Source organism: Hyla sarda, chromosome 2 (assembly GCF_029499605.1).
Source record: "Hyla sarda isolate aHylSar1 chromosome 2, aHylSar1.hap1, whole genome shotgun sequence".
Classification (NCBI taxonomy): domain Eukaryota; kingdom Metazoa; phylum Chordata; class Amphibia; order Anura; family Hylidae; genus Hyla; species Hyla sarda.
Genome location: NC_079190.1, coordinates 138723553 through 138867731, shown reverse-complemented (window position 1 = coordinate 138867731; position 144179 = coordinate 138723553). Strand labels below are relative to the sequence as shown.

The window sequence follows — 144179 nt, the reverse complement described above, 5'->3', positions numbered from 1 at the left end:
AAATCCCCATAGCAAACCTTTCCTGTTCTGGACAGTTCCTGACATGGGCAGGAAACTGTATATAAGTTTCCTCTTAGCATTCTCCCAGTCCTCTGGCAGGAAGCACATGGTAGGTGTTTGACACTGATGTGGTGCTCTGTGGCGGTGTATTGTTGCTGTGATGCTTTGTCTGTGGGGAGGTGTGGCCCTGAGCCGGAGGGCTTGGTTGGGCAGCAGTGGGGCTGCCTGGCCACTGGGTCATTCCCCCTGTGGGCTTGGTGTCACGTATGCAGTGGTCACTGTCGGGCGCTACGCCAGTAGGTGGCATTGACGTGGCTAGTGAGCTTGTACTTTTTTATCAAAATGTATACTAGCAACCTGTAAGTTTTTAAAATTATGCTGAGGAGCAAGTAGATCAAAATACAAATTGTGGATGTGTGGCTATGTTTCTCTATTTTTGTCTGACACTAACAGAGGTCCTCTTCTCTGGGATTTTCCATCTTTTTAATGGAAAGAAAATAATGGCACAAAACAACTATGAAATGATGGTAAGGCACTCCAATAGTGCACCTTAACCCCTTCCCGACCTATGACATACCTGTACGTCATGGATGGCAAGGTGTTCCCGACCCATGACATACAGGTACGTCATGAACATTTTTGCCGCAACTCGCGGCATCCCACAGCGCCCGGTAAGATGGTGGCTATCACTCAAACTTCCAGCGGCAAACTTGCTGTGAACCTCTGCCCATGTGACTGTACCCTAAAAACACTACACTACACTAACACTAACCTAAAATAAAAAGTAAAAAACACTACATATACACATACCCCTACACAGCCCCCCTCCCCCAAAAAAATGAAAAACGTCTGGTACGCTAAATTTGCAAAATAATAACTCCCAGTATTGCCGGACAGCCATTGACTGTCCAGGCATGCTGGGAGTTTTGCAACAGCTGGAGGCACCCTGTTTGGCAATCATTGGCATAGAATACCCCTATGTCCACCCCTATGCAAATCCCTAATTCAGGCTTCAAATGCGCATGGCGCTCTCTCACTTTGGAGCCCTGTCGTATTTCAGGGCAACAGTTTTGGGACACATATGGGGTATCGCCGTACTCGTGAGAAATTGTCTTACAAATTTTGGGGGGCTTTTTCTTCTTTAACCCCTTATGAAAAGGTGAAGTTGGGGTCTACACCAGCATGTTAGTGTAAAAAAATTATTTTTTTACACTGACATGCTGGTGTTGCCCTATACTTTTCATTTTCACAAGAGGTAAAAGGGAAAAAAGACCCTCTAAATTTGTAATGCAATTCCTCCCGACTACGGAGATACCCCATATGTGGGCGCAAAGTGCTCTGGGGGCGCACAACAAGGCCCAGAAGGGAGAGTGCACCATGTACATTTGAGGCGATTTGCACAGGGGTGGCTGATTGTTACAGCAGTTCTGACAAACGTAAAACAATAAATATCCATATGTGACCCCATTTTGGAAACTAAACCCCTCACGGATTGTAATAAGGGGTGCTGTGAGCATTTACACCCCACTGGTGTATGACAGATTTTTCGAACAGTGGTCTGTGAAAATAAAACATAAAAAATGTCATTTGCACAGTCCACTGTTTCAAATATCTGTCAAACGCCAGTGGGGTGTAAATGCTCACTGCACCCCTTATTAAATTCCATGAGGGGTATAGTTTCCAAAATGGGGTCACATGTGGGGGAGTCCACTGTTCTGGCACCATAGGGGCTTCCTAAATGGGACATGCCCCCCAAAAACCCTTTCAGAAAAACTCACTCTCCAAAATCCCATTGTCGCTCCTTCCCTTCTGAGCCCTCTACTGCGCCCGCCGAACACTTTACATACGCATATGAGGTATTTCCTTACTCGAGAGAAATTGGGTTACAAATTTTAGGGTGGTTTCTCTCCTTTTACCCCTTGTAAAAATTCAAATATTGGGTCTACAAGAAAATGCGAGTGTAAAAAATGAAGATTTAGAATTTTCTCCTTCACTTTGCTGCTATTCCTGTGAAACACCTAAAGGGTTAAAACACTTACTGAATGTCATTTTGAATACTTTGGGGGGTGCAGTTTTTATAATGGGGTCATTTATGGGGTATTTCTAATATGAATACCCTTAAAATCCACTTCCAACCTGAACTGGGCCCTGAAAAATTACGATTTTGAAAATCTTGAGAAAAATTTGAAAATTGCTGCGGAACTTTGAAGCCCTCTGGTGTCTTCCAAAAGTAAAAACTTGTCAATTTTTTTATGCAAACACAAAGTAGACATATTGTATATGTGAATCAATATGCAATTTATTTGGAATATCCATTTTCCTTTCAAGCAGAGACTTTCAAAGTTCGAAAAATGCTAAATTTTCAAAATTTTCATGAAATTTTTAGATTTTTTACCAAGAAAGGATGCAAATATCAGTGAAATTTTACCAATAACATAAAGTAGAATATGTCACGAAAAAACAGTCTCAGAATCAGAATGATAACTATAAGCATTTCAGAGTTATTAATGTTTAAAGTGACAGTGGTCAGATTTTCAAAAAATGCCCAGGTCCTGAAGGTGAAAATGGGCTGGGTCATGAAGGGGTTAAGGAATATCTATCCTTACACACTTGTCACTAGAGGCCACTGACATTTTTTGCAATTTTATCTCACAATACAGATATGTCCACTCTTACTTTTCCTTTAGTGTACATAAAAGGGTTATCAAACCTCTTAATATTCATGGCCTAACCTCCAGATGAGGCATAAATATTAGACCTCTAAGGGTCCAATTCCTAGAACTCCCACAGATCACTTGTGACTGCCATAATCTTTTCAATGTGTACCATTGCTCTTCCTGCACTTGCCATCCATTTAGTAGTGATGGTGCAAGGAACTGCAGTGCCAGTCCACTCACTTAAATGGGATAACACTGCAAATACTTGCAGTGCCGGTATAAAAACTATTGTGATTACAGAAGTAGCAGTAAACAGTGAAGAAGTGGGGATGCTGCATGCAGGAGGATAGGCCTTTCATTTTAAAAGGTGGATCATCTCTTCATGGATTCCAATTTGTCTTGAAATACATTTATTCATGACATGCTGTCAGTAAAATCAAAAGGCTTAATTCAGAAGACAGAAAAGAAAAGGAAAAGAGGCACGCTCCTAGTGTGATACCGTCGGTGTATAGCAGGCACGTGCGGGTTAATGCACCTTACAGTAGCGGGTTGTGCTGCGGGCACAACACCTTTGTCTGCCTTTAGAATCTCACGGAGCCGTTGATGTCCCGAGTCGGAAATCCCAGCGTTCGGCGGTGTTAGGAAGGTGGCTGCCTCTGCATCCTTAACCGTGACTGTCAGGTCCGGTTAGACATATGGGAATTGGGAGAAAAAAATAGGATGAGATACGGCGCCTCCTCCGGTGTAGTTGGTATGGTGACTAGGAAATAAAGATTATAAAAATTCAGTTTTTATAATTTTTATTTCCTAATCACCATACCAACTACACCGGAGGAGGCGCCATATCTCATCCTATTTTTTTTTTCTCCCAATTCCTAATTCAGAAGACAGTCACTGGTTTTGGAAAATTTGTGTTCATTGTGCTTTCCAAAAGTTAAAAAAAATAGCCTTTCTGCCAATAGTTAAGTTTTAATTTTATATTATTTTTATTTCAATATATTGTAAAGTAAAAAGGTGTAATAAGTTACAACATAGAAATGTAACAATCAAAGTCTTTGTTTCTAACCTAATGTAATGCATATAGCACCATGAAAGTCAAAAAGTCCCAGAAAGTTAGAAATACTGTATAATAGTCATATTGTCTTATTCACAGTGGCTCATATTTACTAAAACTGTGTAATTCTTAGTGCAAACCTAAATAGACAGCTTTATTACAGTGATCCTAGATTTAACAATAGAAAAAAACTGGTGTGATTTTCCCATAACCACCAATCACAGCTCATCTTTCATTTTATCAGTGCTCATTAAGATATGAAAGCTAAGCTATGATTGGTTGGAATGGGCAAATAACTAGTTCTTGGCTCCAATAGATTAAAGATAAAAACTTATCCCCTATCCTAAGGATAGGAAACAAGTGTCAAATTGCGGGAATCGCAGGTATCGATGCTTCTTCAGATTAGTGGTCTGAAGAAGCGACGATACTCAGCGTGAAATAGCTGTTACCTTCTCTCTGTGTTTGGTGTCCATGCTGCCCAAGAACCTGTCTGTTGTTCCTGCACCAGGAAATAAAGAATTACCTTTTATGTATACCTCTGTGGTGAGTGTCTACTAAAATCTTCGTGCCCTATGGATCTGTATTGCTTTGCCTGTCGGGATTGAGCACCAAGATAGGAAGTTTGCTGTACATTTGATTGCTTTCTACACCTCTGCTTGCTGTTCAAACCAGAGACATTTAAAACTACTCAAAAGGTCAAGCTGTGCAGGCTTCCTTCACTTCTCTACTTGTTGCTATAGGTTAATGGAATCAGCAGGTTTTACCAAGTCCTGGTAATTGCAGACATGACGTCACACCAAGCTGAGGCAGCAAGATTATATTCAGAGCTGACAGAAAATATGACTTCAAAGGTATAAGCACAATTGGAAATAGGTGATGACAAAACAATTAATGATTCATATACTGGCAATTTATTACTAAGTACTCCTGCACTAACTTGTTGATCAGAAGGAGGACAGGATATCTTTTTTTTTTCTTTTTGTTAATAGTACCATATAGCTATTTACTAGAAAAAAACAATCAGGCTGGAATCAATTCACATGACACCACTAATTTTGTTTACCTAAAATAAAATAGATTACACTAGAATATTTATTGTGAAATCAAACTGTATTATATCTATAAATAATAATAACATACAATGAAACCTCTCCAAGAGACCACCTTTTTAAAAGGACCACCCCCTCATCCAGAACATATTTTGTGTGACATAAATACATTATGCATTGTGCCCATTTTTTAAAGGGATATTCCGTCCCTAAACATATTTTTCCCCATTCAAAAGATGAGGGATAAGATTTCTGATCGTGGGGGTCCCGGCACTGAGACCCTCTGCGATCTCCGAGCCGGCAACACAGACGTACTGAACACGAAAGCTTCCATGTTCGTGTTGTCACTCCCCGCTCCCTCCATTTACGGCTCCCATAGACATGAATGGAAGGGGCATGATGGCATTGGTCACCTGTCATCTGGCACAGAGCAGAGTTAGCTCCGTGCACTGGATGACGGGGTGCCACAGTGGAGATCGCAGGGTGACCAGACCCCCCCATGATCTTTTGGATAGCGGATAGGATGTTTAGGGGCGGAGTACCCCTTTAAGAAGATCACCCCCCGAAGAAGACCACTTTTCAATGCAATCTTGGTCATCTCACAGCGGTTTCCACTGTATCGTTTTTATTATTCATGCTGTATACTTCTGCAGTGTAAGATTTACTCAGAACTCCTAAAGAAGCATTTTTTAAGGCAAGCTCATTCTCTATTCCAATAGGTTTTATCATTTATAGTTTAATATTAATTAGTGTAGTATAAACCCTTTTAACAAATAAATATGCATATCAGCTAATGGCCCAAGGGCATGTTGTTAGCTACAGAGAAGGCAGCAGACCCTTTCAACTTTTCCAGACTGATACCAGAAATTCTACGTGGCGCTTAACAAGCAGTCTGTATATATACAAAATGTCAGAGCATATATTTTCCTGCTACTTACATTTTGATTAAATACTACACAGGCCAGTCAGCTTTTCTTTTTGTATATTGCATTTCTCTTGTTTCTCCCCGCCAGGCAAGACTCTTTTAACAGGTCCCCTATCTGTGTACAGGATCTTTTGATACTAAGTGGAGACTACCCACTATTACATAAGCTACTTATATTGCATATTATGTTATATTTTTTCTGATGGTATTGATGATCACACATACTGTAAGCACCCATTGTCTACAGGCGAAAAGAGGAAATATTGAGCAATGCCTTCAGAATGAGCATAACATTTAAAGGGGTACTCTGGCCCTAGACATCTCCTCCCTTATCCTAAGGTGTTCTGCACATGTATGACGTCATACCACAGCTCCATACCTGTCCACGGGTTGCGTCTGATATTGCAGATTATCTCTGTGGCAGGGAAGGGACAAGGCAGTGCTACACAGAACTTGAGAACAGATATGAGAATGTTTCTAAAAGAAGAAATCAGTCATGTTTTTCTAAACCTGGACAAATCCTTTAGTGTTACTATCGTGAAAAAAAAAAAAAAATTCGGATGCTGTCGTTTGCACAGACATGTCAAAATTGTTGATTACACCGGGTCTCACTCCTAAATGTGGAAAAGGTTGGATCTCCTGGTCAGATGGGTAGTGAAGCGTAATTTTACCCACTACCCCAACTAATAACTCACCATCGCAGCAGGTCTCAGAAGTAAGAGAAGAGAAGGAGAGACGTAAGGGCACATGTCAAAAGTTGTTTTTCATGACAGTATATCTTTAATGTAACTTGAAGAAAATAGTAAAACTGACCATTTTTGACCTTTATCATCTGATTTCAACTTTTTCTGTGATGTAGAAGACCATGTCTGACTGTGGGTGAAAAACGGTGAAAACTTGATCTGCTGTGTTAGATTTTCTTGGTCATGATCAGGTGCAGTGACTGTGAACACTTGAAATGGTCTTCATGACAAATGACAAATCTGCACCCCATCAATCGAAGATCAAACCAGGTCACAGGTCAAGGCAGCGATCGATCAGTGATTTGTAGTTCTAACTTATGTTGTTGTTTGTAACATTAGCCTTTACCATTTTGGAAAAAGGAAAAGAACCCTGCATGATAGCTTGTGTATAACTCGCTTAAGAAATAAAATCGTCTGGAAGATTACCAACCTTACTAACTAACTAAATATCTAACTAAATATCATTATAGAAAAATGTGCTCAGAGTATATAGGTTTGTTAGTTAGTTAGAGAATAGCCCCTTACCAAGATGTACCTATTTTTTTTTTAGCTCATGGGGAGTGGATACTAGTAAAATGCTCAGCTCCTGTCGAGCAAGGAATTTGCACAGCAAGATGCAAATTTAGCCATTGATTTTTTTTAAGGACACTGGCATGGGTTACATATATTTGCTTAAATTGTTCTGTAATGAAATATCCTCAGTCAACCAGAGTGCAATGATTCAAGACAATAGCTCACCTCTAAAATTGTTCTAATGCATACGCATTGAGCCTGATTCACTGTAAGCACTGAGCAGTTAAATATTATGCACAGTGCACATCGATGAACCCTGATCTGCAGCTGCTTACTTACATAAAACATTTTATGTGATATGGTTTGTGCAGGAGAGTAGAAAGGGAATTGAGAAAGAAGTAATCTGTGCCACGTCTATATTGCACAAGGCACCAGCATTAGAAAATTAAAAGTTGCATGTGGTTGTTCTTTCCAGAAGACAAAAAATACATGTAGGAGACAAGTGGGAATAGATTCAATTATCTTTTCTTGAAAGGAGAAATAAAATATGAATGTCTTTCTGACTTGGTTCTAACACTGCGTATAGGTTACTTTGGAGTGTGGGATGTGTGACAAGATATTCTGCCAGAACAAAGTAGGGGGAATATTCTGATTACAGTTCATAGCAAATCAGATTATGTTTGTACAGTATGAATACAATTATAGCCTCGGCAATTGAAGCAGCTAGAACCCTGAACGCTTCAAATGTGTTCTGGGCCATAAATCGTTTATTACCTCAACACAATCCCGGGGGAATAGGACTGAACTACACAGGCTTTAGCATTCTGATTGGGATTTTGACTTTAGCTTGAACTGAGAGGCTTTTCTACACATCGGGTCTGAATGACATTGGCTGAAGGTAATCCCATCTGTCTCTGTCTAGACAGTTCTCGGCACCAGTTTGCATTGCTCCCTTACATTGCTTTGTTGCTATTGCTTACAATATCCAGAAATTTTACAACAAAATCAATTACTGATCACACTGCAGTGTGTTTCTGAATATGATTGAATGCTAGACATTACAACTATATGTTTAGCTTGTACAGCAAAATAAAGGGGGGAATAGATTCAATGAACTGGATGTGGATATGTCATGGCTAAAAATCCCGCTCTTAATCATTGCAAAATAAAGTACACAGAGAGAAACGGGAGGCCTGCTTACAATACACATGAAATCGTCTCAAACTTTATGACATGGTTCATCTGGCAGTGAGTCTTAAAGTTGTTACCTTCTTTATGTTTTTATTGCAAATGATTAGCTTTAATAAGCCAAGCAGGATATGTTTAGGCCTTTTAACGTATCCTACTCTACAGAAGCAAATTGGGTGAGACATGTTCTGTAGAAAGATGTAACAGTTACATTTATCACTATGAATAACCTGAGAGCAGAATTGAGCAAAACACTATTTTATGTAGCATAAAAGAAAAACAATTAGAACATTGTAAATGAACTATATAATTGTTTTTTAAACAGTGAATATTTATTTTCAAATTCGTTCCAAAATCAACATTGATTTCCATTGTTAGTTTTTCTTAATGATTAAACAAAAGGAAAAAAAAAAAGGGAACACAGCGGGCTGTCAATCCAAAACTCTGTCTGATATGTATTGTAGCTGCTGGCGTGAGCAATGCATTATGGATTATTATATTCAAAGTTCTATATAATATAGTAAATGCCAAATTTATTGTTTAGTATATATCTATTGAATTCTACTGTATTAGGATAAGGCTTGCCTTTTACAAGTATTGTTCTCTATTGTAACTTGTCCTTTTTAACTCCTTGGGGACGAAGGGCGTATGCATACGCCCTCGCGTCCCGTCACTTAAGGACAGAGGGTGTATCCATACGCCCTCCCTATTTCCGATCACCGCAGCTCGCCGGGCGGTGATCAGACCGGGATGACTGCTGATATGTATCAGCAGGCATCCCGTGGCAATGCCCAGGGGGGTCCAGAGACCCCCCCATGTCAGCGATCGCAGCAAATCGCAGGTCAATTCAGACCTGCGATTTGCCGCGATTCGGGCAAATCAGGTCACTGGTTACCCGATCTCCCGGAAAATAAGCATGATCAAAGCTGTCAGAGCCAGCTCCGACCAGCCTAAAGGATAGGAGTGAGGTGGCAGTTTTACCACCCCCTCCTATCCCCTGCCATTGGTCGGTCAGGCTGACCACCAATGGCAGGAGGGGAGTGGGGGGGTTAGAGTTGATTTCCCCCGCTCTGCCTACCGATCGGAAGTCGATACAGAGCGGGAGAACACGGGCGGAGAGGGGGGAGCATGGCCCGGCTTACCCGGACCTTCGGTGGTGGCGGAGGCGGCATCCCGGAGCAACGGCTGCCGCAGGAGGAGCGGCGGCCGGAAAGTGCGGCGGAGAAGGCTGCCGTGAAGATCGCGATAAGTGATCTTCACTGTGGCCTTCTAAAAGCTGCAAAACTACAACTCCCAGCATGCCCACACAGCCAAAGGCTGTCTGGGCATGCTGGGTGTTGTAGTTTAGCAACATCTGAAGTGGCACAGTTTGGAGACCACTATATGGTGGTCTCCAAACTGTAGCCCTCCAGATGTTGCAAAACTACAATTCCCAGCATGGCCAGACAGTCAGGGATGCTGGGCATGTAGTTCTGCAATATCTGGCCCTTCAGATGTTGCAGAACTACAACTCCCAGCATGCCTGGACAGTCTAGGCATGCTTGGAGTTGTAGTTTTGCAACATCTGGAGGGCTACAGTTTGGAGGCCACTACTTAGCGGTCTCCAAACTGTTCTTCCCCAGTTGTTGCATAACTACAACTCCTAGCATGCCCAGACTGTCCAGGCATGCTGGGAGTTGTAGTTCTGCAACATCTGAAGGGCCAGATATTGCAGAACTACACGCCCAGCATCCCTGACTGTCTGGCCGTGCTGGGAATTGTAGTTTTGCAGCAGCTGTAGGCACACTGGTTGGGAAACACTAAGCTAGAGTGTGTTTCCTAACTCAGTGATTCCAACCTGTGTGCCTCCAGCTGTTGCAAAACTACAACTCCCAGAGTGCACTGACAGACCGTACATGCTGGGAGTTGTAGTCTTGCAACAGCTGGAGGCACATGGGTTGGAATCACTGAGCTAAAGTCTGTTTTCTAACTCATTGGTTCCCCACCAGTGTGTCTACAGCTGTTGCAAATCTACAATTCCCAGCACGGCCAGACAGTCAGGAATGCTGGGCGTGTAGTTCTGCAATAAACTACAACTCCCAGCATGTACGGTCTGTCAGTGCATTCTGGGAGTTGTCATTTTGCCACAGCTGAAGGTTTGGGCCCCCCCTGTGAATGTACAGGGTACATTCACACGGGCTGGTTTACAGTGGGTTTCCTTCAAGGAAACTTACTGTGAACCCCTGCCTGTGTGAATGTACCCTAAAAACACTACACTACACTAACAAATAATAAAAAGTGAAACACTACTCATACACCCCCTTACACTTCACCCCCCCCCCCAATAAAAATGAAAAATGTCTCATACGGCAGTGTTTCCTAAACGGCGCCTCCAGCAGTTGCAAAACCACAACTCCCAGTGTTGCCGGACAGCCATAGACTGTCCTGGCAGGCTGGAGTCTTGCAACAGCTGGAGGCACCCTGTGGGAGACACTGCTGTAGGGTTTTGGTTGAGACAAGCCCCATCCTTGTAACTGGGTCCACCTCTATTGCAAATCCCTAATTTATGCCTCAAATGCGCATGGCGCTCTCTCACTTCAGAGCCCTGTCGTATTTCAAGGCAACAGTTTTGGGCCACATATGGGGTATCTCCGTTCGGGAGAAATTGCGTTACAAATTTTGGGGGGATTTTTCTCCCATTACCCTTTGTAGAAATGGTAAATTTGGGGAAAAAAACGTCACTTTCGTGAAATTTTTTTTTCTCATTTACACATCCGAATTTAACGAAAAGTCGTCAAACACCTGTTGGGTGTTAAGGCTCACCGGACCCCTTGTTACGTGCCTTGAAAATTTAGAAAATTTTGTGAAAAATTGGAAAATTGCTTCTGAACTTTTAAGCCCTCTGATGTTTTCCAAAGGTAAAAACATGTCAACTTTAGGATGCAAACATAAAGTAGACATATTGTATTTTTGAATCAATATAACATTTATTTGGAATATCTGTTTTCCTTACAAGCAGAGAGCTTCAAAGCTAGAAAAATGCTAAATTTTCAATTTTTTTCATCAAATTTTGATGCAAGTATTGACAAAAATTTACCACTAACATAAAGTAGAATATGTCACGGAAAAAAAAAATCTCGGAATCAGAATGAAAATTAAAAGCATCCCAGAGTTATTAATGCTTAAAGTGACAGTGGTCAGAATTGCAAAAAATGCTCCCGTCCTTAGGGTTATAATGGGCTCCGTCTCCAAGGAGTTATGTCTATAAGTCTCTATTATAACCTTTTTTACTGTCCCTTATGTAAAAGCATGAATTAAGCCCTTTCCTTGTTTAAAAATTGTATAAACTGTAAACAGCTGGCACATGGCACTCATTGGTGCTGCTTTTTAAGATGCATCATTGGCCCTTTACCAAAACATCTATTTTAAACCTACTACTCAATACAAATGCTTTGTTAATTCTGTCACACAGTGCAGTGTTAGTTTTCCTATAAAAGTAATTTATAAGTGGAGGTTAGCTGAAACAGTTAACCTAATTTGTGGGAGGAGTCTGGTCTTTATATACTCACCTGATCCACACAGGTGCTGTTGGCAGCATGCAAGAAGTCCGGTCAGCAGGTTTGGTCACCTGCTGACCACAGTAAGGCATTTGTGCACAGTCATCTGTGCGAAAGGCTGGAAAGTTTCCTCACAATTTTCTTGCTAGCTACCCCTCGCCTAAACAGGGGTTAGCATCGGCAGAGCCGTGCTCTGCAGCCCACAGCCGGGCTTCATTATTTGGCTATATTCTGCTCTAACAGTCGGCAAATGACTGTCTCGGGCATGGGCCTTCTGAGGGCTAGGTTTGGAAGAGACTTACTGTTACCGGATGGCTCATGCTGCAGGATTTTGTTGTGCTGTGCAGCACAGAGCCAGCCTCCATTACGCCAGGCGGCCCGGCAGGTCACGTGAACTAATGTGTCGTGTGAGCTGCTGCCATGAGATGCAGGCCGAGTCCTGGGGAAAGCTCCGAGTTCCACTAAATTGTTATCCAGCTCAATCATTTGGCAGCAGCGGCTGCTCTGGCCGGATTATGCTCATTAAGTTATGGGTTGAGTGGGGTGATAAACTTCATGTTATTCATAAGGTTAGTTACAGGGGCATGGCTTTGCCATTGTACCATACTAATTTGGGTACTGGCGTGTATCTTTTATACCCAAGAGCGGCACTTTTCTGCTGGTAGGATCACTGTGCACTTACATTCCATTACTTATCCAGCAGTCATCCGAGTCTTATCCTGTGTTATACTTCAGAGCTGCACTCACTATTCTGCTGGTGAGCTCACTGTGTACATACATGACATTACTTATCCTGTACTAATCCTGAGTTATACCTTGTATTATACTCCAGAGCTGTACTCACTATTCTGCTGGTGAGGCCACTGTGTACTTACATTACATTAGTTATTCTGTACTGATCCTGAGTTATGTCATGTATTATACCCCAGAGCTGTACTCAATATTCTGCTGCGGAGGTCACTGTGTACATACATTACTTATCCTGTACTGATCCTGAGTTATATCCTTTATTATACTTCAGAGCTGTACTCACTATTCTGCTGGTGAGGTCACTGTGTACATAGATTACATTACTTATCCTGTACTGATCCTGAGTTATATCCTGAATCATACTCCAGAGCTTTACTCATTATTCTGCTGGTGGGGTCACTTTGTACATACATTTTACTACAGTATTCCATGTTTTCATTTATACAATGTGCCACGCTTATGTATACTACACTTACATTCCTATAGGGTACCTAGCTTATGTTTTACACAAGGTACCATGCTTCCGCGACTATACAACACACCACACTCATGTTACCACAACATATCCCGCTATGTTCCTGACCACGTTCCATGTTAAATTGTCATACATGCTTCCCTACAGTTAAGACACACATGGTTCATACAGGATGACTTGCATACGTTAATTCCCTGTATAACATTACATTCCACACAGTTGTACCATATTTACATTCCATTTGTATCATCAATCCACAAGCCTCTTGTTGTCATTTTGTTTTCGTACGTTACATACACCCCTGTTAGAGGTAGATTGCTTGACAATCCACGAGCCTCATGTTATTGTCACCTCTATTTTCCTCTTATGTTTGTTACTATGCTTCTGATTGTGGTCTTAGTTGTACACATCTTAGTGTTAAGTTCTTTGGTGTGGATATAGCTTCTGGGCCTTTTGTTGTATGTTTGTCTTGTCAAACTTGTACCTGTTGGGAAATTTGCCCTTAACGGCCTTTGTTACCTGCTGGTCATATATATTTTCTTTTGCGATAAGCCTCAGGGTGCATCAGTAATAATCTTCTTTTACTCCTGCAAGTATGAGGATACTGCCTTACTGGTACACGAAACCTCAGGTTAAGTATGTTATATCCTTTTATGTTTTGTCTATGCGGGTCTGTTGTTGTTACTTTATGGATGGCATGGTTCAATAGGATTACTTATATGTGTAGCACGGGACACTTGCAAATGTTTTCTCTTCTGGCACTACCTATCTAAATACCTACTGACATCTGTGTTTTGGCCACTTCTCAATCTAACCAACTCATTGTACCTTCTGTCTATCTAATGCTTCTCCAACATTTTCTCTCTCTGTCACTTGGGTTACCTTTATCCTTGCGCACCCTGGTAGTACCATTCTGGTAGGCACTATGGGTCCAGCTGAGCCAGCTTCTGGGTAGAGGCTACTCTTTGTCAGTTATCACTTAGATGTTAAGTAAGTTAGGGCACTGTTATCGCTCTGTGCCATTGACACGTTCCAACCTCCGGCTGTTAACTGAAGCATTTTGTCTGTTATCTTGGGTTTATATGACATAGGTTTGGTTTAACCATTAATTCATGCATTACCTAAGTGATGTATTTTTGCCCCCTTTCTTTAGAATACCCTTCACGACCGGCCAGGCACACCCCAGGCCTAATTATTCATGCAAATGGTACACTCTACTTACGGTAAATGTATATATGGATCACAGTCTTTCCAGTAATAATACATTTTAGGTATCAATGGATCTTTGACAGGCCAATAATGAAGCTATGCATTGGCAAGAGGATGCCAGGGTAGGCAGGACCACCCTAATGACTTATGGTACAGGCAGCATAAAAGTAAGGACAGGAACTTTAAGTTCAAGAATGTATTTGGTCCTGAATTACAATTTTTTTTTTACCTATACACACTGCTAATTGCTGGAACCCCAAGTGTTCACTAGAACAGGAGTCCAACATTCACCATTACTCTTCACTGTATGACAAATGGTGAGATTGAATGGAAAGTTCATCGACCATGTGGGCTACCTGTTCATTCAAAGTCTAAGCAGTACAGTCATGAAGTGAGGAAAAAAGAGGGAACTTGTACATCTAGCTGTCAAACACTTATCACCTACACCCTGTTCCAAATTATTATGCAAATTCTGTTTAAGTGTTGCAAAGATTAAATATTATGTTTTTCAGTTTAATTCATGATGGATGGCATTGTGTCTCAGGGCTCTTTTGATCACTGAAAACAATCTCGGACAACTGTGATAAATAGATTGCCAGGTGAGCCCAATTTAAGGAAAAAAACTACTAAAGGTGGGTGTTCCACATTATTAAGCAGAGCACCATTTTCACACAATATAGGGAAGAAAAGGATCTCTCTGCTGCCAACAAGAGTGAAATAATTCAATGCCTTGGATGAGGTATGAAAACATTAGGTATGTCACGAAAACATAAGCGTGATCATCGTACTATTAAGAGATTTGTGGCTAATTCAGAGCACAGACGGGTTTGTGCAGATAAAGGCACATTGAGGAATATTTCTGACAGATCCATGCATCAGATCAAGATAGCAGCTGCTAAAATACCATTACATAGCGGCAAACAGATATTTGAAGCTGCTGGTGCCTCTGGAGTCCCACGGACATCAAGGTGTAGAGTCCTCCAGAGTCTTGCAACTGTGCATAAACCTTCTAATCGACCACCGCTAGCCAATGCTTACAAGCAGAAATGGCTGCATTGGGCAGAAAAATACATGAAGACTAATTTTCAAATAGTCCTGTTCACTGACTGAGTAGCGGATGGTTGGTGGATGGCCACCCTATTCTAAGAGGCTGTGACGTTAGCAAGGCAGTGGTTGAGTCATGTTTTGGGCCAGAATTATGGGAAGAGAGCTGAAAGTGTAAAGATGACCTCTGTAAAGTATCTGGAGTTTCTGACTGACCACTTTCTTCCCTGGTACAGAAGGAAGAACTATGCTTTCTGTAATAAAATCATCTTCATGCATTACAACGCAATATCATGCTGCAAAGAATACATCTGCATCCATGGCTTCTATGGGGATAGAAGGAGAGAAAGTCATGGTGTGGCCTCCATCCTCCCCTGACCTCAATCCTATTGTGAACCTTTGGAGCATCCTCAAGCAAAAGATCTATGAGGGTGGGAGGCAGTTTACATCCAAACAGCAGCTCTGGGAAGCTATTCTGAAATCTCACAAACAAATTCAAGCAGAAATTGTCCAAAAACTCACAAGTTCAATAGATACAAGACTTGTGAAGCTGCTATCAAATAAGGGGTCCTATGTTAAAATGTAACATGACCTGTTAAAATGTTTAAAAAGTTAAAATGTTGTTGAAAGTTTGATTGAAATAGCTTTTGATTTCAGTAAATATGCTGCAAACACAACAAATGACAATTTTCAGTTATTTACAACAAATAAAGTGTTTTGAAACATACTTTACGTAATAATTTGGAACAGTGCATTGTATGTTGTTTATGTTTAAAAAAAATTATGTTATCATTAGGAGATTTGTTCAATACCATTTTAACTGTACTCTTAATAGTTGATACCATGAGAATTATACTGACTGTTATTTACATCAATTATTTAGGTACATCAGAAAAATATAATTTGTATAATAATTTGGAACAGGGTGTATATTTTAAATAATGTTTTGTAATCTGTGGGGGCCCCAGAAGTACAGCATCCAGCTGTCAAACACTTATCACCTATATTATATATATTGTCAAGTAATCTGTAGGGACCCCAACAGTGAGGCATCCAGCTGCCAAACATTTATAACCTATATTGTAGATATATATAGATATGTCATGGATAAGCTAAAATGTCTATTTAAAATGTCTATTTTCTAGTTGTAGTATTTTTTAACCTCAAGCCTAGTTCATGCGCATTCTGTGAAGACATTCTTTAGTTTGTCATCTGTTTATGCTACAGTCATGGCCATAAATGTTGGCACCCCTGTAATTTTTCTAGAAAATAAAGTATTTCTCGCAGCAAAGGATTGCGGTAACATATGTTTTGCTATACACATGTTTATTCCCTTTGAGTGTATTTGAACTAAACCAAAAAAGGAGGAAAAAAAAGCAAATTGGACATAATGTCACACCAAACTCCAAAAATGGGCTGGACAAAATTATTGGCACCCTTAACTTAATATTTGATTGCACACCCTTTGGAAAAAATAACTGAAATCAGTCGCTTCCTATAACCATCAATAAGCTTCTTACACCTCTCAGCCAGAATGTTGGACCACTCTTCCTTTGCAAACTGCTCCAGGTCTCTCTTATTGTAACAGGAAAAGACAAAAAAGGAGCGCTCCAAAGGTCTTTTTAATTGTGAAAGTTCCTTTGTTATTTATTTAATATCTTGCGAGTGTGGTTTACAGTATGTCGGCCGTACTGTTCAGCCGATTCGTGCTCGCATGAACAAGCACCGTTCCAATATAAAAAACGGGTTCTTGTTACATAGCATGTCCCGCCACTTTTTGTCAGTTCACAATAGAAGTGCGGATTGCTTGAGGGTCCAAATTTTAGAAATGGTTCCCGTAGATACCCCTAACAGATATCAAAAACTCATAAATCGGGAATCATTTTGGATCTTCAAGCTCGGCACTTCCTAACGGACTGAATGAAACTATTGAGAATACTCGCTGAGGTAATATTTGTACTTTTGCATTTTTGTAATTTTTGTATTTTTATAATATACTTTTATAACATATATATATATATATATATATATATATATATTACATATTTTTAATATAATATATATTTTTATCATATTGTATGCACCTTATGGACCCTGTAAATATTTGGGGTTTACTATTAACGCATGTTGGCACTTTAAATTTGAGTGCACCTTTATGTTCTGCTGCTATGGTTGATTAATGGTTAACCAGACATAATGAATGGTTAATTTTTGTTGTATGTTGTCACTCCCCCATTGGATGATTGTGTCTGACAATGAGGGGTTAATCTTGTTTGGAGTGTACAAATAGTGTTTCCTGTTCCCCTGTCCATATGCCTGATGAAGCGCTTATGCGCGAAACACGTTGCATACTGGGAATAAATGTTATGTTGTCCTGAGATTTGCCTGGTCCATCAGCGTCTGAGTTCCACCCTTCCTTGGAGGTGATTGTTTTTTCTGTCTCTTATTGGAAGGGCGCCTTTTCCAAACAGCAATTTTAAGATCTCTCCACAGGAGTTCAATGGGATTTAGATCTGGACTCATTGCTGGCCACTTTAGAACTCTCCAGTGCTTTGTTGCCATCCATTTCTGGGTGCTTTTTGACATCTGTTTGGGGTCATTGTCCTGCGGGAAGACCCAAGATCTCGGACGCAAACCCAGAGGCAGTGAAACAACCCCAAAACATCAATGAACTGTGGGTACTGTGTTCTTTTCTTTGTAGGCCTCATTCAGTTTTCGGTAAACAGTAGAATGATGTGCTTTACCAAAAAGCTGTATCTTGGTCTCATCTGTCCACAAGATGTTTTCCCAGAAGGATTTTGGCTTACTCAAGTTCATTTTAGCAAAATGTAGTGTAGCTTTTTTTGTCTCTGTGTCAGCAGAGCATTTCCATGCCATAGCATTTCATTTCATTTAAATGTCGACTGATCGCGCTGACACTGATGCTCCCTGAGCCTGCAGGACAACTTGAATATCTTTGGAACTTGTTTGGGGCTGCTTATCCATATTTTTCTCTTCTGTCCACACCCAGGGAGATTAGCTGAAGTGCCATAGGTTGCAAACTTCTTGATAGAATTGCACACTGTGGACAAAGGCAAATCTAGATCTCTGGAGATGGACTTGTAAACTTGAGATTGTTGATATTTTTCCACAATTTTGGTTCTCCAGTCCTCAGACAGTTCTCTTCTCCTCTTTCTGTTGTCCATGCTTAGTGTTGCACACACAGACATACAATGCAAAGACTAAGTGAACTTCTCTCCTTTTTTATCTGCTTTAAGATGTGATTTTAAAATTGCCCACACCTGTAACTTGCCCCAGGTGAGTTTAAAGGAGCATAACATGCTTGAAACAATCTTATTTTTCCTCAATTTTGAAAGGGTGCCAATAATTTTGTCCAGCCCATTTTTGGAGTTTGGTGTGACATTATGTCCAATTTGCTTTTTTTCCCTCCCTTTTTTGGTTTAGTTCCAATACACTCAAAGAGAATAAACATGTGTATAGTTTCTGCAATCCTTTTCTGTGAGAAATACTTCATATTCTAGAACAATTTCAGGGGTGCCAACATTTACGGCCATGACTGTATATATTATTTGGAAATTGCTAAATAAAGAATTACTGAAAACAATGGGCAGACAACACTTATAATAAGTACATAAGTTTTAATCTTCTGTGTATGTTTTCTCCTAACACTCTAATGTCTTCTAGTACTTCAAAATATGAAATATGTTAACTATATATATAGTAAGTAAAATATAAGCCTTAACACTTTTTTTTACTAATAATTCTATTGTATTCATATAGACAAGGGGGGTGTGAGTTATATAAATATATATATATATATATATATATATATATATATATATATATACATATATAATCTGTGTGTGTGTGCTTTAATTTCAGATTTTTCATATTAGAAAAACTGATGTTCTCTTTTTTATACATCACAATATGTTTCATATGTAAACATACAAAACAGTATTTCTTTGGTTTCTCGAAGAAGTCAGAAGATAAGAAGAAAAACATGCTCAGTTTTGTTATTAAGCTTTTGCTGCTTACAATTTGCAAATATGTCTAAAGTAGCAGTATACATTCTGATGTTGTTGCCATGGATAATGTCACTTTCTTGATTTAGTTGATGCAGTTTAGTACATGAAAAAACATAATTATAGCCAGTAAAGGGCATTTGAAAACCATGTTGATGCAAGCATAGAATGCTGTTATTTTTTGTGACTTCACTGCTATTTTAATGCAGATGTGCCAAGACTTCCATCAACACACATAAATACACAAGCCAAGAATTATACTTCTGCAGCATGACATACATGTGTGCCAAAGCCTTTCATGCTAAGTGATGAGTAATTTTACTGTGCTGCCAATGTCATATTCTGAATGGAAGGTTATATAAAAGAAAAGGTGTTCCCTGATCCACATAATAAAGAACATTCTTTCATTTTATATGAAAGGCAGCAGGAGACTCTGAAGTTTACACTGTTGACTTGTAACACTGGGGTCCAGGGTTTCAGATTAACCAAAACATGTGCAAAGAGTTTGCATTCCATTAAAGTGAACCTTTCAACAGTATAGTAGCGATATCACAACTGAGCTATAACCAAACAGGCAGATGTGAGAAAAAAGAGTAGACAACATACAATAAAGCCTCCTAAAAAGTAACCCCTTTCAAGAAGACCACCTCTAATTTAGAATTGCTCAGTAAGAGCATTTACCAACCTCTAGAAGACATTTTTTCAGTTTCAAAGAGAATTCACTGTATAATGATTTACATATATTGTCCCAACCTAATGTTCTGTAAGTTGTCCATTTAGAAGCCTCCCAATTCATATTTCCATAACTACTGGGAGCCAAAAAAATAAGTCCCTGTGATGGGTAAGAACTATATTTAGATGTCTCACTGCAATGTTAACAAACCAAGAGGGTTCAAAATGGGAGGAAATCTACCCCGTATTATTTAACTACTAATAGAAACCTAGAATGGTCCTGATTTACTATTGTGAACCCGACCTGTTTTGTCGGCTTGTGCACCAAAATGTGTCGCATTGCGCCACAAATTGTGTCTGTGCCAGAAATTGCGCCAGAATGTGCACCAAAAATTCAAATAACCTGACCAGAAAAATTAGAAAAGCTGAACAATGGGCATGACTGCTGATAAAAGGGGTGTGACTGTTAAAAGGGGTGTGTCCCTCGTCACTTTCGAACAATCGCAACATATTTACTAATGTTTTCACAGAAAATTTGGTGGATTTGAGCTCTGGAAAACCCACAGCTAAGAGCATGTGTAAAAAAAAAAAAAAAAGAAAAAAAAAATGTAGGGAAAAGCTAAAACATGTGGAAACATTAGTAAATACCATGGAAAAATACCTGTGGGGAATCAAAACATACACTCCACTCCAAGAAAACTACACTCCACAGTATATTAGGGCCAATGTGTCGAAAGATAGGAATCATTCTGCCCATCTAGTCTGCCCAATAGTTCTAATCCTCATACAATCATCGTAGCCATATTTAAGGCTAGTTGTATACTATAGATGCTGAATGGTGAATGCCCTATTAGAGGGTGTCCTACAATTCGTGCTTTGGAGCAGTAGGCTCAAAATGAATAGCTAGGTCCATTTCATACTATAAATTCATCCATTTTAAAGACCCGTTATGATGTTTCGTTATGAAATCCCTTAAAATCGGCCGTTAGATGGCAGTTACAAAATCCCATTATAGTCTATGGGATTTTTCCATTATCCGTTTTAACCCGTCATAGCCTGTTATTAATAACGGACGTTATTTTGGGACGTGAGAAAGTAACGGGAGAAATAGTGCATGCACTTTTTCGTCTGTTCTTTCTCCCGTCACAAAATAACGTCTGTTATTAATAACAGGCTATGACGGGTTAAAACGGATAATGTAAAAATCCCATATGCTATAATGGGATTTTGTAACGGCCGTATGGGATTTTGTAAGTGCCGTTTTACAGCCAATTTTAAGGGTTTTCATAATGGAACATTAAACACATCTTTAAAGCGGATGAATTTTTTAGAGATGCTGTCCTGTATTAGCGTTCAACTTAGCCGGTTTTGGTTTGGACAAAAATTTGTGATCTGCTAACCATCTTAGATCCTGGAGACGTCGATCTCTGTGAGCAAAGTAATTTCCAGGTTGTCACATATGGCAGAGGAGTGCTTTGGGCTACAAATAGCACATAAGGTTTGCTGCTGTTTAACTTAAAGGGGCAGAAGACTCATGACAAATTATGGGCAAAATTTATCAACACCTGTGCAGAGCAAAAGCGGTGCAAACGCCCACATCAACCAATCAAATTGCTTCTTTCCTTTTTAAGAGGCCTTTTTTATAAAATAAAGAAGCAATCTGATTGGTTGCTATGGGTAACTGGTCAATTTTTCCTCTGCACATGTTTTGATTAATCTCCCCCTGTGACTTTGTGGAGAGTGAGATACAGAGACAGTGTTTTCTGCAAATTAGATTGTTTTTGTGAAAGGAGCTCCAAGTAGGGAAGGCTGTTTGAGTCCTCCATGGGAGCAGGTGAACTGTGGGCGCTCTGTCCCAAGAGGACTGGCATCCAGAAAGAACAGCATTGCTAATTTTGAAAGAGAGTATGCATGTTGCACTTGGAATGTCTGCCTGGAGAAATCTGGACAGATATTTTCAGTGTTAACATACCCTTTTTTAAGTTAAACATCACTGATTCTGCTGCTGGGAAAACAGATCACAATCGGTCTAATGGAGAATTTGGCAGACTCATATGGGACAAACAGCATTATGAAAATGTGGCCAAACTGAAGAAACAGTTGCAAAGTGACTGCATGTTGTGAAGCAGAGCTGGAGGCTGTGCAGGGCCAACTGCTGAGGACCTTGGATAAAAATGGTCCTGTACAAAATGAATACTCTTCAACACAAGGTTTGCTTTCAAGCACACTGACTGCAATGCAAGAGGCTACCAACCTGAAAGTGCAGGTGCCCAAACAAGGCGGTTGCTATACTCCTTCTGCCTGAATGTCCTGATGAAAAGCTTGAAAGTGCCTTTGCTAAGGGCAACTAGCTGAAGCCAGGCTGCAGTGGACTGCTGTTTTGCTAGATGTCTATTTGTTAAGAGTAAAAAGGTCTCATCTTTTGGAGGCACAATGCCACAAAATGTATACATTGCATACACCATACAGCTCAGTACTATATGCTAAATGCTCTAGGCTAACATCTTTCTGATGGAATACTTAAAAGCCATTTAGTGTAAGCAGGTCAAAGAAATTGGATTACCAATATGACATATTTGGCCAAAGCCGTTACAATTGGCCTACTTAAGTATAGCCTAGCAGTGCCTAAATAACACTACAGAAGAAGCAACCAACTGGCTGATAAAATGATCACGTCAATACGTTAGAGAGAATTTTCATATTTTTACATTCTATTTGTAAATACAATAAATGTATATGATAATAAGCTTTTCATTTGTTGAACAGTTAATACATGTTCTTAACATGCATACTGTTTAGAATACAACATTGGAGGAACCTTGCAGAAGGTCACTCCATATTTCTAAAGACATAAATTGTACTTGCTCCTAGTTTGGAAAATGTTAATTTGCTGGACATGTTATCTTGTCAGCTATGCAACCACTATATTGTACACATTTGGGACTAAGCTTTACAGAAACTACTCTAGTAACTACATCATCTTGCAATGCTGGAGAGTCCAAGCACGGTCCAAGCATATAATTGGAGTTTCCCCCAGCCAGCATTGCCCACGTACACCGCCCCCCCACTCCATTCTCTTCCACTGGCTACCTGTTCCCCCCCGTATGCCTCAAGTTCAAAACAAATGTAATTAGAATTACTTTAGAAAACAACACATATATTTATTTTATAATATTTATCTGCAACAAAGCTTTCTAGGTACAACAACCAGTATACCAAAATCCTTCTCTGGACCCTCAAGGCACAAGGGCAAATTCTGCACCTAGCCCCCCCCCCCCCCCTTCTCAAACAATTAAACGGGTACTCCGGCCCTAAGAAATCTTATCCCCTATCCAAAGGGGACCCCCGCAATCTTGAATTTGGAACCCACCTCTTTGAGCTGCACGCCACTCTGCAGGACGTTACGATACTCCAGCCCTGTGGTCGGCACCAGGCAGTTTGTGAGCTGGCAGGGTGGCGTGCAGCTCAAAGAGGTGGGTGCCGAATGCAAGATAGAGGATAATACTGTATACCTCTTCTAAATAAGTCATACAGTTACAAAAGTTATACAATGATTAAAAGAAACAAATATTTAAATCATACGTGTTACCATTATACTGTTAGTGAACAAATTCACCATACCAAGTATTACCATGAATATCAGTACAATAAACAAAAATGGTCAGCACATTCAAACAAAATTAAATACATTCACATATAAATTCACAATAAAATGTCCTACATAAAGACCAATATTCTTACATACTGTGACCACATGGTCACCAGCTGTACACTAGTGCTCTGCAGACTGTATTACAGAAGTGATCACACTGCAATGGCATGACTTACAAGAGGTGTCTTCTCTCACAAATATGAGTTGTTCACTTTTGTGTTTCTTCTCTATATGGCCAGATTCCAATGAAGACTTCTTCCAGTTAAAACTTGTCTTTGCAGAATCTTCAGAGTCAAACCTTTCTCCAGCACAAACCCCACCTCTTTACAGTCTCTCCATGTGTATTGCCCAACACAGTAATAGTGCCCCCATATATAACTAGGCTCATCTGTGCCTCCATATAGTAGCTACCCCCCCACCATTGCCCCTATATGGTAGTGAGACCTCCTATGTGCCCCTATTTAGTAGTTAAACACCCACACTGGCAAAATAAACTGTTAGGCTCCAAACTGCCCCATTTAGTATCAGTCTCCTCCTCTCTGTGTTCCTGGTTATACTATGTAGCCTGTCAAAGGGGCTTCAACTAAGTAAAGTGTCTGAATACTTGTCAAACCAATAGTTCAGTTTTTCCTTTTCAATAAATCGGAAAGATTTCTAACATTCTGTTTTCATTTTATCATTATGGGGCATTAAGTGCAGTATGATGGGGGAATGCATTGCACAAGAGCATGTAGTATGTCAGTCACAGTGCTTTAGCATCACTCCTTCACATCTCTTCTATGTCTGTCTGTTCTTGATGTCCACTTTATTAATAACATCCCTACATCACATAGAGACAGTCAGCAATGAAACATGTTAGTGAAATAGTTGCTCTAATAATTAAAGTGAAATTGATTACTCCGCCATCATGTATGTTCCAGTTAGCACATATATAGATGTAGCTGGCAGCTATTAAACCTGGTGTCTTCTGGCACCTGGCTGGTCTGAACCAGATGACTGTATATGGACATTTATGCATATACTATACTGTGTACATCACTGATCACTAGAAGGAATTTTCCAGTCCAGGCCCTCTGCCATCTGGCCTGGAGAATGGTCTGTACAATGAGCGGCAATGCACACAGTACTGTGTGCATCACCACTCACTATATTAGATACACTGGGTAAGTATGTGAAGTGAGCAGCAATTTTCTATGCAGTACCACTCACTAAGCTAGATAAGGTGGTGATGCCCGCAGTACTGATTACATCTCCAGTGGAGAACCTGAGCAGATTGATACATACTTTCATAGACAAAGATGCAATACAGTTCGTAGCTTATTAGCTGAAATGCTTGCTCATTTAAGGTTCTGGAGGTCAGTGAGCAGTCTCACACACTGACAGCTATATCTGAATATACAATCATATGAGAAAGGCTGACAATCACTTCTAAGACCACCCATTAGACTCCCAAGCATAGAGTTAGCAGAACTTTAAATGAATAGATCCCCTAAATACCATATATCAACGTTCTGTTTCCCCTGCCTTGTACCATGCTGCCTGCAGCTCAGTGTATGTTTAAAGTGACAGGTTCCCTTTTACCTTCTCTAGAGATGAACACATCTTTAATACTTTGCCTTGTCAGTTTTGTCAATGAATACTTGTTACATTATGTAGACTCATTTGTCGCTTTTAAGTGAATCCTGGCTGAAATGCAGAACTATGGACCGGTCTGTTCTTCCATTGTTATAAATGCGGTAAACAAGGTTTTTGTCATAGAAAAATGCACCCATCAGCAAAGGGTAATCTTTGACAAGGTACATTTTTAGATATTTGCTTTATTGTAGGATGTATTTAAATAAAAAAAATAAAAATAAACTAGATGGCAAGCAGGAGGAAGGGTAAATTAATAAAGCAGAACTCTGGCAAAACGCTAATGCGTTCTGTAGTAACTAAAGTTACAGGAGGCATGGCTAATAAAAGACGACTGTTTGGGGAAATAACATCAATTTGCAGAAAGCAAATAACAATTAGAATGACATCAGGCAGCAGAGTTGCTTTTCAAACAAATTCTATCCCGAGAGGCCATAAGGTGTTTGATGGTCTGACATCTAAGACTGTCGAATTTACAACTCCCTTGCTTCTTGTTGCTCAATTGTCCCTTCAAAACAAACTTTCTTCTTTAATGAGATGTAAAATAAAGTAGGATTACATTTCTATAGTGTGTTGTTTAAATCCCCAATCTAATACACAGGGAAAGAGGCTAATGTTCATTGCACAGGGCAAAGTCTTTAACACATGCACTGCTTGCTTCTCTTCTGATAGTTTAGATATTGCATTTTCTTTGAACGTGCACGTTTAGTTTGCGCTGTAGGTAAGAGAACACAGGCCAATTTGTTCTATATTTAACAGTGCAGCTCTTTTTGTGACATAAGCCTTAACGGGTTGACACAGTAAAGCTAGCATTATCTCACCCAACATGTGATTATACAATGGTGCTCACTGTTCTGGGGAAACAAGCTGTTGGCTTCATACAGGACTGGAAGGGATCTGACAAGAGACTCTGATATGTATTGTTGCCCTGTAGTAATACAATTGAGAGATGTGAGGATTGAGGGAATGTTGGGCACTGACGCAATGATATTTATGCAGGAATAAATGAAAAGGGATGGGTATTAACTCATTAGTTTCTTGACGGAAATACACACTAACTTGACAATGAATCCAGTATTTCCGGCCCAAGTTCCTCTCATACACATCCTCACAGGCTTGCTGGCTTAAGTAGAGCTGACTGTTCTGATGCATTAGTGTAAGGCAGATAATGCTTGTATACAGCTTGTATGCAACAGTGTAGGGCAGAAGGTGTTCTACGCCAAGGACAGATCATTTGCAAAAGTGAAGGACAGGCAAAGATCAGCACTGTGGACAGCACCTTATGAAATAGTGACCACAGAAGCAGGTGTTCAGCACCACGGACAGTTACCATGCATAAGAAAACAGAGTGGGTGTGCAGCACACAGACACCTCATTCTCTAGTACAGAGTTTCCCAACCAGGGTTCCTCCAGCTGTTGCAAAACTACAACTACTAGCATTCTCGGACAGCTGTTGGCAGGAGGCACCCTGGTTGGGAAACAGTGCTCTTGTAGTGCTGGACAGCACAGACACTTCATCCTCTAGTAGTGCTGGGCAGCACAGACACTTCATCCTCTAGTAGTACTGGACAGCACAGACACTTCATCCTCTAGTAGTGCTGGACAGCACAGACACCTCATCCTCTAGTAGTACTGGACAGCACAGATACTTCATCCTCTAGTAGTACTGGACAGCACAGACACCTCATCCTCTAGTAGTACTGGACAGCACAGACACCTCATCCTCTAGTAGTACTGGACAGCACAGACACTTCATCCTCTAGTAGTGCTGGACAGCACAGACACTTCATCCTCTCGTAGTACTGGACAGCACAGACACCTCATCCTCTAGTAGTGCTGGGCCGCACAGACACCTCATCCTCTAGTAGTGCTGGGCAGCACAGACACTTCATCCTCTAGTAGTGCTGGACAGCACAGACACTTCATCCTCTAGTAGTGCTGGGCAGCACAGACACTTCATCCTCTAGTAGTGCTGGGCAGCACAGACACTTCATCCTCTAGTAGTACTGGACAACACAGACACTTCATCCTCTAGTAGTGCTGGACAGCACAGACACCTCATCCTCTAGTAGTACTGGACAGCACAGACACCTCATCCTCTAGTAGTGCTGGACAGCACAGACACCTCATCCTCTAGTAGTACTGGACAGCACAGAAACCTCATCCTCTAGTAGTGCTGGGCAGCACAGACACTTCATCCTCTAGTAGTGCTGGGCAGCACAGACACTTCATCCTCTAGTAGTACTGGACAGCACAGACACTTCATCCTCTAGTAGTGCTGGGCAGCACAGACACTTCATCCTCTAGTAGTGCCGGACAGCACAGACACTTCATCCTGTAGTAGTGCTGGACAGCACAGACACTTCATCCTCTAGTAGTGCTGGACAGCACAGACACTTCATCCTCTAGTAGTGCTGGGCAGCACAGACACCTCATCCTCTAGTAGTGCTGGGCAGCACAGACACTTCATCCTCTAGTAGTGCTGGACAGCACAGACACCTCATCCTCTAGTAGTGCTGGGCAGCACAGACACCTCATCCTCTAGTAGTGCTGGACAGCACAGACACCTCATCCTCTAGTAGTGCTGGGCAGCACAGACACCTAATCCTCTAGAAGTGCTGGGCAGCACAGACACCTCATCCTCTAGTAGTGCTGGGCAGCACAGACACTTCATCCTCTAGTAGTGCTGGGCAGCACAGACACCTAATCCTCTAGAAGTGCTGGGCAGCACAGACACTTCATCCTCTAGTAGTGCTGGGCAGCACAGACACCTCATCCTCTAGTAGTGCTGGGCAGCACAGACACCTCATCCTCTAGTAGTGCTGGGCAGCACAGACACTTCATCCTCTAGTAGTGCTGGGCAGCACAGACACTTCATCCTCTAGTAGTACTGGACAGCACAGACACTTCATCCTCTAGTAGTGCTGGGCAGCACAGACACTTCATCCTCTAGTAGTGCCGGACAGCACAGACACTTCATCCTGTAGTAGTGCTGGACAGCACAGACACTTCATCCTCTTGTAGTGCTGGACAGCACAGACACTTCATCCTCTAGTAGTGCTGGGCAGCACAGACACCTCATCCTCTAGTAGTGCTGGGCAGCACAGACACTTCATCCTCTAGTAGTGCTGGACAGCACAGACACCTCATCCTCTAGTAGTGCTGGGCAGCACAGACACCTCATCCTCTAGTAGTGCTGGACAGCACAGACACCTCATCCTCTAGTAGTGCTGGGCAGCACAGACACCTAATCCTCTAGAAGTGCTGGGCAGCACAGACACCTCATCCTCTAGTAGTGCTGGGCAGCACAGACACTTCATCCTCTAGTAGTGCTGGGCAGCACAGACACCTAATCCTCTAGAAGTGCTGGGCAGCACAGACACCTCATCCTCTAGTAGTGCTGAACAGCACAGACACCTCATCCTCTAGTAGTGCTGGGCAGCACAGACACCTCATCCTCTAGTAGTGCTGGGCAGCACAGACACTTCATCCTCTAGTAGTGCTGGACAGCACAGACTCTTCATCCTCTAGTAGTGCTGGACAGCACAGACACTTCATCGTCTAGTAGTGCTGGGCAGCACAGACACTTCATCCTCTAGTAGTGCTGGACAGCACAGACACTTCATCCTCTAGTAGTACTGGGCAGCACAGACACCTCATCCCCTAGTAGTACTGGGCAGCACAGACACCTCATCCTCTAGTAGTGCTGGACAGCACAGACGCCTCATCCTCTAGTAGTACTGGACAGCACAGACGCCTCATCCTCTAGTAGTACTGGAAAGCACAGACACTTCATCCTCTAGTAGTACTGGGCAGCACAGACACCTCATCCCCTAGTAGTACTGGGCACCACAGACACCTCATCCTCTAGTAGTGCTGGACAGCACAGACACCTCATCCTCTAGTAGTGCTGGACAGCACAGACACTTCATCCTCTAGTAGTGTTGGGCAGCACAGACACTTCATCCTCTAGTAGTGCTGGGCAGCACAGACACTTCATCCTCTAGTAGTGCTGGACAGCACAGACACCTCATCCTCTAGTAGTGCTGGACAGCACAGACACTTCATCCTCTAGTAGTGTTGGGCAGCACAGACAGCTCAGATGCAATAGTGCAAGGCAGCAGGGTGGGTGGCTGCACAGTGAGGGAGCTCCATTCAATCCCATACAAACACTCATTTGTTCTCAGGCCTCTACACCCACCTCTCCTCCTCAGCAGCTTGGAAAAGCCACAATCCTGACTGGGCAGCACACTCAAAGAAAATCATTTTTCTTGCCCAAAGCACACTGGCCTTTTAATGGATTTCATTGCCCTTCACAACCTTTTCCTCCTTATGGATTGATTACTGGCCCAGGGGTCTTGTTGGTGGGGGCATGCAGGGAGAGACAAGGCGGGGGATTAGCAATCGTGAATCTTCCCACACTGTATTATAGATATTGTTATTTGCAGGTAACTATAAGGCCAGAGGTAAAGTCTCACAAAACTGGAATGCAGTGTAGAGTAGTGACAGAATAAGAGCCTTATAGTGCATATTGTAATATATATGTGTGTGTGTGTGTGTGTATGCATACAATGTAGGTAGAGCTGTGTGTGTAAAGCATGCAGTGCAGAGTTGTGACTGTGTTTAAAGCATATGGTGCAGAACTGTGTGTACATATGTAAAGCATACAGACGAGAGTGTGCGTATTTAACATGTAGGGGAAAGATGTGTTTGTGTAATGCATAGAGTGCAGAGGTATCAACATATAATGCAGAGTAGTTTGTGTGCACCTAAAGCAGAGTGATATGTGTGTATGTAAAGTATACAGGATAGTGATGTGTGTAAATAGTGCAGGACTGTGTGTGTGTGAACCATAAAGTTAAGAGCTGTGTATCAAGGTTTGCAGAGGTACATACAGTGCAGAAGTGTCTACATATGAGGGTGTATGTTTGTTCATGTATTTGTGTGTATAGCATATGGTGCAGAGCTGTCTGTGTAAAGCAGGGGTCCTCAAACTACGGCCCGCGGGCCACATGCGGCCCGCGGAGCGCATTTACCCGGCCCGCCGGGTGTTTTTGCCTTAGGATATCCCCGTGTTCCAAAAGATGCTTTCGGAACACAAGGATGCCTCTGAAGTCCCTGCGGCCCGCGTTTACTTTAAAAACGCGGGGACCGCCGGGAGCAGGCGCACGCAGCGACGTCACTGACGTCCCATGCGTGCGCCCATGACAACCGAGCGCGGAGCAGAAGAGAAGAAGCAAGGACGCGCGCGCTGGCAGTAGGTAAGTGTTTACCAGCGGCGCGTCCTTTCGGTGTTCTGACCACCGATCCTCCGGTCCTGCTATGGCCGGAGCGGTGGTCAGAACACTGAAATGGGGCAGTACACAGGCATACAGCCTCCAGCCGTACTTTATGGCTGAAGGCTGTATGCCTGTGGGGGAACATACTGCCAACGTAATTTGGGGGACTATACTGCCAGCCTAATGTGGGGGAACATACTGCACCTAATGTGGGGGAACTATACTGCACCTAATGTGGGGGAACTATACTGCACCTAATGTGGGGGAACATACTGCACCTAATGTGGGGGAACTATACTGCACCTAATGTGGGGGAACTATACTGCACCTAATGTGGGGGAACTATACTGCACCTAATGTGGGGGAACATACTGCCAGCCTAATGTGGGGGACTATACTGCACCTAATGTGGGGGAACTATACTGCACCTAATGTGGGGGAACTATACTGCACCTAATGTGGGGGAACTATACTGCACATAATGTGGGGGAACTATACTGCACATAATGTGGGGGAACATACTGCCAGCCTAATGTGGGGGGACTATACTGCACCTAATGTGGGGACTATATTGCACCTAATGTGGGGGACTATACTGCCAGCCTAATGTGGGGGACTATATTGCACCTAATGTGGGGGAACTATACTGCACCTAATGTGGGGGAACATACTGCAAGCCTAATGTGGGGGACTATATTGCACCTAATGTGGGGGGGGGCATACTGCCAACGTAATGTGGGGGACTATATTGCACCTAATGTGGGGGAACTATACTGCACCTAATGTGGGGGAACTATACACCACCTAATGTGGGGGAACTATACTGCCAGCCTAATGTGGGGGACTATATTGCACCTAATGTGGGGGAACTATACTGCACCTAATGTGGGGAGCTATACTGGACCTAATGTGGGGGACTATATTGCACCTAATGTGGGGGAACTATATTGCACCTAATGTGGGGGAACTACAACCTAATGTGGGGGCACTATACTGCACCTAATGTGGGGGGGGGAACTACAACCTAATGTGGGTGAACTATATTGCACCTAATGTGGGTGAACTATACTGCACCTAATGTGTGTGGGGGGGGGGACTACAACCTAATGTGGGTGAACATACTGCAAGCCTAATGTGGGGGACTATATTGCACCTAATGTGGGGAACTATACTGCACCTAATGTGGGGGAGCTATACTGCACCTAATGTGGGAGAACTATACTGCACCTAACATGGGGAACTGTACTGCACCTAATGTGGGGAACTATACTGCACCTAATGTGGGGGAACTATATTGCACCTAATGTGGGGGAACTACAACCTAATGTGGGTGACCTATACTGCACCTAATGTGGGGGGGAACTACAACCTAATGTGGGTGAACTATACTGCACCTAATGTGGGGGAGGAACTACAACCTAATGTAGGGGAACTACTACCTAATGTGGGGGAAGTATACTGCACCTAATGAGGGGGAAATGTACTGCACCTAATGTGGGGGAATTGTACTGCACCTAATGTGGGGGAACTGTACTGCCAACCCTAATTTGGGGGAACTATACTGCCAACCCTAATGTGGGGGAACTGCAACCGAATGTGCGGGGATCTATACTGCCAACCTAATGTGGGGGGAACTGTGCTGTGTACTTAAAGTGGTAGTCCACTAATAAGATATATAAGTGTGCATAGAAATTTATTCATGTTTTGTTATCTATAGTCCGGCCCTCCAACGGTCTGAGGGACCGTGAACTGGCCCCCCGTTTAAAAAGTTTGAGGACCCCTGGTGTAAAGCATACAATTCAGATGTGTGTGTACTGTATAAAGCAGACAATGCAGAAGTACAGAAGTGTATGTAAAGCACAAAGTGCAGAGGTGTGTGTAAAGCATACAATGAGGAGCTGCCTGCTTCATAGTGTAAACCCCCTCCGTGTCTCCATACAGTGTTAACCCCCTCTAAGCCTCTATATACAGTAGTGTAAACTTCCTTTCTGCTTCCATATACTGTTATGCCTTTCTGTGTCTCCATTTCATGCTATAACCCCCCCACCCCCCACCCCCGTTGCCTCAATATAGTGATAACCCCCTTTGTGCCCCCATATAGTTTTAACTCTCTTTGTGCCCCCATATAACAGTTAGGCCCCTCTGTACCCACACATGTTAACCCTCTATATGACCTTATATAGTGTCAATCCCACCTCTACCTCCATATAGTGTTAACCCCCTCTTTGCCCTCATATAACTGTTAGGCCCCTCTGTGAACCCATATAATTTTAAGTGTGGCCTAATAGTACATAGTGGCCAGAGGCACCCCTAAATATTATATAGGGACACAGGGGGAGATTTATCAAAACCTGTGCAGAGGAAAAGTTGCTGAGTTGCCCATAGCAACCAATCAAATCTCTGCTTTCACTTTTCACAGGTCTTTTTAAACAGTAAAGAAGTGATCTGATTGGTTGCTATGGGCAACTCAGCAACTTTTCCTCTGGACAGATTTTGATAATTCTCCCCCATAGTGCCCATGTGTGTGTATATATAACATTTTGGCCGACATTTATCATTGTCTTTAGACAGTTTTTTTGTCTAGAAAAGGAGCAAAAAAGGCGCAAGCAGGGTTTATTTGCTCCTTTTTTTTACACATTTCTGCTGATTTTGAGTTACAATCCACTGATTTTGGCAATACACATGATATGGAAGGGTTTTCTAAAACTGTGCCTTTTTGTGAAATGGTGCAAAAAAGGTGCAAAGCCACTGAAAAGTCTCTAAACTACACTAGCCCAGACTTAGCTTTTTGGTGTATGTGAAGAGAGAAATTTCAGAAAATGTGACCTGCACAAAATGTATCAAATGTTCTGCTACCATTTAATAAATGTGGTGCTCCTACACATCACCAGCACACAAAAAAAAGGTGTAGAAAACTGCTACACTTACACCTACAATGATAAATGCTTCACTTACACCTACAATGATAAATGCTTCACTTACACCTACAATGATAAATGTTTCACTTACACCTACAATGATAAATGCTTCACTTACACCTACAATGATAAATGCCAGCCAATGTGTGTATGTATGTGTATAAAGCATGCAGAGCAGAGCTGTGTGTGTGTGTGTGTGCTTGTATAAAGCATAGTGCAGAGCTGTGTGTGTGTGTATAAAGCATAGTGCAGAGCTGTGTGTGTGTGTATAAAGCATAGTGCAGAACTGTGTGTGCGTATAAAGCATAGTGCAGAGCTGTGTGTGTGTGTGTGTATAAAGCATAGTGCAGAGCTGTGTGTGTGTGTGTGTATAAAGCATAGTGCAGAGCTGTGTGTGTGTATAAAGCATAGTGCAGAGCTGTGTGTGTGTGTATAAAGCATAGTGCAGAGCTGTGTGTGTGTGTGTGTGTGTGTGTATAAAGCATAGTGCAGAGCTGTGTGTGTGTGTGTGTGTGTGTGTGTGTATAAAGCATTGTGCAGAACTGTGTGTGTGTATAAAGCATAGTGCAGAGCTGTGTGTGTGTATAAAGCATAGTGCAGAGCTGTGTGTGTGTATAAAGCATAGTGCAGAGCTGTGTGTGTGTATAAAGCATAGTGCAGAACTGTGTGTGTGTATAAAGCATAGTGCAGAGCTGTGTGTGTGTATAAAGCATAGTGCAGAGCTGTGTGTGTGTATAAAGCATAGTGCAGAGCTGTGTGTGTGTGTATAAAGCATAGTGCAAAGCTGTGTGTGTGTGTGTATAAAGCATAGTGCAGAGCTGTGTGTGCTTGTATAAAGCATAGTGCAAAGCTGTGTGTGTGTGTACAAAGCATAGTGCAGAGCTGTGTGTGTGTGTATAAAGCATAGTGCAGAGCTGTGTGTGTATGTGTGTATAAAGCATAGTGCAGAGCTGTGTGTGTGTATAAAGCATAGTGCAGAGCTGTGTGTGTGTGTGTGTGTGTGTGTATATAAAGCATAGTGCAGAGCTGTGTGTGTGTATAAAGCATAGTGCAGAGCTGTGTGTGTGTGTATAAAGCATAGTGCAGAGCTGTGTGTGTGTGTATAAAGCATAGTGCAGAGCTGTGTGTGTGTGTGTATAAAGCATAGTGCAGAGCTGTGTGTGTGTATAAAGCATAGTGCAGAGCTGTGTGTGTGTATAAAGCATAGTGCAGAGCTGTGTGTGTGTATAAAGCATAGTGCAGAGCTGTGTGTGTGTGTGTATAAAGCATAGTGCAGAGCTGTGTGTGTGTATAAAGCATAGTGCAGAGCTGTGTGTGTGTGTATAAAGCATAGTGCAGAGCTGTGTGTGTGTATAAAGCATAGTGCAGAGCTGTGTGTGTGTGTGTATAAAGCATAGTGCAGAGCTGTGTGTGTGTATAAAGCATAGTGCAGAGCTGTGTGTGTATAAAGCATAGTGCAGAGCTGTATGTGTGTGTGTATAAAGCATAGTGCAGAGCTGTGTGTGTGTGTATAAAGCATAGTGCAGAGCTGTGTGTGTGTATGTGTGTATAAAGCATAGTGCAGAGCTGTGTGTGTATGTGTGTATAAAGCATAGTGCAGAGCTGTGTGTGTGTGTGTTTAAAGCATAGTGCAGAGCTGTGTGTGTGTGTGTGTGTGTATAAAGCATAGTGCAGAGCTGTGTGTGTGTATGTGTGTATAAAGCATAGTGCAGAGTTGTGTGTGTGTATAAAGCATAGTGCAGAGCTGTGTGTGTGTGTGTATAAAGCATAGTGCAGAGCTGTGTGTGTGTATAAAGCATAGTGCAGAGCTGTGTGTGTGTGTATAAAGCATAGTGCAGAGCTGTGTGTGTGTGTGTGTATAAAGCATAGTGCAGAGCTGTGTGTGTGTGTGTATAAAGCATAGTGCAGAGCTGTGTGTGTGTGTGTGTGTATAAAGCATAGTGCAGAGCTGTGTGTGTGTATAAAGCATAGTGCAGAGCTGTGTGTGTGTGTATAAAGCATAGTGCAGAGCTGTGTGTGTGTATAAAGCATAGTGCAGAGCTGTGTGTGTGTGTGTGTATAAAGCATAGTGCAGAGCTGTGTGTGTGTATAAAGCATAGTGCAGAGCTGTGTGTGTGTGTATAAAGCATAGTGCAGAGCTGTGTGTGTGTGTATAAAGCATAGTGCAGAGCTGTGTGTGTGTGTGTGTGTGTGTATAAAGCATAGTGCAGAGCTGTGTGTGTGTATAAAGCATAGTGCAGAGCTGTGTGTGTGTATAAAGCATAGTGCAGAGCTGCGTGTGTGTGTATAAAGCATAGTGCAGAGCTGTGTGTGTGTGTGTATAAAGCATAGTGCAGAGCTGTGTGTGTATAAAGCATAGTGCAGAGCTGTGTGTGTATAAAGCATAGTGCAGAGCTGTGTGTGTGTGTATAAAGCATAGTGCAGAGCTGTGTGTGTGTGTGTGTGTGTAAAGCATAGTGCAGAGCTGTGTGTGTATGTGTGTATAAAGCATAGTGCAGAGCTGTGTGTGTATGTGTGTATAAAGCATAGTGCAGAGCTGTGTGTGTGTGTGTGTGTTTAAAGCATAGTGCAGAGCTGTGTGTGCGTGTGTGTATAAAGCATAGTGCAGAGCTGTGTGTGTATGTGTGTATAAAGCATAGTGCAGAGCTGTGTGTGTGTATAAAGCATAGTGCAGAGCTGTGTGTGTGTGTAAAGCATAGTGCATAGCTGTGTGTGTATAAAGCATAGTGCAGAGCTGTGTGTGTATAAAGCATAGTGCAGAGCTGTGTGTGTGTGTGTGTGTATAAAGCATAGTGCAGAGCTGTGTGTGTGTGTATAAAACATAGTGCAGAGCTGTGTGTGTGTGTGTGTATAAAGCATAGTGCAGAGCTGTGTGTGTGTGGGTGTAAAGCATAGTGCAGAGCTGTGTATAACAGAGCTGTGTGTGTGTGTGTGTGTGTGTGTATAAAGCATTCAGTGCAGAGCTGTGTGTGAGCATTAATCTTGTAGTGCAGAGCTGTGTGTGTGTATAAAGCATAGTGCAGAGCTGTGTGTGTGTGTAAAGCATAGTGCATAGCTGTGTGTGTATAAAGCATAGTGCAGAGCTGTGTGTGTATAAAGCATAGTGCAGAGCTGTGTGTGTGTGTGTGTGTATAAAGCATAGTGCAGAGCTGTGTGTGTGTGTATAAAACATAGTGCAGAGCTGTGTGTGTGTGTGTATAAAGCATAGTGCAGAGCTGTGTGTGTGTGGGTGTAAAGCATAGTGCAGAGCTGTGTATAACAGAGCTGTGTGTGTGTGTGTATAAAGCATTCAGTGCAGAGCTGTGTGTGAGCATTAATCTTGTAGTGCAGAGCTGTGTGTGTGTGTGTATAAAGCATAGTGCAGAGCTGTGTATAACAGAGCTGTGTGTGTGTGTATAAAGCATTCAGTGCAGAGCTGTGTGTGAGCATTAATCTTGTAGTGCAGAGCTCTGTGTGTGTGTGTGTGTGTGTGTGTGTGTGTATAAAGCATTCAGTGCAGAGCTGTGTGTGTGTATTAATCTTGTAGTGCAGAGCTGTGTTTGTGTGTGTATAAAACATTCATTGTAGAGCTGTGTGTGTATTAATCTTGTAGTGCAGAGCTGTGTGTGTGTGTGTATAAAGCATTCAGTGCAGAGCTGTGTGTGTGTGTGTGTGTATTAATCTTGCACAGAGATGTGTGTGTTTGTATAAAGCATTCAGTGCAGGTCTGTGTGTGTATTAATCTTGTAGTGCAGAGCTCTGTGTGTGTGTGTGTGTGTGTATATATATATATATATATAAAGCATTCAGGTCAGAGCTGTGTGTGTATTAATCTTGTAGTGCAGAGCTCTGTGTGTGTGTGTGTGTGTGTGTGTGTGTGTGTATATATATATAAAGCATTCAGGTCAGAGCTGTGTGTGTATTAATCTTGCAGTGCAGAGCTGTGTGTATGTGTGTGTGTGTGTTTGTATAAAGCATTCAGTGCAGAGCTGTGTGAGTATAAAGCATGTAGTGCAGAGCTAAGTGTGCAGTACAGAGCTTGTATAAAGCTAGGAGTGCAGAACTGTGCATGTATAAAACAAACAGAGCTGTATACAGTGCAGAGTGCAGTGTGTGTGTATAAAGCATGTAGTGCAGAGCAGTGTCCATAAATTATACCGTGCAGAGCTGTGTGAGTATAGTGTGAGTATAAAGCATGCAGTGCAGAGCTGTGTGAGTATAAAGCAAGCAGTGCAGAGCTGTGTGAGTATAAAGCAAGCAGTGCAGAGCTGTGTGAGTATAAAGCAAGCAGTGCAGAGCTTTGTGAGTATAAAGCAAGCAGTGCAGATCTGTGTGGGTATAAAGCAAGTAGTGCAGAACTGTGTGAGTATAAAGCAAGCAGTGCAGAGCTGTGTGAGTATAAAGCATACAGTGCAGAGCTGTGTGAGTATAAAGCAAGCAGTGCAGAGCTCTGTGAGTATAAAGCAAGCAGTCAGAGCTGTGTGAGTATAAAGCATACAATGCAGAGCTGTGTGAGTATAAAGCAAGTAGTGCAGAGCTGTGTGAGTATAAAGCAAGCAGTGCAGAGCTGTGTGAGTATAAAGCAAGCAGTGCAGAGCTCTGTGAGTATAAAGCAAGCAGTGCAGATCTGTGTGGGTATAAAGCAAGCAGTGCAGAGCTGTGTGAATATAAAGCAAGCAGTGCAGATTTGTGTGAGTATAAAGCAAGCAGTGCAGAGCTGTGTGAGTATATAGTAAACAGTGCAGAGCTGTGTGAGTATAAAGCAAGCAGTGCAGAGCTGTGTGAGTATAAAGAATGCAGTGCAGAGATGTGTGAGTATAAAGCATACAGTGCAGAGCTGTGTAAGTATATAGTGCAGAGCTGTGTGAGTATATAGTGCAGAGCTGTGTAAGTATATAGAGCAGAGCTGTGTGAGTATAAAACATGCAGTGCAGAGCTGTGTGAGTATATAGTGCAGAGCTGTGTGAGTATATAGTGCAGAGCTGTGTGAGTATATAGTGCAGATCTGTATGTGTGTCTAAACATGCAGTGCAGAGCTGTGTGAGTATATAGTGCAGAGCTGTGTAAGTATATAGTGCAGAGCTGTGTGAGTATAAAACATGCAGTGCAGAGCTGTGTGAGTATATAGTGCAGAGCTGTTTGAGTATATAGTGCAGAGCTGTGTAAGTATATAGTGCAGACCTGTGTGAGTATAAAGCATGCAGAGCAGAGCTGTGTGAGTATATAGTACAGAGCTGTATGAGTATGTAGTGCAGAGCTGTGTGAGTATATAGTGCAGAGCTGTATGAGTATATAGTACAGAGCTGTGTGAGTATATAGTGCAGAGCTGTGTGAGTATATAGTACAGAGCTGTGTGAGTATATAGTACAGAGCTGTGTGAGTATATAGTACAGAGCTGTGTGAGTATATAGTACAGAGCTGTATAAGTATATAGTGCAGAGCTGTGTGAGTATATAGTGCAGAGCTGTATAAGTATATAGTACAGAGGTGTATGAGTATATAGTGCAGAGCTGTGTGAGTATATAGTGCAGAGCTGTGTGAGTATATAGTACAGAGCTGTGTGAGTATACAGAGCTGTGTGAGTATATAGTACAGAGCTGTATAAGTATATAGTGCAGAGCTGTGTGAGTATATAGTGCAGAGCTGTATAAGTATATAGTACAGAGCTGTATGAGTATATAGTGCAGAGCTGTGTGAGTATATAGTGCAGAGCTGTGTGAGTATATAGTACAGAGCTGTGTGAGTATACAGAGCTGTATGAGTATATAGTACAGAGCTGTATGCGTATATAGTGCAGAGCTGTATGAGTATATAGTACAGAGCTGTATAAGTATATAGTACAGAGCTGTATGCGTATATAGTACAGAGCTGTATGAGTATATAGTGCAGAGCTGTATAAGTATATAGTACAGAGCTGTATGCGTATATAGTACAGAGCTGTATGAGTATATAGTGCAGAGCTGTATAAGTATATAGTGCAGAGCTGTATAAGTATATAGTGCAGAGCTGTATAAGTATATAGTGCAGAGCTGTGTGAGTATATAGTACAGAGCTGTATAAGTATATAGTGCAGAGCTGTATGAGTATATAGTGCAGAGCTGTATGAGTATATAGTGCAGAGCTGTATGAGTATATAGTACAGAGCTGTATAAGTATATAGTGCAGAGCTGTTTGAGTATATAGTGCAGAGCTGTATGAGTATATAGTGCAGAGCTGTATAAGTATATAGTGCAGAGCTGTATGAGTATATAGTACAGAGCTGTATAAGTATATAGTGCAGAGCTGTATGAGTATATAATACAGAGCTGTATAAGTATATAGTGCAGAGCTGTGTGAGTATATAGCGCAGAGCTGTGTGAGTATATAGCGCAGAGCTGTGTGAGTATATAGTACAGAGCTGTATAAGTATATAGTGCAGAGCTGTATGAGTATATAGTGCAGAGCTGTATAAGTATATAGTGCAGAGCTGTATGAGTATATAGTGCAGAGCTGTATAAGTATATAGTGCAGAGCTGTATGAGTATATAGTACAGAGCTGTATAAGTATATAGTGCAGAGCTGTATGAGTATATAATACAGAGCTGTATAAGTATATAGTGCAGAGCTGTGTGAGTATATAGCGCAGAGCTTTGTGAGTATATAGCGCAGAGCTGTGTGAGTATATAGTACAGAGCTGTATAAGTATATAGTGCAGAGCTGTATGAGTATATAGTGCAGAGCTGTATAAGTATATAGTGCAGAGCTGTATGAGTATATAGTACAGAGCTGTATAAGTATATAGTGCAGAGCTGTATGAGTATATAATACAGAGCTGTATAAGTATATAGTGCAGAGCTGTGTGAGTATATAGCGCAGAGCTGTGTGAGTATATAGCGCAGAGCTGTGTGAGTATATAGCGCAGAGCTGTATGAGTATATAGTGCAGAGCTGTGTGAGTATATAGTACAGAGCTGTATGAGTATATAGTACAGAGCTGTGTGAGTATACAGAGCTGTATAAGTATATAGTGCAGAGCTGTATGAGTATATAGTACAGAGCTGTATAAGTATATAGTGCAGAGCTGTATGAGTATATAGTACAGAGCTGTATAAGTATATAGTGCAGAGCTGTGTGAGTATACAGAGCTGTATGAGTATATAGTACAGAGCTGTATAAGTATATAGTGCAGAGCTGTATGAGTATATAGTACAGAGCTGTATAAGTATATAGTGCAGAGCTGTGTGAGTATATAGTACAGAGCTGTATAAGTATATAGTGCAGAGCTGTATGAGTATATAATACAGAGCTGTATAAGTATATAGTGCAGAGCTGTGTGAGTATACAGAGCTGTATGAGTATATAGTACAGAGCTGTGTGAGTATATAGTACAGAGCTGTGTGAGTATACAGAGCTGCATGAGTATATAGTACAGAGCTGTATGAGTATATAGTACAGAGCTGTATAAGTATATAGTGCAGAGCTGTATGAGTATATAGTGCAGAGCTGTATGAGTATATAGTACAGAGCTGTGTGAGTATACAGTACAGAGCTGTATAAGTATATAGTGCAGAGCTGTATGAGTATATAGTACAGAGCTGTATAAGTATATAGTGCAGAGCTGTATGAGTATATAATACAGAGCTGTATAAGTATATAGTGCAGAGCTGTGTGAGTATATAGCGCAGAGCTTTGTGAGTATATAGCGCAGAGCTGTGTGAGTATATAGTACAGAGCTGTATAAGTATATAGTGCAGAGCTGTATGAGTATATAGTGCAGAGCTGTATAAGTATATAGTGCAGAGCTGTATGAGTATATAGTACAGAGCTGTATAAGTATATAGTGCAGAGCTGTATGAGTATATAATACAGAGCTGTATAAGTATATAGTGCAGAGCTGTATGAGTATATAGTACAGAGCTGTGTGAGTATACAGTACAGAGCTGTATAAGTATATAGTGCAGAGCTGTATGAGTATATAGTACAGAGCTGTATAAGTATATAGTGCAGAGCTGTATGAGTATATAGTACAGAGCTGTATAAGTATATAGTGCAGAGCTGTGTGAGTATATAGTACAGAGCTGTATAAGTATATAGTGCAGAGCTGTATGAGTATATAATACAGAGCTGTATAAGTATATAGTGCAGAGCTGTGTGAGTATACAGAGCTGTATGAGTATATAGTACAGAGCTGTGTGAGTATATAGTACAGAGCTGTATAAGTATATAGTGCAGAGCTGTATGAGTATATAATACAGAGCTGTATAAGTATATAGTGCAGAGCTGCATGAGTATATAATACAGAGCTGTATAAGTATATAGTGCAGAGCTGTGTGAGTATACAGAGCTGTATGAGTATATAGTGCAGAGCTGTGTGAGTATATAGTACAGAGCTGTGTGAGTATACAGAGCTGCATGAGTATATAGTACAGAGCTGTATGAGTATATAGTACAGAGCTGTGTGAGTATATAGTACAGAGCTGTATGAGTATATAGTACAGAGCTGTGTGAGTATATAGTACAGAGCTGTGTGAGTATATAGTACAGAGCTGTGTGAGTATATAGTACAGAGCTGTGTGAGTATACAGAGCTGTATGAGTATATAGTACAGAGCTGTATAAGTATATAGTGCAGAGCTGTATGAGTATATAGTGCAGAGCTGTATGAGTATATAGTACAGAGCTGTGTGAGTATACAGTACAGAGCTGTATAAGTATATAGTGCAGAGCTGTATGAGTATATAGTACAGAGCTGTATAAGTATATAGTGCAGAGCTGTATGAGTATATAGTACAGAGCTGTATGAGTATATAGTACAGAGCTGTATGAGTATACAGTACAGAGCTGTATGAGTATATAGTGCAGAGCTGTATGAGTATATAGTACAGAGCTGTGTGAGTATACAGTACAGAGCTGTATAAGTATATAGTGCAGAGCTGTATGAGTATATAGTACAGAGCTGTATAAGTATATAGTGCAGAGCTGTATGAGTATATAGTACAGAGCTGTGTGAGTATATAGTACAGAGCTGTATGAGTATACAGTACAGAGCTGTATGAGTATATAGTACAGAGCTGTATGAGTATATAGTACAGAGCTGTATGAGTATATAGTACAGAGCTGTATAAGTATATAGTGCAGAGCTGTATGAGTATATAGTGCAGAGCTGTATGAGTATATAGTACAGAGCTGTGTGAGTATATAGTACAGAGCTGTGTGAGTATATAGTACAGAGCTGTATAAGTATATAGTGCAGAGCTGTATGAGTATATAGTGCAGAGCTGTATGAGTATATAGTACAGAGCTGTGTGAGTATATAGTACAGAGCTGTATAAGTATATAGTACAGAGCTGTATAAGTATATAGTGCAGAGCTGTATAAGTATATAGTGCAGAGCTGTATGAGTATATAGTACAGAGCTGTATGAGTATATAGTACAGAGCTGTATAAGTATATAGTGCAGAGCTGTATGAGTATATAGTACAGAGCTGTATAAGTATATAGTGCAGAGCTGTATGAGTATATAGTACAGAGCTGTATGAGTATATAGTACAGAGCTGTATGAGTATATAGTACAGAGCTGTGTGAGTATATAGTACAGAGCTGTATAAGTATATAGTACAGAGCTGTATAAGTATATAGTGCAGAGCTGTATGAGTATATAGTACAGAGCTGTATAAGTATATAGTGCAGAGCTGTATGAGTATATAGTGCAGAGCTGTATAAGTATATAGTACAGAGCTGTATGAGTATATAGTACAGAGCTGTATGAGTATATAGTGCAGAGCTGTATGAGTATATAGTACAGAGCTGTATAAGTATACAGTACAGAGCTGTATGAGTATATAGTGCAGAGCTGTATAAGTATATAGTACAGAGCTGTATGAGTATATAGTACAGAGCTGTATGAGTATATAGTGCAGAGCTGTATGAGTATATAGTGCAGAGCTGTATGAGTATATAGTGCAGAGCTGTATGAGTATATAGTGCAGAGCTGTATAAGTATATAGTACAGAGCTGTATGAGTATATAGTGCAGAGCTGTGTGAGTATATAGTACAGAGCTGTATAAGTATATAGTGCAGAGCTGTATGAGTATATAGTACAGAGCTGTATAAGTATATAGTGCAGAGCTGTGTGAGTATATAGTACAGAGCTGTATAAGTATATAGTGCAGAGCTGTGTGAGTATATAGTACAGAGCTGTATAAGTATATAGTGCAGAGCTGTATGAGTATATAGTGCAGAGCTGTATGAGTATATAGTGCAGAGCTGTATAAGTATATAGTACAGAGCTGTATAAGTATATAGTACAGAGCTGTATGAGTATATAGTACAGAGCTGTATGAGTATATAGTACAGAGCTGTATAAGTATATAGTACAGAGCTGTATGAGTATATAGTGCAGAGCTGTATAAGTATATAGTACAGAGCTGTATGAGTATATAGTGCAGAGCTGTATGAGTATATAGTACAGAGCTGTATAAGTATATAGTGCAGAGCTGTGTGAGTATATAGTACAGAGCTGTATAAGTATATAGTGCAGAGCTGTGTGAGTATATAGTACAGAGCTGTGTGAGTATACAGAGCTGTATGAGTATATAGTACAGAGCTGTATAAGTATATAGTGCAGAGCTGTATGAGTATATAGTACAGAGCTGTATAAGTATATAGTGCAGAGCTGTGTGAGTATATAGTACAGAGCTGTATAAGTATATAGTGCAGAGCTGTATGAGTATATAGTACAGAGCTGTATAAGTATATAGTGCAGAGCTGTATGAGTATATAGTACAGAGCTGTATAAGTATATAGTGCAGAGCTGTGTGAGTATATAGTACAGAGCTGTATAAGTATATAGTGCAGAGCTGTGTGAGTATATAGTACAGAGCTGTGTGAGTATACAGAGCTGTATGAGTATATAGTACAGAGCTGTATAAGTATATAGTGCAGAGCTGTATGAGTATATAGTACAGAGCTGTATAAGTATATAGTGCAGAGCTGTGTGAGTATATAGTACAGAGCTGTATAAGTATATAGTGCAGAGCTGTATGAGTATATAGTGCAGAGCTGTATGAGTATATAGTACAGAGCTGTGTGAGTATATAGTACAGAGCTGTGTGAGTATACAGAGCTGTATGAGTATATAGTACAGAGCTGTATAAGTATATAGTGCAGAGCTGTATAAGTATATAGTACAGAGCTGTATAAGTATATAGTGCAGAGCTGTATGTCAGTGTATGCAGCTGCTCACAAGGACGTATCAATACAGACAGAACTACTTGGAACTCCTGGAGCCCACAGCCCGGAATCCGACTCCTCCCATGCATGTGACTGGTCACATGGCCATGACATCATCAAAGCTCCTTTAACCCACTAAGATTTAGCATGTAGCAGCCACATACTCCGGCACAGCCAACCAGCGAGCTGTGGGCGGCTCTATGCAGAGATCACACCCTCCCTCTGGGTTTATTGAGAGTTATATCAAGAAATCCAGCTCAGAGGGAAAGGGAGAGAGGAAGGGCGATCCAGCCGGTGTAGGAGAGGGACAGCAGAGACCAGGAGCATCTTGCCATCTCCAGAGCCGTCGGTTTGGGAATTTGCAGCAAGTATCCCGGGCAGCAGTAGAGGTGCCCCCCCTCCACAGTGACACCTGCCAACTTCATCACTTGCCTCCCTGTCCTTGTATACAGAAGCAGATGGAAGGATCAGCCGCTGCTAATGGGAACTATAAGTGGCTTCACTAATGGGACTGGATATGGAACCTTGTCACGTTTTACTACCGCGGAACACCTGATGACTGGGGGACCCGGCGGAGAGAATGATTTACCATCAGACTGAGTCTTTGCTTGGAGTTGCAGCATCCGGCATCACCGCACTGTACAGGCAGCGTTCTGCTGTGTGATTCCCAAACTGCTCCTCATTGTATTGTGGCCAATGACTGCTGGATGGATTCCTAGATGCACAACATCCGATCGGGCAGGGGACGGATGGGAAGTTTAGCATGGTTGCCTTGTATTTGGTGCGGTCCCTGTGTTTTTCTGTCGGTGTGAGAGCGCACTTCTAGAGCATTGCCTGCATCTCTACCTGCCTGTATCATCCTGCTGGAACTAATCCCAGGCATCAGCCTCTCTACTGCCTAATGCAGATGCTTGCTCCCATGTAATCTGCTGCTAGCAGAGCATCTCGGCACACACTCCTTGTACTTTACTTGCATTATTAACCAACAGTATTGCTGTGTGTGTGAGCTGGAAGTATCCGAACCTTTAGCACTAGACTGCGTCTTTTCATCACGAGCACCCCCAATGTCCTGATACGGGTACGCTGCTCAACCGTGGACACGTCTGGACCCAGAGCCGTCCGCTTGTAAGTTATGAAACCTTTCTTAATAGTAAGTGAAAGGCAGGAACACGCAGACAGGAGATGTAGCCCAGGTATTGTCGTGTAGCTGTCAGGGACTGCCGACTGCCTGCTGCAGCACTGCCTTCTCCTAGTCCCCAGCTTTCCTGATCATAGCACTATACATAGGAATAGGCTCCGATAAGGCAAATGACTCCAGAGTAGAGGCACAAATTGTATTTGGCAGCTGACAGTGCAGTTACAAGGAATACTGGTAAGGACTTAGGATTTTATTGGCAACAGTTCTACAGAGAGATGCATGATGTGAATTGTACATCACACAGAAGGATGATTAGAAAAACAAAGGTGTGGGGATAGCAGATTGTGCTTAATGGGGAAAAGTAGTGGATTGCATTGAGTGCCACCTAAGCCAGCCACTATATGACAGCGTTGATGCATTAGGAAGGCTTTATGTTGCAGATGCCAATAGTTATGCTGGGAGCAGGCACACTTTATACAGGAGTACTAGGGAAGGCTTTGCATGAGGATGCATAGATTTGATATAAATATACTTAGATTTCATTGAATGCTCCATATCTGATTGTTTGTGTGATTGTGTTGACAGCTGCTGGTTCCAATTAGAAATGAGATGTAAGGCATCTTGCAGTCCATGCACGCCTCCTCTTGCAAATCGTCACCATTCCTCAGTGACAACCCTTAAATCCTAAAATCCGAGAAAACAAAGGAAGCACATTATCATGGACCTAAGGGAATTTTACCTGTTGGCTGCTCTTATTGCCTGCTTAAGGCTGGATTCTGCAATTGCCCAAGAACTTATTTACACCATAAGGGAGGAACTGCCTGAAAATGTACCAATTGGAAACATACCAAAGGACCTGAATATCTCACATATCAATGCTGCCACCGGGACTAGCAACAGCCTTGTATACAGACTGGTTTCTAAAGCAGGCGACTCTCCTCTGGTTAAGGTGTCCAGCAGCACTGGAGAGATCTTCACAACATCCACCAGGATAGACAGAGAAAAACTCTGTGCCGGATCTTCCCTTGCTGATGAAAATGAATGTTTCTTTGAACTTGAAGTGGTCATTCTCCCCAATGACTTTTTCCGGCTTATCAAGATTAAAATAATTGTCACAGATACCAATGATAATGCGCCTATGTTCCCTTCAACTGTGATTAATATCTCGATTCCCGAGAATACGCTTATAAACAGTCGATTCCCAATTCCATCAGCAGTGGACCCTGACACTGGTTTCAATGGAGTGCAACATTATGGGCTTTTAAATGGACAAAGTGTGTTTGGACTGGATATAGTGGAGACACCAGAAGGGGAGAAGTGGCCACAACTCATAGTGCAGCAGGTCCTGGACAGAGAGCAGAAAGATACCTATGTCATGAAAATTAAAGTTGAGGATGGTGGAAACCCACAAAAGTCCAGCACTGCTATCCTGCAAGTTACAGTAAGTGATGTGAATGACAACAAACCAGTATTTAAAGAAAGTCAAATAGAGGTACATATCCCTGAAAACTCTCCCATCGGGACTTCTGTAGTGCAATTGCATGCAACAGATGCAGATATAGGTAGTAATGCTGAAATCAAATATATTTATGGTGCCCAAGTGACATCTGCTACCAAAAGACTTTTTGCTTTAAACAACACTACTGGATTAATCACAGTTCAGAGACTATTAGACAGGGAAGATACTGCAGTTCACAAGTTAACTGTCCTAGCCACAGATGGCAGCTCCACACCCGCAAGGGCAACAGTTACTATTAACGTGACTGATGTGAATGACAACCCACCTAATATCGATCTCAGGTATATTATAAGCCCTATCAATGGAACAGTATATCTGTCTGAAAAAGACCCAACCAACACAAAGATAGCTCTGATAACAGTGTCAGACAAAGACACTGATGTCAACAGCAAGGTCATCTGTTTTATTGAAAGAGAAGTACCCTTTCATTTAAAAGCTGTCTATGATAACCAGTACCTACTAGAGACTTCTTCTTTGTTGGACTATGAGGGCACCAAAGACTACAGTTTTAAAATTGTTGCAGCTGACACTGGCAAGCCAAGTCTTAACCAGACAGCCTTGGTGAGAGTGGAGTTAGAGGATGAGAATGACAATCCTCCAATTTTTACCCAGCCTGTAATTGAGCTATCAGTGTCTGAAAACAACCGCAGAGGTCTATACTTAACTACTATCAGTGCCACAGATGAAGACAGTGGGAAGAACGCAGACATTGTTTATCAGCTTGGCCCTAATGCTTCTTTCTTCGATCTGGACCGGAAGACAGGAATTTTGACAGCCTCCAGAGTTTTTGACAGAGAGGAACAGGAACGTTTCATTTTCACTGTCACAGCCAGGGACAATGGTACTCCCCCACTGCAGAGCCAAGCAGCCGTTATTGTGACTGTGCTGGATGAGAATGACAACAGCCCCAAGTTTACACACAACCACTTTCAATTCTTTGTATCAGAGAACTTACCAAAGTACAGTACAGTGGGTGTCATAACAGCAACAGATTCGGATGCAGGAGAGAACAAAGCTGTGACTCTCTCAATACTTAATGACAATGAAAATTTTGTCCTAGATCCATATTCTGGTTTGATTAAGTCTAATGTGTCCTTTGACAGAGAGCAACAGAGTTCTTACACATTTGATGTCAAAGCCGTAGATGGAGGACAGACTTCACGTTCCTCCACGGCCAAAGTAACAATCAATATAATGGATGCTAATGATAATAGCCCTGTAGTTATTTACCCTCCATCCAATACATCATTTAAGCTGGTGCCTCTTTCAGCCATTCCAGGCTCAGTGGTTGCAGAGGTGTTTGCTGTTGATATTGACACAGGAATGAATGCTGAATTAAAATACACCATTGTCAGTGGAAACAACAAAGGTCTGTTCCGAATAGACCCAGTGACCGGCAATATTACCCTTGAAGAGAAGCCTTCTACAGCAGACATAGGCCTGCACCGGCTTGTGGTCAATATAAGTGACTTAGGATATCCCAAGCCTTTGCACACTCTGGTACTTGTGTTTTTATATGTCAATGAGACAGCTGGGAATGCCTCCTACATTTATGACTTGATTCGCAGGACTATGGAAACTCCTTTAGACCGAAACATTGGGGATAGCAGTCAACCCTACCAAAATGAGGATTATCTGACGATTATGATTGCCATAGTGGCAGGTGCCATGGTGGTGATTGTAGTCATCTTTGTGACAGTTCTCGTCCGATGCCGGCATACATCAAGGTTTAAAGCTGCCCAGAGGAGCAAGCAAGGGGCAGAGTGGATGTCGCCGAATCAGGAAAGCAAGCAGAATAAGAAAAAGAAAAGGAAGAAAAGAAAGTCTCCTAAAAGTTCCCTGCTGAACTTTGTAACCATCGAGGAATCTAAACCTGATGATACAGTTCACGAACCTATCAACGGGACAATTAGTCTTCCAGCCGAGCTGGAGGAACAAGGAATGGGACGCTTTGATTGGGGTACTGCTCCTCCAACCACCTTCAAGCCTAACAGCCCTGACCTAGCTAAGCATTACAAATCTGCCTCTCCGCAGTCTGCTTTTCATCTTAAAGCAGATACTCCGGTGTCGGTGAAAAAGCATCATGTCATTCAGGAACTCCCTTTGGACAACACCTTTGTTGGGGGTTGTGACACCCTCTCCAAACGCTCTTCCACTAGTTCAGATCACTTCAGTGCCTCAGAGTGCAGCTCCCAGGGTGGCTTCAAGACTAAAGGTCCCATACACAGCAGACAGGTAAACGAGCACTTTTACTGGTCTATAAGTACTGCATACAAGTGCCCAATCAACCAGTATTAAAGTGCCAGTATGTCTTCATACCGCCTTCTTTGGCTTGCTCATGTCACCTAGAGGGAAAAAAAATCAACCCCTTTAACTTTTTTGATTTTATTTTCTTGAGTCTTGGCTGACTTTTAAGAACTCAGAGATCTGGAATATATATGCATATATATGTGTATGCATATATACTTATGTATATTCTCGATTGTACTGTACCATATATGTGCATGTTAAGTCTCACAATCCCACTGGAACATTCGCACAACAACAATAAGAATAATAAAAAGTAATAAAAAAATTTAAAAAAATACCCGGACTTGCTAACTTCACAATATATATATGTCACCTATGTTCCACTGTGCAGCCTTCAGAGGACTGGTTTTAAAATTTTTATTTCATGGACACAAATACACAAATATTATGATCTTACAAAAAAAAAATGAAAAAAAAATAAGGGGTTAACTTTTTTTTTACTCTTGCTAGAAAATATGTTGATACATTGTTGTATTTTACAAATTGTGAGAAGATGCATGACTGGGTGCAATTCACATCTTTAGCAGATTTTTTTTTATTTTTTATTTTTTTTAATCTATGTCCACAAAGCTAATAGCATGAGAGTAAACACATGCTTGCAGCTAAATAAACGTTCTGTGTGCATTTATACGTCTTGTGCCTTTGCTAGTATCTCTAGCTGCACAGTAGATTTCATAAGTCATTTGATGGCCTACAAATATAATTCCAAATTATAACAGAATTCTATCAATGTTGTTTTATTTTTATTTATTTTTTGTTAAATGTCTATACAAATCCTTCTTCCCATAGACTGTATGTCATAGTCTGTAAATTAGAATGTAGAATCATTCGGTCAAGCACTATAAGAGCTTCTCTTGAATGTATGAGTACACAGGGTCATAGATATGAATTGCCCCCATGTTTCCAATATATCATACTGAAAAGTTCTCTGAAACTGTCCTAGAATTGTGTAGGTTCTGGTATCACTGAGTATTTGCTGTATTATGCCTGTTCTTATAAAGCAAACTTATACTTTGAGGAAATGGATTTATTCAAATAATTAGAGCAAAATTATGCAGAACAAACTCAATCCATTGTAAATATTTCTTCATCTAAGTAAAGGAAAAGCAATCTGTCAAAGCTCATTTTAGCTGTGAAATTTGCCATCTAAAGAGGGATTAGTGAGCAGGGAAACTCATATTTTACGAAATCCAGCATTAGCTTTCAGTCCAATAATTCCCTACTAATAAAGATTTAAATGCAGAGCTGTCTAATTTATTTCATTGAGACTTGTCTGTTCCCTCTCAATGAGACAGACGGAACAGCCTGTAGATGGCAGTAAGGTTCTATGAGGTTTGTGCTGGCTCGGTGCCAAGCCTGCAGTATATTAGAGATGGGGGGAGGAATAGATCAGACTGACTCTACAGCCAAAGAAACCTTTTATTTAATGACAGTTGCACTGGAGCGACTAGTCCTTGAGTTTGTAAAGCAGATCCAGAATGGATAGGGTGTACTGCACCAATTTCCTAATCTTCATTTCATATCCCCAATAAGTAATGGAACTTCTGGCATTAGGCCTTAAGAATTGTGGATGTTTGACATGCAGTAGTAGTTGGTAAAGTTGAAAGCAGATAGAACAGGATGGTTCACAGCTGTTAGGCTGGGTTCACACCACCTTTTTGCAATGCAGTTCCTGGATCAGGTTTTTGATAAAAAAACGGATTCCTCAAAACTGTATCAAAACGTGTGTACAAATTTCAATCCGTATATAGTTGAAAACCGTATACGGTTTGAAAAATGATGTCCGGTTGCATCCGTTTTTTAAGAAAAAAAGCATAGAAGTTTTTAACTTTTCATTCCATTATGAATAAAGTTTCACTTGTTTGATTGAAATTCCAAGAAAAGAACTGTGCAAAGTCAAAAACCATATGGTGAAAACCGTGAACCAGATGTATATTTTGGCATATGGTTTTCAATGGAGAGTCAATGCATACAGTTTTCAATTCGGTTCCGTACGGTTTGTAAATTGAAAACATATACAGGAACTGAATTGCAAAAACGTAGTGTGAACCCAGCGTAAGAGGCACTTGCAGTCTTGCATGACACTATAATATATATATATATATATATATATATATATATATATATATATATATATATCATGTCTTATCGTTTGATTGTCCTTTAAAGTAATATTCTTCCAGTGGCAAACAGAACCACAATACTACAGCAGGCGTATGCATCAATAACTTCAAACATATTTTTCATTGTATAATTTATACAATCTCAACTGTGCACTTATGCGTAGGCTCAGGTACTCACCTGGCACAACAAGAATGGTCTGAAATATTGATGACACTTTCTGTCTGCCGCACGATAAAATAGAGGAGATGAAGTTCTAGGAGCTACTTTAGGATAAATTTGGCATCTTTTCATTCCTTGTGTATAGAGGATAGAAAGAGATCGGTTGGTACTGTACGAGTAATTTATTTCCAAGGGATCTATTTTCCCACTTTAACATTACCATATCAGGCATGCCTTATTGACAGGCGTTTTATTGTAGCTAGAGGCTTTACAGTAAGCTGTTTCTTGCCATTCCCTAAATCAGTTCTCGGCAATTGGGGAATTAATTTTCTGGCCCCTGGTGAATATTCTTAGGCATAAACAGCAGATGTTAAGGATAGGAAACAGTGACCCATTTATAAAGCATATCTATAAAATAGGATCAACATATATCATTCCAACCATGTGTAGCAGAGCTGAGTATGTAACTTAGCACAATTCATCATTAAATCATGATGCCTGTCATTTTATACTAAGGAACTGTACATTTACATCCTTAAAGGGGTACTCCTCTGCTCAGCGTTTGGAACAAACTGTTCCGAAAGCTGGAGCCGGGAGCTCGTGACATCATAGTCCTGCCCCCTCATGATGTCACACCCCACCCCCTCAATGCAAGTCTATGGGAGGGGTCGTGACAGCGCCCCCTCCCATAGATTTGCATTGAGGGGACAGGGTGTGACATCATGAGGGGGCGGGGCTAGACCTCACAAGCTCCCGGCACCAGCTCCAGCGTTCGGAACAGTTTGTTCCAAACACTGAGCAAGAATACCCCTTTTAATTTTAAGGTAAAAAAAGAAACATAAAATCAGTTCTGCTTCCTAAAGATTTCACAAAGCGCACATGTGGTTATAGCAAAATATAAAAATTCTATATTTGTAACCAAATCTTCCTGGAAAGGGAAATATAGCACAATCTATAAAGTTATATGACAAAAATAGACTTACAAGTGTTTTATTCCTTTCATTCTATCTAGCCCAGATAAAAGTACATGCAGCGTGAGATGCACTTATTTAACCCACCCATGCTCTTGTTACTATGAATGAGGGGGTGTTTACTATGTCAAGAGATGTAAAATAAAAATTGCCTGTGTGTTGTAGAGCTGGATGTCTTGAACTGGATTAGCATAATCCCTACTGGGATGTCAGGCCCTTGGTATTTAGAAGGTTAACAGTTATTGCTGATCTGAAAAATAGCAAGTTATATGTTACTGTCAGTAATTGTTATTTGTTTAGAGTCTGAAGTGCCAGCAAGTTCACAGTTCACAAAGCTAAAATAAATTGCCTTTTTAATACTATAATTCTATTTGTTAATGTAGGGAAATGTCATCTGTAACCGCTCTGCACCATCCTGCTTTAAACATAGGTGACACATTGTAAATTGAATGATGAAAGCGTTTCACATAATAATTTATTTTCGCATGCAAAATAGTCGTGCTCATTATTTATAAAAAATGTTGCCATTTTAGTTCATTTTAAAGAACACTTTCTGAAAGCAAATGGAAGGTCACTTTATGTACTCATTTGCATTTCTTTTATGGCGAATGTCAGCAATGGACAATGTAAACAAAATCTGGTTTCACAGCAGTGAAGGCTAAAGTGACTGTTCTCATTTAACCTGGAGTTTCAGTAGAAAACATGGATACATTGGGGAATTACTTAAATACTAGTTACTCAGACTAGACTTTTTGATGCAACTATTCACATCACCAATGGGGAAAATGCAATAACACCCAAGGAGGGGTATAGGTAACTTCATGTCCCCCCACTAGCATGCATTGAATCTATCAACAAGCCTCCTGTAGGCAGCTGAAGGAATCTACAGGGTAGGCCATTTAAATGGAGAATGAAACACAATTACTCCAGAGCACTAGGCCTGGAGTACAGATATCCCTATATGTCAGGATTCCCTAAAACTTAACTTTTATTAGTATGCATTAAAGGAAAACAAAGCAAAATAATGGTGCTCAAAGTGAGTTTAAAATTACATGCCCTTCATGCCTATTCATATCATGTTGACATGTGGAACACCACTCACTAGAATGCTATTAGTGGGAGACCAGGTATATCCCACATTAATGGGCATATATGGCATGCACTAAAAACGTTTGATGCCTCCCCTACATGTTTCGGTGAAACATCACCGTCATCAGGAGGTGGGGTTGGTTGCCACCCCTCCTGATGACGGTGATGTTTCACCGAAACATGTAGGGGGGGCATCAAACATTTTTAGCGCATGCCATATATGCCAATTAATGTGGGACTGTACCTGGTCTCCCACTAATAGCATTCTAGTGAGTGGTGTTCCACCTGTCAACATGATATGAATAGGTATGAAGGGCATGTAATTTTAAACTCACTTTGAGCACCATTATTTTTCTTTGTTTTCCTTTAATGCATACTAATAAAAGTTGAGTTTTAGGGAATCCTGACATATAGGGATATCTGTACTCCAGGCCTAGTGCTCTGGAGTAATTGTGTTTCATAGTTTATCAGATCCCTGGATTGCCCTTTGGGGTAATTGTGATCCATTTAAATGGATACACCTTAATAAAATGGGAATGGTTGGTGATATTAACTTCCTGTTTGTGGCACATTAGTATATGTGCGGGGGGGAAACTTTTCAAGATGGATGGTGACCATGGTGGCCATTTTGAAGTCGGCCATTTTGAATCCAACTTTTGTATTTTCAATAGGAAGAGGGTCATGTGACACATCAAACTTATTGGGAATTTCACAAGAAAAACAATGAACAATGTACTTGGTTTTAACATAACTTTATTCTTTCATGAGTTATTTACAAGTTTCTGACCACTTATAAAATGTGTTCAATGTGCTGCCCATTGTGTTGGATTGTCAATGCAACCCTCTTCTCCCACTCTTCACACACTGATAGCAACACCGCAGGAGAAATGCTAGCACAGGCTTCCAGTATCCGTAGTTTCAGGTGCTGCACATCTCGTATCTTCATAGCATAGACAATTGCCTTCAGATTACCCCAAAGATAAAAGTCTAAGGGGGTCAGATCGGGCTACCTTGGGGGCCATTCAACTGGCCCACGATGACCAATCCACTTTCCAGGAAATTGTTCATCTAGGAATGCTAGGAACTGACACCCAGAGCAAGATGGTGCACCACCACATTATTGGTGTCAGGTCCGAGCATTCCTAGATGAACAGTTTCCTGGAAAGTGGATTGGTCATCGTGGGCCAGTTGAATGGCCCCCAAGGTCTCCCGATCTGACCCCCTTAGACTTTTATCTTTGGGGTCATCTGAAGGCAATTGTCTGTGCTGTGAAGATACGAGATGTGCAGCACCTGAAACTACGGATACTGGAAGCCTGTGCTAGCATTTCTCCTGCGGTGTTGCTATGAGTGTGTGAAGAGTGGGAGAAGAGGGTTGCATTGACAATCCAACACAATGGGCAGCACATTGAACACATTTTACAATTGGTCAGAAACTTGTAAATAACTAATGAAAGAATAAAGTTACGTTAAAACCAAGCACATCATTGTTTTTCTTGTGAAATTCCCAATAAGTTTGATGTGTCTCATGACCCTCTTCCTATTGAAAAAACAAAAGTTGGATTCAAAATGTCTGACTTCAAAATGGCCACCATGGTCACCACCCATCTTGAAAAGTTTCCCCCCTCACATATACTAATGTGTCACAAACAGGAAGTTAATATCACCAACCATGCCCATTTTATTAAGATGTATCCATATAAATGGCCCACCCTGTAGAGCACAGACAAATACAGATTTATTCCAGGTTCACTTTGGCACATTTGTCCAAATGTATTCGACAGCTGCCTGAAATGATCAGCTAGTTTTTCAATTCATTTCTTTTCTAGAAAAACAGAATGAGATCATCCAAAGTGATTCATTTCATTCTCCCAAACTTTAGTCATAGTTAAGAGCAAACCTAAAGAAAAACTAAAATAATTTTTTGTGCATTTGTAAGTTGACTTTTCCAGACAACCGTTTTCCATTTGAAAGGTACCCTGATGATAAGTTGGTCCCAAGGGCTCTGGAAATCGGATGATATCACAGAGAAATAAAGGCGGCTAGTCTTCATTTGTTCTGCAGTGATGCTGTAGGAGAAATAAAACATTGTCTGGTTCCCATTGAAATTAACGTCAGTGTAATAGTCCTGTGAGCCATGTGCTCCCAAGGGAGAGTTGCTCTTTCAGAATGGTAAGTTCTCTCTCCCCTCAGAGAACATGAACGTTTAGCCTTGCTGAACATTCATGTTGATGGAGAGATCGGAAGAAACAGTTGTTGACAGAACAAACATTTGGCCAGCAGCTATTGTAGAGGTATGGCCACCTTTAAGATACCTTCACAGCAACAGATTTCTACCAAAGTTGTAGTCAAAGTTTATGTCCCGTGCGATCTTCAGCTCTAGCATAGAGAGATGCAGTCCACACTGGGTGGTACAATTGCTGCAGCAACCATACAACGACCAGTTAGTTCTGCACATGTGCCCGCTCAAATTAAAAGGACTCATGAACAGAACTCACTGGACATACGGTCATACTGGACATGCAGATTTAATCCACGTTGTATCCAACAAGGGAATTAAAATCCAGAATAAATTCACAGATTTTACTCTACAAATAGCAAAATTGTCATCTACATATTTCCAATACACTGATTGTTTTATTATTATTTACTTATAAGCCCATGATATAAAGTTATATAACCTTATTATAAACTTGTATTATGGATTGTCCTCTTTTTATTTTTCTTTGTTGTTTCTGTAAGTCTGTATTCAGCAGCATTCAAAATTACAGTTGTCTCTGGCCTTTCCCAGCTTGTTATGTGACTCAAGTGTGTATGGTGTATCAGGGGTTTGGTTTGTCAAATAAGGTAAGAAACAGCCAAGCCCCTCTGTGATCAGGTAACTTATTGCTGTACAGCAAGCCAGGAAAGCCGGAGACAACAGTAATCTTGAATGCCGCAGAATACAGAATTTTTGGGGACAAAAACAATTCACAAAAAGGGGATAAACCATCCCTGAAGGAAATACATGTTTGCTTCACAGTTATATAACTTTGCATCAGGGGCTTATAAGTAAATTACAGTACAAACCTGAAATACCGCTGAAAGTGTAAATATCTGCACCTACATCTTCTGCAGCAGTGCCATGGATTTTCTGCTGCAAATTTCCCTGTTTGAAAGTGCCCTAATACTAATGTAGTATAAACAGATAAGACAGTGTAAAAATGTATCACATGGATCATCTATACTAGGTTTAGGCCATGTATTAGTTGGGTTACATTCTACCCAAGTTCTACACCAAAACTTTGGCCCAATCTTTGACACATTATACTGCATCCAAGCCAAAACTAACTTCCAGCTAAGCCTGTCCCTAGTTGAACATTCAGCATATAAGCTCCCGATGTATAAGTTTAACAGAGGCTGTGATATGCCACCCATAGTCTATGATGATATCCGTTTAAAGTGCTCCTGTCTTGAAGAAAAAAAAAATATTTGACATGTGACAGAGACTTGTGAAAAGTCTCAGGGCTGTAATCCTTAGAATGAGTGGGGAGAAGCACACAGCAGGGCACTTTACTACCAAGCTCACAGTGATCTCTGTCCAACTTCACAAGACGGCCCCATAAACTTATGAGTGCCAAGGATTGAAGCATGCTATCATGCACTTCTCTTCTTGGAGCATGCTATCATGCGCTTTTTTTTATGATCAGTAGGGGTCTGAGCCAGCACTGAGACCCCAGCCGATAAAAACTTTTGACTCTTGACATGTCAAAATGACATCATAAAAACAAGTAAAAAGCTCATGACCTGTATATCAATAGATGCCTGTGACAGATGCCATACAGGAGTTTGAAATAGCTTAGTTTATTAAGCTAAGTTTTTTTTTTTCCATCATATTAACTAAATGCTGGGCAAATGAACACTATACGCTTTTGACCTCCACCTGGCATTGTAAGACTGTGGACATGTTTAGAGCGTATGCAAAAATATGGATATTAACTGCCCTCAAATATAGTAGCAGTTCAATGTATTATTAAAGTTATTATTTATATAATTTAGATATTATCATTATATGTATATTTGTAATATACGTTGGTTAAAAAATATGTATATTTTTGTCCCTGCAGCTGTTGCCTGTGTGTCTCTATGAGGAGTCCAAATACAGGAAGTGTGGGTGGACAAGCAGGGTTCTATACACTGAGGACAAGCAGGGCTCTGTACACTGAGAACAAGCAGGGCTCTGTACACTGAGAACAAGCAGGACTTTGTGCAGTGAGGACAAGCAGGGCTTTGTGCAATGAGGCTCTGTGACATGCTACGGGCTCACACATCAGGATGATTGACAAGCCAGGAGCCTGCACAGAGCCCTGGTCGTCCTGCCCTCGCTTCCTGTATTTGGACTCCTCACAGAGACACACAGGCAATAGCTGCAGAGACATTTTTTCATCCAAAAGTGTTTTTTTTTTTTTTTTATAGGGTAAAGCCCACTTAATACTTATAATAGCTCAGAAACAAATGAATCATTGTATTTTATTTTACTTTACAATGTGAGCAATACTTATTGGAGTGATAACAACACCAAAAAAGAAATGGCAATAACAATATATCATGTTTAGAAGGTGTCCCAGTAGGGCAAAACAGTTGTCAAACCTATGTAAGACCTGCCCTAGTAAAATGATAGAATTTGAGTAAGTGACTTTATTTTCTTTCATCTGTGATTTACTCAAGTTTGTAAAGTGCTGACACATACTGTACATGCAGTTTCCGAAAGATGACTTTCTCAGAAATCTTAAAAATGGTTATTTAAACTCTGCTGGTGTTATTTTCTGAATGGATAGTTCCTCTTAGGCCAGGTTTACACAGGGCAATTTTCAAACTTTCTCTGTTGTTTTTATTACAGCAGCCAAATGTGCCTTGTTATTATGTGGGAATTTTTTTGTGATGCCTATGAGGGTATCTATAGAAAGAATTCTGAGCGCGAGTGTTGTGACTTTAAACCATATCGCTCTCTTCTCATCTGCTTCCCCATAATGAACCTGGTCTTGTGTTAATTCCCCCAAAATGACCTAAACAAGACAGTATTGATGTAACACCACTCTGTGTCGACACGTGTACATATTACATATCACAAATATCATGAGTGATCAGGTGGAATTTAAGGGTAGATTAATTGCTGAAAAATCCATCCATATATGAGGATGTTGCTGTAGTATGTACAGGAATTTCTTCAAGCCTCATTGTGTATCATACAGACATTTCTGCAGATAAACTCTGTGTGGACTTACCCTTAAAGGGTTACTCTGCTGCACAGTGTTTACAACAATCTGTTCCGAATGCTGGAGCCGGTGTCGGGAGCTTGTGACACCATAGCCCCGCCCCATCATGATGTCACGTCCAGCCCCCTCAATGCAAGTCTATGGAAAGGGGCCTGACGGCTGCCAAGCCCCCTCCCAGAGACTTGCATTGAGCAGGTGGAGCGTGACATCATGACGGGGCTGGGTTATGACGTCACAAGCTCCCGGCTCCAGCGTTCAGAACAGTTTATTCCAAACACTGAGTAGCGGAGTACCCCTTTAACCATCTGATAGGTGCCATTGCAAATGTTACTGTATTGTAAATGATTGTGTAATAAGAGAAAAGCAGTATGTAACTACACAACAGTGTATACTATTGTACATTTTGCACAGAAGTAAACTTTAATATTGGTAGTAATAACCCGAATGTGTCTATTTATTTATTGATTTTATTTATTTATTTGGTTGGTTTTTATTATGATATCTGGTAGAATAAAATAAAATCTTATAAAAATTCAAGTATGTATTGCCATTTGTATGATGCGATGTTAGAAAGCAAGAAAATACCATTATTTTTTTTATAAAAATTCTGAGACTTCAGCATAAGATTGGTTTTAAAAACATCTTTCAGTGTTATAAAATAATAATAAAAGAAGTAGTATTCACCTTAACAGTCTCTAGCTACTCCCATTGTGCTGCTTCCCATGTTCTCCACTGGGCTGTACTTCAGACTTGTGACCCCTGCAGTCCGATGGGATCAATAAGATGAATTCTACTACTATTATTTTACAACATTCTGAGACATTTTAAACTATAGGAGCCAGACATCTCCATTATGCTTCCTGTTTATACCCCCTTCCTAAGAACCATGTTGTGCCGAACCTGTACAAATTTTGGCATTGCTCATGCTATGTTTCCTTGGCTTCCTTATCCAGTATAGGCAGCCTTTATGTACTTTGGTTTTTAAACATAACAGGTACCCAACAACGTGACTGGCTAAACTGGAAAAAAAGAATGCATGCCTTGGTAACATTTTTCTACTTAGCATGCAGGATGGGCCTTGGGATGTTTAATCTGCAAAATATACAAATCAGAAGAATTATCTGTTGATAAATGCATAATGGGTCCTACCTATTTTGTATGACAATAAACAAGAAATAGTACAAATAAATTGGGTGTTATATGACAATCCAACATCTAACAAAAAGCTTGCTGGACACAGATCTAGAGTATAATGAAATATACCCCAGATACAGGGCTAATACTCAACTGTCTTGACGATCATGCACTTAGCTAGTATGACCATACTATACAGTACCCCTGGGCACTCCATGTGCCTTTAGCACATCGCTAGTATGACCATACTGTACAGTACCCCTAGGCACTCCATGTGTCATGATAAGCTTAGAAACAATCTCTACTAGAAGCAATTAATCTAGGAGAGGAACCTCTATAACATAACATCCAGTGGCATATGTCATGAGTTTTGTAATGAAACTGAATAATAATGTCTGCTGAACACCATATAATATAGAATCTAAGGAGAACAGCCTGGGTTACACTTATCATCAGGTATTACTGTACTATTAATACATTTTTATACATTATCATGGAGTGAATTATTTATTTTAGTCATTACTGACATAGTGCTCTTTCTTGGCCTATGGAATTAGTCATGTTTTTCATATAAAATGAATGTGGTAAAATTGAAAACTGTACTAGCTAGGAATGAAATGAAATAAAAGGTGTGTTCAGAAGTCTATAAGAAGGAAAACTACAATATAAATGTATATGGTAGGACAATACATGCTGTACTTTGCTGCATATTTTCTGCAGCTGATTTTGCTAACCATTGACTTCAATGGGTAGGAAAATACACAGCAGCAAATACACAACAAAATATGACACATGTGACCCTACCCTAAAGGGATTATTCAGGCTGTCTCCCATCCACTTCAGTGGGACAAAACTACAATAAATGGCCTATCTAGAGGTTAATGCCATGCATTTGTATTAAGGGGTATCCCAAGTTAAAACACTTACCTCCTATTTACAGGACTGGGATCAGATTGTGTCAGATCGTGAAGCAGACCCGAGTTCTAGTGAGAATAGAGCAGCGGCATGGGCATCAATGTTGTCTCTCCATTTATTCCTGACATAGCAAGGGGTTCCAGCAGTTGGACCCCCTACACTAAGATAGTTATCCCTTCTCCGGAAGATAGGGGATAGCTTGTAATTGTGGGGATACTAAAGAAGAGAAAAAAGATGGGAGAGGGCAGCACCTCGCGTAATTCCATGGGATAATCCCAAGCCACGAACCCAATGTCAGTTGTACTCACCTGGGGTATATCTTGGTAAAGGCCTATCATCCCTCCGTATAGGTTCAGATGATCATGGGCTGCAGCCTGCAGGATCCGGCTGGGTACTCAGTCTGAGGTAGGCAAGGTAGTGAAAGAAAGGTGCATCAAAAAATTGTGGTCTGCTGTGGCACTGCCTCTTGGAGATCGATATGAGTCCAGTCATATATATTAGAATTTCATTTATTGGTACAGTAAAAATGAGATGACAGACATGCAAGACGCGTTTCGGGGGTAAGTTCCCCCTTTCTCAATTGCAGAGATAATGTCTAGGTGCATATAGTAAAATGCCGTATAAATAAAGAAAAATATGCTAAAAGCAAAGGGTCCGGGGTCAGTCCACAAAGAGGCGTGACGAGTGGAATGTTATAGCTTACTTAAATAAAAGCCTGAATATAGCTTACTTAAATAAAAGCCTGAATGTCTGAATCTCAATATCTATAGCAAAAAATACATACAATTAGAGCATAATTTCTCACACTAAAATATAATTAAAATGTATTGGTTTGTATAGTCTTTTAAAAGCGTAAATGTATTGCGGTGCGATGCTCCCGAAGCGAGGCTAGGCTGTTTTTTGTCCAGGACAAGGCTTGGAGTAGGTTGCATCCGTCATTGCATGAATGGTTCCCGCTGTTTTGTTCATAAATTCAAGCAGCCAAACCACACGGAACTGAGTGTGATGTTGTTTCTTGCATGAAAAGTCAGGCTTGTGGCGACCAATGAGCGATGTCCCAGCTAAGTCTTCGGGGAGTAGGCAACCAATGTCTAAGGGTATTTTCTTAGAGACCTTAGTCCGGCCAATCAGTTTCATGCCTACCTTGGAGCGTGTAAGTAAAATTCTTCTAAAGAGAACTTCAATCAGATTGTAACCGTGTCTGTGTCTGGTTTTTTTTGCATATCTTTTCGTGGCTTATTTATTGTGGTGAGCTTCCGTATGGAGGGAATTCTGAATGAAAACACAGTATATTGCGTCCCCTGGATCTAGACTTGATAAGGACCGACTTTTAGATTGGTTTAGGCGGTATACTCAATGTATTCATTGAGACCTAACAGAATCAACGTTTTTAGTTTAAAAATCCAAAAGTTTTCTGTTCTGCATAGCTGTGTATAGCGGCAGGGACTTGTGGCAGGAACATGCTCAATGAGTAATACAGAGAAGTTGGAAAAATTGCAATCATGTTAAGTGCTGCATGACGGGAAACACTATGTTGGTGATATCCATTCTTCACACTTGACCGGTGTTTGTTGAGTCTTGTGCTCAACATCTCTGTGGTTCTCCTTACATATTGGGTACCGCAAGGACATTCAAGTAGGTTAACAACATAGTCTGTTTTGCACGTCATTAAAGATATGATTTTATATGTTTCTCCTGTTCTTTTGGATGTAAATTCTTTGCACAGTTATTTATATTCAGACAGCATTTACAATTTGAAGTGAAACATCAAAAGGAACCTGTGATTGCTTCGTTTGATAAGGTAAGCTTCTTTGTATTTTTTCATTTGCTTGGTGCTAGTATATTTTTAAGTGACCATTTTTTTTCGGAATGTTATCTGCGGACGTGCCGGTATAATGTCTTTTAAAAAAGGATCCATTAGTAGTATGTTCCAGTGGGACTGGAGTATACACTTGATGTTTTTATGATCGATAGAATATGTAGTCAAAAAGTTATATGAATATGTTCTTTCTCTGGCTGTGTTATCAGTAGTGTTGATGATTCTGGGTTGGAGGCATGTCTTTTGATCGAGGCGGCTAGCTTTTATCTTGCTGTTCTTAAATAGAGGCTGAGGATAACCTTTTGCTTTGAATCTATCATCCAAGATTTTGCTCTGTTTCTCGAAATCCGTGCTTGATGAAGAGTTGCATCGAATCCTGTTGTACTGTCCATAGTGGATTTTTTTTTTCCATTTGTCTGAATGGCAGCTTATAAAATCCAGATAACTGTTCCCATTTACAGCCTTAAAAAAGTTATGGTTTTGATGTGACCCTGAGTGTTGTGAGACACTACGACATCCAGGACTTCAGCATTTTTGAATTCTGAATTCCTCGATGTTGTAGTGTCTCACAACACTCAGGGTCACATTGAAACCATAACTTTTTTTAAGGCTGTAGATGGGAACAGTTATCTGGATTTTACAAGCTGCCATTCAGACTAATGGAAAAAAAAAATCCACTATGGACAGTACAAGAGGATCCGCCGCAACTGTACATCAAGCACGGATTTCGAGAAACAGAGCAAAATCTTGGATAATAGATTCGAAGCAAAAGGTTATCCTCAGTCTTTAATTAAGAACAGCAGGATAAAAGCTAGCTGCCTCGATCAAAAGACATGCCTCCAACCCAGAATCATCAACACTACTGATAACACTGCCGGAGAAAGCACATATTCATATAAATTTTTGACCACATATTCTATCGATCATAAAAACGTCAAGCATATACTCCAATCACAGTGGAACATGCTACTAATGGATCCTTTTTTTAAAGACATTATACCGGCACGCCCGCAGATAACATTCCGAAAAAAAACTTTCACTAAAAAAATACTAGCACCAAGCAAACTCAAAAATACATAGAAGCTTACCTTATCAAACAAAGCAATCATAGGTTCCTTTCGATGTTGCACTTCAAACTGTAAATGCTGTCTAAATATAAAAAACTGGTGCAAATAATTTACATCCAAAACAACAAGAGAAACATATCAAATAAAATCTTTAATGACGTGCAAAACGGACTATGTTGTATACCTACTTGAATGTCCTTGTGGTACCCAATATGTCGGGAGAACCACACATATGTTGAGCACAAGACTCAACAAACACCGGTGAAATGTGAAGAATGGATACCACCAACATAGTGTCTCCAGTCATGCCGCACTAAAACATGATTGCAATTTTTCCAAGTTCTCTGTATTACTCATTGAGCATGTTCCTGCCACAAGTCCCCGCCGCTATACACAGCTATGCAGAAGAGAAAACTTTTGGATTTTTAAACTGAAAACTTTGATTCTGTTAGGTCTCAATGAATACATTGAGCATACCGCCTAAACCAATCTAAAAACTGGCCCTTATCATGTCTAGATCCAGGGGACGCAATATACTGTGATTTCATTCAGAATTCCCTCCTAACAAGAACGGAAAAAAAGAATTTGATAGCGATTGGGCACAAGCTCGCTACTCGAGCAAACTGATTTGCTATTGGAACTATGTAAACATATGGAAGCTAAACACAACAAATAAGCCACGAAAAGATATACAAAAAAAAAAAGACACTTCGGCTACAATCGGATTAGCTGAATAGTTCTCTTTAGATGAATGTAACTTATGCGCCCCAAGGTAGGCATGAAACCGATTGGCCAGGATAAGGTCTCTAAGAAAATACCCTTTGACGTTGGTGCTAATACCATTGGCTACCTACTCCCTGAAGACTTAGCTGGGACATCGCTCATTGGTCGCCACAAGCCTAACGCTTCATGCAAGAAGCGATGTCACACTCCGCTCCGTGCGGATTGGCTGCTTGAATTCATGAACTAAACAGCGGGAACCATTTAAGCCATGGCATATACAATCTAACTCCAAGCCTCGTCCTGAACAAAAAATAGCCTAGCCTCGCTCCGGGTGCGATCACACTGCAATACATTTATGCTTTTAAAAGACTATACAAACCAATACATTTTAATTATAATTTAGTGTGAGAATTTATGCTCTAATTGTATGTATTTTTTTTACTATACACATTGAGATGCAGACATGCTTTTATTTAAGTAAGCTATAACATTTCACTCGTCTCGCCCCTTTGTGGGCTGACCCCGGACCCTTTTCTTTTAGCCCCTTTTTCCTTTTATACAGCATTTTACTATATGCACCTAGACATTATCTCTGCAATTGAGAAAGGGGGAACTTACCCCCGAAACCTGTCTTGCATGTCTGTCATCTCATTTTTATTGTACCAATAAATGAAATTCTAATATATATGACTGGACTCTTATATCGATCTCCAAGAGGCAGCACCACAGCAGACCACAATTTTTTCCTGCACCTTTCTTCAGCTTGTATTGTGGGACAGCTCTTTTAAAGGGGTTATCCAGGAATAGCTACTTTCTTTCAAAAACAACTCCACGTCTGTAACCAGGTTGGGTGTGGTTTTGCTGCTTAGTTCCATTGAAGTGAATAGAGCCATGTTGTAAAACCACACCCACCCTGGAGACAAACATGGAGCTGTTTTTGAAAGAAATTAGCTGTGTTTTTTCTATTCCTGGATAACTCCTTTAAATCCTTGCTTACTATGGATTAGTAAGTGCAGTGGGTGCTCTTATCATCGTGTACATAGTGAGATAAATGTCGGTCTTCAGTAAAATCTGCTTAGCTCCTCCATAACTTGCTGCTGGCAGATAGAGGTTTTCTAGGTTCTTTTCACGCTATGTTTTTGTATTATCTGGCGGGGGTTTACATTGGGGAACTTCCTGACATATACCTCCACTGTATGCCATTTAGTTGTATCTGTCATACATTGATCCCCATAAAAATTTAAAAATTTAAATAAATAAAGTATACCACACAGTATATATGTTTTTGAATTGATCCCCCTCTATGGCAGTGTTTTCCAAGCAGTGTGTCTCTAGATGTTGCAAAACTACAACTCCCACCATGCTGGGAGTTGTAGTTTTGCAACAGCTTGGGACACACTGCTTGAAAAATACTGCTCTATGGAATAGTGCAGAGGTCTGTGTTATTCAGTCCAGCAGATAACATGCATAGAAGATGCAATCTTTGTCATATTCATAGAGGGTATCCTCTGATGTCTATGGTAAAAGGACACTACAAATGTGGTGTAAAAGGCTAGGTTCACATTGCTGTCGGGCTCCTCCATATGGAGCTTCGTCAGCAAGTCCTGCATGTTGACATGCAAAAAAAAAATTTCCTTTGCTAAACTCCAGTAAACTACAGGATTCTGGTCAATGGGATCCATCAGGGCCCGTTGGTGTTAGTTGTGCTCTGATCCGTTTTGGGTCAAAACATAGAGCCTGATGGACCCAGAATGGGGCAGACCACAACGGCAATGTGAATCTAACCTTCACATTTACTTTTGTACCAAGGTAATTTATTCTTTATTCTTCTTTAATATATATATATATATATATATATATATATATATATATATATATATATATGTCCTGTATTGATAAACTGCACTGTGTAATAATTCTATATACCAGTCGGCTATTCCAATTCCATTTAATAACTATCCGACTCCTAAATGTATCATCTTGATGTCTTTCATATTAGCCCATGCTGTGTTTAGGACTGCATTTTTCTAGTATTTCCTCATGTGAAAGCATGGAAAATGTGTGATAAATGTTCCATTTGCACCTTGCCGTGATTTGTGAAGCTGGAAGCTTTATCCCAAGTAAAGGTTCAAAAATCCTAGGTATAAGCAGATTTATTCCTGTCTGTGAAATGTGCTGGGTTCTGGTGTACTTTCAGTTCCAGACACTGTAATATTTTATATTTTATCATTTTTACTTTTGTTTCTCGGGTCAAGATGGCAATCTAGATTTAGGGTTTATATTTGCAGACAAGCACTGGAGCTAGCGCTGAAACATGGATTGGTCTGTCACTTTATATTTATAAATATCCAGGGAGGTAAGTTCAGGCCAAATAAAATTCTTTAGATATATATATATTTCTTAACAACCGCACTCAAAAAATCACTGGTTAAGCAAGTGAATGTGAACTCTGGAAATGCACTGTAATCTTTCAAGCATTTGAAAGGATTTAGCTTGAAATTGGAGATTTCAGCTGGCTCATTCTTATTGTCCTTTGCGCAAGCAGTGCATTCGAGGGATAATGAAATTTAGTATTTGATTGGAAAACAGCAACTTCCAAATATGTTCTTATATTGTTAAGTGAAATAAAAACTGAATTTATATACTAAATTTATTTTTTGTTTTCAAGCTATGCAAATAAGTAGCATAGTATAACGTAACAATAACATTAATAAATATTATGTGTAATACATAGTTTATGGTCCACATTTATCATTGTCTTTAGACTGTTTTTTGTGTCTAAAAAAGGCGCAAGCATGTTTTTTTGCGCCTTTTTTTGCCCCTTTTTGTTTACACATTTCTGCTGATTTTGAGTTGCAATCCACTGATTTTGAGTTGCAATCCACTGATTTTGGCAATAGACATGATATGGAAGGGATTTATCATTGCGCCTTTTTGTAAAAAGGAGCAAAAAAAGGCGCAAAGCCACTGAAAAGTCTCTAAAACTACACCAGCCCAGACATGGTGTAGCTTTTTGGTGTATGTGTAGACAGAAATTTCAGAAAATGTGACCTGCACAAAATTTATCAAAGTTCTTTTACCTTTTAATAAATTTGGTGCTCCTACACATAATCAGCACACAAAAAAGGTGTAAAAAAATGCTTCACTTGCACTGCAATGATAAATGTGGGCCTATATCTTTATTTTTAGACTATATTGACAGAATAAAAGGGGCTCCCTGATATGCTACCCCTGGGCCCTAATGCAAAATATATAAAAGGACTCCACAGCTATCACACACCATTTATAGTATTGGTTTCATTATATGGAGAGGAAGGATCCCTTTAAGGGGTTATCCAGGATTAGAAAAACAGGGCTTATTTCTTCCAAAAACAGCATAAAACCTCATCAGGTTGTGATTGGTATTGCAGCTCAGTACCATTAAAGTGAATGGAACCAGGCTGTAACATCACACACAACCTGAGGACAGATGTGGTCCTGTTTTTGGGGGAAAAAGTCTGTTTTTCTTTTTTTTAATAACCCCTTTAAGGCTTTAGGCTCTAATTGCTTCATGGTTGTTTTTATTTATTTATTTTTTTTGCTTCAAAAACATACTAATAGCAAGTGTCCTGCAAACCTTTTTATCACATCACTACTGTTCATATCTGTTGCTTACAGATACCTTTCGGATGACTTTAAACCATACACTGATCAATTATAACATTAAAACCCCCTCATACCACCCAAACAGCTCTGACCCATAATGGCATAGATTTTACAAGACCTCTGAACTTATGCTGTGATATCTCCAGCACCAAGCAGAAGATCCATAAATCTTTGTAGCCTGGGAGGTAGGACCTCCATAGACCGGACCTGCATTTTCTTTTCAGTATATTTGACTAATGCTCATTCAGATTGATATCTGGAAAATTTGGAGGCAAAGCCAAAACCCTGAACTCTTTGCTACTTTATGTCCCTCAAACAATTTTTGGACAATTTTTAAGTTGCGACCGGGCACATCGTCCTCATGAAATAAGTCATGGCCAATGAGGAATAACATTGCGATGGAGATGTGCATTTAATATGGAATAAAGTTTAGATAGGTGATATATGTCAAAGTAATATCCACAGTTACTTACCCAAGATTTTACAACAGAACTTATGGGGAGATTTATGAAAACCCCTGGAGAGGAAAATTTGACCAGTTACCCATAGCAACCAATCAGATTGCTTCTTTCATTTTTAAAAAGACTTATGAAAAATTAAAGAAGCAATCTGATTGGTTGCTTTGGGCAACTGGTAAAATTTTCCTCTCTAGGGCCTCATTTACTAAGAGTGTCGGGTTTTTACTAGTGTGAAATGTTGTTTCAGACTTGTAAGATTCCACCCAATTTACTATAGGGATCACAGATTTACAAATTGGGAACATTTTCTGACCAGCTTTTTCTCGGTGGAAATGTCCAGCCATTTATTCACAGGATTTTCTGTGAATTCCATAGTTAATAGGTTGGGTTGTGAAAACACGCCCCTTTTTGAGCTGGTCACACCCCTTTGCAACAGACCCCACCTCCTTTTCGGCTTTTCACAATGCAATGTCAGGTTAGTTGGATTTTCCTGTCGCACATTGTCTGAGACATGTCTCAGACACTGTGCACCAAATTAACTTGGAAAAAAAAACAACAAAAACTAGTGGGTTTTAGCTTAGTAAATGAGGGCCACTCTCTATGTCAGCTTACATTCCTGCCATAGTGCATCCTAGTGCCATCTCTTCCCTAGGTAAGCAACACATATGCACCCAGCCAACCACATAGTGCAAAATAAAATATTATTTATCAGACAAGGCACCCTTCAATCATTATGTGGCCCAGTTATGTTGCTCATGTGCCCACTGTAGACATCTCTGTTGGCAGGAATTACACTGCCTCTACACATACACAGCAAGCTGCAATGTGTGGTCTTTCATCCGTCTATCATAGCCAACTTTTTCAGCATTTTTTGGCTACAGTACCTCTTCTGTGGGATTGGACCAGACGGTATAGCCTTTATCAATGAACCATAGGTGTCCATCACCTGGTCACCAGTTCACTGGTTGTCCTTATTTGGACCCCTTTTGATGGATATGAACCATTGCATACCAGAAAAACTCCACAAGACCTTCCATTCTGGAGATACTCTGGCCCAGTCTTCTAGCCATTACACTTTGGCCCTTTTTATAGTCTCTCAGATCCTTATTCTTGTCCTTGGTTCTTGCTTTCAACACACCAATTTCAAGGACTGACTCTTCATTTACTGCATTATATATACCATGCCTTGACAGATGTCATTGTTAAGAGATCAAAGTTACTCCCTTTATTTTTCAGCAGTTTTATTGTGAAGGTTGGTGTTGTGGTATACATACTGTTCAATAACAGTGAGCAGAACTGTTTTAATTTACTTTTTCTTCTTTTTTTACTTGGGACAAGTGCATATTGCCTATTGATGCTTTGTATTTAACATTTGAGGCATTCTACTTCAGAAATAAGGCATTACATGAATCAGCTTTTTATTTTTATGGAAACACTCTCTTCTGTCTCTTATGCAAAAAAATGTATTGAAGTTCTGTATTATAAGGAAGCACAATTCAATGTTAATGTATTTCTTTGAGAAAAAAAACTCTACTGGTTGCAATATCTTGGGATATGTTTACTTTTTGAAACATAGTTTTCAGTAATGCTATAAAGAAACTAGTTTGAAATGTAGCACCCAATGTAGATGTTTTTGCCAGCAATATGGCGTTTAAAACTGTAGTGATTATGGGCTAAAAGTCCACTACATTCCCCATTATATGTAAGGTGACAATGTATAAAACAAATAACATTTGTTAAAATGATCAATCATTGAATGATAAAGGGGTACTCCAATGGATAGTGTTTTTTTTTTTAAATAAAGAGGCCTAGGCTGTCTGCCTAAAAAGAAAAAGAAAACAAAAACTGAACATACCTCCCTCACTCTGCCTCTTCTGGGTGCTGGGGATCAATATGTCAATTCTTGCTTAGCCAATCACTGGCCACAGTTGTGTTCTGCCTCAGCCAGTGATTTGCTCAGTAGCAATTTGACGTATTTGGCCCAGCTCGGGTTTCCAGTGGTCAACTCTGCCGGGTGCTGGAGGTCAATATGTCAGTTGCCCCTCAATCACTGGCCAGAGTGGTGTTTTGCCACGACCAGTGATTGACTGAGCTGCAATGGGACATATTAGGCCTCAGCATCTGGAAGAGAAGCGTGGCTGAGACTGGGCCAGGTAGGTTACAATGCCGCTTAGCCAACCACTGACTCACAGGAACACCGCTGTGGTCAGGGTTTGGCTGAGCAGCAATTGACGTATTGACCCCTAGAGGAGGAGAGTATTGGAGATTGGGATCAGACTGGGATCCCACCATTAAATGTCATATTCATGATATAGATCATATAAAGTGAACAAGATTTACCACTTACAAGCTGATTAAAAAGCATACTAATTAAGAGTTATGACATTGACTTACACAGTATGGTGTCAGCTAGTGTTCAGAGCAATGTGCATGTGCATCTAATGAATTGTGTGCTGGTGGACACACATGCTCAGTCATGCTACACAGGTCAGGTCCCTATATAGGGATTCTATGTTCACTGAAAGGATAAATAGGTTTCTTCCCTGAACTCATGGTGGAGCTGCTTACATAAATGGTTTACTTTTCTTCAGAAAGCTAGTGCATTTCTATTGGCTGTTCTCTATTATACACAAGGAAGAAAACAATTTCTATTGGCTGCTCTACAGTGAACGAAGGACCACAATGCAGAGACCTAGCAGAGATTGACTGAGCATTTGTGTCTGCCAGAACTTTTATCTCATAGGTCTTGTTTAATGCAATAGAAACTTTGCCTTCATAAACCAGGTTTATCAGGGAATCTTAAATAATATGAAGAGAAAAGGTAGTATGCACTCACCGCTAAGCTACGGTCATTCATCCTTGGAGTGATCAACCCACTTCATCCGGCCTCTCACTAGAGGCCGGATGAAATGGGTTGATCCCATGAAACTACCGCTGTAGCCTCCGAACGCTCCAAGAAGACGCGATCCTACCCGTGTCCCCGGACTCCAAGGATGAATGACCATAGCCTAGCGGTGAGTGCATACTACCTTTTCTCTTCATATTATTTATGATACTGCAGCTTTTTTAATGTGCACCAAGCAGGTGGTCGGAATACTAGGATACCTGGACTGCCATATATTGAAGCACACATGACCCAGATTGCCATAGCTTATGAGCAGGCTTTAGATAGCGACTATCTCACGAGTGCCCCCATCCGCTTTTTTATATGTAATTATCAGGGAATCTGTTGCATTGTTTAGTGGTTTCTTAGACATCAATCACTACTTCATTCCTTTCTTTAACACTTATTCAAACACATTTTATGTTTATGTTTTTTTTCTTAGTAAATTAAGCAGTGAATTTCACAGGTGTGTTAGTGATGTTTTTTAATGATCATTGTTAAAGGGGTTATCCACCATAAGGTGATTTTAGTACGTACCTGGCAGACAGTAATGGACATGCTTAGGAAGGATATGCACTTGTCTTGGCACTTAATGGCTATGTCATTAGATTACCATAACACTGTGGATAGCTTTTTGTGAACTTGTATTTCCTGTTTGACTTATGTTTTTTGACTACAAATACCACAATGCCATTTTCCTCCCTCTCACACAGCAGCCAACAAAAGACCTGAGGTTTTCAATCACGGTGCCTACAGCTGTTGCATTAGTTGCAGATTGATCCCTTCACCCATTGAAGCAGACAGGCTCCCTGTCATCAGCTGACTAGTGAGTCAGGTCTCGGCCGCATTGCAACCTGGGAAAAATCTGAGACAACAGTCATTTTGTATGCTGTTAAAAATAAATATTGGGGGGAAAATCACAGAAGAATTGTGAGAAAACTGTCACAAACAGGTACAGACACTATATTATGAACTACACTAACTGTACAGCCCCTGTAGCATAGTCAAATAAAAAAAAATCCTGGAATACCCCTTTAATATAGAGGGGAAGAAGAAGTGGCACTTACCAATCTTTTTTTTTTTGTCTTGCTTTGTCTTTCTTGAAAAACATTTACAAACATAGTATGGGGTATAAAACGGACAGCAGGGTTGTACCCATAGAGGCTATATACTCTGGCCAGTATTTTTTTAATGTTACAGTTGTAACATTTTTTATGTTGTTTATCATGTCCTGTAGAGAAGTCCATGAAAAAAAATAAAATAAAAAACATCCACAAAAGCATATCCAGAACATTCTGTTGAAAAACAAAAACAGCTGATGCAAAAACCTACAAAACATGACAGACTAAAAAAAAACAAAAAAAACATTGTTTGCATTTTAGATTATTTAGATTATACTATAAACTTTCATGTATTATCTGGCCCAGCAATTTTACGTTAGGAAATAAATGTAAAAAAAATAAAAAAATAAAAACACTCTGAAAATATAGTGTTTCCCCAAAAAAACAAAAAAAACTGTATGGGGTTGTTCAGAATGAGGGGTAAAAAAAGGTGCATGAAGTTTGTCTACTATTGCCATTTAGCCCTGTTCAATTGAATATGGATGGCATGCATTATAAGAGCCCATGTGACATATCAATCCTGGAAAACCTCTAAAATATATAAACCATTGAATACACTTATATTCCCTGCTGTGACACTGTTTGCTCATCAATATATCACATGATAGCATTGGGTGACATCATGGCCATTGTGACATCACCAGTGACTTCTATTTAGATTCATGTGATGTATCATGGTCACATGTTAAACAGTTTCCACTAAAAGCACTAGGGGTGCAAAAAAAAAGGAAAAGGGAGAAGAAACGATAAGATCATAATTTCTAGGGAAAAAAACAATTTATTTTATTTATTTATATTTTTGTTTCATGCAGTATTTTCATTACTGTTGTATTTGAAGCATTTTAGTATTCCTTTACAGGTATAAATAGAACTTCATGTAAGCATCCAGTAAATACACAATATGTGGTGCACTCTGTAACCCAAAATGCCATTAGAATATAAATGCTAATGCTTCACTACCTTGTCTAGATATGAAATAATAAATATACAGTGGCCAGTGAATGGCCAAGAGAGGAAAGAGAATCACGCATCCTTCTAGCTCGGCAGACCCTTGACTATGTTTACTACGTTCTATTATTAGTAGCAGGATAATTACCAGAACATTACCCCCCACCCCCCATGTTAAAGACATTTTGTGCACTTGCTGCAGTGCCTGACATTGTGCTTTTAGCGATTCAGAAGCAGAATGCTATTGTCTGTCTAGCAGAGCTGCTCTGCAAGAAATCTACAAGTCCTATTTAATGGTAGCATTTTCTGCATCATGTTCAGCCATTCATCCATCACAGTTTTGGCTTTAACATTTTTCACTATAATGTGAATTGGATGTGAAAATGCTTCTCTCCTTTTGTTTCTTTAACCGGTGATGCATGTCAGCAGCCTGCATGCAGTATCACATCTAAAGTGATTGAGGCAGATCTCTCAAATATAAACAACATAATGTCGGCAAAGTGAAATTCATGGATTTAAATCATTCATTGGATCCCTGAGCTGGATTTCTTCTATATTTAAGGACTGCATTCTCGGAATAGATTCCCATTATTTGTCTCTTGCCACTTTCATATTTTCTCGATGTGATTTGAAAGGATGTTTACCAAGAACACATTTTCAGGACTTATTTATAATGTTATTTTGCTTAAATGTTGGAAAATGTAAATGAGTGCAGAGTAATGCAAAATCATCCTGTACATCAGGCTGTAAAAACCAGAGCTGGTGCGTGTGTGACTGGGATATAAATGTAATTTCTTTTCATCCTTATGACTCACAGAATTCTTTTTTTTTTCCTGTTTTAAAGATGCAGGCACACAATTTTTATAAACGTTTATATGTAGGAAATAATCGCATGGATAAGATTAGCATAAGATTAGACGAGTATTCTTATGTTGTTTTTCGTTATCTCGACAACCACTTTCCCTTGATGGAGAGAAGAGATTTAGAAACAAGCAGTGGCTATTTTCCTCCTCTGGTGTAACTGGTGAATACATATATAGAATAAAAGCTTCAGCAGCCATGGCGTGGCAATTGCGCAAGCAATAAAACCTTCCCCTGGTAAAATCCACAATGTCCAGTGGTCTCAGGCAATCTGCTGTTTATATAGTAGCTATTTGTGATGGGACAACAGTACCGCATATATACTCAAGTATAAGATGAGTTTTTCAGCACGATTTTTCGTGCTGAAAACACCCTCCTTGGCTTATACTCGAGTGTCAATCCTGTCAATCCACCTGTCAATCCCTTCTCAGTGGTCTTCAACCTGCGGACCTCCAGATGTTGTAAAACTACAACTCCCAGCATGCCCGGACAGCCATCGGCTGAGGGACGTCCGTGCCCAGCAGACGTCCGTGATGTCCCTGCGCATGAACGTCCCTGTGCGTCGTTGTCAAGGCAACATCACTAGTCCGGGGCCGGCCCAGAGCGGAGAAGAGGGCCTCCCGGTTAAGATTGACAGCCCGGAAAGACTAACCCTCCCCACCGGACGGTCCCTGCAGCATAGATGCCCCGGACCAGCTCACCCTTCCTTCCCACCGAGGGGAGGTGAGTAGAAAACTAAAGGGGGGGTCTGGATGATGACAGAGGCCGCAGTGGTCTTCAACCTGCGAACCTCCAGATGTTTCAAAACTACAACTCCCAGCATGCCCGAACAGCCGATGGCTGTCCGGGCATGCTGGGAGTTGCAGTTTTGCAACATCTGGAGGTCCGCAGGTTGAAGACCACTGATGAAGGGATTGACAGGCGGTGAGGATGAAGGGGGGGGATGATGACGAGGGGATGATGACAGGGTGATGATGACGGGGGTGTTAACGACGAGGGTCTGGATGATGACAGGGGGGGATGATGTATTTCCCACCCTAGGCTTATAGTCGAGGCAAAAACTTTTCCTGGGTTTTTGGGGTGAAATTAGGGGCCTCGGCTTATATTCAGGTCGGCTTATACTCGAGTATATACGGTATGTAAATTCTGGTAAATCCTGTTTTACTGGTATTTCTGTTTTGTGTACATGTTGGCTTTACATTGATAATAATGGTAGACTATGGGTGCACATTGATAATAATGGTAGACTTTATCATATATTGTAGGATGATTATTGAACGCCTAAGAAAATGTTCACATAAAAGATTAAAGAATGAGAGTCTAAATCTCTGCATGTAGGGAGTACAAATCCTAGCAGATGCATGAGATCATTCCCATTAGACCACATTATAACAGTGCTTTGCTATGTCTCCCATGACGCCTCTGACTTGCTTCATAAAGGAGAATATAACTCCTGCCTTCCATCTTTTTAAAGTAGAAATCCTTGTCTGTAAGCTTAAACTCTGGTAGATACATGGCCGATGGCATCCTGCTCTAGAATCCCATAGGAGGTGGTGCCAGGTAACATGTATCAGAAAATAAGGTTTGGCTGCATTCACACTTCATTTTTACATTACGGGTGCCGGCTGGTGTACGGGAGAGCCCGGTTTGCCCCTCCCCCAGCCGCCACCCGTAATGTAAAAACAAAGTGTGAATGCAGCCAAACCTAATTTTCTGATACATGTTGAACTCCTTTTACTTTAATGAGCCGACCGGGGTCAAACGGTGACTCCGGTCGACTCATTTTTTACCCGTATCCGGTTTTGTGACCGGACCTAAAACCGTAGTATACTATGGTTTTAGGTTCGGTCAGGAAACCGCAAACGGGTCAAAAATGAGCCGACAGGAGTCACCGCTTGACTCCGGTCGGCTCATTAAAGTAAATGGAGTTCAGCGCTGTAAAAAGGAAGTGTGAATGCAGCCTTATATAGATCATTTCAGATCGTAAGCAGCATGGAGGAAAAAGAAACACAAGAGACTGCAGACGGTGCCTATGTAGCAAGTATGTCACAGAAAAACTCTAACTCAATGTTGGTTGGTTGTCAATAGCCGTAAATTGGCTATACACATTACACTGATTTTGACTGAATGTGACAATTTTTGCACAATGGCCAATGAGCATGGGGGCCTCTGGATTCTACAGCAAATGTTGGGGGAGATTAGGATCAGGCAGCTGGATTTTAGCCTGTCCAATTCTTTTATTTTGTTGGAAGTGAAGCTACTAGAAGTGCCCTGCAGCAGCTCTTCCCCTCTATCCATTGAGAACATATACATACATGTTTACATGTCGGGCCCAGCATTGGTATAAAGGGGGAGAGAGATAGCCATTGGCACAACAAGCGTATGGCCAACATCTATGTAATGTATATAGCTGACTATACATCATCATATGCAGCAAATAGGAAGTATGTGGGAGGTGGCATCAAATATAATACAGAATGCCCAAAAAACTGATGCCAGAAACTGATGCTAGGACTGTTGAATGGGACAGTTCACAATCATCGAACGTCTCAAATTTGACGCCGGATAGTTGGACATGCCGGAGGGCACCAGACAGGGGAACACAGCTTGCAGCATTCCCCCGTCCAGCATCCCGAAACCAAGGAACGCCGGATGCCATACAACTGATGACAACTGATGCATGTTGTCAAGATCTGGGCTGAGTTCACCTATGCCGATTCACCTATGCTGACATATGTGAAGCTAGCCTAACAGGTTACTAGATATCTACCATTCATGGGTATCCTCCAACATATAAATAAACAAGCTGGATAGAGAACTTAGTCTAGGTTAACATTGTGGTTGTGCTCGGTCCCATTCTGGTTCCGTTCAGCTCTTTTTTTTTTTGGCGCTCAACAAGCCCAAAATGGGTCAGAGCACAACTTACACCACCAGGTCCCTATTGACTTGAATGGGGTCTGTCAAGGATCTGGAATTTAACTGGAGTTGAGTGGAGAATAGAAAATAGAACATACAGTATTTTTTTCTCCACTCAACTCCCGTCATTCTGACGGCAACGTGAACAAGCCCTTACATGTTTCTTTGTAGTGTAAATTGCAATTTCCTTATTTTTGGTGTAAACATATGAAAAAAATATCTTCCTCCTAAACTTTATCTATTGTAGAATTTAGAAGACTAGAGTACAAAAAGTAAATCCTATGAAGTCAAAGTAAATAAACAAGCTGGATAGAGAACTTAGGCTAGGTTCACATTGTCATTGTGCTCTGTCCCGTTCTGGTTCCGTTCAGCTCTTTTTTTTTGGCGCTCAACAAGCCCAAAATGGGTCAGAGCACAACTTACACCTCCAGGTCCCTATTGACTTGAATGGGGTCTGTCAAGGATCTGGAATTTAACTGGAGTTGAGCGGAGAATAGAAAATAGGACATACAGTGTTTTTTTCTCCGCTAAACTCCCGTCGTTCTGACGGCAATGTGAACGAGCCCTTACATGTTTCTTTGTAGTGTAAATTGCAATTTCCTTATTTTTGGTGTAAACATATGAAAAAAGTATCTTCATCCTAAACTTTATCTATTGTAGAATGTAAAAGACTAGAGTACACAAAGTAAATCCTATGAAGTCAAGGTGCATTAGTAACCTCATTGACAGGACTTCATCTATACCGGTGTTTCCCAACCATTGTGCCTCCAGCTGTTGCAAAACTACAACTCCCAGCATGCTCGGACAGCCAACGGCTGTCCGGGCATGCTGGGAGTTGTAGTTGTGCAACAGCTGGAGGCACACAATTGGAAAACACTAATCTATACTTTTGCCAAAACTGCAATACAACAGGTTATGCATCCTTTGGAGTATTTGCTGTACTGGGAATAGTGAGACTAGTCATACATATAATGCCTCTATAATTCCGCCCATTGTATAGAACAGTCCTGAGCCTTAAAAGTAGAACAGAACTCTCAGGTCATGTCATGTAGTAACTGTTCTTACGAGGAATTCAGAAAGCCTTCGAAACATGTCATCTCCTTTATGCCTCAAGGGTATATGAAACTTTACTTGATATGTCGTTGTCATTACCATTCCCCTCTAGCAGTCTGAATGAATACACTAAATCAATAGGTTAACAGCGTAATGGGAGTTTATAGGGGTTGGTTATCATCCATTCAAAGTGGTAAGATGTTCATTATTTAAGATGTGAATAGAAGGGGTTATGTATTAGAAGAGGCTCATCGCTGTCCTAGATGCTGATGTGTCCAATGCCATGTAACAATTCCCTTGGCATGAAGTCTTGTGAGGACACATCCACACTGTAATTCGAGGGAATATAGAGCAAAAGTTTGCCACTGAAGTCATTTTAGGTCAATGTTCATTATGGCGTCCTAAGCAAACAGTATTAAAATGGTTTTGTAAGAAACTATAGATAAAGGTTATTGACCGGTGCATTTGGTGCATCCACATTTTGCAATATTATTATAATTTCTGCCATTTGATGTTTATCCCTATAAGCCAGTCCTGTTGGGTTATTTATCACAATGATGGATTTTTTTGTATACTTTTGTATACTGGGTTTTGTCATTTAGGACTTCACAATAAAGCACAGTTCCATGTAAAACCACAGGTCACAGTCTGATTGGGAAGAATGGTACCGAATGATAAACTCAGTTCTGCTGTTTAGTTCTGTATGTTACTTTTAACATTTATTTATTTTTATGCTGGTATAAAGAAGCATACGGTATTAAGGGTATTCCAGGAAAAAACTTTTTTTTTTTTTTTTTAGATCAATGGACTCCAAAAAGTTAAACAGATTTGTAAATGACTTCTATTAAAAAAATCTTTATCCTTCCAATAATTATCAGCTACTGAAGTTGAGTTGTTCTTATCTGTCTGGAAACAGTGCTCTCTGCTGACATCTCTGCTTGTCTCAGGAACTGCACAGAGCAGAATAGGTTTGCTATGGGAATTTGCTTCTACTCTGGACAGCTCCCGAGACATGTGTCATCAGAGAGCACTTAGACAGAAAAGAACAACTCGACTTCAGCAGCTCATAAGTACTGTAAGGATTAAGATTTTTTAATAGAAGTAATTTACATATCTGTTTAACTTTCTGGAGTCAGTTGATATATAAAAACATTTTTTTTTTCCTGGAGAACCCCTTTAAGAAGAGGCAATTGTGCATGTTTTGTGTATACCTGTGTTCGTTGATGTGGCATACATGGATTGTCTGCCATCTTGATTCTTGTTTCTTCTCTGATATGATTTTCTTACCCTTGTTTACATTTTCCATCATGTCTCTGGGTTTGCAGAGAGTGGGGGTGGAGTCTCATCGCCGCACTTGCTCTGATATATATCTAGGTGCAGAAAGTGACAAGCATCTTATTTCCCCTAACTCATACTATAGAGCATTGTTTCCCAGCCGGTGTGCCTCTAGCTGTTATAAAACTACAGTTCCCAGTATTCCTGGACAGTCTTTGGCTGTCCGGACATGCTGGTAGGTGTAGTTTTGCAACAGCTGGAGGCACACTGTTTGAAAACACTTATAGAGTATTTATTTATTTATTTTTGTATTGAATATATCAGCAGTTGTATCACACACCTGTCTCGTTGCTCTTACAAAAGAAAACAGAAAGAAGTAAAAGGCCATGTTCACACAGCGCAAAAAAAAATTCCACATGGACATTGAGTCCCATTGATTTCAGACACTGCTGAAATCCTGATTATGGCGTCTGCAGAAAGAATAGACATGTCTATTCTTTCTGCGGATTCCGCTCAGAAATGCATTGCCGTCTATAGAGATGTCTCATTTCCGATCGGTTCTAGAATCAGCATGTTCTGTCGGCGCCCTCTGTCTGCGGAATGACAGCCTGGAAATTTCCGGACAGACATTCTGCTTTGTGAACATGGCCTTAGGCTCCATCACACACAATACACTAGACCATCTGCACACAGGAGACTGCAGTTGATCAGTATATGGACCATATGTGCTCACTACTGTCACTAAGAGGTAGTCCGTGTCTCTTAGGGTAGATATAGTAGAGACATATAGATACTGTACACAGAGACAAACAAAGAGGGTGGGTGGGAGGGGAGAGGGAGCTGATAAGTAATGATATCATCATGTAGTTCACAGCACACATCAAGCACTGCAATTTATGGTTGTTAAATTGGAGGTCACTTGACTCAGCTACAGTATGGAAGTGCAATGATGCTGGGAAGAAACATATGGCACTACATGAATACTGGGGGTGAATGTGCATTATATGGGAGGAAGAAAACCTAAAAATAAGGAGGGGCTCTTTAAACAAGTATTAAACCAATATATTGTCACACTGCAAAACAAAAGTTAGGGCAACAGACAAATATGATGAATAAATACATTTTCAAAAGATTGGAAAAAAAGACAAGAGCATTGTCAGATGAAATTCATGTTATTTGATGCTTATAATGAAATTACATAATACATTATTAGGTGTATTTATAATATTTTTTAGTATTTCCCCTATTTTACTGTATTATTGTAAGGCCCCACAGGTGGGGACTGGCCAGGCAGGCAGAATGGGGCAAACTAACACTAAAGATAGTGTCAGAAGCAGCAGAGCTGAACAGGTATATTATAGCTGAGCAGTTGCTGTAAGAACAGCTAGCCAAGATGGCGATAGATGCAGGCAGGATCAGGAACACAGGTTCAGCAGACAGACAGGATCAGGAATCCAGGCTCAGAACACAAGGTTCAGGGGCTTTAACAATACAGGAAACACAACCATGCTGAGAACATAGGTAACAGGGGAAGCTGGTTTGGAGCAGGTTTGTATAGGGAGTGCCAGGCAGGGATTGGAGGAGGATCTATAAGTGAGTGCATATTATCTCTATAAGATTCAGCAAGTGCTCACGCTGACCCTAGAGAACAGAGCAGGAACTGCAGCAGGAGACATTCCAGAGCAGAAAGATCAGGAAATACATCAGACACATGACACAGAGAAGGTACAAGCAAGTCGAACCAGCTCTACCCCAGGCTTCAGCGCACGGATAGGACCAGGACTGGATCCAGAGAAATGCAAAAGAAGATGAATGTCCAGCGCACACACGTATAAAACTGAGCTGCTTTATTGCAGAGTTGCCATGGGAAACATCAGACACTCAGGTAACGTGACGCGTTTCGGCCAGCAAGGCCTTAGTCATACGCATGACTAAGGCCTTGCTGGCCGAAACGCGTCACGTTACCTGAGTGTCTGATGTTTCCCATGGCAACTATGCAATAAAGCAGCTCAGTTTTATACGTGTGTGCGCTGGACATTCTTCTTCTTTTACATGACACAGAGAATGTCTCCGACACTTATAAGAACCAGGACACATGGTACACTTATAGCATGTGTGCTTCAATTCCCCCTATCATAACTTATTGGCCCTCATTTACTATTCTAAACCCGACCTCTTTTGTCGGGTTTTTTTGTCGCATATTTGTCTGCGCCATGTCGCAGACATCGTGCGCCAGTCTGCGACACGATGCGACATTTTTTCCCGACGGACCCGATGTGGATTCTCCCAAACCCGAAAAAGGGGCGTAACCCGACATTTCTGAGCTTTCCCACGTATTTATTAAGGTTTCCAACCCGAATTTGTTGTATTGTTGTGGATTTTTTCCCGAGAGCTCAGAGGAGTTGGAAACCAAAACCAACAAAACCCACGTGCGACAAACAGGATGCGATATAATAATAAATACCAGGGGAAAAAAGCAGTCGGGTAAGAAAGCAAGATAGACTTACAACCCGATTTTCTTAGTAAATGAGGGCCATTGTCTTGTAATTTAGTGCTTCATTCTGTTATATAGACATTATGTGGATCATCACCTGTAGTATCACTATCCATATACATGTGCATTACAAAACAGCTGCTAGTCTTAATAGCACAAACCTGAAAGGATGCAGAATTGTTGTTATTATATTCCTTTTATTTACATTTCATTCATTCAGTATAAAAAGCATATACAGTACATACAACACCTTGACGTGTTCCTTTGAAGATAATATATAAGCTTGCATGCAATTTGGTGTTGTCCTCCCATGTGGCCTTAGTTTGTAGAACATATGTTTACATGTGGCGGAATTTATGTCTCCATGTGCTCTGAACAAAGTTATAGAATAGGCAAAGCACAAAAAAAAAACATAAGCATAGTTAAATATATTTATTATCTAGCCAAACAGTAGGCAGCAGAAAGAAACTACTCAATACATGTTTATATAGTGAAAATGAAATTTCAGGATAAAACACAAAGGATTTGATTTTATTGAGATAAATTTACCACAAGGATTTAGCTTCAAAAATGTGATTAAAGTCTGTGGGGAGACCTGAGATAAGAATCTAAAAGAAAGATTTATTTCATTCAGTAATGTAGACAAAATGAAAAATAGCATTTTGCAGTGTTTAAACATATACATAAAGCATTGATGTATGTTTTAGACTGGTCAAAAATACGCAGTGGGGGTGCACATAGTCCTGCACTGTGCTATGGCCCATAAGGGGTAGGAGAAGGACACAGGGTAGTAGTGTGGAGATGTAATAACTGTATCTTCTCTGCTTTAGAGGAGACATGATTATTGTATCCAATGTGTAGCTGCCCACTGTTAGTATGAAAAATTATGGGAGGTAGGGCCCAACAGGATATTAGTGTTCGGTGCGAATATATTAGCTATGTATTCGAAATTGCGAATATTTGTTTTTCCACATATTCACATATTCCTTCTTTTCACTTGTGGGCCAATTAGAATGATGCAAATACACTTGTCAGAGGTTATCAACAACATCCCTAGCAACCAATAGTAAAGTTGCCCACCCCCTCACTGTTTTCTTACTCGAATACGCGAATATGCGAATATAACGGATACGCGAAATTCGCGAATATAGGACAAATATAATATATATTATTATATCTATATAATATTATGTATTATTATATCTATATATTCGCGAAATATTGCAAATTTGAATATGGCCAATGCCGCTCAGGACTACAGGATATTTCATCCCAGATGCTGGCATGTGATGGAAGAAGAGAGTGAGAGGAAGGGCAGTGGTTGGCACTCCTTAACCCTCCCTATAACCAGGAGAAGCTGCTGGTAGAATAAGGGACTCAACTGTTGGGCTTAAGGGTGCAGTCACATATATCCATTGATCCGGCTCAGTTCTTCCTAACACAGTAGACAACCATGATTAAACTAATCTCATTTCTATGAATGGGACCCAATTGGGGCACCTGACAGCTGGACAGGCCAAACGGGGAAAGCATCTTGCAGTGCTCCCCTGTCTGGCCTGCAAATTCACGGCTGATGCACTTTGCCTTCAGTTGTGGCCAGTGATCCGGATCGGTACTATATAGGATCACTTGACATTAGGTTTTACATGGTACATTATGTATTCGGAAATTCATGTATTATAAATTAAGAAAACAGACTATATTTACCTGTTAAAAGGGTAGTCCCATATTTTACTTCTTATCTCTTATCCAAAGGATAGGTGATAAGTGTCTGATTTGGGAGTCCAACCTCTGCAACCCCCTCCTGCAGGGCACCTTGGCTCTCCTTGCACACAGAGTGGAGGTTGACATGTCCGTACATCCCTATGGGAGAGCTGGAGATACACCCATGCTGTACTGTTGTCAAGAATGGTCTATGCTTTGGCTATGTCCTAGCAGAATATAGGAGGTTATCATAATAACTCCATGTGACTGATCAAACATTAACTTGTCAATGTTTCTCCCCATGTTGAGCACCTACAATAAAGCACACTTTAACACTGGTGCTTCTACAGTGATCCCTCAACTTATAATAGCCTCAAAATACAATAGTTTCAACATACAATGGTCTTTTCTGGACCGTTGTAACTCAACATACAATGTACAGACAGTCCACATCTGCGAAACGTGTCAATACCCAGAAGAAGTGACCAATAGGAATGGCCATTTCACTGGTAAAACCCCTGTATTCCTGAAGGGCATGCACTGACTGGCTGTCTGGTAGCGCCCCCTACAGTACAGGGAGGTACATGCTCTGTACTACTCTTTACATGTGCCAGGGATAGCTGATTCTGGTGAGGGCGGCTACATGTTACTTTTTTAGGACAGTGTGTACTGTACAGGACTCCAAATAATCTCCTGTCCTCTACATAGATAGTGATTTACAGCTTCCAGCAGCTCATTCTTACTTTTATATGTAAGGACTTGCTTTATCTGTATTAGGACTTATCTAGTTATCTACTTATTATTATTATTATTATTATTTTATCCTCACCTTTTCCTATTTTTGGATGACATTTTGGGTCTCCGGAACCAATTACCAGGTTTCCATAGAGTTATGGTTTCAACATACAATGGTTGTCCTGGAACCAAATAATATTGTAACTTGAGGGTCCACTGTACTCAAAAGAAGAGCACATGACTAGCAGCAGTGTAGCAGCTGTAGAATCTTACAATACAGAAAGAACCTGGGGAAATATTTAAAGGAGATAACTTTTATTTACTCATGACCTTCTTGCTCTGCCTTCCTGCACTATGTTTAAGGTCTGAGGCTTTTGGGCATGATAAGACTAATCCCTAAGAACAGGCCCAAAGAAAAAAAAAAAGATGCAGTTTATCGTAAAGAATTGGCCAACATATATATATATATATATATATATATATATATATATATATATATATATATATATATTTTATGCTTCTTTTATATCTTGAATATATGTTTCTATAATACAGACAATTTTACTGCTTCCCGTAAAACACAAATCGGTTCATCGGGTTATTTGCCTTTCCATGCAAAAATAAAAGAACAATTATTTTAACTCTTTTTAGGTAAATGTCACAAAGTGTTCACAGTGTTTAAACTTTCTTATTGAACAAAACCTCCCAGATGCTAAACACTCATTTAGGGTAATAGGAAATGAAGAACATTACCAAGCACTTTTCAAGACTAGGTTTAAGTGTAAACATTGATCTTAGTAATAATGTTTGGTTGTATACAAAATGATTTTAATGAACTGTTTTAAGCATCGAAATACAAGATTTTTAAACATTCGATTTCATTATTAACATTGTAAATGTCACAACTCTTCACACTGAATATATGAAAGGCCTGTGTAGTAAAGAGGCAGAACAGAAATGAGACGACATCATGCAGAGATAGCATTAGTAACAGCATACACTGGCAGAAATTACTACACTTAAAAAGTACTTAGATCTCACATGCAAATATGTTTTCAGTGCATTAGGATATGCAAATTTAAGCTGTTAACCTTTTTTATTATTTTCTTTGCAAGTTAGTTAACAAAAGGAAGAAGTTTCAGTGTTAAATACCATGAAGTCCTAAATGCAATCCCGACTAATCTGAAATGTGTTGAGAAAGAAAAAATACTTCTGATCATGTACAAATAGGCGTATGAGAAATGTTCTCCATTGCTCTGTGTTGCGGAGTCTAGTGAGTGAGCACACCAGTATCAAAGCTGACAGCACTCTTTTCACACGAGCATATTACAGATGCATTTTTGCGCCCATATTACGACTAAGCTTTCTGGCCCAACTGTGGGTTTAATGATGCAATCTCATCGCATTAAAGGGGTACTCCGCCCCTAGCATCTTATCCCCTATCCAAAGGATAGGGGATAAGATCTCAGATCGTGGGGGTCCTGCTGCTGGGGACCCCTGGGATCTCTGCTGTGGCACCCCGCTATCATTACTGCACAGAGCAAACTCGCTCTGTGCATAATGATGGGCAATACAGGGGCCGAAGCATCGTTACGCAACAGCTCCGCCCTGTGGTGATGTCATGGCCCACTCCTTCAATACAAGTTTATGGGAGGGGATGTGGCGGCCGTCACGCCCCCTTCCAAAGACTTGCATTAAGGGGGCGGGATGCTTCGGCCCCTGTATCGCCAGTCATTACGCACAGAGCGAGCATGCTCTGTGCAGTAATGATAGCGGGGTGCCGCAGCGGAGATCCCGGGGGTCCACAGCAGTGGGACCCCGGTGATCTGACATCTTATCCCGTATCCTTTGGATAGGGGATAAGATGTCTGGGGGCGTAGTACCCCTTTAATACAATGATATTTCCTAATCATTTTTAAGAAAGAAAAAGTTCAACAAGTAAAATGTCAAGGGATTCAGCTGTTATAGATCGCGAAGTAATGAGCAGGCCAGAGAGCTGCTATAATACAGTATTGTCATTCACACTCTCCTGACTCCGTGTCACATGTTCGAGACAAACTCGCAATGTAAGCCTATGAGCGTGTCTCGATTAGGTGACACAGAAGGGATAGGAGTGTGCGGCAGCATAGATTTTTCCTGGCTCTTTTCCTGCCGATCAAAACTTTTCACATGTTGCTAGGACATGTCAGAAGTATTTCCAGATGACAGGTATTTTCTAAGGAGGACCTGTCATCAGCCAAAAAGGTGCTAACTACAATATCACCAAATTCTTATTGTCTGTTTTTTTTTCAGAGTCGCACCATTCTCGGTATCCCTACTTTTGTAAATTTGTCTATTGTCATGCAAATAGATGGATACATTAAAGGGGTACTCCGCTGCTCTGCATTTGTAACAAACTGTTCTGAACATTGGAGCGCCGGGAGCTCGTGACATCATAGCCCCACTCCCTCAATGCAAGTCTATGGAAGGGGGCATGGCGGCTATCATGCCCCCTCCCATAGAATTGCATTGAGGGAACAGGGCGTGAGGTCATGAGGTGTTGGGGCTATTACATCACAAGCACCCGGTTCCAGTGTTCGGAACAGTTTGTTCCAAACGCTGAGCAGCGGAGTACCCCTTTAACAAATGTGCCATCCTAGCTGCCCAATATAATCTGGGTTTGAACAATTAGAGAGGACTGATGTGCGATGTCTCGGAGATGTCACATGACCTCGACCTCCTCACTTTCCACAGTGAGGCCAGCTAATGCTGCCACATCTGTCATAATAATTGGCTGTATTATATATAACGCTATCTCGCTATAAATATAATAATATTTTACAATTTGTAGATATCCCATATGGCACACCATCATAACATGTCATGTCATGGGAGGTTATTGGCAGCTAGTACCTAGGATATCCAAGGATCATCTCTGCATTAATTTACAAGCATGCAAATTGTCTGCTTTAAAGCGATATGACATTTCACAATAAATTGTCATAAATGATTTAACAATAATACAATACAATAACACAGTTAATATGAATATGAGCTTTACAGCAGCTACAAAAATACATTTAAGCCAATGTATCATGTTAAATTACAAGAAGTAAAATACATAGAATCAAAATGTGCCCTCACAAAATTCCCAAAAGACTTGTTTTTTTATTTTGTAAAATATGTTGATACTTTTACCAGTAAATATAATTTAATGAATCTCAATATATGTGTACTTAAAGGGGTTATCGAGGATTAGAAAAACATAGGTGCTTTCATTCGAAAACAGTGCCAGTCTTGTCCTCAGTTTCTGTTTGGTATTGCAGCTGAGTTCCTTGAGGCAGGGTTCACATGTTGTCAGTGCAAACATTGTAACAACTGTAATTGCAACATTTAAAGGGGTACTCTGGAGGGAACAAAATTATCAAATCAACTGATGCCAGAAAGTTATACAGATTTGTAAATTACTTCTGTATACTTTTTTTTAAACAATTAATCCTTCCAGTATTTATCATCTGCTGTGTGTTCAAGAGAAAGTTGCATAGTTCTTTCTAGTCTGACCACAGTGCTCTCTGCTGGCACCCCTGTCCTTGTCAGGAACTGTCCATGGTAGGAGAGGTTTTCTATGGGAACTCCTGCTCAGTTTTTGCCATGGACAGAGGTGTCACCAGAGAGCACTGTGTTCAGACAGCAAAAATCTACACAACTTCCTCCAGGCATACAGTCAGGCTTCTAGGCCCCGATGCAAAATCTGCTCTGACCTCTTATGGGGCAGATGTGCTTTGCGGCCCACTTAGGCACCAGGTCCCCGGTGGGACCACCACCTCTGCACTCCTTTAGCTACTCCCCGCATACAGTAGCTGATAAGTAATAGAAGATTTGCAATTTTTTTAAAGAAGTAATTTTCAAATCTATAAAACATGTTTCTTTCATTCAGAGTATCCCTTTAAACAATGTGGGTTTTGCTGCTTTTCCATAGATTTGCATAAATCCCATTCATATTATTAATAAAAAATATGGCTGACGACATGTATGGTACTATTTTAAGAAAAAAAAAAAAAAAAGCTATTTTTCTAATTCGTGTTAGCCCCTTTAATTTACCTATAATAAAAGCTAAGAAAAAAAACAGTACAGTAAAATTAGAGTAACCTAGGCAATTACAGCATTGATGTCATACTTTAGTTACCACTTATTTACAGAAGGCTTTAAAGAAGAACTCCAGCAAAAATGAACTCATCCCCTATCCCAGCAATCAGACCCCACACAATCTCCAGGATGAGACCACGACTTTCTGTGAAGAGCTTGTGTTGGCTACTAGTAGACGGCAAGTGCTCCATTCATTTCAATAAAAGACTGCATGGGATCCCGTATGCAGAGACTTGAGATCTGTATGCGGTTTCCTGACCGGACCTAAAACCCGTAGTATACTACGGTTTTAGGTCCGGTCCAAAACCGCATACGGGTCAAAACTGAGCTGACCGAAGTCTTCCTGACTCTATATGCATTTCCCACCCTATTTTGACATGGCCGTATGCATGACCACTTTGAAATGCGGTAAAGCTGCATTTACATCACATTTGCTGCCTGCCTACATTTGCTGCCTACCGGTACCGAAGCCCGTTCACAATATTGAGCCGACCGGAGTCAGACAGTGACTCTGGTCGGCTCATTTCTGCCCCATATCTGGTTTTGTGACCAGATCTAAAACCGTTATATATCATAGTTTTAAGTCTGGTCACAAAACCGGCCACGGGGTAAAAATGAGCCAACCAGAGTCACTATCTGACTCTGGTCAGCTCATTAAAGTGATTGAGAAGCTGTGCAGGTCCGGTTGGGACACTGGAGCGCCCGGTTTTGAAATTTCCCAGCCGGACTCGGCAGCTGTAGGCAGTGAATGTAGTAAGAATGCAGCCTATCAGTGTTTTCTGAATCAGTGTTATACAGATTCCACATATACACAAGACCTTATGTTTCTCTTTAAGGCCTGATTTGCAGAGTACAGTTTTGTTTTTGTATTGTTGAAAAAGAAAGAGTTATTTTTACTAGGAACTACTCCGGGCCTGGGCAACAAAAAAGGCATCATAAATTACGCTGTGTGAACTTGACCATACAATCATCATCTGACAGCATTACTAGTCAGCATCAGAGTAGCTCTGAGGTTTAAATGGATTCGTATTTGTTTCTTGCCTGTGAAATAGCAGACAATATCTGCATCACCTGACTCCTATTGATAAGAAATAGCAGCTCTGGTCTGATTTAATAGCCGTTCTAATATATTTAACTCTGTGAAGTTCAGTTTTCTCAGTAGGCTGTCAATGTATACAGTCACCAGCTGGCTTATCTGAATAGTACTCTGCCGTAGCCTTTAAATAGAATAGCCTTTGACAAGCAATGTGCAGTTGTTCCGTACTGTACAACTGCTGCTCCAGAAAACAGCTACGTTGTGTTGATAATTATCCATTTCTAATTTTACCTACAAAATAGTCTCAGAAATGACTGTTATTACACCTCGCCCAGACCTACAATTAAGGGAACAAGCTTTTTTCCCCTAGTACTTCTCGTACCTTCTATAAAATATCTCATCCAGCTTTTAATATTTCTTCTACAGGGAAAGTGAATTTTCTTAACATTTTGCGTAATGATATATTTTTGTTGTTGTTGTGGGCAGATATTATTAAACATAGGAGAGGAATGTCTGTTGCTAAAATTATATGTTGCAAAGTAATATGTGGGGTAAACAGTAGTTATTGAAATTACTTGCAGTCAGAAATTACTTTTTTTATTTTTTTTGGTCAGTAGAAATATATGGAGTGTAACAGCAGATAAACTAGTTTACATCTTACAATGTTAATGGAAATTTCTTTTAGTTTGCGAAATAACTGTAGTAGGAACGTAATAGCCTTAGTAGTACATTCCTAGCAGTCATATTCAATCAAAACCATGAAAATAATATGTTTGTGTAAAATTGAAAAAGTAATCTAAAAGTCAGTGCAGTGCTCAAAAATCCATCGTCGGGCAATTTAAGTTGTTTCTGGTCCTGGAATTGATGCTATTTTAATTGCAAAATATAGAAACATATGTACATTGCATTGGTCTTGTAGTGATTGCATGACTACTATAAAGCTTGGTGGTGGAGTGGCAGTCTGAAGGGGCAGCACAGTGTATGTTGTGTTTTTCAACCCAATGCACAACTACAATGCCTAACAGACCTTAGAGGGGTTATCCTTGAAAAACTTATACCCTATCCACAGGATAGGAAAAAGGGTCCGACTGCAGGGACAACCCCTGATTTCCAAATGGGGCCATCTTTACCTGCTGAGTTGTTGGCCCACCACCTTCAAAGAGAAATATGCTTAGGAAGTGATGAATCTCTGATATAATCAATGACTGAGGTTGGACACCATTGCAGCTGGTTACTGACCTGCCTGCTCATCAATGCTGAGACTAGTAGGTTTGAGAAGGTGTGGCCAGGAGCTCTCATTGGGATGAGATGGGCCTCATTCTGGGATTGCGGGGGTCCCAGCGGTTGGACCTAGCATGATCAGACACTTATCCCCTAACCTGTAGATAGAGGATATGTTTTTTTTAGAACTGGATAGCACCTTTAAGGCCTTTTTACACAGGTTGATTATTGCCCCATTTAAAAGGCCCAGTGATCAGCCAAAGAATGAGCAAACACAGGCCTTAAAAATTATAATTGCTCTCCAGCACATCTTCCCTTGTAGTCTGGGGATGTGCTGTCAATAATAATGGTAGTAAACACCTTATGAACAACCCAGCAGATTCTTTCATGGCAGTTATCTCTCAATAATTGGGCCTTCTTTAATGAATGCTGATCATCTTTGGCACTAACATCTGCAAATATCTGCCTGTGTATAGGACCCATACAATCTGTGTTAGAGTGTGTGCCTGAAAAGCCATGCCTGTGGAAGCCCCCCCCCCCCTTAAGTGTAGTGGGGGGGGGGGGTTACTACGTGCGTGTGCTGTGCTCAGTTTTTTCATTACCGTTAAAGTAGATTACTGTCATAATTGCTTTGCTAGAAACCTTAGCTATCTGAAAATGCTAAAAGGATTTCAGTCACACATGAATTACACAAGTTCACAAGCACTACATTTGTGCTAATATCATAAATACGATAACTGATTCAGTACAGTGGTATAACACAAAACTACTAGGACCCAAAAACTCCAACAAAGCAAATAATACAGTAGTGGAACTGAATATGAATACTGTAGATGCCATAAGAGTCATAGATGGGATTACCATTATGGTCCTTTTACTCAGTAGAATGTATAGGACCAGATAACATAAAAATGTACTGCAATGGAATCAAATGTCTTACTTTAACTTTAAGATCATATGAATCCCAAATATTGATGTCTGCAATTCTTTGATTTCCTTCACAGCAATGCCCACCTTATTGTGCTGATAGAATATAGTTATGTATAGTACATCCTAGAACCACGTGTCTTCTTTCTCTGATAGATAGAAGTATGTATTTCATGGATGAATTCCATCACTTTATCAACACATGCATTTAAAGAATATTCACAAGGGGGGAGTATGAATGTTATGAAATGACACTTGATGCTCTCAGCTTTTCACAGCCCTGGATTTGGCCATATTGTTTGTAACACATGATCCATGGAGTTGACATCCCTTTGAATATTTATAAGGCATAGCAATGTGCGGTATACGGCCTGTCTGAGGCTTTAAATTAATTAGCAACAGAGCCGGAAATTCCCTTGGTAAAAGGCATGTGTGAGAAATGTTAAAGAAAACATCTAGGAAGAAAAAGGTTAATATGTGTGTTTTATACATTAGCCGTATACAAGGCTACACTGCTAACTATAGTTGGGCCAGTACAAAATAGCTTTTTTTCTTTTGAGGATGGTATTTTCTCTAAGATTTAGAAGAGAAAACACTATAGACAGAGGTGTAACGTAAAGATTCTGAGCCCCAATGTAAAATCTGTAACAGGCCCCCCAACTATAAAGCTTTATTAATGGCCCAAGGGCCCAGGTGCAACTGCACTTTCTGCACCCTTTGTAGTTACAAAGAACCTTTGAGAACATGGAAGACATGGCAACAAAGTAGATTGATTATGTGCAATATCGTTTTGGGTCCTTGTATCAATAGATATTTATGTTTATTCATATTTCTTTAATTGTGAGTCTTAGCATGAAAATTACTTTATTCACTCCTTTAGGATGAAGGGCGTACCTGTAAGCCCCTCGCCTGGTCCCGGTGTTTAAAACGGGGTCACATCGTGACCCCACATCACACCGGGTTGTGCCACGTGCTATTAACCCTTCAGACGCTTTAGACGTCTAAAAATGATGATTAAAGGCTTCCCGGCAGCTCAGTCGGGCTGATCGGGACATTGCGATAAAAATGCGATATCTCGATCAGCTAGGACGTGAGCGGAGACCCCCTTACTTTGCTCCGTCGCGTCCGATCGGCGTTTGATTGCTCCAAGCCTGAGCTACAGGCTTGAGCAGTCGAGCCCCTATCTTGCTGATCCATGCAAAGCTATGGCTTTGCAGGGATCAGGGTAAAAGATCAGTGTGTGCAGTGCATTAACTCCCTATGGGAGCTATAACACTGCAAAAAAAAGTGAAAAAAAAGTTAACAAAGGTCATTTAACCCCTTCCCTAATAAAAGTTTGAATCAAACTGTGTAAATAAAAATAAACATATGTGGTATCGCTGCGTGCGGAAATGTCCGAACTATAAAAATATATGGTTAATTAAACTGCACGGTCAATGGCATACGCGCAAAAAAATTCCAGAGTCTAAAATAGCGTATTTTTGGTAACTTTTTACATAAGCCATCAAAGAGGCAATCAAAAAGTTCAATCAATACAAAAATGGTACCGATAAAAGTAACAAAATTTTGTCGCACAATGAATTTTTTTCCGTTTTGCCGTGGATTTTTTTGTAAAATGACTAATGTCACTGCAAATAAGAATTGGTGGTGCAAAAAATAAGCCATTATATCAAATTTTATGTGCAAAATTGAAAGGGTTATGCTTTTTAGAAGGTGATGAGGAAAAAATGAAAATGCAAAAACAGAAAAACCCTGCGTCCTTAAGGAGTTAATGTATTTCAACTTGACAGTAAAGACTGTGTGGCTGGTTTGGCTTATGCACATGGTATTAAACTCAAAAAAGTACAGTTATTGTATTCATATTTAGGAGTCATGCACATGGAAGTATGATGGCTCTGCCCAACCTCTGAATTGGATGGAGCCATAATTATACACCTATAGAAGTGTTTATGGCCCTACTTTATCTCTAAATGGCCTTAAACTTATATAGAAGCATTTCGTTTTCTTTTTCTGTTTCATTCCTATTGAGTCTAAAACAAACATTTTATTGGATGCTGTAGGTATTCTCTACTAGAATGGCCAGAATATCCTGGTAAAATGGTGCTTCAAGAGGCAAAAAAAAAGCAGTGTGCCTATGACTTCATATTATAGATCCACAAATACCCTATATACCTCAGTATATGCTAAGTACACATTCATTTGCCATGTACATGATGGCTTAGAATTTCAAGACACACGATCCCAGAAGCTACTGCCTGCTCACTTGACTGTTAATACTCAAGTAAACTCTTCTGCATGTAAAAATACTTATACAACATTCTTAAAGGGGTTGCCTGGTGGAATTGAATGCTTTCTTATTGTCCTCAGGCTGCCTAATGAGATAACAAACCATTTAACTCCCCTTCCTCTGCTCCCTCGTACGCTTTTGAATCGTAACTCCTCCTTGAAGCAGAGGCACTGGCTATATTATCAAACATAAGTAGCTTGTCATAGCATTGCTCCTCCCCAATTCCTTTAGTCCACCTTGCTGGCTCTGCTACCAGAGATGGACTGAGCCTAACAACAGGCAGTGAACAACAAGTAAAGTGGAAGTAAGATTTTTAGTGGTAAAAACTTTAGACACATTTTTAGGGGATGAGAAAGCTACATTTTTACAAACAATAAATGTCAGATTTGCTTGTTGGCAGTCCTCTTATCAGATAAAAAAAAATGAAATTTAAGTGTTCATTTAATATCTATGCACAAATTTCACAAATTACTGACATATTGGATCACATTTTCCTTTACTAAAACAGAAAGGAGAGGCGCTCTATGGCGCAGGATAGCTACAAAGTATGGGCAAAGGGGGGAGGAGATAAGCAGCTTACCGGAGCAGGTTGTGTACCCGCATACACAACAATGGTAAGCGTGTGGATGAAGGTAAAAGTTCAGCCTGACTGAAGCCTTCCTATGTAAAGATATGGAACAGCAAGCAACTTCAGTGTAGAATAGGAATCAACGGCACTGTGCAGGACTTGAATCACGGGAGACACCAGGTAGCATGTTAAATCTTTACTAGAGAACCATGCAATGCATTTCACTGCGCAAGCGCAGATTCCACAGGCAGGCCTAAGGAAGATGCGCTTGTGCAGTGAAAGCGTTGCATGGTTCTCCAGTAAAGATTTTACACGCTACTTGGTGTCTCCCGTGATTGAAGTCCTCCTGCACAGCGCCGTTGATTCCTGTTCTACACTGAAGTCGCTTGCAGTTCCATTTTACTTTGCTAGTAATTTATCTTGGTTGCAGAATCCTAAAATATTTTATACAAGACTAAAACAAATACATATATCATTTTGTAGTGTATTTTAAAATATCATAAGCTTTTCATAAAAGGCTTGCAGTCGGCATGTACAGCACTGAAATGCTATGGAAGACTCTATACCAACCTTAATTTAGCAACTATTATAATTAAATCAGTGCATATTACCAGGACACCATAATTAAATCAGTGAAAATAGATAAGGATATTGCGTAAGTTATTAAAAACAGATGTTAGAGCCATAGAAATCTTCTGGAGTAGGTGTATGGAGTTAAGAGGTAAGAATAGCAACATAGAAAGTCAAGAAAAAAACCAGAGCAATGTATCTTATCTGTAATATAATTAGCAGGAGAACAGTAAAAATGGAAGAAAACCTCCTGCTGAAAATTATAACACAATATTTCAAACCCGTGACCATATGAAATATGTATCAATTATTTGTCCTTTGGTACATACATAAAAAAAAAAGAAAAAGATGTGATATTTATTTCTAATTTTTAATTTAACTATATATTCTCTAGGGCTAAATGTGAGAGTTCCTGTACAGATCGTGTCCCAGAAATACCTTTTTTATTAGAACAGACAAGGATACTGTGACACCCACCAATAGACACATAACACTGGATCCACCACCATTTACAGTTCATCCTCACCCCTCCATGTAGAATGACCTTGGAAAAGTTCACGGAGAATGTGCAATAGTATCTACAATACAATGTTTTCCCTTTAAAGGAAATTCAAACATAAAAGAGTTTCGAGGGGAGCATATAGAAGCTGATAAGTACTGGAAGGATTAAGATTTTTAAATAGAAGTTATTTACAAATCTGTTTAACTTTCTGGCACCAGCTGAATTAAAATATTGTTTTTATCTAGGGGAGTACCCCTTTAAAGAATCCCTGTCATTTCAGCAGTCCTTATAAAAGGAGGCCTTATAGAATATTTTATTACAGAAAAATGCCTATTACCACTTACTATCCTTCTCTTCTCTTACCACCTACTGTCAGTCCCAATAATTTACTCTCAATTTACTGCTATACCCCATCTTAAGAGAGAAAGACATGAGACAGGTTTTAGATGGACATAAGGATCTTTTAATGTTGCAGTCTATAAAGGTCAATAAGAAGGAGAGGGAGATGATGAGATGGGAGCAGCTACAAAGTGTGAGAGAGACACAAACGCACAGATATTTTGCTTTTGTCTTACACCAGTGCTGTACTACTGTGTAATGTTCTCCATGCTGCCTCAGCCCCTGAGTGTACAGATGTGTTCTTTCATAACTTTATATACTGTATATGTACCAGCTTTTATTCCCTAATCCTTGTTGGGGAGGAAAATCAACAAAGGAGGAAGCTTTTGAGTTCATATCCCATACTCATATATTGTTGTCATGTCCCAACCCAATAACCCATCCCCATATCCCGTCCTCATATCTCAACCTCATATCCCCACCTCCTATCCCATCCTCATATCTCACCCTTATATTCCGTCCTCATATCCCGATCTCCTATCCCGACCTCCTATCCTGTCCTCATATCCCCTCCTAATATCTCGATCTAATATCTCGACCTCATATCCCATCCTCATATCTTGACCTCATATCCTTACCTCATATCCCGTCATCATAACCCGACCCCGTCCCCATATCCCATCCCCATATCCCAACCTCATATCCCGTCCTCATATCCCTTTCTCATATCTCAACCTCATATCCCGTCTTCATATCCCATCCTCATCCTCATATCCTGTCCTCCTATCCCGTCCTCCTATCTCGACCTCATATCCCCTCCTCATATCCCGACCTCATATCTCATTCCCATATCCCGTCCCCATATCCCGACCTGTTATCCCATCCTCATATCCCGTCCTCACATCTCGACCTCATATCCCATCCTCATATCCCATCCTCATATCCTGTCCTCATATCTCGTCCTCATATCCTACACTCCTATCTCAACCTCCTATCCTGTCCTCATATCCTGTCCTCATATCCCAACCTCATATCCTGTCCTCATATCCCCACCTCATGTCCTGTCCCATCCTCATATACCAACCTCATATCCCATCCTCATATGTTGTCCTCATATTCATATCCCGTGCTTATGTCCCATCCTCATATCCTGTCCCTCAGGTGGGACTGATTTGTGATGAAGATATTGTAAGCTGAAAATTGAAGGGGATGTGGCTTTGAGGGACTGGGCGAGATTTGCAAGCCAGATCAATGCACAAAAAGGGTAGAGAATAAAAGGGGTGGGGCTTAACAATGGGTTTGTGTCTTTGTGAGATGGGGTGTGGCTTGCAAGTCGGACTGACACATTCACCAGGAGATGCAGAGCGGAGCTTGTGGAATAAGGTACTGTAAGTCCCAAATACTTGCATGGGACAGGAAACAAAAACCCATGTTTTATGTAAGGGTGTAGGTAAGGGTTAATTTAACTATCATATATTTTTATTTCACATATAAGTAATATGTGTACCAGGTATTATTGAAATATCTCCTGCCGTACGAAAATTATATGGGAACATACATTTCCCATAGATTTGCATGGGACTTTAAACAAAAACCCTGAACCTCACAAATGGGGGTAGTTAAGGGTTAAATTAACTATCCTATATTTTAAGTGGACATATAAGTAACATTTGACCAAGTATTATCGAAATATCTCCAGCCGTTTGGAAGTTATGCAGTAACATATATTTCCCATAGACTTGTATGGGACTTTAAACAAAAACCCTGACTCCAGCAAATGGGGGTGTGTACGGGTTATGTTACCTATCCTATGTTTGTTGTTGACATATAAGTAACATGTGTGCCAAGTTTCATGTTAATGTCTTTAGTCGTTTGGACGTGATGCTGGAACATACAGACACACACACAAATACATACATAAATACACACAATTTGATATATATATATATATAGATAGCACAACTGGCCTCCAAATAGCAATACATAGCTTTGAAGATATTTCCTTATCAGTAAATTGATGATATATGCACAAATCTGTTATTATATTGATTTATTAAATTGGTAAACTTTATTTAAAAATTATGTTATCAATTTACTATTGCTTGTAATTAATATTTTTTAACCTCTTCACGCAGAACATCATATTTATATACGGCGTTCATTAAATGCGCGCTCTCGGGCACTGATCTGGTTAATTAGCTAAAGTCCCGCCCGACACCCATGCAGGAACAGCGGGTGTGTGGCATGATCAGCGGGTGCGCAGCGTTATCGACGTGAGCTGCGGGCGTCCGGAGGCCCGGCAGCGGCGTCCACGATGTGCCCAGCCCCTTACAAGTTGCAAAACTACAACTCCCAGCATGTCCAGACAGTATGGGCATGCTGGGAGTTGTAGTTTTGCAACATCTGGAGGACCACAGTTTAGAAACCACTACACAGTGGTGGAAACCACTGTGTAGTGGTTTCTAAACTGTGGTCTTCCAGATGTTGCAAAACTACAACTTCCAGCATGCCCAGACAGCCAATCCCTGTGTAGTGGTTTCTAAACTGTGGTCCTCCAGATATTGCAAAACTACAACTCCCAGCATTCCCAGACAGCCAATCCCTGTGTACTGGTCTCCAAACTGTGGTCCTCCACATATTGTAAAACTACAATTCCCAGCATGCCCGGATGCAAACGGCTGTCTGGGCATGCTGGAAGTTGTAGTTGTGTTCCTTCAGCTGTTGCAAAACTACAACTCCCAGCATGCCCAGACAGCCATTTGCCGTCTGGGCATGCTGTGATTTGTAGTTTTGCAAGACCTAGAGAGACACAGTTTAGAATTCACTGTGCAACGGACTCTAATTTGTGGCCCTCCAGATGTTGCAAAACTACAACTCCCAACATGCCTGGCAGCAAATGTCAGTAGATGCTGAGAGTTGTAGTTTTGCAACAGCTGGAGGCACACTGGTGGGTAAACACTAAGTTAGTCTGTTACCTAATTCAGTGTTTTCCCACCAGTGTGCCTCCAGCTGTAGCCAAACTACAAACTACTTGATGTTTAGAGTTGTAGTTTTGCAACAGATCGAGTTTGCGCCCATAAACACCCAATGTGAATGTACCCTGCTTCCCAATGCAAGTTTGAGCTGTGGCAAATTTCCATCGCAACTCAAACTCCCAGCAGGAAACTCACTGCAAACCCCCACCCTTGTAAATGTACCCTAAAAACACTAACTACACTACACTACCAAAAAATAAAAAGTAAAACACTACATATACACCCTTACACAATTCCCCCCCCCCCCAATAAAAATGAAAAACTTTCCGTATGGCAGCGTTTCCAAAACAGAGCCTTCAGCTGTTACAAAACAACAACTCCCGGCATTGCCGGACTGCCATTGACTGTTCAGGCATGCTGGGAGTTTTGCAAAAGCTGGGGCACCTTGTTTGGGAAACGCTGGCGTAGGGTATTTTTGGCGGTGGAGGCAAGTGTAATGCTTGAATCCGTTTCCACCCCTATGCAAATCCCTAATTTATGCCTCAAATGTGCATGGCACTCTCTCACCTCGGAGCTGTCATATTTCTTGGCAACAGTTTAGGGCCACGAAAGGGGTATTTCCATACTCGGGAGAAATTGTGTTACAAATTTTGTGAGGCTCTTCCTCCTTTTACCCCTTATGAAAAGGAAACATTTTTATACTAACATGCTGGTGTTGCCCCATACTTTTCATTTTCACAAGAGAAAAAAGGAAAACAAGACCCCCAAATTTTGTACCACAATTTCTCCTGAGTACGGAAATACTCCATATGTGGATGTGAAGTGCTCTGCGGGCACACAACAGGGCTCAAGTGAGAGCGCACCATGTACATTTGAGGCCTAAATTGGTGACTTGCACAGGGGTGGCTCATTTTACAGCGGTTCTGACATAAACGGAAAAAAAAAAAAACACCCACATGTGACCCCCATTTTGGAAACAACACCCCTCATGGAACATAACAAAGGTTATAGAGAGCCTTAACACTCCACATGTGTTTGACTAATTTTCGTTTCATTTGGACATGAAAATGAAAAATTAGATTTTTTTTCACAAAAATGCTGGTGTTACCCCAAAGTTTTCATCTTCGCCCGGGGTAATAGTAAAAAATTTGTAACCTCATTTCTTCTGAGTAAGGAAATACCCCAAATCTGTATGAAAGTGCTGTGCGGGCGCACTACGGGGCTCAGAAGAGAAGGAGCGCCATTGTGCTTTTGGAGAGAGAATTTGGCTGGAATTGAAGGCCATGTTCGTTTACAAAGCCCCCATGCTGCCAGAGCAGTGGACCCCCCCCCCACATGTGACCCCATTTTGGAAACTACACCCCTCACGAAATGTAATAAGGGGTGCAGTGAGCATTTACACCCCACAGCTGTCTGACAGATTTTTGGAACAGTGGTCCGTGAAATTGAATAATTCCAGCGATCTGTCAAATGCTTGGGGGGGTGTAAATTCTCACTGCACCCCTTATTAAATTGTGTGAGGGGTGTAGTTTCCAAAATGGGGTCACATGTGGAGGGGTCCACTGTTCTGGCACCATGGGGGCTTTGTAAACGCATATGGCCCCCAACTTCTATTCCAACCAAATTCTCTTTCCAAAAGCCCAATGGTGCTCCTTCTCTTCTGAGCCCTGTAGTGTGCCCGCAGAGCAGTTTACATCCATATATGGGGTATTTCCAAAGAAATAGGGTTACAAATTTTGGGAGCTTTCTCTCCTATTACCCCTTGTAAAAATACAAACTATGGGGTAACACCAGCATTTCAGTGAAAAATATCAAAATTTTTATTTTCACGCCCAACTAGTGAAAATATGTCAAACATCTGTGGGGTGTTATGGCTCACTGTACCCCTTGTTACGTGCCTTTAGGGGTGTAGTTTCCAAAATAGTATGCCATGTGTTTTTAGTTTTCTTTTTTGCTTTTCTGGCACCATAGGGGCTTCCTAAATACGACATGCCCCCCAAAAGCCATTTCAGCAAAATTTCCTTTTCAAAAGCCAAATTTGGCTCCTTCTCTTCTGCGCATTATAGTGCACCCGCTGTTTGCTTTACATCCACACATGAGGTATTTCCACAATGGGTTACAAATTTTGGGGGGCATTTTCTCCTATTACTCCTAGTAAAAATTGTAAATTTGGGGGAAAAAATGCATTTTAGTGGAATTTTTTTTTCCATTCACACCTCCCGCTACAAAAAGTCATCAAACACCTGTGGGGTGTTAAGGCTCACTGTGTCCTTTGTTACATTCCTTGAGGGGTGTAGTTTCCAAAATAGTATGCCATGTGTTTATTTATTTTTTTTTTTTTTTCTGTTCTGGCACCATGGGGGCTTCCTAAATGCAACATACCCCCCAAAAGCCATTTCAGCAAAATTTGCTCTCCAAAATCCCATTGTTGCTCCTTCCTCTCCTTCCTTTCTGAGCCCTCTACTGCATCCACAGAACACTTTACATCCACATATGAGGTATTTCCTTACTCGAGAGGAGTTGGGTTACAAATTTTGGGGGGGGGGGGGGGCTTTTTCTCCTTTTACCCCTTGTAAAAATTCAAAAAATGGGTCTACAAAAACATGTTAGTGTAAAAATGTAAGATTTTGAATTCTCTCCTTCATGTTGCTGCTTTTCCTGTGAAATACCTAAAGGGTTAACACACTTTCTGAATGTCATTTTGAATACTTTGAGGGGTGTAGTTGATATAATGGGGTAATTTATGGGGTATTTCTCACAGAAAGGTCTCTCAAATCCACTTCAAACTGAACTGTTTACTGAAAAAAATTAAGTTTTTGAAATTTTCATGGAAAATTGCTGCTAAACTTTGAAACCCTTTAATGTCTTCAAAAAATAAAAACATGTCAGCTTTATGATGCCAACATAAAGTAGACATATTGTATGTGTGAACTAATGTATAATTTGTTTGGTATGTCCATTTTCCTTACAAGCAGAGAGTTTCAAAGTAAAAAAAAATGCAACATTTTCACATTTTTCATGACATTTTTTTATTTTTCACCAACAAATGATGCAAGTATTGCTGAAAATTTACCACTAACGTAAAGTAGAATATGTCACGAAAAAACATTCTCGGAATCAAAATCAATAGTTAAAGCATCTCAGAGTTATTAATGCTTAAAATGACCGAGGTCAGATTTGCAAAAAACGGCTGTGTCCTTAAGGTCAAAATTAAGGGGTTAAGCAAAATATAAAAGAAAGAAAAATAACTTGATGAATTATTAGATATAAAAACACAAGAAAAGTTTCATCTCTCCGATTAGGAAAATACTATTCTGTAGTTGGAAATAAATTTACATTCTAGGCTTCTGCTGAGAATGCCAAGAATGTAGCATTCTGTTAAGAACATCAATAGGTAAATTCCTTGTGTACGGCGCAATTCATCCATTGTTTATCAGTGAGAGCTAGAGGTCAAGTGCATAGGTAAAATACAAAATAAATATTTCAAATACAAGGGTAGATACAGCCTTGCCTTTCTAAAAATCCACAATTACTTTGGCACATAAATATTTAAATTGTCACTTTATCATTGTGAACAAGAAATGCAGGTGGGTCATTCAATTCCCCATCTTCGGTGTTCAAATAATGCTTTTTCTTTATTTTAGTGTAAACATTTGCATCACCCCTGACAGCACAGAATATCAGGGCCATCCAGCTTACATTGTTTGCACTTGAAATGCAATCTCTTATTTCAGAAATTGAAGCGGTAACCAACTACTCTAAATATTTTATTGATAAATAATGGCCCAATTTACTTGGCTCCCATCCATAATTTAACGTTTTTCCTCTGGCTTTACAATTAGGGAATTATTGTACATGAAAGGTTCCTTAAGATGTATGGGTGCCATTAGTGTTTGCATTAAGATCCTACGCTAAACAGTAGTATACTTATTTGCTAAGCATTTAAGCTGAAATAAAATTAAATGTGGAGTATATGATTATATTATGATCCCGGATATATGAATGTGATACAGCAAGTGTTGAAAATTTATTTTTTTAAACTCAATGCAAAAGTCTGTGTTATAAATATAATAGAACACCCCTTGTCTTAAATGGGGCCTTAGCCAGCTGGCACCTTTGGTCTTTATTGGCTGTTTAAATGGTAACCAGGAATCACCTTCTGTGGCATAGCTTAAACTTCTCCTTTTCTTTCCTTGAAACTTTATACCTTGAGGGTATGCAGCTGTGTGCCTGTTCCTGTGTTCCTGTTTATTCCCATTAAAAAATGTTTGTTGTTCTATACTTTTTTATAGGAAAAAAAGAGTTATTGACCAAACACACTGTGAATCTATGCTAAGTGTTTTGATTACCAATGCAATGTGGGAACAACTTTATCCCCTAATACTAAAGATAGCAATAAATATGTATTATCATGTGACCAGAACCACTGGTAGTGAAGAGTCCTTTAAATTAAAACATGAATGAAAAGAATGATGATGGCACTCACCATAGGATAAAGAAACGGTTATGCTTTATTCGTGGCACCAGCAGACTACAGAATGGGGAAGAGGGTTGCCATGAGCATGATAGCTATTTCCTGCACCAGGTACACTTCTTCAGACCAGGAGGGCACCTGGTGCCCGAAATAGCTATCACGCTCACAGCATCCCTCTTCCCCATTCTGTAGTCTGCCAGTGCCATGAATAAAGCATAACCGTTTCTTCATCCTATGGTGAGTGCCATCATCATTCTTTTCATGCATGTTTAACATTTATCTCTTGATTGAGCAACCTATTGAAGTTTACATGGATTCCAGTGCCTCTGGGCATCACACACCTGCTGGTAGGATTATCACGGGAGCTGGGCCGAGCGCTTCATCTTTCATACCTGTGTTGTGCTTTAAATTAAACGTAACTTTTTGTACTCTTTTTTATGTAAAATACTAATAGGCAGCTCATACAGTGGGGGGGGGGGGGGGGGGGGGTTATTAATCTGTCCTCATTTTAGACATATTTGCTGCTCTGGTGCAGGACCCATAATAAATCTGTCCTTTTCTTTGGTACAGCCAACATTTTTTTTTTTTTATAAAAAGTGAGTTGTAAAATTTTAAGCATACTCATCTTCTAACAAAAAGTTATTTTTTTAACTAGTAAAATGAAACAGAACCTATGCAAATTCGGTGTCATTGTAATCGTATGGACCTACATGCCATTTTTACCATAAGGTGCACTGCGAAGAAACAAACCAGCCTAAATTTGCATAATGTCATGTTTTTCTTTCAATTTCACCCCTCAATTTTTTTTGTTTTCCTGTATACTTTGTGATAAAATGAGTGATGTCATTACAAATTATTATTATTCCCGCAAACAACAAGCTCTCATATAGATGTGCAAAAAAAATTGCTGCATCAGAGTTGAAGTGGTCAGAAATATCCAACAAAATTGTCTAGGTAGGGAAAATGTATTGTCTTATAATTATTCTGTTAATGATTTGTTTAAATCACTTTTTATCGATGTGCTACAATTTATAAACAAACTAAATCCAAATAGGGAAAAAATAAACTTAAAAATTATAAATCTGGGCCTTTTGTCAAGGAAGGGTGGAAAACTCTAAATGACTGTTCCTGATAAAAGGGTATGGCTTAAAGGGGTTATCCAGGGATCGAAAAACAGACCTATTTTTTTTTCAAAGACTGCTCCCTATCTCTCTCCAGGTTGGGTGTATTATTACAACTTGGCTCCCCTTCACTTCAATAGAACTGAGCTGCAGAGCCACACCCAACCTGGAGACAGACAGGGTCTTTGAAAGAAATTAGCCTTGTTTTTTGATTCCTGAATAACCCCTTTAACAGCATAAACATGATTTTTTACTAGTTTTGGGTCTTATTGAAGCTTTCCAACCCTTATCTAAATGTCACAATTGTAATTTATTATTTATTTTTTCGGGGGGTGTATTGAGTATAAATGTATCAGCCGCTGGACTATAAAACATTTTTCACTTCACTTGAGGCTATATTTGCCTCCATTTAAAGTATTGAAACCTAAGGGCTTATTAGTTTAACCTGCAATGATTCCTGCAGCAATTTGAGTTCCAGTGAAATATTAAATCTCTATTTCATGGATTAGCTTTCATCATGACTTTAATAAATACTCGAGCACATTGATCTAATGCAATAGCTTCTAAAACAGTATAGATACAGCTAACATTTGAACCCCAAGGTCATCGCTTGGCAAGTTCTGCCAAGAGTATTAAGACTGAGACCTTTCCCCAATTATATTGGCAAGAAATCCACAATGTCTATGCTCAAAATATTAAATTCCTTTGAATTCATTTTTTAGTAGATGAGGAAAGGTATTTTGGTTACTTAATATGTATTAGATGTGTCCATCTTGCACAAATGCATCAATGCATTTTTCATACTTGACAGAAGTCCAACCTTTAAAGAGAATTTATCATAAAAAATGCCTATCTTTAAAAGGACAGAATCTTATAAGAATGACAAGTTCATGAAGAATAAGAAATTATTTACTTTTATTTAACATTTAGGTTTGTCTCACGTAGATGACTTCATGTCCTATAAACTTTATTTTTATTTTTTGCATTTTGTGTTAGCAACTATGAATTAACAATACATCAGTCTAATCTTGGGTTATTTATACCCTGACATACAATACAATTCCTATTAAATAATGCAACAATGGTGGTCACCCAGCTGAGTGATGCCCTATATTCGGAAATCTTGCTTACTTCCCTATAGTTCGTATCCCTGACATACCAGTATTAGCAGGCTGTTAGCAATCATTCCTTATAAATGTTTTACATCATGTGGTTTTTAAGTGGAAGTGAATTTTATTCATGAAGGAATTTCAGGGCATTTGAGTGTCCTGGTTTGTTATCTGAAAAGTGTGGGGGTCCATACTGCACTGTTTATTGTATATTTCAAGAACAATGTGAGTTGTTCATATGGACTTCGTGGCTATGTTTATAAACATTTCACTTGTTATAAGACCCAATATCAATGTCAATGAGTTATATGTAGATTTTACCAGGGTATAACTACAGACTTTTTGTATATTTTATTTGTTGCAGTGCAAAAAATGAAATCTGTTGTTAGATCTGAAAGTTTTTGGGACATACAGTTCACACTACACTTGAAACTTTTGCAGGAAATTTTGTGAATAAGTCTGTGTATAGTAGAATTGGAAAGTTACATTTTGACAGGTCGGCTTGTCTCTTCTGGTTATCTATTCTTATAAAAGTCATCCTTTATTAGTTTGTGGCCTAACCCTTAAACGGGTTGTCTCATCAGAGAGAACATGTGCCTTCTGATATCACTGGTATTATTACATAGTAACCATTCACATGGATGGTTCAAGCCTACCAGAACAGGAACTCATTGGAAGTATACACAATGGTTATGTCTTTAAGATAACCCACTTTAACCCCTTAAGGACCAGGCCCATTTTGGCATCAAGGATCAGGCCAATTTTATTTTTTCATTTTCATTTTTTCCTCCTCGCCTTCTAAAAATCATAACTCTTTTATATTTCCATTCACAGACCCATATTAGGGCATGTTTTTTGCATCAACAATTTTACTTTGTAATGACATCACTTATTTTAACATAAAATGTACGGCGCAACCCAAAAAAATATTTATGTGGGAAAATTTTAAAGAAAAGCGCAATTTAGCAAATTTTGGAAGGTTTTGTTCTCACAATGTTCACTTTACGGTAAAAATGAAATGTTTTCTTTATTTTGCTGGTCAACAGGATTAAAATTATACCCATGTTATATGCTTTTCTATAATTGTACCGCTTAAAAAAATCTCAAACTAAAATGTGTATATTTGAAATTGCCCTATTTTGACCACCTATAACTTTATAATTTTTCCGTATACAGCGCGGTATGAGGGCTCATTTTTTTGCGCCGTGATCTGTAGTGTTTATTGCTACCACTTTTGCTTAGGTTTTACTTTTTATAAATTTTTTATAAATTTTTTTGGAATAAAATGTGACAAAAAAGCAGCAATTTTTGACTTTTTTAAATTTATTTTACAGTTACGTTGTTCACCGTGTGGGATAATTAACAATATATTTTGATAGTTCAGACTTTTATGCACACGGCAATGCCAAATATGTTTATTCATTTTTTTTTATGTTTTTTGTGGGGTAAAATGGGAAAAAACTGACGATTTACATTTTTATTGGGGAGGGGATTTTTCACATTTGTTACTTTTTTTTTTTAAAGTACCACGACACCATGACATACATTTTAACATTTTTACATCAGTTGTTCATTTTACAACCTGTTCTCCACTGAGTGGGAAGAAGCATGCAGAGTATCACAGAATATTGTCTGTGAACTTTGCATGTTATGAACCCCTCATGTATTAGCCAAAGCAGGCAACCATTATGAGAATTATGAAAGAGCAGCTTTTTAATAGGAGATTTGTTGATTTCAAAGAGTGAAGTCTATTGCATTAGCTTACTGCAAGATGATTTCTAGCAGTGACATTGCTTGTTATCAGCTATGTGAAGACATAAGCTAGACAACTCCTTTAAGACTTATTGGCCCTTTAAAAATACAAGGTAACAAGGAATAGTGGGTAAAAAGACAACTATGCTGAATCATCTGCTTGCTTCTGATCTACCACCGGCATTTCTCTAGAGTGCCCAATGGAAGTTTCTTGACAATGGCCCTATACACTCAGCCCAGAGCATTGCAGCCAATCATTAGCCTCAACATTCTCATGCAAGAACAAAGGCATGTAAGCACGGAGGCCAGTGATTGGCTGCATAACCCTGTGCTGATTGTACAGGGACATATATTGTATCAGAAAACTTCCGTTGTGGGGAAGGGGAGGGGTAAGTATAGGGTTTTCTTTCTACTGCCATTCCTTAAAGCCTGGTAATTTTTTTAAGGGGCGCAAAAAAACTAAAAAACTTTGAATGAACTACAGTTGCAAAAAAAAAAATATATATAAAAGTTTTAAACATAAAGTAAACATTCTTCACACCAAAAAAAAAAAAAAATGCCAAAGCTTGCCTGAATGTTAGTTAAAGGGGTTCTCTGGTGCTTACACATCTTTTCCCCTATCCAAAGGATAGGGGATAAGATGCCTGATCGCGGGAGTCCCACCGCTGGGGACCCCCGTGATCTTGCAGGCGGCACCTCGTTTGTAATCAGTCCCCGGAGCGCGTTCGCTCCGGGTCTGATAACAGGCTGTCACGCCCCCTCCCGTAGGCTTGCATTGAGGGGCGGAGCGTGACGTCACACGGGGGCGGAGGCATGATGTCACACGCTGTCGGCCCGGTGGTCGCCTGTAATCAGACCCGGAGCGAACACGCTCCGTGGACTGATTACAAACGGGGTGCCGCGTGCAAGATCATGGGGGTCCCCAGCGGCGGGACTCCCGCGATCAAGCATCTTATCCCCTATCCTTTGGATAGGGGAAAAGTTGTGTAAGCATCGGAGAACCCCTTTAAGTGTTATAGATTTACTCCTTTCAATCATATATGTCTCTAATCAAACATTTTATAAGCAGACAAACATATCATACAATGTCATTGTGATACATTGGTTTATATCAATGGCTGTGAAATTTAAGTAGTATTTCCCAGACCACATATTGATAAGCAAAGTATTCCATTTCATTGTGGCATTCAGACATTTGGCAGGTATCATATATCATTGTGCAGCTTGAAATTGAATAGACATCTATGTCACACTATTGTTTGGTGATTAATATAATAACTTTTATTGTTTGTTCTCTTTTGTGAGGAAGTTTCATCAATGCTTGTTGCTCATTAGGGATTAGCAGACTAATTGTAGAAATAATAATGGATACATACTACGAGCAATTTAACAATAAAAATAACAAAAACTAAACACAACAACAACAAAAAAATGCTAAATAAGCCAGTGTAAAATAATCACATTGCATACAATACACTAAGCTGTAAGAATCACATGCCCCAGTCCACCAGACAAATACTGTGTATATTGTTTGTGAAAGAGCAATTTAATATGTGTTCTGGAAATACAAAGCAAGAAATAATTTGCTTGTGAAGGATTAAATTGAAGCTGCCGTAGGATCAGATAAATCCACAGTACGAAAGGAAGTATTGAAAAAGAAGGAATCATATATTCACATTGTAGTAAATTTAAAATTATTTTAAAGAAGCTAGGTCAGAAGTGCTACACTTTACAATGAATTCTAAACAGTGGTGACTTTCACATAAAAGTTACAATGTTGGACTGGGATTTCTTGAACTATCTCAACACTTTTATTTGTATTTATTATTACAGACAAATAACATATCCGGAATAGGTTCCAAAGTTCCCCATATACATTAAACATTGGTCAGCTAAACCTGCTGTTTCCTGTAGGACGAACAAACCATCCTATGTGTGTGAAAGCCTTAGCCGACCGATGATTTCAGAGGAGAGAAAGATCAACTATGTTTAATTCTCAGGGAGATGGCTGTCACCAGGTGTCTGGCAGTGACTTATTCTCCCTCTCTCGACCAAATATTCATGTTTTTCTAGATATTTGGAGCAATGGGTCTTAACCAAATTTGCATTTAGCCAACAGATATCTTATGTGTATGGCTACCTTAAACGGTGTAGCTAAGGATAAGTGAAAGAATGGCACTCACCCGATGCAGGAATATGCATAAGACTTTTATTCATCTTTAGTGCATACAGTGGGGAGCTACGCACAGACAGACCAGCATCCCGCATCATGTCTGTATGTACTAAAGATGAATAAAGCCTTATAAGTATTGCCACATTGGTGAGTGCCATTCTTCCACTTTATCTACATGTAAAATGGACAGTATTTATAAATAGAGCATCTCCATACAAGTGGCTAAGAGTACGGTCTCCAGCAAAAGATGTTTCCGCTCTGGAAGGTGTATACTGAACCCCAGCCATTGATAGTGCTAGATTGCTTTTTCCTGCTGCAATTGTTCTACCTTGAAAGGTGATCTGTGAATCACCCCAGAGCTTTGGCCATGTGGAGGATCCTGTGGTCCTCTGGTTGTTTCATCAATTTTATGTTAAACAATATAAATGAGCATTCTAAAATGAAGAAATAGCAACTGCAGTTTTTTAAGACAACTAGATCTAAACATTACCCTATATTGTTGGGGACACAAGTAATGTTTGTCTGAGATTAGAAAAAGGATTTTTTTTTTCCTCCAAAATCAGTGCCACTTTTTTCAGTGGGCTATTTATTGTATTGTTTGTAGCTCAGCCATTTGATTTGACTTGGACTGATCTGCAATAGCACACAAGGGGTTCTGTTTCTGGAAAAATTATTTTTTTAAACTTTTTTATTTATTTATTTATTTATTATTTTTTTTTTTAAATAATCGTAACTTCTTTAAGCAAATCTTCTACAATGTTTTCTCACCACATACATCATTATGCACACAATGAGGGACATTTATCAATGTTTGCTTATGTATTCTTTTTTTTAGTAATTCTTTCCTTACTTTTTTTTTGCTTATGTGTGACTTATTTATCAACTGGTTTCAGCCTGTTGATAATTTTCTTTCACGTAAGCAATTTTTCCTTTTTTACTTTGGTAGTAGCTTTTTCTGCTCCATGTTTGAGCTGGAGTAAATTTAGTCAATTTTTAACGCTGTTGCAACTTTTTTTTGCGCAGTTGCGACTGTTGCAGTTAATAAATACCTGACTACCCGTAGTCCATTTTAAAATTATTACTACGTAGTTAATTTTTGGAAAACTTGCTTTTCTCGCTTTCCAGTCAAAATGTCGCACGAAAAATCGCGTAGTCGCAGTTGCGACAATTTTGCGACAATTATAGTAGAGAAAACCTGACTAAACACGTTGATAAATGTCCATAAATATGTACACATCAATACTTTTCCATCCTGTATGACAATAATAAAAGAATATTGAAAGCTGTGTTGAGGCTCTTACAGTCTACTTTCAAAGATGCAAATCTGTTCAAAATGCTAAATATTTTAGCCACCCACAGCCTATATATAAGACCATTCATTTACACAAGGCTGCATCCAGAGGTTATAAAGGTTACTTATGAATCAATTCATTTTCTTACCAAAAATCATAACATTTTATTAATAGTTTTTAAAATTTTCTAGTATAAAAAAATATTTTTTTTTACTTTCATGTGCACTGTTGCTATTGTATGCTGCTAAGGACAGACTCTGGGGAAATAAGTCTTATTCTCCCTCTGCCAACTGAAAATATAGACCCTTTCTACTCCCCTAAAGGGATATCTTCAGTAATAATGACATGCTACTGTATAGACTCTAGTCCTTCCCTGATAAGCATGATAAAAAGCTATTTCTATTGGGTGTTCTGTAGTGAACATAAATTTACTTTATGGAGACTAAGGAGTATTTGGAATGACTGAGCATTTGTGTCCACCAGCACTCTGCTCACTAGACTAGACTTCAAACAGTCTGGAAAGTTGCAACAACTCTGCTGTTAAACCAGAATACTATAAATTGAAGTGGCAGATTTCTACAATAAAAGGGGAGTTTTGCTTACTCCTGAGCATTTAGATGTCAGTCTCAGCACACATTTATTCTCTTCAATCTCTCTATTTGGCCATAGGCACAATGATAATTAAGGTGGAGTGACTGACAAAGTGAGAGTCTGTGGTAGGAAAATAATTCTTGCTGAATAACATTTGTTGAACAATGACCACAATGCCTACAGAAGACAATGAAGACGTTAAAGCATAATGTTTTCTATTCTGAGAAATACTACTTGTGTGGAGTTCTTTGACAGATATCACCCCCCTTTAGGTCCTGAATTACTGATATCAAAGTATATCAGTGTTGCTGGAAGTGTTCCTTTAACTCCTTAATGGCCCATGTCATAGATTTTTGTCCTGGAAGGGGTACTCCAGCATTTAACGACGCAGGGCATATATTTATGTCTTGCGCTGGCTCCCACGATTTAACGCGGGGTCACGCGGTGACCCCATGTCATATCAGGTTGTCCCGGCGGCCATCAATGACCAGGACCGATCGCGGTAATGCCCAGTATTAACCCTTCAAAGTTGACCGCCGTGTCTGAAGTGAAACCGAAAGAATCCCCGCAGCTCAGTCAGGCTGTTTGGGACCGCCGTGATGAAATTGTGGCATCCCGAAAAGCTTGCATCACACCAGGAAGATGTCTACCTGCCTCCTGTGTGTCTGATTGCCGAATGACTGCTCCGTGCCTGAGATCCAGGCAGGAGCAGTTGAGCAACGATAACACTGATCAATGCTATGTTAATTCAATGTCAGTGATCAGTGTAGGAAATCAGTGTGTGCAATATTATAGCCCCCTATGGGGGGCTATAACTTTAAAAAAAAAGTGAAAAAAAGTTTAAATAAATGGGATTTAACCCCTTCCCTAATAAAAGTCAGAATCACCCTCCTTTTCCCATTAAAAAAAATATGTAAATAAAATAAATCTAAACATATGTGGTATTGTCACGTGCGTAAATGTTCAAACCATAAAAAATATTGTTAATTAAACCGCATGGTCAATGGCATACACATAAAAAAATCCAAAGTCCAAAATAGCGAATTTAAAAAAATTGTTAAACCATTAAAACATTTATAAAAAGCTATCAAAAAGTTTGATCAAAACAAATATGATACTGATAAAAACTTCAGATCACGGCGCAAAAAATTTGCCCTCATACATCCCCATATGCGGAAAAGTAAAAAAGTTATAGGGGTCAGAAGAGGACATTTTTAAACTACTTCATTTTCCTGCATGTAGTTATGATTTTTTCCAGAAGTACGACAAAATAAAACCTATATAAGTAGAGTACCATTTTAACCATATGGACCTACAGAATAATGATAAGGGGTCATTTTTACCAAAACATGCACTGCGCAGAAATGGAAGCCCCCAAAATTACAAATTGAAATTTATTTTCTTAAATTTTGTCGTAGAATTATTTTTTTTTTCTGTTTTGCTGTGGATTTTTGGGTAAAATTACTGATGTCACTGTAAAGTAGAATTGGTGGTGCAAATAATAAGCCATCATGTGGATTTTTAGGTGGAAAATTATGGTTATGATTTTTAAAAGGTAAGGAAGAAATAACTAAAATGCAAAAACTTACAAACGCTGAGTCCTTAAGGGGTTAAAAACATATCCCAAACCAGAGTTACAAAAGTTCTGTACACGAGTATCTCTGGCGCTTCCATAGAGAATATATGGAGCGCCAACCCCGCTTTCCATGCAGCATGATTACTTGTGGGAAAGGAATAAAGTTTTTTAATGCTGGAGTACCCCATGTAGCAGGCTTTAAACTAGAGCACAACCATACCCAATGGCTTCAGGCTTCTTTCAGGAGCTAAGGGCCACTGCTAATAGCTGTCACAGAGCAATCTCTATTGACAACTTTTCTAAATGTTAAGATGTCACTGTCAGAATGTAAGCAATAGAATATTGCATCACTGATGATTAACAGGGTTGGACCAGCTACCTGCAAAGAGATCACAAAGAGGTACATGAAATGACAAATGTGATTTTACAGCTTACCATAGGCAGACTGTGCTAGCATATTGCCAATAAATCAGTTCAATACAATAGCATTGTATATTTTATGGTAAGGTGTCATTACCAAGTACAAATGACCTTACAAAAGACAAGCTCTAAAATGACTCTGTTGATGAAAAAAAAAAAAAAAATTGTTAAGTCTCTTAGACGTAGAGGATGAAAAATTTATAGCCAAACATTTAAATGTCGTCGGTTGTTAAGAGGTTATTATACTTCTGCTCCCTAAATCACTTTATTGATGATTGGGAGCAATTTTGGTTATGGTATGGTAAGATAGTTGAGAGGTACCCTGTCTGCTGTTGGTGTCCTGCCAATCGTGTGATGTCCAGGGCAGTAGGTTTCAGATTAAAGGACATTACATTAAAACATTTTGGGACCATTGTGCATGTTGTCTAATGCCAAGTCATTCAATAGGGTTTTGCCATCTTACAAAGTTATAATAATAAATTTTATTCATATAGCACCAACAGATTCCGCAGTACTTTACAATTTTGGGGTACAAATAAAGACAAGTATCAGACATAACAAAATTACACACTAACTATTCAAACAGGAGGAGTGAGGGCCCTGCTCGCGAGAACTTACAGACTACAAGGAATGAGGTTGAGACAGAAGGCATAAAGTTCTTGATACAATGGTCCAGCCATATTTTATAAATAGGAAAGGTTACCTACAGGAGAGTGAACAAGTCACTAGCTAACCTCCAAATGTCTAAAGTGCATAGAGAGTAGGCGGGAGACTGTCAAATATGAAGCTTTTGATATTTCCAAGATCCAGAGGTCTCAAAAGTGGCAAAGTGGTAGCAGTGGAAGCCAATTAGGGGATATTATAGGCCTGCTTGAAGAGATATGTCTTTAGGAAATGTGAATGTTGTGGTTGAGTCTGAGGGATCGAGGTGTCACATTCCAGAGAACTGGTGCAGCATGAGCAAAGTCTTGGAGTCGGGACTGAGAGGTTCGAATTATAGAAGATGTTAGTGTGAGATCATTAGCAGAGCGGAGAGAATGTATAGGATGGTAGACAGAGATGAGATGTAGGGAGGTGCAGCATTGTGGAGGGCTTTGTGTGTGAGACTGAGGATTTTGTACTGTATTCTGGACTGAATGGGTAAAAAATGTAGTGACTGGCTCAGGGGGAGGCATTGGTGTAATGGCTGGAGAGGAAGATGAGTCAGGGACAACTATTTGAATGTGGATGGGGGAGGGGATAGGTTGGGCATGGAGGGTCCCCACATAGTGAGGAGCCATGAGGGGAAGACAGAAATTAATTGTAGAAGTATTTTTCATATAGTAATATATACAATATACAATGTGTGATTTGATGTAATAAAAGACCTCATTGTAACATAAAATAAGCACCACCTTTGTCTAGTTTTTTCTTTTCACACCAGATCCCCTCTGAATGGAATAGGCCAGGACATTGTATGGCAAAGTATTGATGATTACTATAACCTTATATTCTGCTTTTTACTAGAAAGAATAAAACTCTCAATTACAGCATAGCTTTGAAAGTTCATTTTTAGAATTAAAAAGTAATTTATGTTCCATTTCTGCTTTTTGAGTGCTCCAATAAACACAAAGTATTGTATTTTTTTGGTCTTTTGGCCTATACAATTATTATGATTATTGTTATTAGCTGTGCATAAAGAGGGGAAATGACAGCTTTTGATTAGGTAAAATCGTGGTATGACTGCGTCACAAGTTCAGTACTGGTGGTCATGTGATCATTACAAAAAATTTGACTGAAAGTAAATGGATAGCTATACCCTTAGTAATATAATTAGTTTTCAATTAATACAGAAAGCTGTTTTTTTTTTTTTTTGTCTATTCTTTTGCCTTTCATTAGAACATTACAAATTGAAGTATGGCTTTTTCTTGTACATTTGTCACCACTTTGTATCTTCCTGTGGAGCTTGGTTACCATGCAGAAAGGGTTTATTGCTCTCATTACAGCGTGTTGTTTAGCATGTCACTTAACACAGATACTTGTGCGGCTAATTAGTCAGTGGTTCAGTGCTGCAAGAGGTCACTTGGTAACCACAAATAGGTAATAGAAAAAGATCTTTTATAGGATTATTATTTTCAAGTGGGAATAATTACATATTGAAATTGTTCTTTTTATTAATTACTAATTAAAAATGCTTTTCTTAATGAGGACATGGAGGGTTTCAGTAAGTTTACAAAAACTTAGCTGGGGATTTGATAGAAAACATCTTTATCGGGACAGTTTACCAGAAAGAGTTATAAATGTTTTCCTATTATTTTCCGGATGCAGGATGTTTTATATTTTATGTCTGATAGTTGGGGGTCCCACCTCTGGTACATGTAGTTCTGACCTCTCACCTAATAATATAAAGTTTTGCAGCTTCTAATACCTTAACCTATGGAAAACTTGTTAGGCTATATCTGACTGCAAGAAGCATTAGGGTAGGGTTCCATGATGTGCTTTTCTGCTTGATCTATTGATTGTTAAAGGCAATCTGTCTTTAAATAAAGTTTTTGGGATGTTTTTTTTTCTAAGTTTCTATTTTGCTGTTTATATTATAATCCTGAAAAGTTTTCCATCTGGCAACTAAGCCTAATAAAAAGTTGATTTTTCCTGTTACTGCTTTCCATCAGTCTCCTTATCATCGCAGCATGGATTACAATGAAAGGTGACACCGGTACATAGATAAGATGAGATCAGGCTATTCACAATAGGAGATGTCATAACTTCTTTCCCTGCACACTGACATCTGCAAACTCACAACACAACAACAGACTCAAAGAATCGTGTTACAAAGCAGGAGGAGCTGCGCAGATATATATTAATAAAGTTTTGTGGGAGTTTCTAGGTTAAGTAGTAAATTATTGATGCTTTACAATCTGCTCATTCTGGGCTAAGTAGTCATGTGGGTGGTGCTACTTTGCGACTGGCAGTTATTTGTATATAAGTGTTACTATAAAGAGAGCTGTCAATCCCTGAGTGGGACCGACTACTTGACTATTTAGCCCAAAATAAGCAAAGATTTACATGATTAATTGACAAGTTCTTCTGAAATGTTTCCCACAAAACTATCTATCAATCTGTTCCGCTCCTCCTATAGATTACAGTCTGAATTGTCAACATGACAGGTTCCCTTTAATTTTTACATTAACCCCTTAAGGACCCGGGCTTTTTCCGTTTTTTCATTTTCAATTTTTCCTCCTTAACTTTAAAAAATCATAACTCTTAAAAATTTTCACCTAAAATGATATATAATGGCTTAATTTTTGCGTCACTAATTCTACTTTGTAATGACATTAGTAATTTTACCCAAAAATCTACGGTGAAACGGGAAAAAAAATCAATGTGCGACAAAATTGATGAAAAAACATTATTTTGTAAGTTTTGGGGGCTTCTGTTTTTACGCATTACATTTTTTGTCAAAAATGATACCTTATCTTTATTCCGTAGGTCGTTACGGTTAAAATTATACCCTACTTGTATAGGTTTGAATTTGTATCACTTCCGAAAAAAAACATGAATACATGTAGGAAAATTTATACGTTTCTTTTGACCCCTATAACTTTATTTTTCTGTGTTCAGGGCGCTTTGAGGACTCATTTTTTGCGCCGTCATCTGAAGTTTTTAGCGGTACCATTTTTGTTCTGATCAGACTTTTTGATCACTTTTTATTCACTTTTTTGTGGTATAAAAAGTTATCAAAAATGCGCTATTTTGGACTTTGGAATTTTTTTGCGCGTACGCCATTGAACGAGCGGTTTAAAAAGCGGTATATTTTCATAATTCGGACATTTCCGCACGCGGCGATACCACATATGTTTATTTTTATTATTATTTACAAAATGTTTTTTTTATTTTTGGAAATGCCGGGTGATTCAAACTTTTATTAGGGGAAGGGATAATTGAAAGGGTTAATGATTTTTTTACACTTTTCTTATGCAACATTATAGCTCCCATAAGGGGCTATAACATTGCATGTACTGATCTTTTACACTGATTGATCCATCTCCATAGGAATGGATCAATCAGTGTTTTCGGCGATTGAATGCTCAAGCCTCGATCTCAGGCTTGAAGCATTCATTCGGCGATCGGACAGCACAGGAGAAGGTAAGAAGACCTCCTCCTGTGCTACAGCTGTTCGGGATGCCGCGATTATACCGCGGCGATCCCGAACAGCTCCCTGAGCTAGCCGGGCACTTTTACTTTTGTTTTTAGCCGCGATCAGTGCCGCGCGCTATTAGAGGCGGGTCCCAGCTTCACTATGACGCCGGGCCCGCCGCGATATAATGCGGGGTCACCGTGTGACCCCGCGTTATATCGCAGGACCGGGACTCATGACGTACGCATACGTCATGGGTCCTTAAGAGGTTAAAGGGGTATTCCAGGAAAAAACTTTTTTTATATACATCAACTGGCTCCAGAAAGTTAAACAGATTTGTAAATTACTTCTATTAAAAAATCTTAATCCTTTCAGTACTTATGAGCTTCTGAAGTTAAGGTTCTTTTCTTCTTTTCTGTCTAAGTGCTCTTTGATGACACCTGTCTCAGGAAACGCCCAGTTTAGAAGAGGTTTGCTATGGGGATTTGCTTCTAAACTGGGCGTTTCCCGAGACAGGTGTCATCAGTGAGGACTTAGACAGAAAAAAAAAGTTTTCTAAGAATATTACCATGTTGACTACTACAATTGGTCATAGCGTTTAAAAAGTATGGTCACCAACATCACCATGTAAACACCAAGCACATTTCACCGGGTATTTTGCAATCTGTATGGCATGCTCTAAACCAGGCATAGGCAAGCTTTGGCATGGCAGATGTTTTAGACCTTATCTCCCATGATGCTCTTACAGCTAAAATGTTGCCAAAGCATCATGAGAGATGTAGTTCAAAGCATCATTACCAAAGGTTGCCTAGGCTTATTCTAAACCTGTGTTGGCTCTGATAATTTGGTAGTTAAAATAACAGTGTTTCTTGCCATCTATTTAGACAATAAATATCACTCATCTTATTTTCTGTTCATCTTTTAAGCCACTAACTTCCTAGAATATAGGAGATATTCATTAATTTCAGCAAAAAGAACATCATACAGTCATAACTAACAGTGAGCTGCACACCATTTTACCTATATCTATAAATCTGATCCATGTCTTATTCGTGGGCAGACCTTTCACACACTGCAATATGTACAATTTCTAAAAATGCTGCACCATTTAAGGTGGTTCATTTTTTTTTATTTTTTATAATTCTACCATAAAAATGATTGATTTTCTAAACTGATGTAAGTCTCAAGGTCAATTGACTCGACTTTGGAATGGCTGATGGATAGTTGGCTGAGATATATGGTAACCAGAGCATATGCAGGATAAGGACAGGTTAACTATGTAAAACGCCAGGGATTTCTCTTCGAAAGTGTTCTATTTAAGATATTCATTAGTTATAAAAGACACGGTCTTGAAGGAAATGTGTACTTCATATAAACAGCACAAGGTTCTATGAAGAAAAAAAGTTGACATTCCTCTGGGTAAATGTATGATTAATGAATTAGGTAGATTAGTAGGGTTGTTTGGAGTGTTCTGCCCGCAGTTCTGTGCCACAAAGTGTTAGATGACCCACATGGGCCTAGAGAAATCTAAGAGAGATGCTGAGGATTAATGTTACACTGACACGGTTACAGAGGAAAGAGAATTTGCAGTCATCATTCCAGATGACTTAATGTTTGACACGGAATATAGCAAAGCAGCTGCATTACAAACTCAATTTGAAGACAGCAGAAAGCATGGGTGATGGATTCGGTTCTACAGAATGCCGTTGAGCCTCAATAACCATTATGCTGTTTTATAGTTAAAAAAATGTTTATTGTTATTTGGAGCCTTTTTGTCTAATACAGGTACTGCAGACCAGTTATGATATTCTCTCATATTTCTAACTTCTCAAATAAATAGAAAATCCAATATTGAATGAGGACAATGAAATAAGGATAAGGAGACAGTGTGCCAGATCAACACCATAAATCTGATTAGAGTATGAGCTGTAGTAACTTTATAGACACAAAAGCGCCTGCTTCCAGCTTTACTGCAAATGAGAAAAGGAATAGGAATAGATGAATAAAAGAAAGTGGGTTATTAGAACATGATAATAGTAATACCTGAACATGGTGTCATGCTGTGCGCCCAAAGGTATACATAGTTACAATAGGTGAAATACTGGAAGCCATGACTTTTATAAAACAACAAATGGTAGAAAGAAGAAGATTGCACTCACCCGTAGTAGGTAAAAACGTTTTCTTCATTGGATGCTTGCTAAAACATGCTGAGGTGGGGGTAGAGAGATGCGGTCAGCAGCCGGTCAGTCAGCTTATGCTGACCGCATCTCTCTACCCCCATCTCAGCATATTTTAGCAAGCATCCAATAAAGAAAACGTTTTTACCTCCGACCGGTGAGTGCAATCTTCTTCTTTCTACCATTTGTTGTATACAATATTTTTGGACTTATGATTAGCACCCCCAGGAGTCTCTTCACTCTCTGCGCCTTCCCACTCCACACATCAGCTAATTAACCCCCGCCTATCCAGCTTTTCTCAGCCACAGACTTTTATAAAACATGTTGCAGTACAGATTTACTATAGATTAGGATTAAGCCCTTTTTAGTAATAAATACACTGGATATCATAATTCCGGCTATTGTTTTTACAGTATACATTTAATAACAAACCTTTTTACCTAGAAAGGACTTGCAAGATTTCTATTTACTTATTTTTATTTTAGCAACTTTTTTCCAGCATTATGATCAAGTCTTTGTATATCCGCGCAATAACTGATGCAATAAATACCATATTATAACATTCTTATGTATTTTATGCAACATGCAGAGGAATTGATTCCTGTGGCACAAGAAGTTTTAGTGAAGATCCCATACACCACTTTTTTAATGCTTTAACGGGGTACTCCGCTGCTAGACATCTAATCTCTATCCAAAGATGTCTTATCGCAGGGGTCCCGCTGCTGGGGGCCCCCACGATCTCCCACAGCACCCGGTGTTCTAAACAAATGCCGAGTTCCTGCGGCAGGGATTGTGATGTCACGACCATGCCCCCTCGTGACATCACACCACGCCCCTCCATTCATGTCTATGGGAGGAGGCGTATCAACTGACACGCCCCTCCCATAGACATGAATGGAGGGGGTGTGATGTGAGGTCACGAGGGGCGTGGCCGTGACGTCACGATCACGGTCTCCGGCTCCGAGTACCCCTTTAAAACACTTCAGGTGGGAATTTATAAAGGCTGAACTCAATGTGCAACTTTTTGCTCTGTGGGTTTGGCTTATTAGAAGGGCGTGGTCTTGTGGGGTAAGTGGATTTGATGTAACTCTTACCAAAAATTAGCATAAGTTATGATAGAAATGTAATCCTACTTTTTCGAAGGGTACAATAACAGCACAGAATTTACGAAAATTCTGTTCCGGTGCAGCAGCCTTCCATTGTCTTCAATGAGATTTGTCTGTACCATGCACACTGCTGAATTTCTGTGGTGGAACATTCTGCAATGGAAAGTCAAATTCTGGACTCCGCTGAAAGAATAAACAAGTTCATTCTTTTGATGCTGCAGACAGATTCCATAGTATGAAACAATAGACAGTGCAAGAGGTTTGTGCATATGAGATGCCGATCTTAAAGGGTTTATCCACCATAAGGTGATTTTAGTATGTACCTGGCAGACAGTAATGGACATGCTTAGGAAGGATCTGCGCTTGTCTTGGGGCTAAATGGCTATGTCATGAGATTACCATAACACTGTGGCTAGCTTTTTGTGAAATTGTATTTCCTGTTTGACTTTTCTTTACTACAAATCCCACAATTCCATTTTCCTCCCTCCCACACATAAGCCACCCCACCCATTAAAAAATAAATGAGCTGCATCCATTCAAAAGACCTGTGGTTTTCAATCAGGGTGCCTACAGATGTTGCATTAGTTGCAGATTGATCTCTCTCCCACCCAGCGATCCCTCCACCCATTGAAGCAGACAGGCTCCCTTTCATCAGCTGACTAGTGAGTCAGGTCTTGGCCGCATTGCAACCTGGGAAAAATCTGAGACAACAGTAATTTTGTATGCTGGTAAAAATAAATGTTGGAGTGAAAATCACAGAAGAATTGTGAGAAAGCCATCACACACAGGTACAGACACTATATTATGAACTACACTAACTTTACAGCCCCTGTAGCATAGTCAAAAAAAAAAAAAATCCTGGAATACCCCTTTATTAAATTGCTTCCTTAGCAGAAAGTGGAGTGTGGTTTCATTGTGAATCCATATATTAAATGTAATTTAGCTTGAAAAATACAGTGCAACAGCCTCCTATTGTTCTCAATGGGATTTTGAAGCACCATTTACCCCATGGAATTTCTAAGGCAAATGTTCCGCCATGGAAATTCCTGACCCCGGACTCCACTGAAAGAATGATCCTGTTTATTCTTTTGGCGGAATCCGCTTAAAAATGCATTGCCATCTATTGAGAATGCACATTTCTGAGCGGCTTGTTTTCCCAGCACCCGCTCCAGACAGAATCCAGGCAGAGATTTCGTAGTGTGAATGAGCCCTTACTGTCTATAATTTAGTCAGCTTGAAACTAGGCCAAGCAGCCAGCAGTTATGCATGCATTGGTGTGGTGCATTCTGTGTGACTTGGCACATCTTGTTGGTACTCTGTTAGAAACTTTCCAGATGTGTATACCACCTCTTGGCTGATTTACTTTACTCCTGTATTTTGTGCCACAACTCACTCCATTATTAAATTGGAGGGGGGTGGGGGGGGGGGGGGCATTTTTAAACTCACAATTCCACAAGGTACTTATTTAGGCGCAAAGCTACACCACCTACCAGTAGGCATGAGAATAATTTCTACCTTACACAAGTCAAAGTTTAACCCCTTGTGGACAACAGCGCTCCACTCCCCTTCTATGACACGTGCTCAGGAGCTGAGCGCGGCTCATAGCTGGGTGGTCCTAGGTGGTCCTGGTGGTCTAGGAATGAGGATCCTCTAATGCTTTAACCCCTTAGACACCACAATCAAATTTGATTGTAGTGTCTAAAATGCAAGTAAAAATGTCCAGGCAGCTCTGTGAAAGTAAGTAAAAACACCTAACCTGCCAAATTCAGGACCCGGGAAAGTGTCTACTTCCCTCCCTCACAAGTGTCTAGAAAAAGTGTATGTGGTAGAGCTTTTCCCACCACAGCTGCGCAAAATTCATCATCCTGCTGCACCTTCTTGATAAATAAGATGCACGCTAGCTCTACCATAGACATTCTTTGATAAATCTGGGCCATACTGTATATGGAAAAATTCAGCACATATCAGTGTTTTTCAACCAGTGTGTCCATATCAGCGTTTCCCAACCAGTGTGCCTTTATCTGTTGCAAATCTACAACTCCCAGCATGCCCAGACATGTGTAGCGGGCATGCTGGGAATTGTACTTTTGCAATAGCTAAAGGCACACTGGTTGGGAAACATTGTTTTATATTATCCTATAAATGTAGATTTTTCAATAATGAGGCATATATAATACAAACTCAAATCTGTCTTCTTGCACACTATTTAAAGGGGTACTCAATGCCACGCCCCTCCCATAAACTTGCATTGAAGGGGCATGGCCTGACATCGTATCTGACCCCCAAAACGCACACACAGTATAGGGAACTAAGTGTTTCAAATGCTGGCCAGTGGAGTACCCCTTTAAGGGGTCATGTATCAAGTATTACTGAAAAAATTAAGGAAATACATCAGTGGATGGTCCGCATCACACGTTTATCTAGATATTACTCAGATCTTGCAGTTTGGGAAAGCAGAATGCATAACCAGAGGCTATGTGCCAAATAACATAACACACACACACACACACACACACACACACATATATATATATATATATATATATATATATATATATATATATATGTGTGTGTTTGTGTGTATATATATATATATATATATATATATGGTTTATTCATGTGAAGAGCATTATGGGACTTGTAAGATCATATAAACATCACATGATTTAATGCATATGATCCCATAAATTAGGAACTCTGCAGCATGTCATGCACCCAGGGAAATGGAACCTCACATCTGCTTGTTATGGGGGCACATTGCACATCCTTGCAGTTCGCACCTTACTATATAAATCCATACAGATTAATTACAGGAAACACCACTCGGTCCATCTGCTCGGCATTCGCTCATGTTACCCTTTCATCCATGTCTTTTGATATATGCTTGGCTTTCTGTTAATCCTAGTGTAAAAAGTTAATGCTTAATTTTCCTGGGAAATGCCGTCTGACTCTCAGCCACTCTGAAGCGAAGATCATGTCCATGAAGCATAAATCCCAAATCATCCAGCAGAAATCGGATACAGCTTCTTGTTCCCCATGGTGACTCAGCCCCTTGTGTATAACCTACTACAGTTAATTAATCTGCACAATTTCCCTTGGGCTTGTCTTGTTTATGAGAAGGAAATAGGAAGTTGGCAATGTGCTGTGCCCTGATTCTGTGCACCTAATGGTAACGCGTCTGAATGTGGAAATTCTGTTTCGCTTACCATGGTAAATACTGTTTAGCTGTGCAAACTGGAAAATCGTAGCCAATGGTTAATTCATGAGATTATTTTTGTTATTTAGTTTTTTTATTTTTAGACAAAACTGCATGTGCATGACGACAGAAAGACAAATAAATAAATGTACAAACAAATACATACAAATAAATATATATATATATATATATATATATATATATATATATAAAAATAAGTACAAATAAACATATAAATAAATGTGTACAAAAACTCATGTTAGCTAAAAAAAAACAAAAAAAAAAACAACTAGCATTAAAAATACAGATTAAAAATATCAAATTGAAAATACAACTATGTGTGCATTTTTACAGGCAGCACATCACTCATGTTTTGGTTTCAGTTTATTTGAGTATTGCATTTTTCAATAGATTTTCTGTATCACTTAAATGGGCAACGTTTTATTTGTTGTTACTGATGAATATGAAAGACCTTTTGTAATATGGTTGTTTATATTTTTTTTATATTTAATGAAGAAAATGGCCCCTGAAAATCCCACCACTAGGAGTCCCCATACCTACTAGGACACTAGCAAGTCCTGCAGCAGCATCAGGCTTGTCCATGAGTCATGGACAAGAAATGATCAATGGACAAGGCTGCATGAGCAGATCCACCAATCACCTCCCACCACCACAAGGAGGTACATTCCCCTTTTCCCTTGAGAGGATTTCTAACACTTTGATCTTATGAAAAGAGTTCATTTTATCATAAATAGTAACACATATACAATATATATATATATATATATATATATATATATATATATATATATATTATTTTTTTATTATTAATATTTTTTATTTTATTTTTTTAATTTTTTTGTTATTTTTTTGTGTGGGATCTGACAGGTACACTTTAAACTGTTGGTGGCATAGTCACTAAACTGACATATGCTTTTATACTTTAATGGGCAAGCATATGTTTCAGCAAGATACTGCAGTGCCAACTATATTGAAAAGTTTAACTGCTGCACTTTTCAATTCAACCATGTATAAATGTGTCTTACCTTTCCTTTAATTTTGTTAAAAATTCCAGTTTCTTATTAAACCAATTTAATGTAATATCATGATGTGCTGTCAGAACACTCAGAAGGCTTCATTTACATAGCAATCACTAGGCTTCTGCACAAAGACAAACCCAGCACATACATCTTCTGAAAACATATCACCAAATCATGAGAAAACCTGTACTAACACTATGTGATAATGTGTTCAGTTTAGCAATAACTTGAGATAGAACATATTTGTAGTAGAAAAAAAAAAATAATAATTTATGGTACTCTGTAGCAGATATATGAAAATGTATATACACTGCTCAAAAAATAAAGGGAACACTAAGATAACACATCCTAGATCTGAATGAATGAACTAATCGTATAAAATACTTTCGTCTTTACATAGTTGGATGTGCTGACAGAAAAATCACACAAAAATTATCAGTGGAAATCAAATTTATCAACCCATGGAGGTCTGGATATGGAGTCACACTCAAAATCAAAGTGGAAAACCGCACTACAGGCTGATCCAACTTTATGTAATGTCCTTAAAACAAGTCAAAATGAGGCTCAGTAGTGTGTGTGGCCTCCACATGCCTGTATGACCTCCCTACAATGCCTGGGTATGCTCCTGATGAGGTGGCGGATATCCTCCCAGACCTGGAGTCAGACATGATGCCCTGATGTGCTCATTCATATTCAGGTCTGGGGAAAGGGCGGGCAAGTCCATAGCATCAATGCCTTCTTCTTGCAGGAACTGCTGACACAATCCAGCCACATGAGATCTAGCATTGTCTTGCATTAGGAGGAACCCAGGGCCAACCGCACCAGCATATGGTCTTACAAGGGGTCTGAGGATCTCGGTACCTTATAGCAGTCAGGCTATCTCTGGCAAGCACATGGAGGGCTGTGGAACTCCCCCAAAGAAATACCACCCCACACCATTATTGACCCACCACCAAACTGGTCATACTGGAGGATGTTGCAGGCAGCAGAACGTTATCCGCAGCATCTCCCGACTCTGTCATGTCTCTCACATGTGCTACTTGTGAACCTGCTTTCATCTGTGAAGAGCACAGGGCGCCAGTGTGAATTTGCCAATCTTGGTGTTCTCTGACAAATGCCAAATGTCCTGCATGGTGTTGGGCTGCAAGCACAATCCCCACCTGTGGGTGTCGGGCTCTCAAACCACTTTCATGGAGCCTGTTTCCGACCATTTGAGTGGACACATGCACATTTGTGGCCTGCTGGAGGTCATTTTGCAGGACTCTGCCAATGCTCCTCCTTGCACAAAGGCGGAGGTAGCGGTCCTGCTGCTGGGTTGTTGCCCTCCTATGCCTCCTCCACGTCTCCTGATGTACTGGCCCGTCTCCTGGTAGCCCCTCCATGCTCTGGACACTACGCTGGCAGACACAGCAAACCTTCTTGCCACAGCTTGCATTGATGTGCCATCCTTGATGAGCTGCTCTACCTGAGCCACTTGTGTGGGTTGTAAACTCCGTCTCATGCTACCACTAGAGCGAAAGCACGATCAGCATTCAAAAGTGACCAAAACATCAGAGAAGCATAGGAACTGAGAAATGGTCTGTGGTCACCATGTGGAGAACCACTTCATTTATTGGGGGTGTCTTGCTAAATGCCTACTATTCCCACCTGTTGTCTGTTCCATTTGCACAACAGCATGTGAAATTGATTGTCAATCAGTGTTGTTTCCTGAGTGGACAGTGTGATTTCACAGAAGTGTGATTGACTTGGAGCTACATTGTGTTGTTTAAGTGATCCCTTTATTTTTTTGAGAAGTGTAGTTGTATGTGTCTAGATGTTACAAATGGTGCAGGTGAAGGTAAATACTTAAAGGGGTATTCCAGGAAAAAACTTATATATATATATATATATATATATATATATATATATATATATATATATATATCTACTAGCTCCAGAAAGTTAGACAGATTTGTAAATTATTTCTATTAAAAAATCTTAATCCTTCCAGTAGTTATCAGCTGCTGAAGTTGAGTTGTTCTTTTCTGTCTGACAACAGTGCTCTCTGCTTACACCTCTGCTTGTCTCAGAAACTGTCCAAAATAGGAGAAAATCCCCATAGCAAACCTCCAATGCTTCAGACAGTTCCTGAGACAAGCAGATGTGTCAGCAGAGAGCACTGTTGTCAGAAAAAAAAAGAACAACTCAACTTTAGCAGCTGATGACTACTGGAAGAATTAGGACTTTTTAACAGAAGTAATTAACAAATCTTTTTAACTTTCTGGAGCCAGTTGATATAAAAAAAAAAAGTTTAGTTTTTTCCTGGAATACCCCTTTAACATATATGATTTATATCCACATGTATACCAGTTCACAAAAACAATATATTTGTCAGTAGGTACTTTACCTGTTATTGTTGGGACTGTTAGAGGCAATGGGTGTAGACCTGCTGTGATACCAACCAGTTTGGCTTTGGGCCTTGCTCTGAGGTATGGTCTAGAACAGGCAGATGGTCAAGTAAGGTGGCACAGATTTAGGTCAGCAACTGGAGAGTTATTGTGGTACAGAAAGGATCAGGCAGTATCAGAGCCCGAGAAACAGACAGAGGTTTAGATACAGAGGATAACGGAATGAGAATAGCACACCTTCGCTAACAGCACTAGGAACCAACAATGCTTAGGCAGGAGATAGTGGGTGGAGCTATCTAATACAGGTGTAGATGAGCTATGATAGATATGGGAAGAATTAGGTAAATGTGCACTGGCCCTTTAAGTTTGCAAGAACTGGCACATGCATGCCTTAGAGGCCAAAGAAGGAATTGCAACAAAGGAAGCAGCATTTCGGTGGCAGCCAGGAAGAGTGACATGGGTATAGACCAGGAGCTAAAAGCAAAGGTTAGGGCTAAGATGCCACAAGGAGCCACCTGCCTGTGTTACAGTGACACAGTGTGGCAGTAAAGCAAGTCTTAGGGGTACATTAGTGACAGCTTAGCAATACAATTAGATCAATTAAAGGATAAGCCATAAAAGACAGTGAATTGGCAAATGGTACAGAAAACCATGTATCAAGTTCGTTTTTACAGGCTCTTTAATTTACATATCTGTTCTAGATGTTAACGATAATTTGTACTGACAGAGGTGCTACTGGTTAGGATTGTAAGTAGCAAATTTGATCCATGCAGACAGTCAAGAGACAAGTTTAACAGATTTCCTGTAGTAAGATTATGCCTTCAGGAGAGTCAAGTCTTTCAGTATGCTTCCTACAACAATCAAGAATTATCATGGAGCTATTCAATACATGCTAAAGATTGAAAGGATTAATGAAGTATGACAAAAATGTACCTTCGGGTATATGTCTGTATGGATTTTCAACTGGCGCTGTGAAACATCAGACTTATTGGCAACTGCTATTGCTATTTGTACATACATGTCGTACGGAGGAAGTGTGTGAAAGTCAGGCTGAATCCAATTTGTGGCTTAATCTGTCACAGTCACTTATGTCACTATTAACCACATCTTGTTCTTCAGACCTTGACTCGTCTTGTATTTTTAGGTCATTTGCTTTAAGGAAATGAGATGGCGATTTTCATTAACTTATCACACTAGATGACTGGATTACATCTTAGAAAATTCATAATGATGCTCATAAACAATAGTTTAAGAGAATTGTGGGATATTGTATTCATTGTTGTTGGGGTGATGTACTATATCTACAGCAGGGGTCTCAAACTCAAATCATCTAGGGGCCACTGGAGGTAGTGGCTGGGTGAGGTCGGGCCACATGCGCCCCTCCCTCACATATAATGCCCCCATCATGCGCCCCTCACATATAATGTCCCCATCATGCGCCCCTCATCATCCACCAGCAATACCCCCCACCAGCATTAGCACCCCCATCATCCACCAGCAACACCCTCCCATTACCCCTACCCCCCCTATGGTAATAGCATGAGCTGATGGATGATGGGGGTGCTACTGCTGGGGGGGGGGGGGGGCATTAGGTAGGCAGCAGTTTCCCCACATTAGGAAGGTAGCAATTCCCCACATTAGGTAGCATAGTTTCACCACATTAGGTAGCATAGTTTCCCCACATTAGGTAGCATAGGTTTCCCACATTAGGTAGCAGTTTTTTTCACATTAGGTAGCATAGTTTCCCCACATTAGGTAGCATAGATTTCCCACATTATGTAGTATTGTTTGCCCACGTTAGGTAGCATAGATTCCCCATATCAGATAGTATAGATTACCCACATTAGGTAGCTTAGATTCCCCACATTAAGCAGCAGCATGTTCCCCACATACCCTGTCCTGTGCAGCGCTTCTCCCCTCCTGCGGCGGCCTGACGAGTGACGTCACTGACGGCCTCCTGCACGGACTGTGGAGGGACGTCACATGCGCGACTTCCCTCATCAGATTCGGGCCGGCCGACTGGAGATGGGGGGGGGGATGTAAGTGAAGGTAATGGGCTCTATTGGACAGGGCAGGGGAGGTTTTGATCGCAGACGCAGATTAAGACAGGGGGGTGTATTGTGGCACCACAGATGCAGATAAGACCGGCCAGACACCCACACACAGGGGACGGAGATCCCCATCAAGTCTTGTGTGAAGTCTTCCAGCATTTAACACTGCTTGCCCGAAGCAGGGCTAAATGCCTGAAGGTAGAAACAATGGAGATGGTCGGCACTGCTCGATCTGGTTAACGGCAATGGTATATCGGTGGATGATGAAGGTGCTGGATTTGAAGTAGGTGGTTCTTTGACAAAGTTCAAGACACAAGGATTGTTGCATGAAGATATAAAGAAAGTAGTCGGCAACTCACCAGCTCTTCTGATTTCTTCTTTATTACATACTCACATAAATAGACAGTACATGCCGGGGAGGGACACAATGGGGAGGGGTACAAGAAGGCGACAGCAGCCGTTGTTTCGCATTGGCTTAGTGCTTCCTCCGGCCTCCTAAATGCCTGAAGGAATCACCTGCTCGGCTCCCGAAACTGTATGTCCGGGGTGTCGGGTGATACAGATTACACATCCCTGGTGCGGGCCGCAAAATGTCATTCCGGGAGTTTGAGACCCCTGATCAACAGAATAGCTCTATTATCTATCTATCTATCTATGTTGGAAAATGCCCACTTCTATGACTTAAAGTGGTACTCTGCCCCTAGACATTCAAAGGATAGCGGATAATATGTCTGATCATGGGGTTTCCGCCTCTGGCATTCATTAAGAACGCTGGGTGTGGGCAGCAGGGGTCGTGACATCAAGGCCACGCCCCTCGTGAAGTCACACCACACACCCTCAATGCAAGTCTATGGGAGGGGGTGTGGCATATGTCATGCCCCCTCCCAAAGACTTACATTGAGGGGGCATGGCTTGAGGATCCAAGCCTTTGGAAGAAAATGTTTCGAACACTGGGGCTGTGAAGTACCCCTTTAATTTTATAAAAGTCACTCTAACAGCTGGTTTCAATAGAATCATTTATGATATAATGAAGATGGGCGTCTCCTGGCTAAAATAAATCATCGGGGATACATATCTGCCAGGAAAGTTTGGTAACAGCTTATTCCCCTAACCCCCATAGAAAACAAATGTGGAAAGTAGCATAGAGCTGACAATGATATCAAAACAGTGAAATCTCCCCAAAAGACCACCTCTTTGAGAGGACTGCCCCCATAGAAAACATTTATCAATGCAGCTTTGGATGTTTTTTTCAAAAAGGTTTTACTGTATTTGGCCACATGATAGGGGATAACAATTGAATTCAGGGGGGGGGGGGCGACCTCTAGGCAGAGCAGAGTCTCCTGTTGGAATGGAGTAGTGGGATGCGCATGGTATCATTGCTCCATTCATTCTTTATGAGACTCAGGTGTCCGTTCGTGAGATCATAGGGGGCCCCAGCAGTAAGACCCCCCAATGATTAGATATATATACTCTATCCATAACTTTGCTAGTTGGAAACCCCTCTTTAAGTGCTCATGTTAGTTAAGTGTTTATAGAACCCCACATTGGTGCAATAACCACGCTGTGTGTATGGTGGTCACACGGAATGCATTGGAGCATGTCATTGTTTTTCTTTCTTTCTTTATTTTAATAAATACCCTAAGATAGATAGAAAATGGAAATAATTTAAGGGCAGACTAAATGACAACATTTCATTGAAATTGGAGGTTCACAAAGGCCCAGTCTACTCCCACATGGGCATTGTATTCCGAAAAACATATGGCATGTAAAATGACTTATCAGGTTTACATGCTTTATAAAACCATAAACAATATAATTTTTTCTAATGTATCATGCCAATAAACATCAAAAAGTAATGCAAATATGATTATACTAGCAATGTAGGAAAAGATAGATGACATTCCATAACAAATGATAATCATTTTTATATATGTATATATTCTTGTTTATATTCACAGGCTGAAAACATGTCCTGATCAAGGCCAAGTCAGAGCGACTCAGTGAGCACCCATCTCAATTTAACTTTATTAGGACACTTTTTCAACTTCTGGATGTAAACAAAAAGCAAGCAGAGGTCTTGTAAACTTTGTGAAATTGAAACTTCTATTTGATATTTACATAACTTAATTATACAATGAAAAGCATCATTTTGGTTATATAAGCAATATGTGGATAATTTATCTGGCAAAGGAGTGGAAAAACAAGATATTACAGTATACAAAAGCTTTATAACTCTTATATTAAGAATAAATCTGTGCAAAAAAGTAAATTTATATCAGGTGGCTCCTTAAAGAAATGAAAAATGTTCAAAGTTTAACCTAACCATATATGTGTGTCTATAGAACATAATGAAAACATACCTTAAACTTTGTGTTATTTGAAACTGATTTGCCATCTGGAAAATATTACTGTATTTATCACATGCGTAATCTATAATCCAGAACAATTAGACATATATAGACCCATAGATTGTGCCTGGTTGTGTGTAATATGCTAGTATTGTGTGTTTGGATACATAGTAGAGAAAGACCTATGTGATATCATGGGTTGTTATTATAAATCAAACGGTATTGAACACTATACTGTATTATCATTAATAGAAAACTATATATTAGAATCCCATTTAGCTCAACTTCTCTACAGAGTGTATGTGTTTAAGTATTACCTAGGTCCCCAACTAGAAAATATTAAGTAAATCTATATGGTTGTTCCAAATCTAATAATCGTTGCAACCATTTGTACTATTCATTGAAAAACATAATAAATGTATCTTAAAGAAAACGTAGAACTAAAATTGTACCATGAGTGCTACATGGAATCTGTAATGTTAAATGGACATTTTTGTTTATACAAAAGTCCTTGAAGCGGTTGAAGTCAGCCTTTATGTTGAGTAGCTCAATAGAGTTTCCTCTATTCATTTTTGTTGTATTAAGGTCAGAGGACACAATGATGTAGCAATTGGGGGAGATTTATCAAAACCTGTCAAGCGGAAAAGTTGCTAAGTTGCCCATAACAACCAATCAGATTGCTTCTTTAATTTTTGAAAAGGCCTGTGAAAAATGAAAGAAGCAATCTGATTGGTTGCTATAGGCAACTGGTCAACTTTTCCTCTATGCAGGATTTGATAAATCTCCCCCATTGGCTATAGACCCATAACTGAAGTTAGCTTTTCAACCCCAACCACCACAAAATAGGGGTAGCATTTATATGACATACCATACACTAGCTTTAAAACCATGTGCCAAGGGGTTTGCATGGTATTGACCTGTATACAGTTTGTTCAGTGTGTATAGCTCTGACTGTAGGTCCTCTGTGCTAGAAGCTCATTATAACATTTTATTTTATAAAATGATCTATGATATGATGTCTGATGAAATCAATGGACATCAATAGCATCCACAGTTTTCAGGGATAATCCCTGCTTTCCAATAGATGATCCCATTGTATTAGCTAAGTCTGTCCTAACAGTCTATATGGCATAACTACATATATACTATAAATGTTGGTTATTTAGAGATTTTTAGTGTTCTTCAAGCAGCAAATTTCCTCTTTGACTTTTCAAATTCCCGTATGTTATAAATAAATCAAAGAATCACAATAAAGACACATTTTATACAACATAGATGACTTTTGGAGTTCAGATAATATATTGTATCCTTATACTATATACTGTATGCATGCATATGTAGCAGCTAACATGCCAACAGTACTTGTGATTCCACACTACATACTTACTTACCTTGCCTTACTTTAACTGATACCGCTATATTAGTCACTGACTATAAATATTAGTTATCTCCTCTTCCCATTGTGCACAGCCAGAGGCTTGATGTATTGAAGCTTATTTTATAGTCAATTTGCATATGCATTCCTAACGTAAACTAAATGTTAATAGTTCTGATGACATTTCCGTCTGACTGATGGCTAGATCCAGGAGACACCACAAACATAGCAGCAACCAACAAAGCTGAGGATTTATGAGCACCACAAATGTTGATTAAATAGCTTTTATACTATGGCCTCAATATCTCACGCTGACAATAATCCCCATGCAACCCTAAACTATGTAGGTTATAGCAAAAATAATCACATTTTCTTTCAATTGTGAATTGTGTACATATGGAACAGACAACTGGTTTAAAAACAAACAAAAATATATCTAATAACTAGAACAAATTTCAGTTTTAAAGTGCAATTGTTCTCTCTAGGCTTCTGAAAAGTTAAGTATTCCGTTTAGTTCACGTTTAGAAAATGTTTGTATCTGCCCTTTAAAAAATAAATAAATCAATAAATAACATTGATATATGCAATATAGTTTATCAATTTTAGAAAACTAGTTTGAAGTCATGAAATCCGTGTTATTAGTAAAGCAATTTAGTAATCAAAAACAAATGCTACACTATTCCGTATAATAATAATAAATAAATATATATATATATATATATATATATATATATATATATATATATCAAAATATAATATATATATATATATATATATATATCAAAAAGACTAACACTAAGTAATATTCTTATGTACATCCCTTTACAAAAAGTTTACACCAATTATGTGTGAATATTTCTCATTTATGCAATTACATTTTTGCCTTTGAAAGGTTTTAGATGTTCAATAATTTATACAAAAAAAGTTATTAACTTAATAAAGTGAACACTGACTTCTTTAAAAAAATAGCTTTATATGTGGAATTCAGGCAATTGTTTAAGCGCTTTGAGATCTAAATTGGTTCTGCCACCTTTGTCACTTTAAAAATGAATGGTAGTTTCTCTGCCAATTATTCCACTGAGGTTGCACTGCACATTTCTGAATTCTGAATAGACATTGAGGGATTGAAGAAGAATTCTGTCTGTGTGATTTTACTTGTTCAGTCATTTTTTACCTAAATAGCCAACAGCATGTCTTATTTCCCCCGCACCACTATGTGATAGGACCCTTTTACATGGGCTGTTGGCTGCCAGGATACAAGCGCCGGTCTTGTTGATCAGTCCTCATTTAAAGAGCCTTTACACGGTTTGATGATTGTTCAGACAGGGCCTCATGAACAATTGCTGCATCATTTGTGAAGCCTTTACTCCCATAATTTGCTGGCTGAACATGGACTATATATGGCTATGCAGCTCAGCCTTATTACTGACCTTAAAGGGGTACTCCAGCACTTAGACATCTTATCCCCTGTCCAAAGGATAAGGGATAAGATGCCAGATCGCGGGGGTCCCGCCGCTGGGGACCCCCGTAATCTTGCACGCAGGACCCTGTTAAAATCAGTCCCCGGAGCACATTCGCACTGGGTCTGATTACTGCCGATCACGGGGGCCGGAGCATGGTGATGTCACTGATCCACCCCCATGTGACGTCATGCTCCGCCCCTTCAATGCAAGCCCATGGGAGGGGGCATGGCAGCTGTCACACCCCCTCCCATAGGCCTGCATTGAGGGGTTGGGGCATGGCATCACACGGGGGTGGAGCCATGATGTCACCATGCTCTGGCCCCAGTGATTGCCAATAATCAGACCCGAAGCGAATGTGCTCCGGGGACTGATTTTAACTGTGTGCTGTGTGCAAGATCACAGGGGTCCCCCCTATCTGGCATCTGATAAGATGTATAAGCACCGGAGTACACCTTTAAATTTCAGACTTAGCCCATAGATAAGAGTGGTGCCTTTTCTCATAGAAAGTAGACTCTTTTTCTTTTGAAGGGATACTATCATTAAAAAAAAAAAAACATTTTTGACATGTTGCCCACACATGTCAAAAGTTTTGATCATACCAGTTCTCTCTCCTAAAATTAGCTATGATCGCTTGCTATAAAGTGCAAAGTGCATAGCATTATGCTTCACTCCCTGCACAGACTTCTATAATGAAAAGGTTGGATTTGATTGACAAGTGGGTAGTGAGCCTTTCCCTGCTTATAACCCTGGTGCAATCAAAGCTTTCGACATGTTTGAGCAACAAGGGATGTTGAATCCCTATCACAATACAACCATTTTTTGGACTTTTTGGTGCAATGAATATGCATTATAATAATTGAAGCTGGGTTTGTCCACTGTTAAAAAATGATGTGGCACGACCACTTGCTTCTCTCTACCCTCCCAAGACATCAACATTTTCATGCCATCTACACCAAAACACAGGTCTAATTTCATAGTCATGGTCGCTAGAGACAGTGCTTCAATGATTTTGTTTCCATAGATCAGTCCGCAATTTGGTTTTCATTAACTCCTAAATCCATTCAAGTTGATTGAGAAAATGAATGTACTACTGTTATGAAATACTGTATAGTAAAAAAAATTTGTAAAAAAAAAAGAAATGTTTCCATAAAAGTCATCATGCAAAGTTGGTTCTTCATGGTTCTGAGTGTTGCTATTGTGAGTAGAGCTCTAAAGGATAATCAAATAGATAATTCCATCTTCTTTCTTGCCTATGATAGCTGCATGATGTTAGCAGTACACTGAATTGAAAATATTGCTTTGTGAACTTGTATTTGCTAAGCATTACTGGAAATACAAATTGAACCTGTCAGTAATATAATGGGCCGTTGTAAACCATCATTTATATAAAGTAATGGATGCTTAATTAAGATCTTATGATAGTTGCAAATGTTCTGTGTGCCAATTTACCTTGTGTTATTTTTTTTTCAATTAAAATGTATGCATATTAATTTATTTTACGAATGGGATTATTATGTATAATGTGTGAAAGTTAATTGCACTCATTCATGTATATATTGTGACTTTTTTTAAAAACTGTTCTGCTTTTTGCTTTAAATTGTGTATTTTTTTTTCTTATGAACCTATTTACATATAATTATATGAAATATAGAGATCTTTCTTAAATGTAATTGTAAAAAAAAAATTAACAATAAAGTTTGATGAAGTTGTTTTATACAGTTTGGAGACTTTGTGCTGAATTTACTTTTTTTTGTGTTACTATAACATGTCTATAGAATTTGTTTCTTACTATTCTGGTCTTTGATGAAATATTGTTATGTCAAGGTAAAGCCCAAGGTTTCTGGTATATTATTATGATGTGACCCTATAGTTGGGAGTGAGGAAAAACACCAACTGAAAATACATTTGGGTTCATAATACAATTACTTTGGTGCTTTAAAGTGTACCTGTCCTTAACAAAAACTTTTCATATAATGCAGATAATACCATTATATGTATATTTGAAATATACATTGGTTAAACAAATTTGTATATTTGTGTCCCTGTAGCTATTTTGTTTGTGTGTCTCTGTGAAGAGTCCACATACAGGAAGTGAGGGTGGACAAGCAGGGCTCTGTGTAATGAGGCTCTATGACATGCTCCCGGCTCATACATCAGGATGATTGACAAGCCAGGAGCCTGCACAGAGCCCTGCTTGACTTGCCCCCACTTCCTGTATTTGGTCTCCTCATTGAGACACACAGGCACTAGCTGCAGGAAAAACATTTTTTCACCCAAAAATATCCATATATTTTTTTTTAAATCAATGTATATTACAAATATACTTATAATAGGATTATCTACATTATATCAAAAGTTTTTGTTAAAGACAGGTACACTTTAAGGCCATGTTCTTTCACCGTTTCACAAAAAACGACTATATTTTATTTAGAGACTTTTTTCACCTGATTACATGAAACAATTGTCCATTATTATTATTATTTTTCTAAAAATAATAATTGGACATTTTTTTTCTGTATATGAGCATGGCTTAAAGGGGTACTCCCACCCTAGAAATCGTATCCCCTATCCAAAGGATAGGGGATAATATGTCTGATCGTGGGGGTCCCTCCGCTGGGTAACCCCGCAATATTGCATGCGGCACGCACCTGTTTCTTGTCCGGAAGCACTGGAGGGTCTGGGTCGCGACTACGGGAACGGAAGTCCGTGACGTCAGGACTCTGCCCCATGTGATGTCACACCCCATCCCCTCAATGCAAGTCTATAGGAGGGGGCGTGACATCACACGGGGGTGGAGTCCTGACATCACGGACTTCCGTTCCCGTAGTCGGGACCCAGACCCTCCAGCGCTTCTGGACAAGAAACAGGTGGGTGCCACATGCAATATTGCGGGGGTCCCCAGCGGCGGGACCCCGGCGATCAGACATCTTATCCCCTATCTTTTGGATAGGGGATAAGATGTCTAGGGTGGGAGTGCCCCTTTAACAATGATCTAAGGTTATTTACTATTATTAACTATTAGAAAAAATGTATAGGGCCAGTGGATTTTACATGAAAATTGTCCACTTTTCCCTACAAGTGGTGGCTAGCTAGTATTTTATGAAGGGAGATGTCAAAGGGGCTGGCATAATGGATAAGCATTTTAAAAAGTGTTGTAGGATGCCCAAAATTGTGCAAGAAAATTGTGCTAAATTTATCAGACTAAAGCATGTGGCATGATCAGTTTGTAAGGCACGATAAATCTGCATCTTCTCCTTGTGTTACCTCATGGCTAGCTTAGGGCTATTTTTGCTGTAAATGAGTGACAGTCTTGCAGATTGGAACTCATATACTGAGCCTTTTACAAGGCTTAAAGGGGTACTCTGGTAAAAAAACATTTTTTTAAGATCGACTGGTGCCAAAAAGTTAAACAAATTTGTATATTACTTCTATTATAAAATCTTAATCCTTCTAGTAAAGTTCCTGACAGGGACAGAGGTGTTAGCAGAGAGCACTATGGTGAGACAGAAAATAATTATACAACTTCCTCTGTAGTATATAGCAGCTGATAAGTACTGGAAGGATTAAGCTTTCTAAATAGAAGTAATTTACAAATTTGTTTAACTTTTTTGCACCAGTTGATACCAAAAATGTGTTTTCCACCGGAGTACTCTTTTAAGTCTTGTGCCTTTAGGATGATTTTTATTTTTTATTTTTTTTTAGGACAGCAAAACAACATGATCAGCCCACAAACAAGCATTTGCTTGTTAACTTTTTTGTCAGCTGACCACTAGCCACATTACATAGGCATTATCAGCCTTTTTTGATAATAATCACTGTTAAATTTGGATTGGTTTGAGTCAAACATGACACATGACTTTAATGTTACATTTGGCAAATTGTACAGATTCTTATTGCCAGTTTTACTTTGTATTAAAAATTGTTGAGGTAGACATAAAAAAAGAACAAATTTGGCACACACCATATCATTTTCTTTTTTGCACAATTTTGAAGGAAATCTAGTGGGACCCCCCCACCCCCCATTATATGCTTTCATAGAATACAGAAAGCTGCTGCATTCTGTTGTGCACACCTACAGGACTGCAGTACTATACCATAATCCCACTTTTTAAATTAACATAGAGGGGAATTGTTAATAATGCAGTATGCTAATACAACAGGTAAAGAGATTCACAAACAGAGCTTTATGTATGTGGACATGAAAACATTTAAAAGGGGTTCCCTACAGGCTGAAGGGATGAATCCCTGGTTAAAAAAAAAAAAAAGAAAATCCTTTACTCCCCCCCTAATCTTATCACTGCTGCAGCTCCGACGTCCCCTGCAGGAAGTACTGTTATGACATCACTTATATTGTGTACATAACACTGCCGACCTCAATGGTCTCTTCTAGTATGTACGGTGCATGACTGCTGAAGCCAGGGATTAGGTGTAGTGTCACTGGAACATTGTATAAGGACATCCCCTCAGCATTGATGGATGACAAGTGAATTTAGGGGTCAAAAAACAGGGACATTTTTTCTGTCCCAGTTTTTTTTTTTCCACTTCCAGCTTGTAGGATTTTTTATTTTTTATTTTAAACTGACAGGAGACTTTCTGCCGGTTGGATATTTGAGAGGATGACACCACTATGAAATTAAAGGGATGAATATGTGTATCCTTTATCTGCTACTACTGTAAAATATATCCAAGCGCTTGCTAGAAAGATTGAGAATTAATTATACATTTCCTAAGGAACATATGGATTAAAGGATAAATGTAACTAAGAAACTGGAATATTTCATATTTGTAATCAGGTGGTGAATAGCTTCCTATGTAAATCTCTCTAATATTTTACAAGCTTACTTAAGGGATTTTACTATTCCTGTCAGATGTCATCATCATTTGGTATATATCTGCAGTAGTAAACCTCTATTTCATTGTTATATCTTTATATTTAATTATCCCTACGTATAGTACTCCAAGGCCATAAGACATACAGAAAACCAAGTTATTACTAAGGAAAATATGTGTCAGCCTATACAAATGTAAAATTTTAAACCAGAACAGACCTAATCCCTAGTTTTAGGTCAACCAAGATATGACTGCTCCTCACAGAGAGATGGAAACTAAGACAGTTGGGAAACCTCTACTGAGTCTTCAATCAGCCAAGAGCTTAAACATGTGCTCAATCTCATACGGTATTTAGTTATTATGCTATATACCTACAATTAATGACAGTGCGGGTTATAGTGCGGGTGTACCGGATTACAATGAGGAATCACTACCCAGGATATGTGGTCCAGATCAGAGATAGATGCTGGCTGTATTAGCTGGCATTACCCAATGGAGGTGTAACTCGGCATACTATGCTTCCCTGCCTCCACTCCCTCTAAAACTGATATGCCCGCCCACCTCATGAATATTCATTGGACCCCTTTAAGAGGGGTTGCGGAGGCAGGAGATCCTCTTTCCACAGCTGGTCAGGGGGTCTGATTATTGGGACCTCTTCCAAGGGGAAATATCTTCCAGGATGAATGAAGAGCACCACACATGCAGTACTCCATTCATTATCTATGTGCCTTCCAAACATTGCTGGCGACTCGGAAGCTCTAAAAAATGTATAGTGCCCTAGCTCCGCATGCGCTGTGTGCTTCATTCTGGGGACAATTTTCCTCCAGGTAGCAGAATTTGGACTTAATCATTCTCCATAACAACTTGGTTCTGTTCACTTCTTTGGAACTGAGCTTCAATACCACACATTACCAAAGGACAGGTATGGTGCTGTTTTGGAAAAAAATCACCCCTTTTTTTTCTAATCCTAGATAACCTTTTTAAGAACAAGAAGTATAGAAGCAGATCATCCATTAAACTAAGGGAAGGGTCAGTATGTGGTGAAAAAAAATGTGAGCACAGAAACAAACAAAAATGCTAAGAGTAAAAACACACAATGCAGTGTGGTTGGCCATATCAGGGGCGGATCCAGAGTCTAGTCTTGGGAGGGGCACAATCAGAGTATTGTGATGTGGTCGACCCGCCCCCTCCCATAGATTTGCATTGAGGGGGCGTGGCGTGACGTCACTCCACACCCCCTCAATGCAAGTCTATGGGAGAGGGCGCATTGACCCAAGCAGCCCACACCCAGCGTTCGGAACAAAATGTTCCGAATGCTGGGGCAGTGGACTACCCTTTTAAGTATGCAGAATAGTTCCCCCCACATTAGGTTGGCAGTATAGTTCCCCCACATAAGGCTGACAGTATAGTTCCCCCACATTAGGTAGGCAGTATGTTCCGCCACATTAGGTTGGCAGTATGTTCCCCCACATTAGGTTGGCAGTATAGTTCCCCCACATTAGGTTGGCAGTATGTTCCCCCACATTAGGTTGACAGTATAGTTTTCCCACATTAGGTTGGCAGTGGTCCCCACAGTGTAGGTTCGCAGTGTACTGCCCCACCTAAATGCTCCAACCACTGCTCCTCCGAACCAGGGTCACGATCTATTGCTATGGCCTATAGGCCATAGCAGTAGGTCCCGGGACCGCAGGAGAGGTGGTAAGAGCACCAAAGCTGACGTTCAGCTGGTAACTTACCATGATGGCCAGCGTGCGTCCTCCTGCTCAATTCTCTGCTTCTCCGTTCCTATGGGCGCACACACGGGATGTCAGTGACATCCCTGCATGTGCTACCTCCTGACGATCCCTGCGTTAACGTGGGGCCACAGAGAGTTAATGTGGGCATCCTTGTGTCCCAAAAAAGGTCTTTCGGGACACAGGGATGTTCTTAATAGTGATGGGGAAATTAATCTCGGGGGGGAAATATCCCCCCCCCCCCTTGGATCCGCCACTGAAGTAAGTACTTTTAAATTGATGTTGCTAAAACTGAAAGTATTAAAAAAAGTACAGGTTAAGACCAAAAATACCTGCTCACTAATTTTCTACTTTCAGGATGCATTTCATTTTTTACATTTTTTTTTTAAATAGTGTGTATTAATATAGACATTTTTTTTCCCCTTGCCAATGTCCACACATAATGTCCCTAGTTCAGGGAAAAACACCATGGGAGAAGATTTATCAAAACCTGTGCAAAGTAAAAGTTGCACAGTTGCCCATAGCAACCAATCAGCTCGCTTCTTTCATGGCCACTGCAAAATGAAATTTCGAAATGAAGCAATCTGTAGACAGGTTTCTATCAATCTCCCCCCATATTCTTATTATGCTGCAATTTTGAAAAACTTCCCCCGAGCTCAAAAAACGTCACAAAAAGGCAAAAAAAATACCATGGGTATAGCGTTATATATATATATATTAAATTTGAGTAGCCGTATTAGTCCAGTAATGCAGATGCAAAATTTAGAAAATGTTGCAGTATCTTGTAATAACGTTTTTTATTGGACTAATCCCGAAAGCTTGTCTCTACAAAGTTCTGTTAGTCCAATAAAGAAGGTAATACTGTAAAGAGTTTTTGGCAAGCATGGCGTTATTTTCTTTTTTAAATAACTGTCTATTTCTCGCCTAACAGCATTTTTAGAAGTTCTTACTGCATATTGCCAACCACAATGCAGCCACATTTTGTGTTTTAGGCATGGAATTGATGTCCAATCTGACAACAATTTGCTTCCCATGTACATGAAAAGAGTTTTCCACAACCTTTTTCCCAGGCAATGGAAAAGATTTATGTGAACACATAACACTTTGGACTGAAATGTCGAGAACTGGTCCTTTTGAATGATAATTCGGCTAATTCCTATGCAAATCTGCTGGGCATCTGCTGCACACCCTCACTAAATATGGGGCAGAAATCTGAGGCACATTGGAAACATATTGGATTATAACCCAATGTGTGAACATACACTTATTTTTTTTATTTTATTTATTTATTTTATTTTATCCTTGAACTTGCTGCCTATGACAACTGTCACAGTTTGACAAAACTTATTTACATAATGAAGCCAGGGATTGTCATATATTCATGCCATGAATGACACGTCTTTATAAAGAAATAAAATAAGCTGCTTACATTCTCCAATAAATAACAGATGTAACGAAAACAAATAAATCACACTGGATACATTATGTGGATGACCAATTTGCCATTTGCATTATCCACAAAATCTTAGAGAAGCTAGCCATTTGTGTCTTTGAAATTGCAGCTATGATGCAGCCCAGAACTCCACATTATACTGCAAACACATTTCTCAAAGGAGCTACTTGCTAGCCATTGGAGCGTATATTTCATTTCTGTTGAATGACAGAATTTCTCAGGCCTGTGGAGGTTTCTATACAAAAGAGAAAAAGAGTCTGCCTGCAGATAGCTAGGAAATACAAAGTATACAGAAAGGAAAGTGCACAGCTTGCATTAAAACCTTACATAGAATTCACTGGTGAAGCAAACATATTTTAATATGTTGTATCAAAGAAAGTCTGTCTATTGTAAACATACATATAAATATGTAAAAATACATACACATGGATATGAATGTGCAGTGCAGGTCTGTGTGTATAGCTCACATGTTGAAGTAAAGCTTCAGCTTAAAGCTTCAGGTTAAAGGAAAACTGTCAGTAAACCCCCTCCCCCCCACTAACCAGAGGTACGGGCTGGTAGTGCAGGGGACGCTGATCAATTTGCTGCCTACCATGCCTGGTCCCCCCTGCCGTTCCCCTGTTATCGTCATTCTTCTGGAAATGCAGCTGCTAACTGACACAGGCGTGGTTACAAGGCTTCTTCTGGCACTATGACGTCAGCACCGCTCGTCCTCAGCACCGCCCAGCTTAGGCTGGGTTCACATCACGTTTTCTCCCATATGGGAGCACATACGGCAGCTGGGGAGCTACAACCTCGCGCTCCCGTATGCTTTCGTATGCACTCCCGTATGTAACTCATTTCAATGAGCCTTCCGGAGTGAAACGTTGGGTCCGGTCGCCTCATTTTTGCGTTAACGGTTTTAGGTCCGGTTGTAATAGCCCATATGGTGCAAAAATGAGCCGACCGGACCGAACGTTTCACTCCGGCCGGCTCATTGAAATGAATTACATACAGGAGCGCATACGAAAGCATACGGG

The 144179-nt window shown here is 39.9% G+C and overlaps 1 protein-coding gene across 2 annotated transcripts; it reads left to right on the top strand.

Annotated features, from left to right (window-relative positions):
- Positions 1-44677: 44677 nt before the first annotated feature.
- PCDH9 (protocadherin 9) lies at positions 44678-134358 on the top strand. 2 transcript variants are annotated; one of them, XM_056555489.1, is made up of 3 exons: positions 44678-45635; positions 46234-49402; positions 89008-89172. In XM_056555489.1, the coding sequence occupies exons 2-3, from the start codon at positions 46367-46369 to the stop codon at positions 89152-89154; spliced, it is 3183 nt and encodes a 1060-aa protein (XP_056411464.1). In that variant the 5' UTR covers positions 44678-45635; positions 46234-46366; the 3' UTR covers positions 89155-89172. The 2 variants fall into 2 exon arrangements, with proteins under 2 accessions (XP_056411464.1, XP_056411465.1); XM_056555490.1 differs by lacking the exon at positions 89008-89172 and adding an exon at positions 131917-134358 and having other exon boundaries at positions 44679-45635.
- The last annotated feature ends 9821 nt before the right edge of the window (positions 134359-144179 follow it).

What these genes read in the sequence shown, in the direction of transcription:
- PCDH9 (XM_056555489.1), top strand. Translation starts at nt 46,367, where the DNA reads ATGGACCTAAGGGAATTTTACCTGTTGGCTGCTCTTATTGCCTGCTTA. An exon ending in GTCCCATACACAGCAGACAG is followed by an intron (nt 49,403 to 89,007) that starts GTAAACGAGCAC and finishes TATTTACAGAAG; the next exon opens with GCTTTAAAGAAGAACTCCAG.